The sequence below is a fragment of the Arvicanthis niloticus genome, chromosome 17 (genome assembly GCF_011762505.2).
Source record: "Arvicanthis niloticus isolate mArvNil1 chromosome 17, mArvNil1.pat.X, whole genome shotgun sequence".
In the NCBI taxonomy this organism is placed as follows: domain Eukaryota; kingdom Metazoa; phylum Chordata; class Mammalia; order Rodentia; family Muridae; genus Arvicanthis; species Arvicanthis niloticus.
This window is the reverse complement of record NC_047674.1, coordinates 50,884,327-51,006,046: the sequence shown is the minus strand read 5'-3', so window position 1 is coordinate 51,006,046 and position 121,720 is coordinate 50,884,327. Positions and strand designations below refer to the sequence as shown.

Sequence of the window (121,720 nt, the reverse complement as noted above, 5' to 3'; positions counted from 1 at the left end):
GAAGAGCTGTCAGCAGGAGAGCTTTCCACACATACTTTTCTGTCTTCTGAGAGAAGCTGCTTTGAAAGAACATAAGTTTAGTAGAGCATGGAGTTGTGAGGAGAGGCCAAGCGATTCCCCAGCCCTGGACTTGCTCTCCAGCAGCAGAAATGTGGGGGTGGGAGAGGGGGCAAGACCCACAGAACTCTTGTTGAAAATGAGCCATGAATGTCTTAAATGTCTTAAATGATTGCTGGAAGACGGAACATCCAGAGGATGGGAAATAAGTGTGCCACATCTTTTAAGTTAGAAATCAGCAGTGGTAGTTTAAATTTTTCATGTTCTTTTTTTGATGCAAGGATGTATGCATGTTATCTTATGTTGTGGCCTTTACTCTGCCTCAACGCTTTGGGGGCTAAGTGCTCTGGTCAAGAGAGAGAGTGGGACTGCAGGGGCAGGAGACTCGAAGAATGGAGACAAGACAGGGTGTGATCAAGTCTCTATTTTCTCAAGTCTCTCTTATTGAAGGGAATTCTGAGGTATTTATATGCACAAGCAGGAGAACACAGGTGAAAACACTTTACCACGTGCACCATACAGCTGAGGTCACTAAACAGCAAAACAAGCTGTGTGGGATAAACAAGATATTTATCAGAGTGTGCTTCAGCAGTTATAGGCTTTTGACAACCAAGTCTTTCATCAGGGTATATGGTTCCAGATGGCTGCAAAGTTGATCTAGCCGCTTTCTACTAAAGTCGGCTCCCAACAGGTTCCTCTTTTTAAATTTTTTTCAAAAGGGAAGGCTGGGAAAACTTACAGAAACCGTGCCTGTCCTAGGTTGGAACAAAGGACCCCAGCCTCACTTAAGATGGTGAGGCCTCCCTTATTTTAGGGGCAAGGGTCTCAATATGCTCGATTACCCATCATTGGCTATCCGGCTTAGCGCGTAAGTTAGGGGTTAATCCTCGTCAATCTTGATGACAGAAGTTTCAGAGTCCGCCTACTTCCAGCCTGTAATATTGGACCTGTATGGGTTTACCAAAGCCATCAGTTTGTTAAACAGCATGAACCCGAGAGACAAGAGACTTAATATCTAAACTGTTGATATAAAAGCAACAGTCTTTAAGGCAACACACAACTTCCCTTGTTGGAGAAGTGAAAGGTCTAAGCCTTGTACCCACAAATTTATACCAATGAAATCCTTGAATTTTGCATCAGCTTAGTAACAATTATACAGATAAAGACAGCCTAATATTAACCACCTCAGTCCCCAAGTCCAGGGAATTGGGGTGCTGTCTCCTCATTAACTTCTTCAAGCTGAACACGGACGTTGAGATATTAGAAGAGGAATGAGGGGAAGGGTAAATTGATAAGCCTCTGAAGTCTGTCTTAACTGCATCCAGCTGGAAGTCCAGGGCATCAGTGAACATGCAGGTGATAAGATTCATTCACCAAGGCTGTGTATTCTGTAATATACAAATCTCAAAACAAGTTTTAGTATCTAGATAATTATTTTGATTCTCTGAAATCTAGTGTTCTGGAGGCCTACCTCTGTCATGTCTGATCCATATAATTCTGGAAGACATAACTACTACCTTAATGACCTCATCAGAAAACTCATAGAAAAACCTTTGTTTCCAAATTAGCCTTTCCTTAAGCCAGTAACCAGAAAAACCTTTACATTGAGTTTTTATCCAGAAAACTATAACTATATAACTCAAAATCACACCCATTTTGAAAGTTAAATCAATTAACATTATCATTCTGCTTAGCTCTCTGTCTAGAGCAGCCTTCTATTTATTCCTCGCGTCTTTAAAGCCTTTTTCATCTGTTTTTACTCACTTATTTCTTGCCCCATTTTCGTTACTATAACCTTTATTTATTTATCTGTTTGGCTCTTTTGACTCAGAGCAGCCTGCAATTTACTCCTTGCATCTTTAAAACCTTTTTCATCTGTTTCTGCTTATTTTTTTCTTGCCCCGTTTTTGTTACTATAACCTTTATCTATCTGTTTGGCTCTCTTGACTCAGAGCAGCCTGCAATTTACTCCTTGCATCTTTAAATCCTTTTTCATCTGTTTCTATTTACTTATTTCTTGCCCTGTTTTTGTTACTATGCAATCACCTTTGTTTCACTTCCAAATTCAGCCAGCTCCGTCAGTTGACTGGTTCTCCAGCGCAGGGTGTCTTCCACTGTATCCCGCTTACTGGAGTTCAAACATTGGGGCTCTCTCAGTTGACTGGTTCTCCAACGCAGGGTGTCTTCCACTGTATCCCGCTTACTGGAGCCCCACGTTGGGCGCCACAATTGTTGTGGCCTTTACTCTGCCTCAACGCTTTGGGGGCTAAGTGCTCTGGTCAAGAGAGAGAGAGTGGGGCTGCAGGGGCAGGAGACGCGAAGAATGGAGACAAGACAGGGTGTGATCAAGTCTCTATTTTCTCAAGTCTTTCTTATTGAAGGGAATTCTGAGGTATTTATATACACAAGCAGGAGAACACAGGTGAAAACACTTTACCACGTGCACCATACAGCTGAGGTCACTAAACAGCAAAACAAGCTATGTGGGATAAACAAGATATTTATCAGAGTGTGCTTCAGCTGTTATAGGCTTTTGACAACCAAGTCTTTCATCAGGGTATATGGTTCCAGATGGCTGCAAAGTTGACCTAGCCGCTTTCTACTAAAGTCGGCTCCCAACAATCTTATTTACTTTTCCATCTCAGTGAAGAGATACCGTCACCAGAGCAACTTACAAAAGAAACATTTCATTGGCTGTTTGCTTAGAATCTCAGAAGGTTAGCCCATGACCATAATGGCAGGCAACAATGATGGGACACAAGCAGAAATGGTGCTGGAGAAGTAGCTGAGAGTTTCCATCCTGATCCAAGGTGGGGGGGGTCACAGAGAGAGGGAGAGAGGGAGAGAGGGAGAGAGGGAAGAGAGACTGGGCCGGCAGCGTGAGTTTTTGAATCCTCAAAGTTTACCCTAGTGACACATAAGTCCATTGCTCCCAATCTGACCAAAACCAGTTTTATCCACTAGGGACCAAGGAATCAAATATATGATCCTATATTTGATCAAATATAGAATCCTATATAGGTGCTTCTCATTCAAAGAACCATAGGATGTGTGTGTGTGTGTGTGTGTGTGTGTGTGTGTATGCACAAATACATATGCAGTTTGCTGAAACCCTTTGTGTTTCTATCTAGTTTCAGGGCTGATCACTCAGCATGGACAACAAATAAGGGGCCTCATCCCTGGGAGAGATTACTTCGCCTTCTCCCAGCAGCTATTAGTTGTTTGTAGTTCTTTGTCTAGGGGAAAAATTCCGGAGAAAACTCCCCCCTCCCACATTAACATGTCCATTGATAATCACCATTGATTCTGGCTTGGTTTTGCAGCCATTTCTAGGAGAGATGTTTCACTATAGACTTCCACAGACTTCCTAGTGTTCTGACTCTTAAAATCTTTCCAATTCCTCTTTCGCAATGTTTTCTGATTCATAGATGCAGGATCTGGGGAGTAGATGTGGTTCTGTTGGGGCTGGGCTCCCATGAACTCTTCATCTCTGTATTGTGTCCAGCTGTGGTGTTCCACTATGCTCTCTATTTGCTATAAAGAGGCTTCTCGGAGGAGGGATGGTAGCTACTCATACCTGTGGGTAGAAAAATAAGGTTTAGAATGTAGTATTACGGTGTTCTAGCAAAGTAGTGGGTAGTAGATTCTTTTCTTTACAAATTTTTTGATTATTTTATTTTTATGTGCACTGGTGTTTTTTTTTTTTTGAGGGTTTGTTTGTTGCTATATATTATAATGCTAAATACTAGCCCTTTGAGACATCTCCCTACCCTCAGTAGATTCTTTTCTAATGCTTATGACCCCGTTCAACCCAGGAAGCTGGCTAGGTTTTCAATATCAGGCATGACTCCCTCTTATTGAGTGGAGCTCCCATCCAATTAGAGAGAGATTGATCGCACCATCTGAGTGCCACCGTTGTGCCATTATATCTTGCCGTAAAACAGTCATGTCTAGTTTTTATGCAGTCCAGGATCCCAGCCTAGAGATTGTTATATGTCTCAGGGGGTTGGTCTTCCCATCTCAGTTAAGTAATTAACTAATTAACTAGGCATGCCCAGTGGTCCATCTCCTAGGTGATCTAGGTCTCATTAAATTGACAACTGAGATTAACCACAAGACAGGGAGGGTGTTTGAGAGAAACTGAATTTGTAGCTCTTTGCCTTTCGCTTCTGTGCTATTCAGCAAATAACTGACACCATTCTGCAATGGGTCATCGGTTTGGAGCATCCTTATAGATGTATGTATTAATGTGCAAGTGAATAACAAGATCGAGTTGCTCTACAAAAACCTCTATCAATACCTCTTATGTCCTAGGAGGGAACCTTGGCAAGTATGTAGCACCAAGATACAGCTAACCCCTTAAGAATTGGAAACTGCCTCCCCATAAGTAAGGAGATGCCCAGAGCCACACAGCTAATAATAAATGGAACTACAGCAGCTCTGCGCTGGCTTTGAAGTCAGTGCTCCTAGTGGGACATGTTATTGAACCTTCTGTGTGGATAATGAATAGGAAGGGAGACAGAAGGGGGAGTCCAGATTTCTAACACTTCTGTGTTTGCTCTTTACGATGCTTTATGAACTCTGAGCATCAGCTTCTCCTGCTGGTAAGAGAACCTCCATAATTTAATCAGGGTGATTTGTCATGACCTCATAATATATTCTGATAACTTCATGGCATGGCACACATAAAATATTATGGGACTTCCTTCCTTTCTTTTTTCTTTCCTTATTTCTTTTTATTTATTTTACATCCTGACTGCAATTTCCCCTCAATCCTCCCCTCCCACCTACTCTTCCTCCTTTTCAGAAAAGGGCTGGCTTCAATGGATATCTACCAGCCATGCCATGGCTTATCAAGCTGCAGCAAGACAAGGCGGCACCACTCACATTAAGGCTGGACCAGGTAACCCAGTATGAGGAAAGGGTTCCCAAAAGTAGGCAAGAGAGACAGAGACTCCCACTGTTAGGAGTTCCGTAAGAACACCAAGTACACAACTGTAACATATGTGTTGGGGGCCCTAAGTCAGGCCCCTGGTTGGCAATTCTGTCTTTGTGAGTCCCTGTGAACCCAGGTTTGTTGATTCTGTGGGTTTTCTTGTGATGTCTTTGACCCCTCTGGCTCCTACAATAATTCTTCCTTAGGGGACATTCCTTACTTGTAGTGCACATCATTGGAATTTCAAATGGCTCAGCAAAGATCCTGCTCAGTGTCTAAAAGGAAATGTGGTGGACGCTAGATGGCAGTCAAGGCTCAATGATTTGGTGTGACCTGTAGAAACCAGCACTTGTGCACAAAGTCATGAAGGGCTCCATCTATGGGGTTTACCTAGAACCTGGACACTGCTTTTTTATTCCCACGGATTATCACCTCCCCAAGCAAGAATCCCACTGCCACAGGAATGGGGTTGAGGGCTTTTGAATCAGACCAATTTGGCTTTGAAAACTGGCTCTCAAAAGTTGTAAGTGTTATGTGTCCACAAGTCACTTAAATTGGGTGGTTTCTCTTACTATTGAGATATACCAAGAAGCTACCATTTAAAGCTATTTCTTCTTGTGCTGCACTGGAGTAGAATGTGGAGGGCAGACAAAGGTTTGGGGAAACACTCAGATCCCATGGCAGCCACAAAGCTGTATGGCTCTCCTGTCAGTCCAGTTAGTTGCACATAGATTGTGTGCCTTCACCCCCAGGCTTCTGCAGAGACACACGGTCCTTCCTCCATCTTTGCCACTCTCTACCCTTTCCTCTGCTATTCTGAATTCTGTCTGTCTATTTTTTCCTGCAATGCACTTCTACAGTAACCAAGAGAAAAATGCATCTCTCCTACAGTTCCTTATGTATCAACCTCACAATGAATGCAGCATGCTGTATCTTCTTGATGACTTCCTGGATAGGGTATCTTCTGTTTCTCTGTGGACTTCTGGTACTCCTGCCTCCATGTCCCAAGTTCTGAGATTATAAGTGTGGGCCTTCCATGTTTGGTTTATCTAGTACTGAGAATTGAATCCCAGGCTTCACACATGCTAGGCAAACATCCTACCAAATGAGCTACCTAGCCTCACACCATTCTCTTAAGACTTATCTCAGTCTTCACAAGTCATAATTAGGTCAACCCAGGGTTCCCAGGCAAGGAGTTTACTCTAGTATGAATGATAACTTTCTATTGTAGAGAACACTAAATTCATGTCCACAGGGAGGCAGAGAAAGGAAATTGAAACCAGGGGACACAATAATAACTAGTCAATATCCTCCTCACAAATGGATGTATTGTCCTGGATGGAACTTTCCTTCTCTTTTGTCTTTCTTTAGGATGAGGGTTTTTTGTTTTGTTTTGTTTTGTTTGTTTGTTTGTTTTAGCACAAAGTAGAAATCCCTCAACCTAGAGTTTCTATCATGCCCAACAATCCCTGCGTATTCTCTACCAACTCTTTCCATTTTCTTTCTGTTTTGCTTGTCTTCTTCAAGGCATGAATGCTCCAAGCTATCCTAGCAGAATAGTAATGCTAACACTGGAAACAATTAAGCAGTAGCAGTGATAGCTAATGCTTTTCAAGGATTTAGGATATGCCAGGCTAAGTCTGCTTGATGCTGCTGTAACCGAACACAGGCAACTGGGAAATTAGTGAAGAACAAGAGTTTATGTCTCCTGTTGGGGGCCGACTTTTAGCAGAAAGCGGCTATCAGCTTTGCAGCCATCTTGAGCCATATACCCTGACATGAGATTTAAATTACCATAGCCTACAACAGCTGAGATTAAAGGTGTGTGAGATTATAGAGATCAGAGTTAGAGACAAGACCTAAGGGCATGATTAAAGGTGTAACTTAGAGGCGTGGCTTAGAAGTGAGGCATATAAAAGGCAGAGACAGAACAGATCAGGATTGAGACGATAGAAGACATTAGTCAGACTATAGAAGACAGAACCAGAGATCAGAGAATATAGACGGAGATCAGAGAATACAAAGGATCATCAGAGACGAATCTCAGACATTAGGGAGACACAGCAGAGAGAAGACATTAGGGAGACGAGAGAGAGAGATTCATACACATCAGACATTAGGTAAAATCTGGCCTCACCCTCACTCTTGCTGAACCCCCGACCTGAAGACCGGAGCGGCAGCTTGGGCCAGGATACAGTGGCCGCCCAAAGGTGGGTCGGCCTGGGCCTCAACATTTTGCCTGGGATGCAACATTTATTTTGGCCACCCCAACTTGGGGCTAGTGCAGTCCCCAACAGTCTCCCACGTGAGACTAGAAGCCAAAGATTAAGGTTCCCGAAGAGAAGGAGCAGGGAAGAGCAAACTGCCAAGTGCTGCAGACAATCTCTCTCTTTTAAAATAAGATTTTATTTTTACCTGTGTGTATGTGTATCTACCTCCATGTGTGCATGCATATGAATGCAGTACCCATGGAAGCCAGAAGAGGGCATCAGATCCCATGGTGATAGGGTTACAGGTGGTTATGAGCCCCAGCCTGAGTACCTAGTTCCTCTGCAAAAATAGCATGCCCTATGAACCACTGAGCCATACGTATCCTCAGTCCCTACACAGTCTCATTTCTAAGAGCCTTAATAGTCTCAGGAAAGAGCAATGCCTAACCACTTCTTACAGGCCTTACATCTCAATGATATCACATTACAACACCTGGATTTTCTTTTCTTTTCTTTCCTTTTCTTTCTTCTTCCTTCCTCTCTCTCTCTCTCCTCTTCCTCCTCCTCCTCTTCTCCTCCTCCTCCTCCTCCTCCTCCTCCTCCTCCTCCTCCTCCTCCTCCTCCTCCTCCTCCTCCTCCTTCTTCTTCTTCTTTTGTTTGTTTTTTGAGGCAGGGTTTCTCTGTGTAGCCCTGGCTGTCCTGGAACTCACTCTGTAGACCAGGCTGGCCTCAAACTCAGAAATCCACCTGCCTCTGCCTCCCAAGTGCTGGGATTAAAGGCGTGTGCCACCACTGCCTGAACACCTGGATTTTAGAAGCAATATACACAATTGACAGTATGTGAACTAATCTAATTAATTTTTTAGAGACAGGGCTTCTCTGTAAAACCCTGATTGGCCTGGAACTCAGAGTTCTGCCTGCCTCTGCCTCCCAAGTACTAGGATTAGTGGTGTGTGCCCTCATCGCCCAGCAATCTAATAGATTTGTTGATTTTAAATGACCATGTAAGGCCATAAATACTAAACCTTGTATTTATCTGGATGCAACTAAAATCTATGATAGTGTGAGTTTTTCTCATAATGTTATAAGTTGGAGACGTCTTTGTGTAATATATCAGGGAAAGAATCAAACACTATACCCTGTCTATATTCAGAGTCAGGCATCCTTAATGTGTGGTTTTTTTTTTTTTTTTTTTTTAAGAAGTATACTGGCTGGTTTTGTGTGTCAATTTGACACAGGCTGGAGTTATAGAAGAGAAAGGAGCTTTAGTTGAGGAAATGCCTCCATGAGATCCAGCTGTAAGGCAGTTTCTCAATTAGTGATCAAGGGTGGGAGGTCCCACTGTGGGTGGTGCCATCCCTGGGCTGGTAGTCTTGGGTTCTATAAGATAGCAAGCTAAGCAAGCCAGGGGAAGCAAGCCAGTAAGTAACATCCCTCCATGGCCTCTGCATCAGCTCCTGCTTCCTGACCTGCTTGAGTTCCAGTCCTGACTTCCTTTGGTGATGAACAGCAATGTGGAAGTGTAAGCTGAATAAACCCTTTCCTCCCCAACTTGCTTCTTGGTCATGATGTTTTGTGCAAGAATAGAAACCCTGACCAAGATAAGAAGACATACTATATCTCCTTCCCAACTAGAAAAAAAGTGGGGGTAAGTAGCAAAGATGCCTGTCTGTCAAGGATGCTTATTCTTAGTGTAGGATCAAGGCCGGGATGATGGCAGCCCTAAGCAGGGCTCAGCCATGCACTGTCAACAGCTGATTAAAAAGATGAGTTATAATGAAAAGCAGAGAAAGATTTATTCAACGTGACCATGTTGGGAAGATAAGTAAAATGTTTCAATGATTTCAAGTCTGTATTTAGGGTCCTGGCATGAGGTTTAAGTTCAAATAGAGGCTTAATAAAAGCAGTCTTGATTAAGGTCTCACCCATCACTATTGTTTGAATTCCAGTCTCCAGGAAGGTGTTCTGTCATGTTATCAGAACTGTGTGAACTCTTCCCTGGAGATGACCCCCCTTGTGACTAACAGAACTCTAGCCTCTCCCTTTCCCAGCATGAGACAGTTGGGGAAATCCCAGTTCTTTGGATTTAACTGTTTCATTAGTTTGACAGAATGTGGAACATATGCACCTATATTTAAAATATTTACCCCTGCCAGAACAGTTACCTGTTCTGTTCTGTTTTTTTTTTTTTTTATCCTACTCTAGTTAGAGAGAAAATACTGGTTTCCTCCTAAAGTCCTCTCAACTGACATTTCATTGGTCACAACGTGGTTATAATCTGCCTTATTGTACAAGTTGTAGGCAGCTCCACATTTTCATGAGCAAGTGGGCCATGCAAGCAGATGGAAGAACTGGCAAGGCTGAATGAGCTCAGATCCTGGAAATCTCAGAGACTTGAGACCAGCAGAAATTAAGCCACTCCCTACCCATTTCTGTATCTGCTCTGGAACACAAAACCATGACACCCCACTGAGAGGACCGTAGGCAGTCAAACACTGCAACACCTGGAGTCCTTCCCCATGCAAATAGAGCATCACTGCTATCTCAAACTGAGCCAATAGGAAACACCTACCCCTATATCCCACCCCACTCTTTAATGTTTATGTATTCCTAGTCTACATAGACTAATGGGCACACTTTATTTCACCAAGGATCATCTGAGAGTGGCTGTCTTTATTGAGCTGTAACACTTAGGGAAGAGTTTTCTTTCCCAAAGTAGCATTCATTACTGGACCTTGGACCCAACTAGCCTAGCCACTGCTGTCACCTCTTCTGGTTTTGGTGCTGCTGCAGTAGTTGAGGAGAGACCTGGGACCCTGGTTGCCCGCCATGTTTAGGCTGCCCAAACCCCCTTAATTCTCTTCTAAGAGCTTTAACACTCCTGGCCAGACTGGATCCCCATGGAACCTATTCACACCCAGCTCCTTTGCCTTCGGTCTGGTTTGCCTCAGTAGTGTCTGAAGCCCCAGAAAGAAGCAAGCAGACAGCAGAAGACAGAGCACATTCCTGTCCTGAAAAAAAGTTGAACTCAGATATAATACTAACAAGGCATAATAAAAATTGATGGGCAAATAATGATATCTGCTGCCTTCCTCATTTACAGAGGGAAAAAGAAGTTTAAGTGATTTCCACAGGTAAGTGATTGATGGGTTAACTTTTCTTGGGGGGATGTGGACAAATGTATATTTGTATATTCATCCCAGAAAGAGCACCAACAATGTCAAACCAAAGGAACAATTCCACCCAAGTCCACCTTTGCAAGACAATGATTTTGTTGGGTGGGTGGCTTTGAAAGAACTTCATGACTCTGAAGTCTCAAGCCTTTATGGATGAAAATTTGATGGAAGCCACATCATCCCTTAATTACCTACAGATAGGTCTGATGATCTGAGAGTTTCTTCTCTCCAGCTGTGCTGACTACTTGTACAACTGAGGGCGAGCCTTTCAAATTTTGTAAGTTTCAGGAACTTCCTGGGTTTTGTTTACAAGGCTTACAAGGTGCCCTCCTCCCCTCAAGAGGGAGTGCTTCAATTTGAAGGAAACCTACACTTGAGGGATGGACAGGAATAAGTTTACCTTTTAGAAAATAAAGTTCTAGTGCAGTGGGTCTTCAGGGTTTGGGAATATCCCAAAAATCTCAGAAAAATGTACCCAAGAATATATAAAACAGTTCTATATGCAGTGTTCCAGTTTCACAGAGCTCTAGACTATATTAATTGACATCTTTTGTAGTAAGGGGAACCAATTAAAGCCAAGCCATCACTTTTTAAAAAAATTATTATTAAGTAGAGTTGTGAAAAAGAAAAATCAATGTTAAGAAAGGGTCCCTAGTCAGTGTAAAGATTTCCTTACAGTAAGTTTATTTACCACTGGATAGGGAAATAGAATTTGAGACTTGATGGCTGTTTATTTATTCAATGTATTCAAGTACACTGTTGCTCTCTTCAGACACACCAGAAGAAGGCATCAGATTCCATTACAGATGGTTGTGAGCCATCAGTGATTGCTGGAAATTGAACTCAGGACCTCTGGAAGAGCAATTAGTGCTCTTAACCACCGAGCCATCTCATTAGCCCTGACTTGATGGCTTTTAACCTGGTCTTGTGTCCACTCTCTCAATAGATTTCATCTCATCTTTGGGTAGACATTTATTCAGATGGAAAATGAGAAAATTGAATTTTAAGAGCTAGTGTAACTTCGATATTACTATAAATGTGTATGTATACAGTATGTGTGTGTATGTGTGTATGTATATATGTATATATATATGTATATATATATATTATATATATTATATATATATATATAAATCATATATATATATATATATATATATATATATATATAATATATATATATATATAAAATCTTATAGTCACGTCTTTTGGCCCTTGGTTGCTAGGGTAATAAAAATTACTGGTTATAACTACCCTTTAGACTAAAGCAGCCTATTGTTTAGTCTTACAGAGAAATGACCATAGTCAACAAATGTGATTCACTCCTGAAAAGCTTTTGCCTCAGCTAAAACACAAAGCACCCCCGCATCACAAATAGAATACAGTGATATGGCTTGGGAGTGGCAGGTAAATGATGAAAACCACAAGAAATGAGCTGGAAGAACTGGTCCTTTGATAAGGAAAAGAGGAGGATTGATGACACATTGAATAGGAAACTCTCGTCTAAGACAATAAGCTATCACACACACCCTAACAACTGGAGTCTTCAAGTTAGCCTGATGATCATATGTAAGCCAAAAATGCTATTTAGTGACTAAGCTGGGAAAGAAGTTACTGACTTCGTAAGTGATGGAATCGAGGGGTAGGCAGAACAGGGGGGAATGCAAACTGAAACTGAGGGTGAACTTTGGAACTTCAGAAAGTTTTCATTCTGATGCCCGTGGGTCCTGAGACCAGGCGTCTTTCCCTGTTGTAATGGGAAATAAGAGACAAAACTAGAAAAAAAGCCAAGCCATTTGCTTTCCTGAAAATCTTTGCTCCTGGAAGATCAAAACAAACTAGAGTTTTATCAGGAGAAATAGCTTGTTCATTGAGATTCAGCCAAGACCTTCAGCAAATTGTGTGCATCTCTGCAAATATGTTCTAAACTCTGCCCAGCACTAGACAGTTGCCCAGTTTTTAAGGCCCGCATTGCCATGTCATGATTGTTTCCTTCTGACTTCTATCTTTTAGAAACTTCTGTTTGTGAAGGTGGAGTAAACAGTAGGTTTAGTGGACCAAGCTTTGCATATCAATGAGGTTTTCTTAAAAAAAAAAAATTGTGTGTGTGTGTGTGTGTGTATCTAGGGATTGAGGTTGGAGGCTTTCTCAATTGCTTTTCACCTTTTTTTTTTTTTTTTTTTTTTTTTTTTGAAGTAGAGTCTCTCTCGGAACTACTGGGAACTTGTTGATTGTGTTAGGCTGACCAGCAGGTTCCTGGCATCCTCGTGTCTCTATGTCCTTAGTGTTGTGCATGGCCCAGCACTGAGTCACAATGCTGAGGTCCATGGCACCGTGCTGGCATGGAACCTGACAGGTGTGTGCCACCGTGTCCAGCATCTTTACATGGACTCTGGAAGTGACTTTGGGTTGTTAAGTTCTGACTGAAATACCTCCCTCACCACTGAAGGATGGGTTTTTTTTTTTCCTAATGTTTTTATTTGCTTGTTTTTGTTGTTGTTTGGCAGTTGATATGTCAAGTTCATATGCTGATCTCACATATGAAGCAAAGTGTATCTCATCTTGTTAGAAATAAGTCCCTTGTATTTTTATCAAATTACTTGAAAAATTTTGTAGACTGGATTTACTGTTAAATGAAGGGTAGTAGAGGAGCAGTGGATCTAGAAGAGAAGGGAGGTGGGAGTGGAGGAAGGGGAGGCCGTGGTTGGGATGTATTGTAGGAGGGAAGAAGGAAAAAGTGATTGTATTGTTATGCCCAAGTCACAGAGACCCCCCAAAGACCACTGAGGAGCCACTTCCAGTGTAAACATATAAGGGTCTTTATTACGAGCTCTCGAGCAAGGACTCTCACCATCACTGTCACCGTGGGTCAGAGTGAGAGTCCTAAGTGTAGGGGTATTTATTGTAGTTACAGCAAGCTTGGGGAATTTTGATATGGGTCAGCAAGTCAATATTTTAAAAATTCCATTTCTGGCATAATCTGAAGGAATTGGACATGGGGGAAAAACCATCTGACAAACAGGATGGCTACATTATCTAATTATAATGTAGGCTGTCTTAGACTATCTCTGTGCCTTGACCCTGCTATTGGGATGTTTGATCAAGTGAACTTTGTGGTTATCTTCCTGGAATTGAAATTTAGCCCCTGGTCTTGCACAAAATGGAAGTTTTACAATCTTTCAATTTTTTTTTTTTTTTTTTTTGGTTTTTCGACCAGGCTGGCCTTGAACTCAGAAATCCGCCTGCCTCTGCCTCCCAAGTGCTGGGATTAAAGGCGTGCGCCACCACCGCCCGGCAATCTTTCAATTTTAATTTTAAATTTTAATTATATGTATGCATGTATGTTTATGTGGGATGTGTATGCAGGATTGCACTCGTTCATGGAGCCAAAAGGGTACCAGACACCCTTAAGCTGGAGTTTTAGGTCCATGTAAACAACCTGCCATAGTTGTTAAGAAATGAACTCTTATCCTCTGAAAAAGCTTGTGTACAGTCATCTCTCTAGCCCTTCAAGATATTTTTTCAAGAATTCCTTAATTCCTTTTACCTTTGAAAATTCAGAACATTGACAGAAACCATCTTTCCCATATCTATTTTTAGTTAACTCTTTCCCACCTGTATATCACCCTCACTTGGAAGCAGAAGGGAGTGGGTGGAGGCCAATATACTGTGAAACTATGCTGTTACGCTGTTCACCAAAAGAGGAAGAAACTGCGGCCTTAAACTCATCGTCTTTGAAGCCCCTGCAACTTGGGCATAACAATACCATCACTTCTAGTGAAGCATCAAAGAACTTCATGCCCAAATGGAGGGATATGAGGTCCTTAGTCTTCAACACAACACTGACAAGGATGTCAATTCTCATGCAAACATACACAGGTCTTTATTACGAACTCTCAGAGCAAGGACTCTCACCTTCAGAGTCCCAAGTCTAGGGGAGCAGTGTTTTTACTGTAGATACGGCAAACTTGGGGAATTTCCATAGGGGTCAGCAAGTTAATATTTTCAAAACTGTGTGTCTGGCGTAATCTGCGAGAACCAAATGTGGGAGCAAAATTACCTGACAAACAGGATGGTTAGGTTATCTATTCTCTGCACGATGTCTTTGGTTATCTATATGTTCCTTGACCCTGCTATTGTAGCCTGACTGGCTGTTGCTAGGGGTGGGCGATTGCTGCCATCCAGAGCAAAGACTTGGCAAGCAAGCAAGGCTACGGAGTGGATGCTTAGGATCCATTGCACAGATGCTCTGATGCTGTGTCATTGGCTCTGCCTCCAAGACTATGGGGATGACCCACAAATATTGTACTTGCTGGTTATGGAAAAGTGTGTCCCTGTGTTCTCAATTGTCAATTGCTGGGTTGGCAGAGCCGGGCTAGCAGGATATGTAAATGTTTGTCATTTCCTCACCTGCTCAAAAAAGAAAGCAAGCTACCCTGGGGAAGGCCAACTTGTTGAGTAAGGAGTATGGCATTTTGCACAATAAAGAGCTGGAAGCAGCAGCTGGGGAAGACTGGACTTGTGATTTGGCTGGGACATAGAGCAGTGAGAACCACATTTAGGGCCGAAGAAGTTGGAGAAGTCGGGTTAAATCACAAGTTGCCTGAGAGATTACCCAGCAAACAGGCCAATGGGTTTAAACTACATAGACATCTCTGTGTCTTTATTGTTCAGTCTCAATTGGGATTCCTGAAAGCCCTGCAAAATAAGATGATCCAGACCCCTTGACAACCAGAGAAGCAGCAACATTACCTATTGAAGAACAGTGAGTGTAGTCACTGGTCAAAGAAAACTAAACGCCAAGCTCCCATGCAGAGAACCTGATGATTAGTGACAGTAAGCGCAGTAACATGAGAGGTGAAGTCTAGGGATATAAGTGACAGTGGCTTCGGAAAGGTGCCAGAAGTGAGAGATGCAACAGCTGGGTCAGCAACTACATCAGTGGCAGGTTCTGGTAGAGGGTTAGTTATAATGTGACTTTCACTGACAAGCCAGCTATATAAATAATGTCATAGAGACTCATATTATTTTAAAAGCTTAGGCCTTTATCTTGGGCTATCTCCCAGCTAGCTCATCTTCTTAACCCAACCAATTCTGGCCTGTATCCTTGCTCTGAATTACCTGCTTACCTCCTCAGCTTGAATCTCCTGCTTCTGCTTCTTCTCCCGGAGACCCTTTCTCAGCCCAGAAGTTCTGCCCTCCACTTTCTGCCTAGCCATTGGCAGTTAGATCTTTATTAAAGCAAATAAGGAAGGTTGATTGTTTAGTCAACAGCCCTTGGAGTCAGGTCACCGCATAGACAGGTCCAGCCTATAATTTCATCTTTGTGGTGTTCAGTGCCTCGTGTAGACATGGGGAAGGCATTTATTCCAGGTTTGGCTTTCAAAGGTGAGATCGACGGGATTGAAAGCAACACTAAGATTAGCAAAGCTTTCAATAAGTAAGCGAGGTATTTTCATGCTCCTGGGGCTACATAATTAATACCTGATTCTCAAGAACTGCCTCCTAGGAAGTCGGGAACTTATTGCTCTTGAAAAGTTCCAGACAAGTTTAGTTAGCACCATCAGACTTGATCTTGTATGCAGAGCTCCCAGGAAACAACAAGTGACTCAGTTTCTTCACCAATCACTTTTGTTGATAGGCGTCTAGTACTGAACTCACAATATGTGTCTTAGATGATGGGATGTTATTGTTTGCATAATTGTCTACTAAGGGTCCATGGGCGACAGGCTTTTTGTTGTTGGCCTGTGTAGTGGGTGGGCCTGATGCTGCTTGTATTCTAATGTGAATATTGAGCCCCAAAGACCTGGCTGTCCCAGAGATGAGAGAATCTGAATGTTGACCCAAGTGACACTGTGACCTTGCCCTCAAGTTATTTCTGATTGGTCAATAAAGACGTTGACAGCTAATAGTTGGGCAAAAGAGACATAATTGGGGTTTAGAATTCCTGGGCTTGGGGTTGGAGGAGAACCACAAGGGGTGGAGCAGAGGAAGGTGAATGGAGGAGAAACGCTGCCATGGGTTAGGTGAGTCATGAAAATATGGCCCTGAGGGCTGGCCAATTGGAGTTAAGAGCAGCCCAGATGAAACATAGTAAGTAATGACTTGGGGTTGTTGATAGGAAAGTAGATTCTAATAGCATAGAGGTTAGATATCTGCCCAGCTTTTGTGCTGTTTAAGGCTTATTTTAACTATAAAGGTTATGTGTGTGTGTTTTATTCAGAAAGTGAATGATCAAGGCCAGGTAGAAACTCTGAATTGGAACTGAGAATTTCTATAACAGCCCAATGGCACCATAGGAAGGTAGTGGACCTTAAGGCTTGGGACCTAGTGAGAGGATGGTAGGCTTCTGGGGAGATTGCCTTGAAAAGGGCTGGCTGGATAGTTTTATGTCAACTTGACACAAATTAAGTCATCTGAGAAAAGGAAACGTCAACTGAAAAAGTACATCCATAAGATCCAGCAGTAGGCAAGCATATAGGGTTTTTCTTAACTAATGATTGATGAGGAAGGCCCAGCCCATTAGGTGGATCAATCCCTGAGCTGGTGGTTCTGGATTTTATAGAGATGACCTCTATGGTCCTCACCCCTCCCCACTTGCAGTGGTTGGGAATGCCAGCCCCAGGGTCATGAGAGCAGGAGAGCTGGGCTTTCCTCCGCTGAGTCACAACACTTGGGAAAGGCTGTGCTGCACCTCACCTTGGCAGCACAGTCGAACTGGCCCTGGTGGTGTGGGCATGTGTGAGGCAGCCTGAGGCCGTGAGAGTGGGAGATCTGGTCCCACTCATGCCTACTATAGCATTGATTGAGCTAGCTGAGGTAGTGCTGGAGAGCTTTTGCCTTGGTAGTAAGGGTGCTGGTGAGGGTCCAGGTTAGCTGGCTGGCTGACCAACTCAGCTACCATATAGGCTCAGATGGATCTACCCCATCCATGAACTTCTTGAGTGTGTGAAGGGGCTGGTCCTGTAGATCCAAAGCTGCAGGACCTCCATGACACAGAACAAATAACAGGACATCCTAGAGGAGTCCAGGGGAGAATCCGGTATTGATGACGTAGCAGAAGCAAGAGGCCTTAAACCAGACAATTGACTCGTTGTGGTGAACATTTGCAAGTAAAAATGTGTGGACATAAGGATCCACTGTGGGGCACACTGTGATACACTACAGCTTTTTGTCTGTCTGTTTTCTTTTGGGAGGCAGGTCACAAGGGTGGTGGGCAGAAACGAAGAGAGTAGATGAGTGGAATTAGGGTACATGATGTGAAATTCACAAGTAATCAATTAAAAAGTTGGAAAAGAGAAGAAAGTAGACTGAGTGAACAAGCCAGCAAACAGCAGCCCTCATGGCGTCTGCATCAGCTCCTGCCTCCAGGTTCCTGCCCTGCTCGAGTTTCTGCTCTCATTGCTTTTGATGATGAACTGTTTTACAGAACTGTTAGTGAAATAAACTCTTCTTCCCCAACTTGCTTTGGTCATGGTATTCCATCACAGTAACAGTAAGCCTAACTAAGATGGCGTATTGAGATTCTGCTCCTTGCTGTTTCTCTGTCTTCTCTCTGGCTAAGCCTGAGAGCAGCTCCCTCCACCTGCTCTCATTATGATATGCTTTTCTTTTTCTTTGCCACAGGCCCCAAAATTAATGGGATAACTGGGTCATGATTGAAACTAGTAAAGCTGTGAGCCAAAGTCAACCTCTCCTTCAGTTGCACTGATGGAGCCCAGACCTTTGTCACAGCGATGTAAAGATAACCAAGACAAGTGGCTTTTGCAAAAGAAGAAAAAAAAAAGGCTAGACAGCATGGGTCCTTACCCTTCAAATCATGACCAAGAATTACAATTTGCTCAGTAACAAGACAGCATCAGGCCTTGGACCTATCCCTTGTGTGTTTATAGTGATGAGGCTGTAAAAATATTACTACAGTCTGGTCGTCTGAAAGGATATTGCTCACAGCTATAGACTGCAGACACCTTTCTTTTTTTCTTTCTGAGATACATGTTGCCTAGGCTGGCCTGAAACTTACTGTGTGACTAACAATGGGTCTTGTGCTTCCACTTCCCTCTCAAGTGCTGGAAATCGCAAATACAAGTGTGTGTGTGTGTGTGTGTGTGTGTGTGTGTGTGTGTGTGTGTGTGTGTTAAGACCGAAAAATTAACCTGTAAGCCCTATCTGCCCAAGGGCCATATAACTACCTGGAATGCTGGGAGTTGTAGTTGTAAACTCTACCTGCTTAGTGACATGTAACTTCCTGGCATGCTGGGACTTGTAGGCCTTGGAAAATAACAAAGCCACGTGGAAAAATACAGTGGCTGTGTGGTTTGGTCCTTAAATAACTCGTGCAACACGTGTCTCCTCACCGCTTAGCTGGGAATTCCAGGGAGTGGTCCCAACTAAAGCAATTAAAGCTTGCTTCACATTTGGCTCAAAATTTCTCTCTGCTGACTCTCAGGATTAACAGTGCACATGCATTTAGAAGTCTGTTATGTTAAAAAAAAAAAAAAAGAAAGAAAGAAAGAAAGAAAGAAAGAAAGAAAGAAAGAAAAGCCAGGGATATGTTTGATGGAGGCACGGTATGGTGTGTGGGTAAGGGGGTTCCTCTGTGGGCCCATGCTGAGGCATGCCTTCCCCCTGAGATACCAACTATATGACAAGTATTTAGGGCATGGGGAGGGGAGTTGAGGGGGTAGTAGAGACAGAGAAGGGCGTGAGGGGAGTGTGTGTGTGTGTGTGTGTGTGTGTGTGTGTGTGAGAGAGAGAGAGAGAGAGAGAGAGAGAGAGAGAGAGAGAGAGAGAGACAGGCAGGCCATGAGCACACTGGGGTGGTGGTTGAAGAGTAGAAAGGGGACAGAGGAGGAAGATAGTTAAGAGAACAAGAGAGAGCAAGATTGTGAGAAGGGGGCAAGCAGCCCCTTTTATAGTGAGTCAAACACACCTGGTTGTTGCCAGGTAACTGTGGGGCGGAGCCTAGACTAAATGCCAATAAGGTCCATGTCTGCTTTCTTCTTCAATCATTTCTCCACATCATTATTTTGAGACAGGGTCCATAGACTGATTGAACAATAAGCCCAGAGAGCCTCTCACCTCTGACTCCTCAGAACCCAGATTTGAGTGTGTCCCATCACCCAAGATTCAGGCTTGTGTATCATTTGCTGACTGAGTCTTCTCCTTAGTTCAGGAAACATCTTGTTCTCACGTTTGTTTGTTTGTTTATTTGATGTATGAGTGGTCTGTCTATATGTACACCTGTGAGGGCATCAGATCCTATTACAGATGGCTTCGAGTCACCATGTAGTTGCTGGGAACTGACCTCAGGATCTCAGAAAGAGCAACCAGTGGTCTTAACCATTGAGCCATCTCTCCAACCCTTGTTCTCACACTTACAATCTTTTTTTTAAATTGTTAGTTAGAATATATTCCTTCTACTTTTAATTATTATAGGATAGCATGCACTGTAGCCATATACCTTCAATTACCACATCTCTTGCCTGCATTAAGAGTTCATATGGAGGGACTGGCCTGCATCACTCTAGGCTTATGTGAGCACACACTGTGGCATTAACACAATTACGAGGCTACAATGTTTTCCTCAGAACACATCACTGTCATGTGAGGCCTGAGGGATGTGAAGAAGATAAATGAAATGTCACAGTGAAAGACTTGGGTGTTACTTTAGATAGGACCAATTTCACTATTTCAACCACAACGAATACAAAACACCTGATAATGGTTTAAGCCCACGATGCAACGGTTTTTATTTTTACAGCTTAGAGGCTGATGATCCCAGGGAAGTTTCAGAAAATTAGTGCTGCTACCGAGGACCAAAGAGTTTTATAACTTCCTACACTCCTTGTGCTATTAGCCCCCCGGGATCTATATGTTGATGTTCTCAGCCTTGTCTCTTCATAGTTCCAAAATGGCTGTCCTAGCTGTAGACATTACACCATCCTCCCATACTTTTCCAAAGTCAGGAAAGAAGAAGGGAATGTAGGGAGACTGAGACAAAGTGGTTATTTTTCTAGTGTACCTAGAAAAATATTTTCATTTTTTCAGGCAAATATCCTTCTTAGAATATCTTAGAATCTTAGAAGAGCCTCCAAAACTTCAGTTAAAAGTGGTTGTCAGCCTAGGTCCAGTTCAGTGACCAAAAAAGGGGACCTGTGACAGCTGGTTAAAAGACATCAGGGATGTAAAATAAATAAGTGAAAATAGAAAAAAAATTAAATAAAAAAGTCATTAGAAATAATCAAATCTGGGTTTTGGTTAAAAAAAATAAAAGAAGGAAAAGTAAGCATTATGGCGTGAGGCTTGTCAATAGTGACAGCTCTGTTGTGGAAATGTGTGTCTGGTGAGATAGCATGAGAGCTGGAATCACACGGTAAGGTGGAACTAGCCTCCCCAACTCTGGATGCTAAGTGAGAAGCCAGCCAGGGAGGTTGGTCATGGAAAGCCTGACAGGGCAGACAAGAGACACTCAGGATACAGGTGAGTCAGCCAGGTGCGAAGCTGTGGGTGGGGATGGGTGGAGGCGGTCCAGCCAGGCTACAATAAATGCCAACAGAAAAGTAAGGGGTGGGAACCAGTTTGCGTGGCTGGAGCTGGATGAACAGGATAGGGTAGGTTGCCACCCTGGTGAAGATGAACTGTGTGTCAGGGGGTGGGGGAGCAGAGATCAGATTTCAGCATTGCAAAATCAACGATAAGGTGGCCTTTGCAGAAGTAGGGTGCTGGGCTTCATCTGGGCTTTTGATGAAGCCTTCTCTAGGAAGTGTTGGGATGAATCCTGCTTGAGGACTAGAGTAAGCACAGGACTGCGTGGACCAGAGCTTGGAGGCTTAACACAAGATAAATACCTTCAGCCAGTCACCGTCAGAGTCTCATGTGTGAGTCAGAGTATGCCTTCTGCTGCAGCTGGAGCTACGCTTTGTTTAGTGAAGGCCAGTCCCTACCTTCACAGAAGTTGGCAGTCTCAGCCACCACTAATGAGAGCTGAGTTGATTTTCTCATTTGTCTTGGGATGTTCTGCAAGAACATTCCCATCCTTAACGTTCTTGATCTCTGGTAAAGACTTAACAATTTGATGAGCAAATGGACCGTTAGCCAAAACTATGCTCCTCATATGAACTGGACATATTCCTCGGATGGTCCATGGGGCAGCATTCCACCAATCCAACCTCCAGCCACCCCTTCCCGGCTTTGCAATCCCAACAGCTGTCTCAGATCTTGGTGGAGAAACTCTCAGAGGTGTTTTATGCTCACACGTTTTCTTCCCCCAAGACTGTGAACTGTGGGAGCAAAGAAGAGACCTTTAGTTTATTGTCTGAGAGCATTGCATGTGGGCATGAAACAGCTTTGATCAAATCTACTACTCTTTTATCTTTCCCCTTCAGTTTCTCCCCGATCTCTGCCCTATGTTTTTATTTCTCCTCACGGAATTCACTCAGTGCTGCCTGTTTGTACCTGGATATAGGACCATCTCTCGGAGCATGAGTATTCTCTCAGGAAGCGCATCCCTGAAGAAAAAAACGAACTCTCCCCCAGGAGTGTCAGTTGTCAGTAGCTCCTCAGTTAGAGGCGGAGCTTCATAGCCCTTCCAAAGGGGCATCTTTAAGCAAGCCTGCATATCCACAGGTATCTCATGTGCCAGAAAGTGTTTATATTCAGAAGGAAACCATGATAAGGATGTGTCTGTGAAGTTTCTTTGGTTGCAGTAAGTATGACGTACTGGCACGAGCTGTGTGGGTGTAAGATTGAAACAAATGGAGGAGCTTGTAATTTTAAGTTAATCTTTTAATTAATCTTAATATTCCCACATCACTTTCACTGGGGACCTAACAGTCTAAAAATAAAATAGAATTTTCCCGTTTGAGGCACTTGACTGGATTTCCAGATGGGAGTGTTCACCCCAAAGAGGGGTCTGAGATCCAGAGTTTGTGAAGGTACAAACCAACTTAGCACCTACTGACTGTCCCTTCCTGCTCTGATCACCCCCTTGGATATTTAGAATAGTCCAGGCCACAGAGGGATATGGGAATACTGTAGCGGGGAGGTGTTAGAACTAAAATGTGTGTGTGCTGGTTAGTTCTTAGTCAGTGTGGTACAGCCCTGGGCCAGCTAGGAAGACGAGATCTCAACTGAAAAAAATGTCCCCATCAGATTGGTCTGTAGGCAAGTCCATGAGGCCACTTTCTTAATTATTGATTGATGGTGAGGGCCCAACATACTGTGGATGGTACTAAACCTGGGGAGGTACATGGTACTGCTCCTAGGCAGGTGGATGGTACTATCCCTGGGCAGGTAGATGGTACTAGCTCTGGCAGTTGGATGGTATTACCCTTGGGCAGGTTGATGGTACTACCCCTGGGCAGGTGGATGGTACTGCTACCCCTGGGCAAGTAGATGGTACTAGTCCTGGGCAGGTAGATGGTACTACGCCTTGGCAGGCTGATAGTACTACCTCTGGGAAGGTGGATGGTACTAGCCCTGGCAGGTTGATGGTACTACCCTTGGGCAGGTTGATGGTACTAGCCCTGGCAGGTTAATGATACTACCCTTGGGCAGGTTGATGGCACTAGCCTTGACAGTTGAATAGTACTAACTCTTATCTTCAATCCTGCTCTGATCGTGTCTTCCCTTCCACATGAATAACTATGAGCTGCAAGGTGAAATAGTCCCCCTTCTTTCTAAGTTGCTTTTGTTCGTGGTGGTTTTGTTTTGTTCTTTGGGTTTTTTTGTTTGTTTTTGTTTTTTCAAGGCAGGGTTTCTCTGTGTAGCCCTGGCTGTCCTGGAACTCACTCTGTAGATCAGGCTGGCCTCGACCTCAGACATCCGCCTGCCTTTGCCTCCCAAGTGCTGGGATTAAAGGCGTGTGCCACCACTGCCCGCGTGGTGTTTCTCAAAAGCAAACTAGGACAGGGCGCCTCTCACTGTGCTACATGAAGTTTTTCTGTGGGTGTTTAAAAAGTAAAAACCATATGCTACATAACCAGGAATGCAGCTTTCCAAACATGAAGAAGAAATATAAAAGCACACAAATGCTTAAACAAAACCAAACAAAAACACCGCCTCCAAGAAACCACCCCAAATCCAGCCACACCAAAAAAACTTGAAAAGAATTTTTTAGTTGCTTTAAGTTTCAAAAGAGTATGGTCCTGATGTTTGTCAAGAGTTCACGAGATTGTATCAGTCAGTATAGGCTAAGTTCTGCTGCAGTAAAAACTAGCTCCCAGATACCAGTGACTAAGAAAAAGAACAACCTTTCCTTATGCCCATTGATGGTCCGTGACCAATCACAGGCTATTCAGGCTGGTGGAGGAATTAACATTCTGAATTGCTGGCCCCATGGTAGAATTATCTGTGTCCCCCAAATCATAAAGGGGTAGAAAATCTCACTACCACTTGTTCCTGGAACAAGCAAGGACAAGCAAGTAGGACTAGGTGAAAATCTGCTAGAGTAACATTAGTGCCTCCAAAGCCAGAGAGTTACAGCTCCTGTGTAGACAACTTGTGGTTTCTATAGCTGACTCTTGGGATCAGGTAGACCTGCCAGGATGAGAAGGTATGATCAGTGCCACAGATCCTGAGAGACAGAGACAGAGACAGAGACAGAGACAGAGACAGAGACAGAGACAGAGACAGAGAGAGAGAGATAGAGAGATAGAGATAGAGATAGAGATAGAGATAGAGATAGAGATAGAGATAGAGATAGAGATAGTGTGTGTGTGTGTGTGTGTGTGTGTGTGTGTGACTTGGCACGTGACTCATCTACTTTCCAGTTCTGTGCCTCTCCCAGTACAGATGCTACTCCCAGGCAGGACCTGTCTGTCAGGCTGAGGCACCTCTGCACATGGGGCAGCTGTCTGTGGGAGGCAGCGCCCAGCACAGCTGCCTCAGTCTTTGGAACTACCATTCCGGGCTGAAGCAACTGCTCAAGAAGCACAGGAGCCCAATTGCTGATCCGAAGAGAGACTTGACAAAGGAAATCTACTGATGTCCTTCTCTCCAGCGGCCAGGGAAGAGGGCTGGTGTCCCCGACGAGAGCCTTGTTGACCAGCCACAGTGAGTAGTCTCACATCCCTTTCCTTGTCAGTGACCTCCTGTGCTGAGGAATTTCAGAAATGAGCAGCTAATTATGGCAGCATAGCTGCGAGGCTTGGGTCTTTTGGGCCTCAATTAATAACTTGTCCAGGGAGTAAGTACCAGGAAAGAATTTGGTGACTTGGAGGCGCTATTCAGCAAGAGTTCCAGTCTGGGGTGAAAATCGCTTTACTTCCATTTTTGCTTCTGTGCTCTCCTGACCCCATCTAGATGTTGAAATATAGGAATTGAAATGTCTAAACGACTGGTTCTATGCAACCTCCCTGGTGATCTCCATGTGAATCCAAACTTGAATGGTCACGAGAGCTTGCCATTTTTTCCCATCAGATACTGTGACATCTAAGACTCAGTTTTATTATTAAAGTTTCACCAGCTTCAAAATCTTTTTGATACCAGAGGGCAAGTTCTATACCTCCTCAAAATATCCTGTAGCTCCCATAGAGAGTGAACTGCCATCCAGGGGCCCGCATGGGACTGACCTAGGCCCTTCACACATGTTACAGTTGTGTGCTTGGTCTTCATGTGAGACCCCTACCAGTGGGAGCAGGGACTGTCTCTGACTCTGTTGCCTGCCTTTGGGATCCTTTTCCTCTTACTGGGTTGCCTCCTCTAGCCTTAATAGGAGAGGATGTACCCAATCTTACTGCAACTTGATATGCCAGGGCTGGTGGAGATCCATGGGAGGCGTGCCCAGTCCTCAAGAGAAGGAGGAATGGGGAGAGGGGAGATATGGGGGAGGGGCTAGAAGGAGAGGAGAGGGGCTGCAGTCAGGATGTAAAATCAATAGATAGATAGACAAACAGGTAGAAAGAGAGAGAAAGAGAGAGAGAGAGAAATACATACATAGGTACATAGATAGATACATAGATGGTAGATAGATGCATAGATAGATTAAAAAATACTGCAGCCCCATTAACTAATCCAAGGTACAGACATCTCATAGTCCTAGACTTTCACTGAGCAAATCTGAACTTGAGAGCAGTTTCTCTTGGTTTAGAAGGCTGCCTTTCAAGTGTCTCTTCTCTTCTTTCACGGGGTGGGTCCCGGGAATCGAACCCAGATTGTCCTATGAGCAAGCACCTTTATTCACCAAGCCATCTTGCCAGCCCTCCTTACTTTCCTACTGTTTCTTAAGACTGTATCATGGCTGAACCCTTGTTTTCTGCTTTCCTCTTCCAGGAAGAGTCTTTGTCAGTTGAGTACAGCCTTAAAAGCTTAATTTTATTCAAAATGTTTACTCTTTGAATTTTGACAAAATGTTTGTTCTCCTGTTGGAAAAAGCTTATTGACTAAAAAAGGGAGCCTCCTGTTTATCTCTCGTTATCTTTCAGAGCTGATCTGTATTTGTGGGATTTTTGTTCGTTTGTTTGACTGATTGATTCTTTTGACTTCTTAGTAGCTCAGATGAGTAGCCTTTAGTACACCCGGGAAATGGTTAGCCTTACTAGACTACAAGCCTTGCATTGTGTATGTGTGCAAGTGTGTACATGTATGTGTGTATGTGTATGAGAGAGAAAGAGAGAGAGAGAAAGAGAGAGGGAGAGAGCGCACAAGTGGGTGCACATCTGTATGTGTGTTGCACATGCATATGTGTACAGTCACATGGAGGGCAGAGGTTGACATTAGGTGTCTCTTATTATTCTCCATCTTATCTTTTGAGACAGACCCTCTCAGTACTGGAGTCCCTGGGTCCCATCTCTGCCCCTTAGAACCGAGTCTAACTGCTTACTTCAGTACCAGTGTTTTCACAAGGATGCTAGTAAGACAATTCAAGTCCATACTCTTGAGCAGCAAGCACTGTACTGACTGAGCCAGTTCCCAGCTCCCAGGGTCTGCATTTGAAGTCTTTACAGATTGTATTCGAAGATCAGTTGCTTCCACACCCCTTGCCATCCAGATATGCAGAATTCAGAGCTACGTCATTCTGTATTTGCTGGATGAGTGAAAACTTATAAACAGGAACCAGGATTGGCCGTTCTAAATTTGGATATGAAAGAGGGCACAGAGGATGAGGTTAGAAAGAGTTTTCCCTAAGCAGTAACAGGAGTACCATGTCTATGGAGAACAGTAATACAAGTGTATTTTAAATGACAGTCTGTCTCTTTCTTTAATCATCAGTAAATTCTAGACCATTAAGTGATAATGTGCTTTTCCTTACGGGGGCAGGCGACACCCACTGCTGCCACTGTCCCTTAGTAATGTCTCCAAGTGAGATGTGTTTGAACTCAACAGTGGAAAATAGCCTCAGGTCATCTTAGGTACTTCTGAAAACCTACAGTTTAGTGGGTAGTCTTAGGACTCTATAGAAATTTTTATTTTTAATTGTTTCTTTTAGCAAAGTAGCCAGTACATAGCCACAAGTAAATAGAAAAAAAACCCCTGATTTTATTTTAAAATATTTATTTATTTACTTATCTATGTATATGGATGGTTTTTCCTACATGCACGTGTGTACACTAATGTTTGTGCCTGATGCTTGTAGGGGCTAGATGAGAGTGTTGAATCCCTTGGAACTGAAGTTACGGATGTTGTAAACTTCCACATGGGTGCAGGATTTGAACCCAGGGCCTCTGGAAAAAAGAGCCAGTGTTCTTAACTGCTGAGCCCTCTCTCCTGTCCTGATTTTATTTTTATAAGAGCTGTAGACTCTTACTGCCTCTGCATATTATTGCTGCATCTTTTAAATGCAGCAAGCAAACTATTAAGCCTTTAGCTTGAGTGTCCCAGAGTGACAGCCTCACACTGCTGGGCCATCTAAGAGAACCCAGGGCTGAAAGATGTGGCCCAACTCTTGATTTTCACTTTTGCTTTTCTTATGGCATCTTCTTGGTTTGTTCTTCGTTTTCCTTCAGTGGATGCGTTTTCTCGGTGACTTATTAATATGAATCCTGTTCTTTCCCCCTCAGTTTCACCTGTTAATATCAGTTGGAAAGTGCTAAAGTTTGGCTCTTCCCTAAAAATGCTAATGATGAGTTCAGTTAAGGTGCAGCCTACAGAGATGTCCTCACCCTTTGGCTTCCGTTCGTCAGTCTGCATTCGTGAAGAATGAATATGTTCCAGCTTACTTTCTCTTGCTGTGATAAAACAATAGCCAAACTACCTTGGGCTAAAAGAGGCTTTATTTGCTTCATAGGTTATATATTGTCCATCATCAAAGGAAGTCAAGATACATTTCAAAGCAGAGACTAGATAGTGTGAAGGAACGCTGATTATTGGTTTGCTATACCTGGTTTGTTCAGCAACTTTTCTCATTCAGTTCAGGCCTACCTACCCAGGGATAGATGGCACTGCTCATGGTAGGCTGTGTCTTCCTGTATCAAGTATCAATTAAGAAAGAGCTCCACACACATGCCCATGGGCCAATCTGATGGAGATCTTCTTTAGCAGAGACCCCTTCTTTCCGGGTAACTGTGCTTTATGTCAAAATGACACAATAATAAACATCAAAGAGTTTCATAGAGAATACTAGTGTCTGAGTCTTACTTCCGGAAATCCTCATTGAACTCAGGCCCCAGACATGGTGTTTTTCCACATAAGTTTCTCTTGGAATCTGATTGTGCCATTAAATCAGGAGTTCCTGCTTTCAGCTGCCACTGTTTCCCCCTCTTCTGGATTAAGAGAGGGAGTCCAACTCTTCCTTCCTGTTCAGACTTTAATGGTTTCGTGCTGAGGGCTTAGGGGCCCAGTGAGGTCAGCTGCTGTCCCATAGTTCAAAGAGTTAGGCCAAGCATATTATGGTTCACGTGGCAGCACCCATGATAAACATGGAAAGGGCATTCCAGACAAGTTTGGTTGAGGTGTGAACATACCCAGGCACATAATTAGTAGCCATAATGACAATGAAACAATAATAATAACAAAAATAATAACGCTACAGGGAGTCTAACCTACTCTTCAACATAAAGACAAAGCAAGCCCCCCCAAGCAGCTAAACTTGAGTGCATCTGGTTGTTGGTCAACCAAAGTCCTTATTTATTATTGAAACTACTTTTCCAGTTATTTCTTTGTTTGGAAAAATTGGAGTGGTGAGAATGAATTCATTTTTTATTAACAGGAAGGTTTTGTAGCACAAAAACACAAAGTAAATGGATTTGGCAACAAACCCAAAACTCTTATCCATATCAGAATGGTCCATGCAGTTCATGGACTAGAGTAATCAGCAAGTATTGCCAAGTATTCTGCTCAGTGTCAGGCCCCAGTTGTAGTAGATATAAATTTCATCCCAGGGTTTAAAATGATTACATTTCAGGCTGGTGAAATGGGTAAATGTCCTTGCTGCCAAGCCTGATGATCTGAGTTCAATCCCTTTCGCCTACAAGGTAGAAGGAGAACTGACTCCTAAGAGTTGTTTTCTGACCTGACACACAGACACACAGACACACAGACACACAGACACACAGACACACAGACACACAGTCACACAGACACACAGACACACAGTCACACAGACACACAGACACACAGACACACAGACACACAGACACACAGTCACACAGACACACAGACACACAGACATACAGACACACAGTCACACAGACACACAGACACAGACACACAGACACACAGTCACAAAGACACCGGGTGGGAGTGGGAGTGAGGGTAGGGGTTAGATATGCAATTCCTCCCATTTTTTTTTTCAAAGCAGCAGACAGGAGAGGAGGAACATGAGGTAAGAGAGTTTTTCTCACCTACATGGATGAGAAAAGACAGAGACCAGTCCTGACACAGACTTTGGCCATTTAGAAAACAGAGCTGGTGTGATCCATGTGCACTTCACTGCTAGCTATGAGATCAGGAGCAGATGGTACTGTGTGGGCTGAGCTGGGCTGGGCACCGATACCCAAAGACCAGCTGTGACTGTGCTTCTTGTTGGGAGCTCACACAGTGGAGGCTCATACCACTGGTCCAATGCTGGGCATCATGCCAGGGGAGAAGGCAAGAGGAAAAGTGGGAGGGAATGGTGAACTGGTGAAGATCCAGTTCATACTGGGAGTCAGAAAATGACCTCTCAGGGGCAAGTTTTCCATACTGGCTCAGGTCCCAGAGCTTTTTATGAAAGTGCAAAATACTTGCTACATCAGTGGGCATTTTACTTCATGAATACTAGTTATAATCCTAGTCTGTATGCACCTGTCTGAAGTCTAGATATTAAATACTGCTTTTCTAAATACCGACTTATGCAGGAAGTTCTGCTTCCCTTCAAGATGCACATGGGGCCTTTGTCTTGCTGTACCTCTTTCAACTGATCACCGTGTGGCTTATGTCTTAGTTGCCCTGTGTCCTTCTGGGCAACTTTCCCAAGGAAGCCATTTCTTGCTCAAGAACTAAACTATAGTCAAGTTCCCCTCAGAATCAGAAAAAGTGACAGAGGACTTGGCAGGATCCTTAATCCATCAGTCACAAAGAACCGGAGGGAAACTTGACATTTTTAGACACAGAGATGAGTTTTCTAACAATGGTCTTCATGAAAAGCATCCTGGAAGGATACACTCCAGCAAGAGGCAAAGGCCATGCAGAGAAAGGAGATGTTAGACAAGAATGGTCATGGGGTCATTGAGATACTGTGCAAAACTGGAGACTTGAGTTTGATCCCCAGAACCCACATGGTGAACTCTCACCAGATGTCCTCAGACACACACACACACACACACACACACACACACACGCATGCACGCACACACGCATGCACACACACATGCACATACACTAACTAAGTACATGTAATAAAAAAAAGTATGAGCAAAGCAGGAGATGAATCTCTAATATGAAGAACTTAGGAGGAAAGAGACACTTCTTAGGTTAGATAAGATTTTCATTTTAGCATCAATTCAGGGAAAATTTTCTCTTTTCATTTATAAAGTAATTAGCCATATTTATTCATTACTCCTCATCTAAATGTTCTATATAAAGAGGCAGAGAGAGGAAGGACACACACGCTGCGGTGGTTTGATTATGCTTGGCCCGGGGAGTGGCACTATTAGAAGATGTGGCCTTGTTGGAGGAAGTGTGTCACTGTGGAGATGGGCTTAGAGACCCTCCTCATAGCTGCCAGGAAGCCAGTCTTCTAGTGGCCTTGAGATGAAGATATAGAACATTTGTAATTGTTTAAGCAGTGTGGTGGTTTGTATATGCTTGGGCTAGGGAGTGGCACGACCAGGAGGTATGGCCTTGTTGGAGTAAGTGTGTCACTGTTCATGTGGACTTTAATACCCTAGTCCTAGCTGCCTAGAAGTGAGTCTTCTTTTAAAGGCCTGGAGATGGAGATACAGACCTCTCTGCTCCTCCTGCACCATGCCTGCCTGTATCCTGCCATGATTCCTCCTTGATGATACTGGACTGAATCTCTGAACCTGTAAGCCAGCCCCAGTTAAATGTTGTCCTTATAAGAGTTGCCTTGGTCATGGTATCTGTTCACAGAGGTCAAACCATAAGATAGAAATTGGTACCAGGGACTGGGGTATTGCTGTGATAGCTCTGATGATGCTTTTGTTTGGAGGAATGTAGATTTTGGCACCATGAAGTTGGAAAGCCACAGAATGCTTAAGTGGGGCTCTTTGGACTATCCTTATCCTAGTAAAAATACGAAGATTGATTTGAACTGTGTAGACTTGGCCCAAGAGGTTACAGAGGAGAAGAATTTCAGTATGTGGCCTAGAGACTGTTTTTCTAGTATTTTGGTGAAGAATGTGGCTGCTTTTTGCTCTTGTCTGAAGAGTCTACCTGAGGCTAAGGTAAAGAGATTTATATTAATTGCATTGTCAGAGAAAAGTCTCAAAAAAGCCCAGCAGAGACTTTGTTCTTTGGTTTAGTCTTCTGAACAACATTCTGATCAAGCATAGTAAACTTAAAAAGAAAAAAAATACAAAATGTATGGTTCAAGTAATAGTAAATTGAAGTGAAGTGAAGTGGAGTTGAATCCTGTGTTCAAGGAGATAAACAGATTAAGGGAGTGCTGACCTAGAGGCAAGATCCCACTCAGCTAAACTTCTTGTTTCTGCTTTTGTAGTTCAACAAGGGAATTGGTTATTGTTTTAATTTGGACTTTTAATCTGGAATCCAATGGAGGGCACACCTATGATCCAGATTTGGAGACTAGAAGACAGGCTTTTGATTCCCGATCTTGAAGAACAGTGGCCATGGAAAGCTTAGGCCCAGGCATGGTGGTACACACCTTTAATCACAGGAGACAGAGGCAAGTAGATTTCAGAGTTCAAAGCCAGCTTTGGACAGAGCAAGTTCTAGGTGAACAAAAGCTTAAGTACATGCCTTTAATCCTAGCATTCAGGAGACGGAGCCATGCACATCTCTTGAGTTCCAGGTCAATGTATAGAGCAGGTTTCAGGACAGCCAGGCTTAGGCAGTGAAGGAGTTGGAAAACAGAAAGCTGGTGATAATGTAATAACAAGGGGGCCATGTTCCAGCCCCAGTAAGCAACAGAACCTGTCCATATGGCTCTGGCTTTATAGTCAAGAGGAGAAGGAGACTACTGGAACAGTTGATGCTGGTTAGCTGAGGTAAGAAATTAGTGGTGCAGCTAACCATTGAACGGATCATGGGGTTCCCAATGGAGGAGTGAGAGAGAAGACTGAAGAATCTGAAAGGGTTTGCAGCTCCATGGGGAGAGCAACAATACCAACCAACCAGAGCTCCCAGGGTCTAAACTACTAGCCTGGGAGCACATAGGGAGGGACCCTTGGCTCCGGCTGTATATGTAGGGGAGGATAGCATTGTCAGGCATAGTTGGGAGAGGAAGACCTTGGTCCAGTGAAGGCTGGATGCCCCAGTGTGGGGGAATTCAGGGGTGGGGAGGTGGGAGTGAGAGGGTGGGTGGGGGCACATCCTTATAGAAGCAGGAGGGGGGATGGGATAGGGGGTTCTTAGATGGGGGTGACGGGGAAAGGGATCACATCTGAAATGTAAATAAAATAGCCAATAAAAAAAAAGAAATTAGTGGCGATTAAGAAGAGAAAGAGACCAGTATCACTGAGGTGAAATCTGGGAAGAGTTTTCTGAGAGTACAAGCTATGTTCCAGTGATAACCAAGGTAGTACCTTGTGCTGCAGCTGGACTCGGTAATGTGTAAGAATCACTCAGGAGGTACTGGTTTTGAAAGTATAAAGGGGTTGTGAAGAGTAGCTGAGGCTCAGAACTGTGAGAGGTGAGGGAAGGTCATTGGTGAAGGTGCAGCCTTAGTTGCATTTGATAGGAATGAAGGGGTCATGCATAGGAGTTGAGGCTTGACACCACGAAGAGAGCCTATAAAAGGCTATTGGTAAAGCCTAGTTGCAGCAGAAGACCCTAGCATATTGGAGATGCCAGTACTATGGGGTAATCACCAAGAACAGCAGCAGCAGTGGAGTGGAGTCAAACAGAACCTAGAGTGCTACAGAAGGCAGAGCTGAGAGGTGACCCCAGCCTTTTGGAGAAACCCAGAAGATTGTGTGTGGATCCCAGACATTGGAACAAGAAGCTATAAAGTTGAAGTTGTCATGGAGACCCCAAGATGTTAAAGATGCCAGAGTCATTGGATATCTGTTGATGAATGCTGCTAACAGGAAGTGGAACCAGCCAAGGAGAAAGAAGTTTGTTGTAGACAACAAAGATGAAAGGATCTGGAGATCTGAAGAGCTCTTTGACATCAGGCAAAGAGGTACAGAGTTTGGCATTTGCCTAGTTGGTTTTGGTCTTGTTTGGTCCTCACTATGACATTTTGGACATGGGAGAAATGGCCTTTTTTGGGGCAGGTATGGCCTTGTTAGAGGAAATGTATCATTGTAGGGATGGGCTTGGAGACCTTCCTTCTAGCTGCCAGGAAGCTAGTCTTCTCCTAGTGGCCTTCAGATGAAGATGTAGAACTCTCAGCTTCTCTTGCACCATGCCTGCCTGAATGCTGCCATGCTTCTGCCTTGATGATAATGGACTGAACCTCTGAACCTGTAAGCCAGCCCCAATTAAATGTTGTCCTTAAAAGAGTTGCCTTGGTCATGGTATATCTTCACAGTAGTAAAACCCTAACTAAGACACACACACACACACACACACACACACACACACACACACACGGGAAGGAGAGAAAAACTAGATACAGAATGGATGAATTTATACAAATTCACAACTCCAACTTGTGACCTGGTTTTTTAAAACGTTGCTTGCTGTGTAAGTGTGCATTTCTAAGTGTAATCATTAAGCCATTCAAAGTCAAGTCATGAATCCAAGCTGCCGACCTATATTCTGTTTGATACAGCTTTTCCAGTCTGCTTCTCTCTATTGTCTGCTTTCTCTCTGGAGAATTCTCTGTCTATATTCTGCTTGCTTGCTATTCTAAGAGATCTCTCTGTCCATGTCTTGCTTGCTTGTGAGTGTGTGTGTTTCTCTGTGGTTTGTGTGTCTGTGTTTCTGTGTTTGTCAGTTCTCCAAGCAGTTCTTTTTTATCCTAAAAAATTCTTTGGACAGTTCATTTCTCACACAGGTCCAGGCTTTTATTTTACATATTAATTCAGTCATTTACTCTAATTCTTAAGAGATGGCAAGCAAATATTTTTCTTAACATTGCAAAAGAATTCAGAGATCTGTCTGCCTTTGTTAAGCACATATGATAAGCTAGTTGGGTGGGACCCTGCCAAGAAATTCCCATTTATACCACACCTGGACCTAACCTTTGTTCTGTCCTAGGCTGACCTTGAACTCAGGAATCTGGTCTGCCTTTGTATGACAAGCTGCTCATAGTGTATCTAGCTACCTTTGTTCCTTTAGATTTATGAAGTCCCTCATAATTCATATTGCATACTTATATTTTGCATAATTGAGAAATTATGCTTTTTCAAACTCATGTATTTAGAACTCTTTCGCATAGCCTTAAGGGCTGTCCTGAAGATCCCAGCGTTTACCATTTTGCTGAGACATCAGCTAGACCTTCACTTTCTGGACTCATGCTGTCAGATTATTATGGAGTCATTAATGTTAACAGAGAGGATGTTCCTCGGACGAATATGAAGTATGTCCATTATTATACAAACAAACCTTAAGCCCATAGCAGCCATTGACAGTCATGGAGGCTCACACTGGAGCCCTGTCCCAGGGGCAGGAGTCTTGTCACTCTGTCCCTACCAGGGCCATGTCAGGCTTGGCAGGATACTGCCCCTGGACTGTAGGAAACTGGAGTTATAGCCATTGTGACCTGCATGATGTGGGTGCTGGGAACTGAACTCAGATAGGTACACACTCTGATCTGCTGGACCATCTGTCCAGCCCCTCACCCTGTATTTTCATGGAGAGCATTTCCATTTCTGAGTCCTTGTCTCATGTGCGCAAGGTCTTGGGACGCCTCTGCTGAAGTACAGAGCATCCTATGCTTATAATAATGATGTGGCTATCAGATTGGAGTAGTAGGAGTGCTTCAGGGAGAAAACTCATAACGAAAACACACAAGTCAAGCCAAGTGCTACCCAAATATTATCTTAATTTCCCTGTTACCTGTTCCTAGGTTTGTTTCTTCTTTATTTCCTATCTTTATGAATGGCATCAAAATTACTGACTGTAAGTATATAAATACTATCCCTGCCTGATTTTCCTTCCCTTAAATATAAAACAAAGCAAAAATTACAATTGTTTATTATACTATATTTTCTATTAAAAGTATTAAACTTAATTTTATTTAAATAGAAAAAAGGCACTGACATGAAATTAAGATATTTCTGTATTTCATTTTCTCCTCATAAGAAACACTACTTTCTAATCTTCCTAACACTCACAAGAAGAGTTATAAAACATTAAATATCATAAGGGTGAATGATATTTAAAAATCTACTTACGTTTTTCTTTTGAGACAGGGTGTCCTTATATTGTCCTGGCAAGCCTGGAATTTGTTATGTATTTATCAGGTTGTCCTCAAATTCACCTCTGCCTTCTGAGGTTGAATTAAAGATATGCCCCACCATGGCCACTAGAATCTCTTTTTTTATACATTATGCTGAAGTAGAATTTGGAAAACAAACTCACAGACTGCTCTATTCTCTGGGGCAGGGGGAGGAATCTGTTGTCAAAGATAGCCTTGATGGAGACTGATTTTGGATATCCAACACTTGTTCATTCTTGATGCAAACCATCTTCCTTCTCATTCTCTTCCAAGCAACTCTGAATGTGTGTGAGCATGTGGGTGTATAAGTGTGTGAGTGTGTGTGTATGCGCACACGCGTGCACGCGAGTGTGTGCGTGCACGTGTACACGTATTTTAGAATTACATTTTCTGTTTTTACAGGAACCGCAACAACCATTGCTTTTGGTTATTTTAGCGATTTCACACTGTGTTAGTCAGGTTCTCCAGAGGAAAAGGAACAATAGCCCCCTCTCTGCATTCATGCACAGAAGAGGAGTTGTGGATAGGCTCACACAATCTACTGACCAAGAGGGATCAAGTGATGTAGGTCCAGAGTGAGGATGAAGTCCGGGAAGCTCCCTGGTGAGGCGCTGCTGTAAGCACATCTTCCAGGAGCCCATAGGGGAGAGCTGCAGCAGATGGCCTGACTCAAGAACCCAGCTCCCCTGCACCATGTGCTTCCTCCATCTGTCCCTCTTTCCCATCTGATAATTCTGCCTCTTAGGGGGCTGCCTGTGCTCAGAGTGAGTCTTCCCCACTTGATTTGTTAACCCAAGTGTCAATCATCTCTGTAAAAGTCCTCACAGCAGCACCCAGAGGTGTACTTTATTGATTTCCTAGCTGTCTTTCTAGCTAATCTAGTGGACAAGGAAGATTAGCTGTTACCGTTACTGTCTTTGTTTGTGTTTCTCCTTTACTAGCATGAACTGCTGAGTTGCCTCAAATGGTTTTTAGGTTGATACTTTTTACTTGTGTTTCTTGGCTTCAATCTAATTCATATATATATAAAGTTCCTGATGTTATTCTGATTTTGGAAATATTTTTCTTTTTGAGACAGGGTCTCAAGTAGCACGCAGACTGGACTGCTATGTAGATGAGGATAACCTTGAATTTCTGATCTTTCCCCCTTCCATGTGATAGGATTACAAGCATGTGGTATGATGTCTGGTTTTATGTGATTCTGGGGTTCAAACCCATGGCAAAGATTCTACCAGCTGAGACAAGTCCCCAGTCCAGATTCCCAAATTGTATCCTAATTCACTATTCTTTTTGAACCGATATATAGTTAAACCCATTTTCATATCAGAGTCTTCTGTACATTAAGCTATGAAGAATTTCCGTGTGTGTGTGTGCATGTGTGTGAGTGAATGTGTGTGTATGTGTGTATCTGTGTAGTGCATATCTGTAAGTGTGTCACATATGTGAATGTAAATGAGTACATGTGCCTTTGTGTGTGTGTGTGCATGCATGTGCATGTGCATCCATGCTGGGTATTTTCCTGGGTGCTAGAGAGCCAAACCTTGAGCTCATGCTTGTGTTATCTGCATTTACCCTGTGATCTCTTTAGCTCTGCTCTCATCCCCCACCAATGAATTTGATGGGACAGGGTGGGCGAGGCACCACTGGAATCAGAGACAAGACTGTCTGAGGAAGTCAGAGTCTGAGGAAAGAGTAAGTAGGATGGGTAGGGCCGATGAGAACATCTCTGATGAGCAATGGGGAGCAAACCTGCTCATCTCCCCACTTCCCTGACACTGACATTTTGTTAAAAGCACAGTGTCAATGTACAAATACACATATTAAGGCTCTGATTTTTTTCTTTTTTTTAATCTGGGGATAGGTCTAGGGTCCTTATTCTAGCAGATGAGGAAATCTCTTGATCCTTTCCCCATTTCAGGAGGTATTCTAAACGTCTGATTTACATTTTCTTCAGCTGGCTGATGCTACAGTTTGAATGTCCTGCCCAAATCTGTACTGAAGTCATCTCTGAAGTGTACAGCAGAGCCCCACAACTAGCTTAAGACCTTTGTCTTGGAGTCTTGTTTTCCAATCTCTCCTGTGCTTCCCTCTCTGCTAAGCTATGGGAGAGTAGGAAGCTCTTTCCAGAACCCAGGGTAGGCTTTGATTGGTCCATTTTGGCCTTTGAGACATTTCGGGAGATTCTGCCTAATCTACAGAGAGTTAAAAAGGAGTGAAAAGAAAGTAACACTTACAAATTGTGCTTTTCTATGACATTCTATTCCATCTCAGAATTTTTAATTAAAAAATTTAATTTTTAAAAAATTTATTTCCTTAATGTGGCAGTCAGAAGATAACTTGGACAGGTCAGTTTTTCCCCCCTTTCCACCATTTGAGTGAGTTTAGGGAAATTATGTTTGAGTGCGCATGTTTGCCTAGCAAGCATCTGGTGGACTCAGCTACCATCCCAGCCCTATATTTTACATACATTATTAGTCTCTGTCCTTGCAGTGTCTGGATGACAGTAAATTGTCTTTGGTTTTGTGGTGACTCATGCCAAGGATGGTTCTCAGGACACACCTTGGTCAGCACCTGACGTAGATGCCACACACACATGCCTGAGTACTCTTCACATCTGCATGTTCATATGCTTTCAACACAGCTCGAATGCCATTCTCCAGGGAGCAAGTCCTTGTCTGCAATCCCAGGGCCTGGGATGGGCACCAGGGGCCCCATCACACATTAGCTTCCTTGAGGAGGGTGAGAGAAAAGTCATTGTGAATTAATTAATACTTACTGTATGTGTATGTATCTACCTACTACACACCCATGGCTTTTGACAAGAATGTAGAGATTGAGGCCCTGGCCATGGGGAAAGCTCTGGATATTCCAGTCATGCCTCTGTCCTGCAGCTTGCTGCTGCTTCTTGCTGCTTCTGAAACTTCTGCTTTCATGGTACTGAAAAGGGACTACTGGGTGCAGGTTAATAACTGTGTGCACACTGGGGAGAAGAATGCTTTCCTGCAAGTCCACATGAAAACATACTGCTCTGCTTAATGGGCAGCTCAGCTTAGTTCTATAAGCAAAACGCAAGAGAAGATCAACTTTAGGAAATATCTTTAACCTTGAGGAAAAGCTTAAGGAGGCACAGAAACTGTGAGGCGTTCTGTTCTTGAGGCAAGATGGCAGGCATTCCAGAGTCTAGTTTCTATGCACTACAAGGTACTCTTGGGTAATAAAGATGGTGTTAGAAAGTTCTGGACTCTCTGTAGCAATAGAACTATCAAACAAGCCACTCTGCAAAGTCCCATGAGAGCCGAGGGACAAGTACTTTTACACAAAGCAGGGATCCTTTTTGCCAGGCATAGAAACATATGTTCAGTAATAACCAAAACCATTTTTCATAAACATTATGCTAACTCTAACTCCTCTTTTTTTTTTTTTTTTTTAAAGATTTATTTGTTTTATGAGTACACTGTAGCTGTCTTCAGACACACCAGAAGAGGGCATTGGGTTCCATTATAGATGGTTGCACGCCACCATGTGGTTGCTGGGAACTGAACTCAGGACCTTTGGAAGAGCAGTCAGTGCTCTTAACCACTGAGCCATCTCTCCAGCCCCTGCTAACTCTAACTCTTTAAGAGTTAAAGTAAACCAGGTGGATGGCACCAACTTTACTTCCAGTACTCAGGAGGCAGAGGCAGGTGTATCTTTATGAGTTTGAGGCCAGCCTGGTCTATATAGCCAGTTGTAGGACAGCAAGAACTACGTAGAGAGATTTTTTCTTAAAAAAAAAAAGTTAAAGCAAAATGATATATAATTAAGGTTTTTATGTCTAATACATAATTTTAGGCAAGAAAAATAATTTCCATCTTGGTTTGTAGACCCAGATTGTCATTTTCTAAGAAACAACAAAGGTCTACTATGTCTACTTAAGTTTTTGGGTTGGGTAATGCCTCCCATCTCCCCTCCCCTTTGTCTCCCTCCCTTCCTTTCTTCCTTTATTTCTTTTTTCAGAGAGGGCCTAGCTATGTACTATAGGCTGGCCTTGAACTCTCACAGATCCTCCTGCCTCAGCTTCAATTACAGCTGAGAGCCACCACATCCAGCTCTATAACCCCTCATCATTTCTTAGAGCATTTGTAAAGTTTGTTTTACTTAGGATAAATATTTTTCTGTATTTTTGTAACTGTGTACATGTGTGTGTGCATATCTGTGCATACATCTGTGTGCGTATGTGAGCATGCATGTGGAGGTCAGAGGTAAACATCAGGCATCTTCCTCAACTGCTCTCTACCTTATTTTCATTTGTGTGTATGTATGTATATATGTGTGTGTATGTTTGCGTGTGTATGTATATATATGTGTATATGTGTGTGTACATTTGTGAGTATATGTATATATATGTGTGTGTGTACGTTTGCGTGTGTATGTATATATATGTATATATGTGTGTATACATTTGTGTGCATATATATATGTGTGTGTGTGTATGTATGTGTATGTGTGTATGTACACGGATGTGTGTGGGTACCTCTGCAAAGCAGAAAAAGGTATTGGATCCTCTGGAGTTGGAGTTACAGGCAGTTTGTGAGCTATATAGTCTGGGTACTGGGAACCCAGCTCTCGTCCTCTGAAAGAGCAGCAAGTGTTCCTAACTTCTGAGGCATCTTTTCAGTCCTCTATTTTTTTTTTTTTTTTTTTTTTTTTTTTTTGAGACGAGCTCTCTTACTGAAGCGGGAACTTGACAATTTGTTTGGTCCCACTGGCCAATGAGCCCAGGGACTCTTTTGTCTTTGACTCTCTAGTGTTGGGGTTATAGATGCCTGGAGCTGCTCTTGGTTTTCATCCGGGTGCTAGAAATTAAACTCAGCTTGTCATGCTTCCACGGCAAGCACCTTCTGGACTTAATCATCTTTCCAGTCTCTTAAGAGATTTCTGTTTCGGGTGAGTGGTTGTGGGGTTGTTGTTGTTGTTGTATGTAGAGATTGAACTTACAGCCTTGACCATGAAAATATGCTACTTCTGTGATATATCCCAAACTGATGACAAAATTTAAATATAAAGTTAGGTTAGAAATATTTAGGTTTCTTTTTAGGTTTTCTCAGAATCATGGCAACAAATGTATCGCAGCTTTCCTGTTTCTGCTTCAGCGTACTCAAAGCCCTGCTCCCTTGGAGATAGTCTGACCAATCACTAGCATGCATGCCTTTCCTATGGATTTGAACTCATATGTATCTATTTGAGCAACTTAGGATGAAATGAAAGATGTAAAAATTGCTGTGTGTTTACTGGGAACCGTGTGCCTCTGATGGCTGGTCTGGTTGCCCTTTTGTGTGAGAGCCATAAATGTACTAACAGAAAGCTGAAAGGTGTGCTGCAGATATTTTGCACAGTCACTAGATTTTTAGTAGAATCCCTGCTAGATTCATTTTTTTAGAGCAGAAAACATGAATAAATAAACCAATACAATTTCATCATTTAAGTAACGACATTTTTGCATGTGCTGCATGATTGGGTGGAAGAATTCTTTCTAGCTAGTGATAGTCAAGTAGCAAAAAATTAACTATTATGATAACCCCTAGCTTTGAAATAACAGCCAAGCTTTCTGAATCTTATTCTATCAATTATCTATCTACATCTGTCTGCCTACCTATCTATAATCTGTCTGTCTATCATCTATCTACCCACCTATCTATAATCTATCTATATATCATCTATCCACCAGATCTATAATCTATCTATATTCATAATCTACCTACCTACCTATCTATAATCTACCTATTTATAATCTATCTATCTATCTATCAATCAATCACCTATCTATAATCTACCTACTTATCTATCTTTAATCTATGTATTATCTATCCTCTACCTATCTATAATCTGTTTATCTACCTATCACCTATCTACCTACCTATCTATAATTGATCTATCTATCTATCTATCTATTATCTATCTATCTATCTATCTATCTATTATCTATCTATCTATCTATCTATCTATACTATCATCTGCCTGTCCATTTGTTTATCATCTATTTATCTTTATCCACTTATTGTCTATCTCTCTCTCTCTTTCTGTCTCTCTCTCTATTTATCCTATCATCTGTCTGTCCATTTGTTTATCATCTATTTATCTTTATCCATTTATTGTCTCTCTCTCTCTCTCTCTCTCTCGTATCAAGGGGTGCATGCCTTTGGGTACATGTTGGATCTTACTTTTTACAAGTTTTATATGGACATATATTAATTGTGCGTGATAATGGATTTATAAATGTAGTTTTCATTTATGTATACATTGAATTCTGATCATGCAAATTCTTTTATCTATGAGGCAGACATCTAACATCTTTCAATTACTGTCTCACCCAGGATGAAAATACTAACATTTAATGTTAATATTTTCAGGTGAATCCTTAACAATGGGTTCGATCCAATCCTCTGTTTCCCTTATGTCACTTGTTGGCTCTTCTCACCCATCTTTCTTTCTTCTTTTCCTCTCTTCCTGCCCTCTCCATCCCTTTCTTGTCTTCCACTGAGTATGTTCCTGTGTATATACTGTGTATATACTGTGTTCCATCACATACCAACGTTGTTGGAGATGGCAAGCAATTGGTTTAGTTTAGTTCTGTTAGACTGAGATCAATTGTAGAAACTGCTGTTTACTTAGGAAGACACACCTCTAGGGTTGAGGTGAAGAGAGATAATAGTGTAAGCCTTGAGCTTATTCTTCAAAGGTATTTCTAGGTCAAGCTCATCCACAAGAATCCCTACTCATCTTCTGGAGCCACCTACACAGTTCTCAGCCCTGTCTAACCCAGGGAGTGAGCTGTCATTCCCACTCTCTGTAAACAAGCTGTTACTTGTTACAGCCAGAAGGCCAGGTGAAATCCACCAAGCAGTTTTGTTTAGAGGGATTCCCAGCTAAGGTGTGCCATGCAAATCAACAACAGAGAACAGGGATAACCTGAGCCTCCCACCTGCAGCCACATGGTAATATTTGTGGTAGGACACGGAGCCATCACTGCTGACCAGAGAGAGCTACTTAGATGACACTGAATACAGAGTCAGTTCTTACAGATGGACTTTGCCTGAAGAGGCATGGTGCTATGACAACTTCAAACTGAAGACATTTTGCATTTCACTTATTTTTACAGAAGCAAGAACATCTGTCGTATGGAAGACAATGATTCCTGCATTTTGGTTGTGCTGCTTGGTACTTCTTTTGCCTACAGAATCCTGTAGGATATTATGCCAGGTAATAAAAGGGGAAGGGGGAAGAGTGGATGATGTGCTGGTGGGGAGAACAGATGAAAAAAAATCCACCAATTACCAGCTCTGTTGCCCGGGAGTTGAAGTCTAAGGAGAAGGTGGTAATGAAGGGGGCCAGCACAACCTGAAGAGATTACAAATACAGGGGACAGAACGGCCACTTTGCTCTGAATTTGTTTCATGTTAATTTCCCCCATCAGTTCCAGAATTCAAGGAAGCTGAGGTAACTCAAGGGTGATAAAGCACACCTCCATATTCTTGGGTATTACATCTTTCACTTCACACCTAGGATGCCGCTGGTTCCTGAGAGCCTTGAATAGTAGAGGTAGTGAAGAATTCCATGTTGACTAGGAGATAGTAGTGACAGCTAGCGAACACAATGAGGCATCATCCCATTCAACGTGGCAATGGCATTTCCTCTTAGAATCCTGGCAGAACAAAGGTGAAGCTTATAGCAATTTACTCTTTTAATTTCTGTTGGGGCCCTGAACTCTGTGGCTATTTGGGGGTACATTTTCCCTCTTGCCACGCATCACTTTAATTTTCCTTGTATTTATTTAAAATGAAATGTGAAGAAACATCGGGAAAGAGATGATTTAAAAGTATTTTGAGACTCTTGGGTAAAGGGTGCTATTATTTGACAGTAAGACCCGGCAGGCAGCTTTGAGACTTAGCTGGTGGAGCTCTCTTTATGGATAGAGGGGGTGAGGTACGTATTGTAGGATATGGTTCATATGAGATAAGTAATTGAAGAAGAGGAGTCTCCTTAGGAGAGAATAATTTTTGGAAGCTCTTGTCATGAGTTTCCCAAACAAGATTTACCATCAAATTAGTCCACCCTTCTTCTTTGCGACTCTCTTTACCCCCACATTGACCCAAAATCTGATTGCTGAGAGAAATTATTGACACTTTGGGAAGACATTTTGTTGTGGCTTCCTAATGCCCACAGTTTAGTACTGTCTTTGGTTTCCTTATCCTTGGTTTTCAATACAATGTGGAGTAGGTGGAACAGGGCGAACAGTTATTATTGCTATTGGTGGGGTCTCCCTGCCGGGAATACTCCGTCTTTTTCTTTCCATTGTATGAGTTTCTCAAGCTGCCAGGCTCTGTCCCTCTCGAGACTTTTCCTATGCACAGGGAAGCTCAGTGGTTTGACCGGGTTGCAGGTTAGCACCTTTTTGTGTAGCGTGAGGTTGAGGAATGTTGATATTTGAAGCGAAAGTCACCCACTTGGGATGCTACCTAGACATAAACTAACTGGAGGGACCAGAAATTACTTACCTCAGAAAATTAACCGGGATGAAGCCAGTCAGTTCTTTTACCCAAGAAAGTAGACTCTGAAGAATTTCTTCTTGACAGCATCCCATGGCCTTTGGCCCACACACCTAATTTACCAGCTGTGCTTTCTCTGCAGTTTGTTTTGTGACGAGGGCTCTTACATAGCTTTTGATTTTGGTATATCGCAGATCATGGCTATGTCAGTATGAGTTTTGGGTGACTTTAGAGGCCTTTAGTTCCTGCCACCCATCCCCTCTGCCTACTGAACCTAAACATGGTCTGACCTCTAACCTCTGGAAAGAGCCGTGCTGCAGCAATTAGGAGAACAAATTTCTAATCACAGGAATAGGAGGAATTCCCCACATGGCCTTCTCCAGGTCACCCATCTACGTTAATCTCTGCATTCTTGTTTCTAAAGATAAGAAAGTTGGACTGGACTACGAAGTCTTTAAGATCTCTAGAAATATTATTGTAGGCTTCTGGTTTACTGGAAGCAATGTAACTCTGTTGACTGAAACTCTCGGGATTTGTTCCCATGAATAAAAATGAGAGGCCACCATACCCTGGTGAGTACAAGGATATTCTCTTTCATGAATTCCTCACTCAGTGATTTCTTCTCAGCTACAGAGAGACCCCAAATGCCCAATTTAGATTCTCCATAGTTTTATTTGGTGGGAAAAAAAAAAAACAGGGAACATTCAGTCTTATTTTGGGATGACATAAGCAATATTATTTAATATTGTTAATAAAAATAAAATGAATCTCATGTGTCTGTCAAACAGCAATGTTCAGAAATTTTACTTCTTCTTCAATAGTTAAAATATTGGAATACAGGCTGGAGAGATGGCTCAGTGGTTAAGAGCACTGACTGCTGTTCCAGAGTTCCTGAGTTCAATTCCCAGCAACCAAATGGTAGCTCTACAAACATCTGTAATGGGATCTGATGCCCTCTAGTGTGTCTGAGACAGCTACAGTGTACTCACATACATTTATTTATTTAAATAAATGTTTAAAAAACAGAATATTGGAATACAAGTTGCAGCCATGGACAATGCTCTTCCCAGCCACTAGAGGGCACTTATTTAGTTCAGATATGGGAAGCCTCAGTTTTCCTATACACATATTAACATATGCAAGCCTGTATTTGTGAGTGTACACACGCATACCAACATGTTCTTACACAAGTATATATATATAAAAGACCTTGAGTAATTTTCTTAGAGCGTAAAGGAAGACGGCACACAATCATGTTTCTAAGAAACTTCAAGTTTAACTGGAAGGATACCATGGAAAAGACTAGAACGGTAGCAGGCCGGGTAAGCTGAGGCTGGCTAAGTAAGCAGTGGTGTATGCTAGTGTGGTTAATAAGTTCGTCAGAAGGCAGAGGAAAGGTTACGTCACCTAGAACTCAATCTGAAAAGACTGCTTTGCAGGGTGAAGCATGAGCTCGGTGTGACCACTGTTTGGCATCAGAATAACTACAGCAGCCAAATCATAAACAGATCTCACACATTTAAGGGTGGCCCTATGGGTTTCCCATGTGTGAACTTATTCTCCATAAATGCAGTAACACCTGCTCTGCTTTCCGATAGAGAAACAGAGACATAAATAGGTGAATTGTTTCTCTCAAGTGACACTGTTAGGATTTGAACTCTGGTAGGCTTTTTCTAGACCATACTCTCTCAGGATAGCCAGATCTGCATAGGTGGATGGGAGGCATGTGAGGGACTCCATCAAAGAAGATTAACGTAAAATACAAAATACAAAATGAAAGTGAGCGTTTTCTTAGAATGAGATAAAGAATCAAAATAAATTCCAAACAGAATTGCTAAAGGGATCCAGAAATCACTCAGTGTTATTCAGTAGTACATTCGGTGAAAATAATACTGGTAATAATTAATAATTCCTGAGCTGAAAGCTATACTTGTATTTTCTTCCATTTTGCGTACTAGTGAGTTTATAATTTCTTCTATATATAAGAATAGAAAGATCATCCTTTTATTTTAAAAATCTTTTTTCTAACATTTATTGTATGTATATGGATGTTTTGTCTGCATGTATATCTATGCACCATGTGTGTGCCTGGTGCCCTAGGAGGCCCTGGAGCTGTGGTTACAGATGGCTGTGAGCTCCCATGTAGGTGGTTGGAATTGAACCAGGGTCCTCTGGAAGAGCAGCTGGTGCCCTTACTAGTTGAGTCATCTCTGCTTCTCCCTGTTCTTTTCTTTTGCATCACCCTATACATTTTATTGTTGCTAGTTAGGAAATAACACTTTTCCCCCGCTTGTTATTAGCAGTTTTATGTGAATATGTGAGATTTCTATAAAAGTTGGGAAAACTTCCAGTTTCTTTCTATAGAGTTGCAAGAGGTCACAGCACTTAACATTATTATTCCTCCGTGGGCCCCTATAAATAATTTTGGATTAATGCCATGTAAGCATCAATGTTCTTATAATTTAGAAGTGACTATGAACTACATGAGTATATCCTGCTAAATCCAGTGAAATGTATTCCCTACTTATCTCCTTGTCTGGATTTCATTAATAAATGCACCACTCTAGAGATACCCCAAACAGGATAGAGTGTGAAGGGGGGAGGGACAACATAGAGCAACCAAAAAAAAAAAAAAAAAAAAAAAAAAAAAGATAGTCTCAACAGATGGCAGGCAGTTAGACTATTTTGTCCTTGAAAATTGGATAAATATGATCATGTGAACATGTGATCATGTGGCATGATCTCTCATAATTCAATGGGGCCCATACAAGCAAAGTAAGCCTCCATTAACTTTCCAGGAAATGTCTCTCTGCCCATAGGGTGATTTCTGTTCAGGGTATAAACCGTAATGATAGGGAATTATGATTGGGAGGAGGGGCCAGTCCTACTTTCTGGCACTGGTGGGAAATGTGGAAGGAAAAGTCATCAGGCCAGTTGCGACATCTGGGCTTTGGTGGCTGTGTGCATCACAGCTGACTCAGACCTGGTGGTTTGTCTGTGACTAAAATGAGCCAACGGTTTTACATGCTGACACTTGATTTTGCTGTGAATTTTGATTTTTCTCTTTCCAGGCCGCCAGCAAAAGCAAGGAGAATGTGATGTCCAGGCCACATGGTATGTTGGCAGCATTACCAACTGCACAGAAGTTGGATCGTCTGTTGTGATGGCAGGCTACCCTCAGGCCGCTGGCTCATGGCATGAGAGATGAGACACCTTGATAGATTACATTTGTACTTGGATTATTTACATTTTTTTGTGTTGTTTTTTTTTTTTTTTTTTTTTTTTTTTTTTGATTTTTCGAGACATGGTTTCTCTGTGTAGCCCTGGCTGTCCTGGAACTCACTCTGTAGACCAGGCTGTCCTGGAACTCAGAAATCCACCTGCCTCTGCCTCCCAAGTGCTGGGATTAAAGGTGTGTGCCACCACTGCCTGAACACCTGGATTTTAGAAGCAATATACATAATTGACAGTATGTGAACTAATCTAATTAATTTTTTTTTGAGACAGGGCTTCTCGGTGAAGCCCTGATTGGCCTGGAACTCAGAGTTCTGCCTGCCTCTGCCTCCCAAGTGCTGGGATTAAAGGCGTGTGCCACCACTGCAGGCCTGATCTGTTGTGTCTTATCTTCTCAGCATCCTCTGTTCCTCTAGTCTCAGACTTCGTTGTTATAGAATTCTCATCAAGCTAATTCAAACCAGGGCAGTGACTAGGATGGGTCTCACTGACCATGGGGCTTTCTATAATGCTCTGGATTAGAAGCAGGGGGAGTGGATTCCAAACTAGAGCTGACCTGATTATCTCTAGGACTATGAGAAAGTCTTTAGGGGTCTCTATGGACATGGGAGGGTGACTCAGAATAGCCCAAGGGCTCTTCCTTCTTACTTAATGGGAGGAGTTTACACTTGAGACAGTTTTATACATGGAAATTTGGTGTGTGGTTCTGTCAGAAACAGCAGGATCCTGTTTCAGAACCATGTTATGACTACTAACACATTTTTAATCATCTTCAGTTTTGCCAAGATGCCCATGTGTACAGAATGGGATGTGCCTTTGCAACAGCGACACCTTACTGACCGGTAGATGCAGCCACGGCCGACCTCAGACCTTTCTATCTGATACGGCTGTCTTTTATTTTCCCAGGTGTCTGTGATGGTGTCTGTAAGAACAATGCCACTCCCTGCTTTCAGTCTTGTCCTCCAAACAGTGAGGGCAACATGAAATTTGCCTGTAAGGCCAAGAAATGGCACAAAGTCACTGAGACCTGCCATACGCTTAATGCCCACAGCATCTTTGAGGTAATGTCCTTTCTCCTGTATCATGGAGTCTCCTGTGAGCTCTCTGAGTAAAGTGGGGCTGCAGAAGGGGGAGAAGACAGGCTTCCACAGCAGCAATCGGTCATTTGTCCGCGAGTGTATAAGTACATGCCTATTTCCTTTCCCTTCACGTTGGGGATCTGAAAGTAGAGTGTATCTTTTCCCACACAGGCGGGTTAGGAGCCTGGTCATTTGGGCAGAGCAGAGAGAGGCATCTCGAGTTGCCACTGTCAACTTCTCTGTGTTTGCCTCCAGCCTTTAAAATAACCCAAAGCTTTGGTACTCCCAGTGCATTTCACTGACTAGTCAACCCCGCCACCCCGGCCCCGCTCCAACTTGTCAGATCCATGAAATTTGGGCGGTACCTCAGACTTCACTAGATGAGAAGCTGCAGCTCTATCAGGATCTTCATAAGATGTGGAGACCTGCAAAGGCACCAGGTTTCCAGGAGTTGAAGTTGTAGATAGCTGTGAGCTACCCGGCGTGGGAAATGAACTGTGAGTCCTCTGGTAGAATAGCACTTGCTCTTAACTACAGAGCCTGCTATTAAAAAAAAAAAAAATCCAAAACCCAAACCAACCAACCAAATAAAAATGGCATCGCTTGGTTCATCTCTTGGGAATATAAAAGTAAGTTAAGTGGCAATAATAATCCATATGAATATATAAGATATACACAAAATGTATATAAGCAGGGAGTGTCTGAAGCGATGTGTTAAAGAAAACAGGTGCACTTTCAGAAGATCAGATTAGGGAGCCATTTCCATTGGGAAATTCAGAATTATATTTTACTTTATACATCTTGGTGTTGGTCAAGCTATTTTATCCTAGATGCAAGTTTGGAAATGACAAATCAAAGCATATTGTGTGCTACTCAATTGTATGATAGGGCTCTCCTAAATTCTATCAGAAGTCCCTTTGCATTGAACACAGACAAATAAAGGATTCCTTCACTTTGCTCCTGTTTTCAGGAGGATAAGGAATTATATTCAGTACAATCATCTGAATCAACTACACGTACACACATGTTTCAAAGAGAATCTAAAACCATAATGGATACATTGATGCAAATGTGTCCAAAGGATTTGTCTTGTATGATCAAAGGCATTAAGAATTCTCCTTGGATGCCGGGGAACATTGCCGTGGTGGTACAGCTCTTACATAACATCTCAACAACGCTAACCAAAGACGTCAATGAGGAAAAGATGCAGGTGAGTGGCCTTGCAGACCCAACAGTGGGTTATCTCTTTGGGGGAAGGAACTTAGGTTAGTTGGAATACCCTCTGAGCTTCCCAGGGATTGGGAACTACTTTCCCCACCTCAGTATTTCTAATGTCCCACATAGTCAGCACTCAATGAATCTTATGGAATGAAGAACAGTAAACAAAAGAATAAAATTAACATATTGGGTCAAGACACATTAATAGAGATTAGTTATACCGCTTGGTTAATTAATACCAATTGGTTCTGTGGTAGGCTTTATTTATTTTTATTTCCCCCAGGGTCTGTGTCTGTGATGGCTTGAGTCTGTGAGGGGCTGAGTCCCTGAGATGTTGAGTCTTTGAAGGGTTGACTCTACAAGGGGAAGATTCTGTGAGGGCCCAAGGCTGTGAAGGGCTGATTCTATGACTGCTTGTGTCTTTAAAGGTCAAGGTCTACAAGGGGTTAAGTCTGTTCTGTGAGGTTCAGTGTCAGTTAGGAGCCAGAGTCTGCTTTTCTAAAGCACATGTAAGCTACTGAAAATGTTGAAGAAATATTGGTGGTTATGCACAAGAAAGGACTTATATTCTTTGTGAGTTAGAACAAGTCGCTAAAATGGGAACTAGTTGAACATAAAACAAGTGGCCAAACCTTTGGACTAAGTGTAAAATGAAACTGGATTCATTTCTTCATTTTGAGGCTTAAAGTAGAGTAGTGAAGGAGGACTCAGCTTCTGAGGTCACGTCCCAGTTTTCAGTGTATTTCTATACAGGGTCCTACGATGTGCCTGGCAACAGATGTCAACTACATTATGGGTACTCTGACAGGTCAATTGGGTGCATGTAAAAGCTGCATACCTTCAGCTCTTACAGGAAGGCATTGAACAAATAGGAAGAAAGCAAGGCAGGGAATTGCTTTGCAGACAAATCCTTTAAATGGTATGCAATGGTGTGTGTGTGTGTACTCATGTGTGGAGGTCAGAGGTCAATGCCAAATGTCTTTTTAAGTTTCTTTCCATCTTTTTTTTTTTTTTTTTTTTCCAAGTCTCTTGCTCATCTTGCAGATCATTGATTTGGATATATTGACTGGCCAAATGAGCTTCTGGGGTTCACCTGTCTTTGCCTCCCCACTTTTGGGATTACAAATGTGCCATATTCTCCCTCTTCTACATGGGTGCTGGGGATCTGAACTCATGTCAGCATGCTTGTAATGTCAAGGCCTTTAGTGACTGAGCTGTTTCTGAGCCCCTGTCCAACCTTCTGACATTGTGATATGGTATTGTCATCTACAAATTAGTTGGACTGCATTTTTAGCTATTACGGGATGCATGCAGCCTGTGGGCCACAATTTGGACATACCTGCAAGTAAACTTAAGCTGTACTGTATAAACAAGTCACCCAGGGGTTCAATTAAGATATGGACTGCGACCCACTGAGTTTGGGGTGAGGTGTGAGAGTCTCTATTTCCAAGGGGGTGTATGGTGGAGTACCTACACTGCTGGTTAGGGGACCATACTTCGTAAAAGCAAGTCTTGTATGTCTTGGGAGTTTCAAAGAGTGGCTCACGACTAATGCCGGTTCTTCTTTGGCAGAGTTACAGCATCATAGCCAACCATATTCTTAACAGTAAATGCATATCAAATTGGACCTTCATCCAAGACAGAAACAGCAGCTGTGTCTTGCTTCAATCAATCAATTCATTTGCCAGCAAGTTATTTATGAAGGACCATCTCGACATACCGCATGTCTTCATTCATACCATGGGTACTGTCGTGTCCAGGGGCAGGCCTGGGAGGAATTTCACGTTCTCAATGCGAATTAATGATACGAATGATAATGTCACTGGGAGGGTCCTGCTTAACACTGAAGAGCTTCAGAAGGTACCCTCTGCTTTCCAGGTCATCAGTATTGCTTTCCCAACTCTTGGGGCCATTCTGGAGGCCAGTCTTTTGGAAAATATGACCGTGAATGGGCTCGTCTTGTCTGTCATTTTGCCTAAGGAGCTTAAAAACATCTCATTGATATTTGAAAAGATCAGAAAATCTGGAGAGAGGAAGTCCCAGTGTGTGGGCTGGCACTCCCTGGAGAGCAGATGGGACCAGAGCGCTTGTAAAATGATTCGAGAAAACTCCCGGCAAGCTGTTTGCCATTGTCGGCCGAACAAGTTAGTTACTTCTTTCTCCATTCTAATGTCTCCCAACACCTTGGAGAGCCCAGTTCTAACTTATATCACATACATGGGCCTGGGCATTTCTATCTGTAGCTTGATCATCTGCCTGGCCATTGAGGCCTTGGTCTGGAGTCAAGTGACAAAGACAGAGATCTCATATTTACGTCACCTCTGCATCGCTAACATTGCAGTCACCTTGCTGATGGCTGATGCGTGGTTCATCGTGGCTTCTTTCCTCAGTGGCCCAATCTTACACCACAATGGATGTGTGGCTGCAACATTCTTCGTTCACTTCTTTTACCTGTCTGTGTTTTTCTGGATGCTCGCCAAGGCTCTTCTCATCCTCTATGGAATTCTCATCGTGTTCCACACTCTGCCCAAGTCATGCCTGGTGGCCTCTCTGTTTTCCGTGGGCTATGGGTGCCCTTTGATCATTGCTGTTATCACACTTGCTGTTACAGAGCCTGGAAAAGGCTACCTCCGGCCTGAGGCCTGCTGGCTTAACTGGGACACGACCAAGGCTCTCCTGGCCTTTGTAGTCCCAGCTCTGACCATTGTTGTAGTAAACCTGATTACAGTCACACTGGTCATCATCAAGACTCAGAGAGCTGCCATTGGTAGTTCCATGTTCCAGGAAGTAAGAGCCATTGTGAGGATCTGTAAGAACATTGCCATCCTCACACCATTGCTGGGGCTGACATGGGGATTCGGAATAGCCACAGTCATTGATGGCCGCTCCCTGGTCTTCCATATTATCTTCTCCTTACTCAATGCACTGCAGGTAAGTCCAGATGCTGCGATAGAGTCTGAATCGGGAGAGTGTGTGTAGCGGTTTTGTGGGTAGGAGCTCACGTATCACGCTTTAGTAAGACAATGAGATAGACAAAAATACGTGCTTCAGAAAGGCCTGGACTTGAATTCTGACTCTCTTATCTACTGAGAACACGTAGCATGATCTTTGTATGTTTAGTTTTTTTTGCAAGCATGTTTTTCTCATCCAGGAAGAGAGCGTAATGCTGCCATTTCCAAGAGGTGCTTAGAAAGTGAAAGTTCAGATATTAAAATTAGGTACTAAAGACCATAAACTCCTGTTAATAGGTTGAGGATTTTTTTTTTTTTTTTTGAGATGAGTTTTGTGTATCCCAGGCTGGCCTTGCACGCACTATGACCTTAAACTTCTGTTCGTTCTGTCTGCATCTCCCAGGTATAGGGATTGCAGGTGTGTACAGCCACGCACCATTTATGAGGTTCTGGACATCCAACCCAGGGCTTCAGGCACGCTTGGCAAATACTCTGCCAACAGAGCTGTATCCCCAGCCCTGAGTTGTTACTGTTTAGAAATTAGTTGATCACCTCTTCTAAAATTTAGTCTTGGAGCTGGAGGTGCTATGTCTTTATGTCTGTAGTATTTTTTTTTTTTTTTTGCTACTTAGAGTTTTTAGACAGGTATGGATGCCACCTTATTTGAACAAGGCAAGCTATACAAAGAGGCTTTAGTGATCATTTCTTTCCACTCTCTTCATGCTTGATGGATTAAGAAATGCTCACAGTTTCATGTGTATCCTTTCCAGATTCTGTATGCTAATACAAATATACACTTACTAGAAGAATTCAAAACGTGTGTAGATTATTATGTACCTTTCAAGCGTATATGATATTGGTGGTCAAAGTCAGGGCCACTGGGGTTTGGTGGATCCTGCTTTACCCACTGAACTACATCATAGCTATTATACAGCTTTTCTTGACACTGAAAATCATATTTTATTCTTTGCCGGTTGTGTCTATGTATAGTTAATGTCTAGGATAGTACTTGCTATTTAACATTTTACTTCTTGATAGAAATTAAACATATTGAATGTAAAGATTACAAGCAATTAGAAAGAAAACTTTTAGTTTCCCAAAGAGCTATACTTTTCTTTTTGAGTGTGTGGAGTAGGCAGGAGAAGTATTTTCAAATATATGTTTTACCCAATTGGTAACAGAGACTTTAAGTCAGGTTATCTACTCATTTTCCTATTTTAAAATGTGAATATAAATGATTCATTTTATAGTAAATATTTGATGCTTTGGATAGCACCTTAAAAAGTAGGACATATATAACATTCTAAATCTTGGCTATTTTCTACATTTCAATAGAAAGCCTAGATTTATAGTGATATTAGTAATTATCAAGCCATTATAAACCTTTACAAAACTAGTCATCGATGGGACTGAGGTAAGACTCTAGCATTTCTAACTTTCAGCTTAACACATCCTCAGTTTATTCTTCATACGTCCTGTCTTAGTGGGGGTTTCATTGGTGTGAGAAGACACCATGGCAGCTCTTATAAAGGGTAATATTTATTTAATATTTATTGGTGCTGGCTTACAATTTCCAAGGTTTAATGCATTATCATCATGGCAAAAAATATAGCAGCATCTAAGCAGATGCCATGCTAAAGAAGAAACTGAAAGTTTTACATCTTGATCCATCTGCAGCAGACGAGGACTGTTTGACACACTGGTCAGACTCGAACTTACTTCTTTAAATTTGTTTTTATTTTATGTGCATTGGTGTTTTGCCTGCATGGATGTCTTTGTGAGGGTGTCAGATCTTGGAGTTACAAACAGTCTTGAGTCTCCACACCAGTGCTGGGAATTGAACCTGGGTCCTCTGGAAGAGCAGCCAGTGCTCTTAACTGCTAAGCTGTCTCTCCAGCTACCCCCCAGACTTGAGCTTGTAAGACCTTAAAGCCTGCTCTCAGTAAGACACTTCCTCCAGCAAGGCCACACCTACTCCAACAAGGTTACACCTCCTAATAGCGCCATTCACTATGAGATAAACATATTTAAACACATGAGTCAGTGGGGGCCATTTCTACTCAAACCACCACTAACCCTTAATAAACACTGGTGTCACTCTACAACAGTTTCTTTCCTTGCTCCCCTCGGGCTACCTGACCGTGTCTCTTGTTTTAGATTGGATTGTGAGCACTTGTGTTTTGATATCGTGGGCGTTTTCACTTGTAATAGGATCAACTTGAAACTCAAGTCGTTTTCTGCCTCGATTCCTGGCAAGGAGAAGGATGAAGTCATTGAGGTGCCAGTATCCGTGAGGTAGTGACCAGCTGCCAACTGGTGTGAGTGAGGGCTAGACACTGTCTGCTTGGAGGTAGTGCTAAACTGGCTCAGACTGGCTCGGGGAAGCTGTCTTATATTTTAGGAATTTTGTGAGCTGGTTACGGACACAGCCATCAGGAAAATTCAATGACACAGATTTACAAGGAAATGAAGGAGAATAAACAACAGTCAATAGTCATACATCCCCCAAACGTCTTTGTCCGATTTATTTACTTATGTGTTTCATCATTTATTTGCCTATCTTTGAATCAGGACCTCCTAGGATGCTCAGGGAGGGAGGAGAGGGAGGAGGGCATGGATCCACATCAGTCAGATACAACCAACAGAATGAGAAGCAGCAGCAAATGTGGAGCTTGGGCTGAGAAGAAGAGAGAGGCAGCTGAGGTAGACTGAGAGGAATTCTAAAATAGCCTGGGAGGGCAGAAGATAGAGGAGGCAGGTCCTTTTAAAGCTTTTCTGATTCCAGTTCTACAGAAATATCCCTATTGAGTGACAGCCTGGCCAGCCTTTTGACTGTGGAAATACTGGTATGGAGCCAGCGGCTGCCTCGGGTTCACAGTTCACAGTCACTGCTGCCCCTATTCTCACCCCTGTTTACTGAGGGCTATGGGCTGGGTGGGATTTTGGGAGAACCCATCTCCCAAAGATATTTTAGTAAGAGGATTTTTTTTTTTTTCCCCGATAGCAAGTCTTTATTAGATGTGTATGTCAGGACAGAGTACAGAGTCTTTTGTCACAGCTGTGGTTTTTTTTTTTTTTTTTTAATGAATATTTTTTTTTATTTTTTTTTATTTTTTTATTAGATATTTTATTTATACTTCAGATGCCATCCCCTTTCCCCATTCCCCCCCCCTTAGAAAACCCCTATCCCATGCCCCCTTTTCCTTTTTGCATTTATACATTTTTAAAAAAATAATGTTAATCATAAGCGTTATAAGTTTGGAATTGTTCAATCAGAGGTGTAACCCACTGACCAATCTAGATATAACAACTATCTTTGACTGGTGGAGATACATGAATATCTGCCTCCCTGTCTCCCCCCTCTTTCTCTCTTTCATCACCTAGCTTCTCCTCTCCTCCTTCTCCTCTTACTCCTTTTCTTCCTCTCAGAACTCCTCCTACCTTAACTCCTCCTACACATCACCCTTCCTGTTAAAATGAAACTTTTCTCTCAAAATACAATTAGAGCATAATTATGCCAATTTGTACCAGTGAGGTACAAGATAGTCCTAATACCCCATCCATCCTTTTGTTGACTAACCAGCACCTCTGTCATTTATCCTAACTAAAACATTTAGTTCTGAACCTGGCTTTAGGATGAATGTCAGCTGACGACCATCCACTCAAATCTTTTCTCTTATGGTAAATAGCTGTAAGTTTTCAACCCCATCAGAAATCCAGAATGACTGAGTTAACTATAATTGTGGGAAGCACAAAGCATAGCTTCTAAAACTTAGCCAATTTATAGAGACCTCTGAGCACCTGAAAAGCCCCTATACTACCGAACGTTGGAGCATCAAATCTTCAGCCTTCTGGCCCAGAATCATCTGACAGACCTTGGTGATGAAGGATTATTAAGGACTGATTACTCTGTCTAGGCAGATATAATCAGTCGACTATTCTGCATGTGTGTCCTTTTCTGGACAGTAATTTGTCTGTAGATGGAGAGAGGCAATTCTTGCCTAGTGGCTGTTACCACACAACTGGAGTAACTCCAAGGATGCTCAATTTCTTCTTAGAATCCACGACAGGAAGCTGTCAGGAGCAGACAGGTCTCTAATCAATATGAACATTAATATATAAATATTTGTAGCATCAGTTCTATGGACTTCTGATGTTTTGAAAACCAACTATCCATGTAAGGTAACCTGGACTGTTGTCTGTTCACTCCTCTCAGCTATTTCTAAATAAAATATGGGAAACACCCTAACAATAAACTCAAAAATATGAATTTGCTATAGTCCCTTAACTCATAGGTTAAGCGTCCCAAATCAGTTAAAAAGGTTAAAAAAGGGTTGGGTCTAGGCATTGTATTCCTAAATGTGTTATACAGGCACAATGCCCATGAGCGTATCAATATTCATCTCATTTTTATATTAATAAGAGGCTCGTACCAATGAAAACCTTAAATTTGAGATCAAAGTAAATTTTGTACCATTTAAGAAATTATAACTTCATCTTGATAATAATTATACAGATTTCTACCAGTAGGTTATGGCTATGCAATAAGTCCTAGCTAATCCCCCCTGTTCCAACAAAACCACTACTTGTCCCTAGAAAGACAGACCATTATTAACCACATTAGTCCCCAAGCTCAGGGAATAGGGGCGCTGACTCTTCTTTAACTTCTTCATGCTGATTAAGAGCATTGAGATTTTAGAAGAGGGGTGGGGGGGAAGAGTAAGTTGATAAGCCTCTAATGCTGTGTCTTCACTGAATCCAGATGGAATTCCAGGACATCAGAGGTTTGGGCAGGTCTGCTCAGTATGCTTGATGAGTAGATACACCAAGGCTGTGTATTCTGCAATATACAATTCTCAGAACAAGTTTTAGTATCAAGAAAAAAAAATTTCCCACCCCCAGGGGGCTGACATTTTTTTTTAAAGATGTTGGTTCTGAAGACTTTTTTTCCCCGCTTGTTAAAATTGGTTGTAGTATTTACATTTCAGATTTTATCCTCTTAGCCTACTTCCTCCCACCACCCAGAAACCTCCTATCCCATCCCCCTCCTCATGCTTCCATGAGGCAGTGACTGCACCTACCCCCCCCCCACTATCCTCTCCCCACCCTCACATCATCCACCCCCCCACTGTGTGTTCATTTTTTTTTTTTTATGGGACCAAGAAACTCCTCTCCCACCTATGTCCGACAAGGCCATCCTCCCCTACATATACCTCTGGAGTCTTGGGTCCCTCCCTATGTGTCCATGTTTTGTTTCCCTATTGGCTCCCTTGAGCATTTTTGTTTCTCGTTCTAAGTAGAACTGAGGCATCCCCTCTTGGTCTTCCTTCTTCATGAGCTTCATGTGGTCTGTGGGTTGAGTCTTCACTAATCCAAGCTTTTGGGCTAACATCCGTGGAGATATGTTTGTGTAACTATCTTCTTTTGGGGTTTTTGGAAGATTACTTTCTTGCTTTTTCTAGGTTATAGTTTCCCTCCTTGTGTTGGAGTTTTCCACCAATTATTCTTTGAAGTGCTAGTTTTGTGTTGAGATACTGTGTAAATTTGGATTTGTCATGGAATATTTTGGTTTCTCCATCAATAATGATTGACAGTTTTGCTGGGTATAGTAGTCTGGGCTGGCATTTGTGTTCTCTTAGGGTCTGTATGATATTGGTCCAGGATCTTCTGGCTTTTATGGTCTCTGGTGAGAAGTCTGTTGTAATTCTTATAGGTCTGCCTTTATACATTACTTTGCCTTTTCCCCTTACTGCTTTTAGTATTTTTTCTTTGTTTTGTACATTTGATGTTTTGACTATTATATGGCGGGAAGTATTTCTTTTCTGGTCTAAACTATTTGGAGTTCTGTAAGCTTCTTGTATATTTATGGACATCTCTTTCTTTAGGTTAGGGAAGTTTTCCTCTATAATTTTGTTGAGGATATTTACTGGTCCTTTTAGTTGGGAGTCTTCCCCCTCATCTATACCTATTATCCTTAGGTTTGGCCTTCTCATTGTGTCTTGGATTTCTTGTATATTTTGGGTTAGTAGCTTTTTGTATTTTGCATTTTCTTTGACAGTTGTGTCAATGTTTTCCATGGTATCTTCTGCACATGAGATTCTCTCTTCCATCTCTTGTATTCTGTTGGTGATACTTGTGTCTATGACTCCTGATCTTTTTTTTAGGTTTTCTATCTCCAGGGCAATGTCCCTTTGTGATTTCTTTATTGTTTCTACTTCCATTTTTAGATCCTGCATGGTTCTGTTTAATTCCTTTTCCCGTTTGGTTGCATTTTCTTGCAATTCCTTAAGGGATTTTTGTGTTTCCTCTTTAAGGGTTTCTATCTGTCTACCAGTGCTCTCCTTAAGTTCTTTGAGAGCATTATTTATGTCTTTCTTAAAGCCTTCTATCATCATCATGAGAAGTGATTTTAATTCTGATTCCTGCTTTTCTGGTGTGATGGGGTGTTCAGGGCTTGCTCTGATGGGGGAGCTGGGTTCTGATGATGCCATGTAACTTTGGTTTCTGTTGCTTATGTTCTTGCTCTTGCCTTTTGCCATCTGGTTAACTCTAGTGCTGCCTGTACTTGCTGTCTCTGACTGAAGCCTGTCTTTCTAGTTATCTAGCTTGTGTTTGATCTCCTAGGGTCCAGATGTCTCTGTGATCTTTTCCAGCTGTACTGATTATAGTGGTACCTCTAGGATGCCTCGGGATATGGTGCCTCCAAGGTAGTAGTCCAGCTAGGTGTCTGCTGTTCTGGGTGCAGTGTCTCCTCTAGAATATCTCAGGATATGTTGTCTGAAGCTCTGAGTTCATTTGTTCCTCTGTGGCTCTGGATTGAGTGGACCTTCCAGTATGTCTCAGGTGGAATCCGGGGTCAACACAACGGCAGACCTGGCAGAGGTCTGATCCAGGCCTCAGATCTGGGAACTAGTTTCTAAGACACTGTCCAAGTTAGAGCGCCTGGGATCCCTGCTTCCTCTGGGTTCTTGGAGGTTGGGGACAGAGCTGCCACCCAAGATCTGCTCAGTGCTCTGGCCCAGACTGGAAGGAACCAGTGTTCCAGGCCGGGAGTGACTTCCTGGGTCCTTTTGGTTCCCAGTTACTCCCTGTTTAGGGTGGGCCCTGCTGTCTGCTTACTTAAGATACTGCCTGAATTCGAGCGCCTGGGATCCCTGCTTCCTCTGGGTTCTTGGAGGTTGGGGACAGAGCTGCCACCCAAGATCTGCTCAGTGCTCTGGCCCAGACTGGAAGGAACCAGTGTTCCAGGCTGGGAGTGACTTCCTAGTAGGAGGATTAAACCATTAAAGACTAAAACTAGAGCGAAGACTTCAGGCTTGTCTGCTTAAACTGTTCTTTGTCCACTGAACGAAACGGGAAGAATCTGATCTTGCTGAATTTTTTTTTTTTTTAAAGATGTATTCACTCATCTGTTCTCTGCTAGATACTGAACTCTATGGATAAACTTTCTTCAAGGCGACAGAAACCAACAAAAAGTGATTTGAGTGGAATATTTTAACATTGCATATTTGTGGCTATATAAACTCAGGCTGGGTAATAAAGTTATTAGGGCTGGGGCTACAGCTTAGAGGTAGCACTTGCTCAGCATGCCCAAAGACCCTAGTTCAATATCCAGTTCCCCTTTCACACAAAGAAACCACATGAAGTCATTAAATATATGTACATGATTATTTTGAGACAGGGACTCTCTATGTAGTCCTGACTGTCTTGGAACTTATTATGTAGACCAGACTAGCTTTGAACTCACAGAGATCCAGCTGCCTTTGTCTCCTGAGTGCTTGGATTAAAAGTATGTGCCATCACTACTGGTGTCAATTAAGTTGAATATACAAATATAAAAACAACCACCAAGGAATTAAAACTGTTATGGAGAGAGGTGGTTTTGTTTTGGTTTTTTTTTTTGTTTTTTTGTTTTCTTGTTTTTTTTTTTTTTTTTTGTCCATCAGCCAAAACCAAACCAAAACCAGAAAGCAAAATGAAAACAGAACCCCACAAATTTATGTAGAGGAAATATTCATCAATTTTGGTTCTTAGATATTTTAGTTACTGTTCCAGTATTGTGAGGAGACCACATGACCAAGACAACTATAAAAAGAAAGCGTCTGATTGGGGGCTTGCTGATAGTTTTAGAGTGTTAGTCCGTGATCATCACGGCTGGAGGCAGACAGGCATGGTGCTGGAGCAGTAGGTGAGAGCTTTACATTCTAATGGGCAGGTTCCAGGATGAGACTGAGAAATTGAGCTTGGCATGGGCTTTTGAAACCTCTGAGTCTACCCCCAGTGACACATCTCCTTCAACAAGGCCAAACCTTCTCCAACAAGACTACACTTCTTAATCCTTTTCAAACAGTTCTACTGAGTATTCAAACCAATTAGCCTGGGGGTGGGGTGGGGCATTCCCATTTAAACCTCCATACTAAATTAAAAAAAAATAGTTCCAGGACCAATTTTGTTAATATTCTGATTTTTCAAATGTACCTGTAGTACCAAAACAGGCTGGGGTGTGTCTGTTCTAAGCATCTTTACAAGAATAATACCTTGTAAACGAATGATTTGTGTCAACGATGAGATGACATTTCACACTAGAGTTAATGGCTTAAGAGTGTGAGGGCCAGCGAGATGGCTCAGTAGGTAAAAGCACTTGCTATGCAAATCTGACAAGCCTGAGCTCCATCCCTTGAACTTATGTAAAAAGCCAGATGGAATGGTGAGCATCTGTTGCCTTCCTCCCATAAGATGGGAGATCAAGACAGAATTGGCCAGAAACTCATGGACCAGCTAGTGTGGATTATGCTACATGACAGAAACAAGAGAGACCCTGACTCAACAACGTGAACAGTCAAAACTGACCATGAGAACAATTCTCGGAGTTCCACATGTGTGCCAGAACACCCACAGTGACATGTACACAAACTACATATACATATGAGCATGTGTGCACACACATCGATAATAAGCAAAATTAAATAACCAAAAGCATTTCCAAAAGAAGAGTTCACACAAACATACAGTCTGATAAAATCTCCATGCAGACCAAGCCTGGGTATTTATGGACTGTCTATGTGTGTAAGGTGCATTTGGGTACAGTGGAGGAATGAATGACTCAACTGCCTGGCTTCACACTGGTTCCTGTCATTCTCTACCTGCAAGCTGTGTTCTCACCAAATTGTGGTGGCAACAGGCTGTTGTTCCCACTGCTTGGCAACTGGCTGTAACATCCTTATGGTGCCAGTCATGTTCTTCTGACTGGGCCCCCATTCACTTATGCAATGAGAATGATCAAGCAAGGGAGTGCCCACAGGGAAGGACATCTTCTTACTTTCCCTCTCCATCCACCACCCAAGCCATTCAGTATCCAAGAAGTGCATCTAAGGGACGTCGCTCTCTACAGCATTTTAAAAGTCGGGTTTCTGAACTTTTTTCTCCTCATTGGGAAAATCGGGGCCGTGGCCTGCAATTCCTTCTTCTGGGGGAGATTTTTGTGTTGTTCTTAGTGGAAAGGTAAAAATAGAAAAATCAAACCTCAAATGGATTGTAGCTGTGGAGGATAGTTGTCTTTCCACGAATGGAGGCTTTCTCTTCATGCATGTTGTGAGGTGATTATAAGCAACTGGGTACACCTGCTCTTCTCAGGGCTGTGGAAGTGTCTTGACTGCACACCTGCATGGCCTAGCATCTTTTTTACAACCCTCTTGAATCATTATATCCCTAGGAGAACAGCTGCTGATAAGTGAGAAACATTTTCATGTCACTCAAACCTGACGTTTCTACCATGTCCCTGCATAAAGCAAGGGGCTTTGTTTCATCTCTGCAGCTGCCAGAGCAGTGGCCACAAGTCTTTGTTGAACAACAGTTTTTTTTGTCATTGTTTTAGACAATGTTTGTTGAACAAATGTGTAGATATTGTGTCTTTAGATTAAGAAATGAGAAGACTAGATAGACTTCTTTTCTTATGGCCAGAATAGAAGGGGCGTGAGAAATGTTGGCATTTGTTATTATTTTTTTTTTTTTTTTACCACCATCATATTGTAATCGGATCTTCTTCCACAGGGCTTCTTTATCTTGCTGTTTGGAACAATCCTGGATCCAAAGGTACTGTATGCAAACTTTTCTTGGATGTCCTGTATTGAGTACTTGGCCTGAAATTGACCTTTGACCCCAGTCATTTGTGTAGTCACCCAAAACGGAGCATCAGTCTTCTTTAAAAAAAAAAATCTTGAGGTTTTATTTATTTATTTTCCCACATAATGTGATGGTTTGCTTGAAAGGATGTCTGAGTGCCATGTGGGTGTAGTGCCTGTAGAGGCCAGAAGGGGGTGCTAGATCACCGGGAACTAGAATTACAGAAGTTATGTGAGCTCCCATATAGGTTCTGGAAATTGAATCCTGGCCGTTTGGAAGAACAACCAATGCTCTTAACCACTGAGGTATCTTTCCAGACCTATCATAGTTCTTTTAATTCATGTCACTCTTACTATCCGTTAAGCTCTTCTGAAGATACACATTTTATGTACCTTAGCTCTAAGTCTCAAAACAATCAAGGGGACTTCTACTCTTTGTCTCACAGATGAGGAAAAAGGGAACCAGGACAAAGAAACAGCTTGCTCAAGATCCCACTCTGATTTCTTGTGGCAGAAATGAAATTAGTTAAATCTCTCAATATTATTTTGGGAGGATGTCTCTTGAATTTGAAGGCTACACACCAGGAATAGCCCCCAGTGCACAGCACAACTGCTCAAAGATGAGTAAAGGGTTCAATTCCTATCACGAACTTGAAGGGTCACACACCAGTTACTTCTCCCCTGGGGTATCCAGCTATGTTGCCCACCAGGCTGCACTAGAGGGAGTGGCGCGTAGCCAGGATGCGCTGGACCTTGGTCGGCATGAGTGTGGGATAAACAGCCTTCTCTGGAGACCGCTTTCAATGAAACAGTTCTCTTTATTAGGTGGTATCCCGGAAGGTCAAGAGCTATATAAACTTTGGGGAGTGGGTAGGGGTTTTCTTGGTGGGTGTACGTCATTGGTCATTGGCTGGGGCCAAGGTACAGGGAATGCTTCATTTGCATGAAGAGGAATTCCAGGTGCTTGCTGGACATGTCCTTATAAGGAGAGAGGAAGTTTAACTTGTAACCTGCCCACCAGGTTATGTGACTACCTCAAGGGTGGTGGAGGTTGGGGGGGTGGGGTGTCGCAAGGCTACACACACTGGGACATGCGGGCCCAGAGCAGAGAGGAGGCTGTCTTAATTCCTGCTGGTCTCAGAACAAGATTTTCATGCTTCAGACTGGTTCAGGTTGTACGGCTTCCTGGACCCACAAATTACTCCAGTTCCAGGGATCTGACGCCCTCTTCTGGACAGTGCATGCACACAGTATAGAAACATCTTCAGGCAAACTATTCTCATGCACAAAATTAAAAACTGAAAAACAAAAATTAAAAGTTAAAAAAATAGTGAAAAACGATTAACACCAAAACAAAATTGAAAGCAAAATATTCCCCTTCACTTTAGGGTACTATATTTTTAAACTATCGATGCTATTAAAGTTAACTTTAAAGATTGTGAGGGGAATTTAAAAAAAAATGTCCTTTCATTGTCTTACCAAGATGCTTTGTCAACCTAAAAGTTACTTAGAGGTGAAACAGAGTTATACTTGATGTTTCTATGTATAGACTGTCTCAGGCTTACAACAGTTCAACTCCTAAACCTTTGAGTTTATAATTGTGGACAATGGTACACAATCAGCAGAAACTTTATTTTGAACTGAGTTCTTTCTGGACGAGCATTTTGTACAGTGGGATTGAGCCACAGTTCCGAGTCAGCTATAAGCTTACCATGGTAAACAGCCGACACTCCATGGTGTTACAAAACTGTGGTGTTCAGCAGATAGGTATACCAGGTACAATCGTGACTTAAGCTATTTTCAGCTTAAACTGAGCTCGTTGGTGCAAGCCCCCTTCCATGAGGAGCATCTACTAGCTCTGCTCCACGGTGCTCATGAATCCCAGTTTTTTTTTTTTTTTTTTTAAAGAAAGCTGTAAAGCAACTTTATAGGTGGAAACATGCAGGAAGCATTTGCGTTACCCACCAGTCATAATTGCCAGGGCTACATGTCTGGTAACTGTGATACCATAACTAATACACCGAGTCAAATCACAGTAGGACCTTCATTCTGTGTGCTAGAGTTAGGTGCTTCGAGATGCACTAAGAATTCCAGGTTCTGCCGAAATCAGAATGTCTTCATTTAAAATGACAATGGAAAGGACAGATGCCCAAGTGTTACAGGAGCAGACACAATGAATGGATGCAAAGGAAGATAAACAAGGAGTTTTGAAAATCCTAAAATCAGCTGAAAACTGAGCATGCCTGCCAAAAGGCACTTACTACTCATGTTTAAAGTAAATATTATATGCACTATGAAACACAGGATCTAAAAAGAATCAGAGCAGGGAATGCCAATAGAAGTGTCGCTACGGCTTCGAAGAGCCCAGGGGACCCTAAAGATCCCTGTGGATCCCAGGAGCATTTCCCTTCCTTGTAAACTTGTAGCAAAGATTTTGTCTTCGGGGAGGGGTGAAGTCGCCCTGAGCTGAAGGGCATTTGCAAGTGTTAGTGTAAAGGCAATAAGAGCAAAGACGGGAAAAGAAGCATTTTTTTTTTTTTTTTTTTTTTTTTTAATGGAAGAAGTGAAAAAGGAAAAGGAAATGAGAGACTTGGGGAGGAAGCCAGGATGATCTACACTGGATGGACACGAATCCAGGTCCTGGGCTGTGTAGCTGACTGAGTTTGGATGTCACTGAGTCGTGGAGTGTCACTTTCCTTAGCAGTATTAAGGGGGACAATAATATCTATTGTTAATATAATACAAGGTAATATGATATTGTTAATAATATATAAGTAATATATTTCAAGGTTACTTTTTTTTGTCGAGAGTGAGACGATCCATATGAAAAGCATTGTAAAGTAATAAACCCATCATCATCATCACCATCCACTAATACACTGTATAGTAAATTTTTCTCCTTTATAAAAGTTTTGAATAATTGACACACAAGATGTGATGAGTGACTTTGTTGGTTCAACAGACAATACCAAGGCTGTCATTAGAATCTGTGAGGTTGTGTGAACTTGCTCCCTAGCCGCTGGGCCCATGTTTAAGACCTAGGACATGAATCTTTTCCATCAGCTGCATCTCTTCTGTCTCTCCTCACGCCCTCAATTTTCTCCAGCTCACTCTACCACGATCCCACCAGAAGCACCCAGCTGGCCACTGGCTCCCTTGCTGCAGTATTTGTCAGGTTGAATTGAAGCTCATTGTTAACATCGTATAAAAGTTTAATTATTAACTCACTTTGCTAAATTTCCAGATAAGAGAAGCCTTGAAGAGTCGAGTAACGTCTGCCAAGTGGATCTCCAGAGTATCAGAGGTAAACGCTTATTATTTATTTATTTATTTATTCAATTTGACAAGGTAACAGTATAAAACCTTTTGGTGTGGATTTTTCCTGGGTGGGTGCCTCCTTGAGCTGTTCAGAAGCCTTATGGAGTATGATGTCCAAATATGAAGATGAAAGTCAGTTGAGATGTAAAAAGAGGGGGTGGCAATGTGGCCGGTGCTGTAGGCATAAACCACAAAATGGGAAGTGGATGATGAGAAGGAGAAATGATGAAGAGATGAAGGGTCTCAGGCTTCCAAGACATCTTGGTAGTTCTCTCTAATCCTGGTCAGTTGAGTTCTGTGCAAAGTGTGAAAATCCTAGGGAAACACATGTTGAAACTCCCCACAAAGGACTTCCCAGGAGCTTTTTTTAAAATCAAAGATGCCGTTGCCATGGTTACCCAAGTGGAGTTAGGCAAGGGGCCAGTTCAGTGATATGGCAGAGGTGCTCTAGTCATCTTGTGGAAACTGGACTGTGCCGTGCCTTTAACTACTCTTCTCATTCTATGATGAGTAAGTTCTGTTGTGATGCAGGGCTATTCAGAGTGAGGGAAGACCTGGAAATGTTCATATGTCAGCTAAAGGGACTCAGAAACACACTCAACAACAAAAGGTGTTCTGCAGCTCTGACTGACTGTCTGTCTGTCCCTCCTTGGCCTTGCAGATCTCTGCACCTGGGCACCCCCAACTGAACGCATGGTATCCCATTTCCATATCTGTCTTTCTATCCCACTTCCTCCTGCTGATTCCTCTCCCCAGACCTCTCCTTTTCTTTCTATTCTCTTCCTCTTTATTCTTAGCCAAACATTGGTCTCATTCTTAGTCCTCGGTCTTCCATACTCTGGTGGCACCTGACTTCTCTATATTCTCTCCCAGCTTAAAAAGGGGGCAAGTTTTACTGAGAATGGATGCTTCTGCCAACAAGGCCACATCTCCTAATCCTTTTAGATAGTGCCACTCCCTGGTGACCAAAGTTTCAAATCTATGAGACTCTCCGAGGGCCATTTTCATTCAAACCACCATAGACTCTCTTTTCTGACTTGGCCTGATTATTTCAAATCCCATCCAAAGTACTAGCCTTGGTCCCTTTGTGTGTTTTTAGAATGACCTATTGAGGCCATTATAGGGAAATTCTGGCCTTCGATGGCCAAGAAAACAGTCATTTTCTTCACACCTCTATTTTTTTTTTCCATAAGTCAGAAAGACACCCAGCCCTTTATTATTGTTGATGGTTGGAGTCAGTGGTTTTTGATGTTGGCTGTACCTTAGAACCACCTTGGGAGAAGAAAAACAAAACCCAAAAGACACCAAACCACAGCCCAAGCCTCACTCAGAAAATAAACTAGAAACGCTTGAGGCTTGAGCCTATCATTTATTCTAAGCTCTGCAGTGATCCTAGTATGTGGCAAGCGTTAAGAGCCTCTGGCCTACGGACAGCATACATTTGCCCTTCATCTCGCATCCCTTTGCTTCTGCTCAGCAGCCTTAGGCCATTTAGGCTGTTAGCTTTCACACCTTTACCTGAGTAGAAAAGTAGGGTTACCGTGTTCTCCTCTTTTGCTCTGAATGCCTCTAATCCCTGGTAACAACCGTCTATAGCCCGCATTTAACCTACCTTTCAGGGTACCCACCTGGACAGGACCAGTCCCAGTTCCCTAAATCCCAGGACAACATATGTGCTTGTGCCTATTTTGTCGCTGACACGATGAGCTAGCCTATGCTCATGTAGCCTCAGATCTCCCGAAGTGTAAATATCTTGCCTCTTTAGAGAACACATGTCTAAAACATACCCCAAAGATCCTTTGGCATGTGAGCATCACAAAGGTGTAGTTGGGGGACTTTAATGTCGAGGATTTCAGTAGAATGGCTGTTAGAAGGAGTATAGGACACAAAATTTCTTTCCTCTCTCTACTCTCTTTCCCCTCCTTTCCCCTCCCCTCCTCTCTTCTCATCTTCTCTCCCTTTCTCCATCTTCTTGCTTCTTTTTCCCCTTTCCTTCTCCGTCCATTTTTCTTCTTCCTTCTTCCTGTTCTTCCACTTCTTCTTCATCTTTTTTCTCTTATTCTACTACTTCTTCTTCCTCCTCTCACTCTTCTTTTTCATCCTCTTCTTCATCTTCTTCCTTTTTCTTTTCTTCCTCTTCTCTTCCTCTTTCTTCTCTTCCTCCTCCTCCCCCTCTTCCTCTTCCTCAACCTCCCCCTTTTCTTCTTATCATAGGGAACTTTTCATGCCAGATGCTGGTGGAGAAGGAACCATTAGACTAGCCTGTTACTATGTTGTTAGTTATAATATGATCAGGAAAGAAGGAGGCGGGGGATGCGAGAGGATACAATACTTTGCTATGCCTAAAATTCTCTCTGCAGCCAGAGTCATTTAGATAGTTGCAGACTGACTGGTAATGATAGATGCAATTATATTTTGTCTTCAACAGGACCTTTCTTCTGAATTCTCTTGTCATCCTACCAAAGGGCCAAGCTAACAAACCAGGATGCATCCCTCACATGGGCGGTAAGTATGCAGTGAGAGAGACCTTCTAAGTATGCTTCATGTGTATGACATTTCTTGGATTAAAATTAAAAATAAACACTCTTGATTCTTGTCTTGTTAAGGCACAATTTTAAATTCTTGGTTTACTGACATTTTTGTTCCATAAAACAATAAGGCATGTCTAAGAAAACTTCAGACTTGTCCTGGGAGTACTTAAGGAGGCTGAGTAGCCTCTCTTTGCTCTGTTTTTTCTCTTGTTTTCTAGAGGCAGGATATCTCGCATCAGCAATGTCCCCCAAATCTCCTACCATGGTCCCTTTTCTTTCTCTGGTCTTAAAAGGTCAAGAAATCATGAATCACAATATTGGGAAGAGGCCTCAAGGTGGGATGTAGAAGCTGGATAGAGTCATAGAAACCAATTTTAGAGAAACAAGCCACAGGAGAAAGTAATTTAGAGCCACATAGAGGGGTGGGATAACAGGTTTGGAAGAGAGCCAGCTAGATACAGACATGTGCAGGCTCTAAAACAACAGCGTAGAAGACAGAGACAAACATTGAGGCATCTATATCCACGGGAAGACTTACAGAGATAGGAGGTGCATGTAGAGAGGGTGAGATGTCTATAGGGAACCCAGAGAAATGCAGAATAATCCATAAAGGATGATGTACACACAGCCCAGGGCTCACTCAGAGGGCCGAGGAACAGAGAGATGCAGAGAGAGAGGCACTGTGGTATGTAAATCGAGTTTCCCACCCCATTACTCCACACACTCAGGCTCTAGCTAGCAGACTTAGTGGCCTTGACAGGAGGCCAAGGTCTCATATAAAAAAATGGCTCTTTTCTAAGAGGAGATATGTTGCTGCCTGAGCTGCCCCACATTTGGGGACCAAAATGTCACGGGACACTCTGTCAGTATTGAAACCTGCACTGCCAAAAGCCTTGGGGGCTAAACTGTTAGAGCCTGTACTGCCCCAAGCTGCTCAGGTCCATGGGTCAGGGTTCAGCAAGAGAGAGAGAGAGAGTGAGGATGGAGAGTGAGAGTGAGAGTGAGTGAGAATGGAGATCAGACAGAGTGTGATTCAATCCCCTTTATTCTTCAGTCTCTCTTCCTAGTCCAAGTCCCAAGTCTTGAGTTCCTAGTCTCTAGTTTCTAGTCCCTAGTGCCTCCAAGTTCCAAGTTTCTTCTTCCAAGTACTGAGTGCCTAATACCTCTGCCTAATTCCAACTTCCAAGTTGTTCTCCAAGTTGTACTGCCTAATGTCTAATAGCTAACTCCAAGTTGTACTGAACTCTTCTGTCTGCCTCTCGCCTTTTATATGTCTCACTTCTAAGCCATGCCTCTAAGTCATGCCCTTAAGTCACACACCTTTAATCTCACACACCCAAGGAAAGATCCTGGGTATCTAAACCAAGATGTTATCAGAGTGTGCTCAGCTGTTGTAGGCTATTGTAAACAAGTCTCTTGTCAGGGTATATGGCTCAAGATGGCTGCAAGGATGATAGCCACCTTCTGTTGGCTCCCCACAGAGATATATTTCAAAAGAAATGGGTCCAGTAGTATATAACACATACATCTGTAAGCCTGAGAAAATCAGTTTGAGGTCATCATCAATTACACAAAAGGTTTGAGGCTAACCTGTGCTACCTGAGATCTTGTCTCACCCCACCCCCAGAATGAAGTAGATCATGTTAAACAAAACAATACAACTCAGTATCTGCAGGGAACAGAACAGGACAAGTTCTAGTGTTCCACAGAAGTGTATGGGGAAGAGACGGTCTGCCTTGGCAGCTGGGCTCTGCCAAAGGGGTTTCTACATAGCAAACTCAGCACATAAGATGAAGCATCTGTGTCTTGTGCCTTGTATATTTAAGCTGTGATTTTTTTCTGTTCTTGACAAGGTTGCTCATTCCTGGAACGGCAGTGCCCAAGGAAGCATGCACTTAACTCCTGTCCTCTTGCCACTGGGTACTTTGAAGGAGACCTCCTGTATTGCAGCACCGATGGAGGCAGGGTTGACGTGCGTGAAGCATGAACGCCCCTCTGTCTAAGCTGTTCTGTGTTTCTAATCATGTCTTGCCCACCGACTGCAAATCTATATATGACACACTAAGCATCCTCAAGGGACAAGAAGACAATATGGGTCACAGCAACAGGGTCTCACAGGGGCCTTCATCTTCGTATTGCTGGGTCACACTGATCTCCAGGGCAAGAGCTCTGCTTATCCCAGCAAAGGTGGCCTAGGATGCCCTGTGTGGGATTCTACAGGAGGCCCCTGAAGAAGAGTCACCAACAGTTGCATTGACTCTATGCAGCTCACCACTGGTTCTCATACAGAAGGCATCCGCTGGCCAGTATTTTCTACTTTTTCAAGGTCAAAGGCAATTGATTAGATGATCAGCTTGGCTTGGACTTGGATGTAACTTCTTTGACAGAGAACCAAGTGAAAACCGTAGAGTGTCTGAGTCGGACATGATGCCTGTTTTAAGATGAGATGGAAGCCTGGAACTGTGAGCCACAGCTCTGCCGTCCTGAGCCAACTCAATTGGCTTTCCTTGCTCCACTTTGTCTCCTAGAGCATGGGGCCTCTGAGGGCCCCATTTTCAGATAAATTGCTTACATTTTCAGATAGGGGAGGTTTCTGAAACCTGGATGTGGGAGAGGAAATATATTTCAAGTACAGTGCTGTTCATTTTCCTAGCTGTATGTAAACACATTCAACATTCAAAGCAGATGTCACCCAACAGAGCAATGCTAGTGGGGGGGAGGGTAGAAGCCCTCCTCAAAACAAGCACACAGGCAGCTGCCCCTGAAGAAAACAGGGACTAAAGATAAAGGGGCACAGACATATGGTCCAAGCCATCCCATGGAAGCCAGTATTATTGATGTTCTATTACAGATGGGAGGTTAGGCATGGTGGGCACCATTAGAATCCTCGCACTTGGGATACAGGGACTCAGAGAACTGCTATGAGTTCGAGTCCACCTTGGTTTAGTTTATATGGTTAATGGTAGATGGGCCAAAGCTAAAGGGTAAGATCTTGTTTAATAAAGCAATCTAACGCCCCTTCCATAAAATAAATAAAAAACAAAACAACAAACAAAACTGTTCTTGAGTGCACGCACATACACACACACACACACTCCAACAGGAAAAATCACAACTAAAACCAAACCAAGACACAAATGGGAAGGGAGGCTCACTCTGTGGGTGAGTAGCTAGTTCTCTTTCTCCTCTGTGTCTGTGAGAATGTGTGTACTGTTCACGTGTGGGCGGTGTCTATACATGTGTGTGTGTGTACCCTAGATGTTCAGGAGTGGACATCTGGTGTCCTGCTCCATCATTCTCTGCCTTATTGTTAGACAGGGTCTTTTATTAAACCTGGAGCTAGCCTGGCAGCCAGTCAGCTCCAGTGATTGTCCTGTATCTGCTGCTACCCACAGGCTACAGCCAAGCATGGCTGTACCTGTATTTTTATGTGGGTTTTGGGGACTTGAAGTCAAATCTTCATGGTTATACAATAAGTCCTCTTACCACCTAGCCACTTCCCCAGTCAACCTATATCACAGTTAACAAAACCTAAAAGAAAACTTCCTCTAAGTGGAAAAGGCTGAGAGGGTACAGGAAAGACCAATTAGAAGATGGGAAAGGATATCCTAGCCCGGGAAAAGAGTTATCTTTCCAGTGGGGTTGCTTATATTGAGACAGAGCATCTCTTTTATGTGTCAGAGGCAGTTTAGTTAGCTGCCAGTTTTTCCTCAGTGCATGAAATATCACTTGTTTATGGTCAGTGTAATGAAGTCAAGGTGGATGGTCTCGTGTAGCTAAATGGGTGGAAGAATGTACATGTGTGAATACTAAGTATTGTTCCATGTATGGATGAGAATTCTTGAGCACAGGGGGAGGGGGGCATCATCGTTTCTCTGCATTATGTGTTGAGCAGATGTGTTTTGCATGAAAGCGTTCAACTCAGGTACACGCACTCTGTGTGACAGGAAGTGGTTTGTCACTAACCAAGAAAGGCCTGAGGACACACAGAGAACCACTCTGGCATTCTGGGGGTAGGAGTGGGGAATATCTTGAAGAAGTCTAGCCCTGAATCTACGTGGCAGGCATCTAAGAAAGATGTCAATGGCTGGGCAGTGGTGACTTATGCCTTTAATCCTAGCACTTGGGAGGCAGTGGCAGGAAGATTTCTGAGTTTGAGGCCAGCCTGGTCTACAGAGTGAATTCCAGGATAGCCAAGGCTACACAGAGAAACCCTGTATCAAAAAACTAAAAACAAACAACAACAACATCAAAGATGTCAACAGACATGCCTAGCCTAATGGTGACTTGTGTGACCCTCAATAGAGACACATACAGTATGTTGTTCTGGTCAGGAAAAATCCCTTTAATTCTTTAGAATTTGGTTTCCTTATTTGTAATTGAGGGACAAGTTAGTCTACCTCCTATGGTTATTGTGGTAATTTAAAAAGTGTAAAGTGTTTATAATAGTACTTGGAACTTGTCATCAAAACGTTAATTTATCAGAGTGCCTGTGGATACATGCACATACAGATCCGTACACATACACGAATAAACATATGACTCTGGCCTCTGGCATCAGTTTGAATGACGATCTCCTCATGGGAACAAGTTCATTGACTTCTAAATAAAACCAGGAAGCATCTGAGTTTGTCTGTGTCCAGGATTGTGAGCAAGGAAAACCTACTGAGGCTCATGGCATAAGCCTGTTATCTAGAGTAGCCAATTGGCATGCACAGCTCCGCTCACGAGGAAGAGTGCCTACCGTGTGGCTCCACTCATCCCGTGGTGTTTCCAAGCCTGGCTTTCCTTTTTGCCTTCTCTGAGGGGTCCTCCCTAACTGACTCCTCCAACACAGTTTCCTAGAACATTTATAAACTGTGCCGTTCCCTTTCCATTAGTGGTTGCTGTGCCATATTGTTTCTTTGGTTTGTTTGTTTTTCTCTTTTTATTTCCCAGCTATGGTTGTGAGTCTTTAGGAACAGATTGGCTTTACGTTTGCTAACCACTTTGTTATGTCCTTCTGCCTGTTGATAGGGCAACCACATGACTTACACATAGAATATGTTAAGAAAATATGTATGTCTAATAAAACTTTTTGATTACCCAACCGCTTGAGACTGTTCCCCTCCACACGCCCCTCCCCCCAGTCCGAAAAGACCCGGTACTTAATGAGTGGCCTACATAGAACTGACCCATTTCTACAAATGTTGCTTCCTTGACCTGCATTGCTGTAAGTTACATAAAACAACTGCCTCTCGCTTATTTCTCCTTGTCCACCTTCCCACCGTGCCCCACAATGACTTTTAAGTGGGGAATTACAGTAGCCCTTGGAAGAAGAAGGCTTATAGAGAAGAGACATCAGAATTAGAATATGTGGGACTCTGGTGGTGAGGAAATTCATTTAAACTGAAGCTGGGTCAGGTGAAATTCTCGGCAGGTGGAGACTATACCTTCTGGCTCATTATTACCCATTGGCATGGAGAGGCTGCAAAATAAGTTCTCATCTCATTGCATAGAAATAACAGAATACTTAACAGAATACAGAGCTGGCAAGACAGCTCTCTGGGTAAAGGCTCTTGCCACCCTGACCAGCCTGATGACCTGAGTTTGATCCAGGGTCCCGTGATTTTTGCAAGTCATCCTCTGACTTTCATATGTGCCTTGCCACCCAGGTACACAAATGAATAAGAAGACAGATAAATTAAAAAAAAAGAAAGAGCAAACCACAAATCCCCCCCGGCGCCAAGGTAGAGACTAGCTCATAATTTTCTGGCCACTTTCTCAGTATGGTTTTCTCCAAATTCATAGGTACAGGTAAAATGCAACAATAGCCCTTTAAAACCATAAACAATGGTGGCACAAGTTTGCATGTTGTCACCCCTGTTCTAATTACACCAGGGAAGATACAACACAGACTCTCCTGTGATCATCCGAGATAAAGATGAAGAACCAAAGGACAAACAAGTGACTCACTTAAATGGACTCACTTCAGACAAGAGAAACCTGTAATTTCTCTTAGGCGTGCTTGACAGACCCACTGTGGGGTGAATCACAGCCTTACACAATCCTTGAAGCTGTGGGCTGCTTTGCAGTGGCCAGATTGGCTTCTCATTACGGGTAGTTGCTTCTCACCGGGGCCTCTGGGACTTCCTTTTCAAAAGATGGAGTCGGGCTGCTATCACTGAAGAAGGCTGTAGGGTTTCACTGTGGACATGTGATGGTGTGGCACCATGGTAGGGAGTGCAGTGCTGACTTTCCTGCCAGGTGATTGTCGGTCTCTGGGCTGCTAGATCTACTTCCTGGATTCGTGAGTACACGGCCCATGCTATCAGCCTTTCCTTAAATAAGGAGCTAATTGTCTTCTGCACCTATTCCAGAACAGGGGGACTATGTGGTTTCGGCTAGTGTTTCCTGGAATGCTTGACTCTGTACTGTCTCCTCCTTAATGCTTTTTAGAACTCGGCTACCTCAAAGTTGGAGTGTCTCTTTGGTATTTTTTTTTCTTCGTGGAGTCATCTGTCTGTCAGGCTAGAGTTGCTCATTCCTTGGCGTGAAAATATAAAATGCCCTGTCAGACAATCAAACTTACTGCCTCTGCTCTGACTTCATGCCAGATAAATTTCAATTCCTTTCCTTTAGATGGAATGCAAAGCTTGAACATTCTGTTTTTTTTTTTTTTTTTTTTTCTTGTGAACCTGCCAAATTGTCTTTACAGCAAGCTAAAGGAAAACACTATTTCCTGTTACTGCTGGAAACCCTTCCTAAAGCATCCCTCTGGTCTGAGTGGTCAGCATGGGCTGCTTGAAGGCCTGTGCTCTGGACTCCGAGAGCACGTGCAGGAGACTTGGACTCTTGAGTCTTTGGGTGTTATTATTTTTGGCTATATGTTTAGAGGCAGTACTCTGTTGAACTTCCTTCATAGAGCAGAAATATTTACCAGTACTAATAATTATAATTATTAAGGCATTAGCATAGTGGGTGAGATGGACATGTCTTCCAACTCTGAACTGTTATGATTCTTGGGAGCCACCAGCACTGGAATCCAGCTACAAAGCAATGGGGTCAAGTCATCTAAAACAACCAAGAGGAGATGGGTCTGATTCTGTTCTAGTAGTTCTCTGTAGCTGACTTTCCACCAAGGCTCTGCAATTCATCCATGTTGAGAAGAACCAGTAAATCAGTCAAAGTGAGTCTGTAGACTCAATGATTGAGGTCAAGATATAACAACTCGCTTGGCCATCTGATGTTATAATCAAAGTTCTAATTACATGACTAGAGTAGACTATACGGTTATTGAATTAGGCACACATGTACACACACACACACACACACACACACACACACACACACATTTCACTCTTGAATTCCTCGTTCTCCAGTTAACCTTTCTGAATTAATCATTCCCGTAAGACAGTAGGATTGGTCACGGAGTATGAAGTCAGTTGCTGCCTTCACAAGCAGAATGTGTGCCCTCTCTGTACATCTCTGGAGGGGAGAGAATTGACAAGTGAGAGTTCACATGCGGGTCCTTCATCACGGTCTACAGGACAGTTCTTGGCCTGACCTTTTCTTATTTCCCTTGGGAGCTCGATGCCAGCTTTCACCAGGCATGTTGAGACAGGTGAGGAGTGCCTCGGTGTTCGTGACTCATCCTGTGGCTTCATCCAGTGAGTGACAGGAGTGAGATCCAGGACCCAGACAGACTGGTTATCGTTTGGAATTACAACTCACTCAGAAACTGGGTTCTGTGTACCGAGAAGACAGAACGAATGGGAGGAAGTATTCAGGAACACAGGGCTCTTCTGGTCTGTGCAGAGGGTCAGGGTTTTATGATCCCTATGTTAAAATGGAGATAGCACAGAGACACATGCATAGTCAGTGCCACTGTGTTGTCATCTTGACTCACTCCCCTTGTAAGACCCCAAAAGGGGACTCTCACCCAAGTCCGGACCTGCACGAACCCAAGGACACACGAGAAACCTTCTTGATGCAACTGCAGAGGAGGTTTAATGACGAGGGCCCTCGGGCCGGAATATATCTCACGCAGGAGATAGGGATTCCGACCCTCTAGCCCCGGAAACTTGGGATATTTATGGGTAGGGGTTGGGGAGAGCGGGAAAGTTTGGCGCGGTTACATATGATTGGATATCTCAAACATCCGTTCCCAAGCCTGGTTTCCATCTAGCCCCCATCCCAATTACCCTAATTTACATCTGTATCTTGCTCCTGGGAGAATTCCTTTCAAGTGACTTCCGTTTACCCAGGTATTTTATTGCCTCTATCTTGGGTCTTTTGTGCCTTTGAAATGTTTATTTAAGCCCTTGGAATGCACCCCAGGGGCAGCTAACACTTGAGTGTAAATTGAAACTCTGAACCTAAGAAACCTATGTAAATTGAAACTCTGAACCTAAGAAACCTAATTTTGAGACCTAAAATTTCATTTTTACAATTTATTCTTTCATTTCCTCCTTTTCTCTCATGGTCAAATTCCAATCTTGGAATTATGAATCATCATCTGGGTGTAAAGAGTGATATTGTTGTCTAAGCATCTAATTATATCTTTGTCATTGAATCTTAAACTATCTTTTTCTCACCCCCTGGATGGTTTCTAGTATGTACTTTAGGTAAAGTAGCTGTCTCTCTCTCTCTCTCTCTACATATACATATACATATATATATACACACACACTGATGGGCCTGTTGGCTTTTTTTTCATCTCGGGGATGTACATATGTAGCTTAAGTCCCACTCTTTAAGGCTGTGTCTGGGACACAGTTTAGATTCAAATGTCTCTTATCTCTGACAATTGGGCAATCTCTATCCCTGTGTCTCCAGGATGGGCATATCTCAGGAGTCAAGGCCTGCTGGTCCTTGGCCTTGTAGAACGGCAGGTGATCTTGAGCCTGAGGAGGTTGTTCAGGTGTCTGGCTGTTCTCTCCAGTTGGCATCAGACGCAGGTGTTGGCACGAGTTATGTTCGACAGCATCAGGAATAGTTTCTTAGTAGCCTGAAAAATCATCTCTCACAGAAGAGGGACATTCTGGGTTTGGAATAGGGACAAGGAAAGGGACACTCTAGCCAGCGCCAGTTCTCAGGGGTAATTTAGTTTTTTAGGGTTCTGTTTATTCTCTCTACCTGTCTTAAGCTCTGGAGACAGTATAAACAGTGGAGCTTCTAATTAGTCTCTAATATTTCTGACAATTTCTGACTTATCTTACAAACAAAGGCAAGGCTATTATCTGATCTAATTATCTCAGATGTTTGAAAACCTCGGGACAACTTTTATTCTAGGCTGTTCCCTTTTAACTCTTTTTCTTATTTACTCTAAGTCTCATAAGCCTTTATTTGTTGGCATATCCTACACTGTCTTATCATTTCCCTGGCCCAAAACCTGAGGTCTATTATATGTTTTTAAATCTCTTGGCTGCTTGGTTGTACTCTTATCTTAAGAGTCTATCTGTGTATTTAACCTGGTAAATCTTTTGTTTTCTGGGGAGTATAGTTCTCCCTTCTTGTGTGCACCATTTTATATTTTTTTTTTTCTAGATAGTATCTGGCAGGATGGCTAGTAATCTGAGTTCTTTCTCTTATTCTGTGTTTTAAGTGAGGCCATCTCTTAGGCCCACAACTGGAACAGGCTCTCATATCAAGACACTTGATTTGTCCAGTTATTGCCTCAGGCCACTGAATCTCTTCCCTTTTGGTGTCCTGGGCAATGAGTACTCACAGTTGCTGGCTTCATCAGGGTTTTCTCTCTTGGTATATAGTCCTGCAGACATGGGCTATGGCAAAAGCATATCTGTTGTCCATGTAGATGTTGGTTTTCTCGTCAGCCCCACAAGTTCCAAGGTTGCTCTCTGTACCGACGAGGCCAGGGGTGGGGAGTCAGCCCAGATGACATTTGTCCACCACAGTAACACAGTAAGTTGGCTTGTCTCTGACCAGCATGGAGAAAACTGCTCCCGTCTGTAAAGCAGGTTATCTCGGCTCCTGGCTGAAGTCAGTCTTCTATCCGTTGAATTCTTGTCAGCTAGTTGCAGCCCAGGAAGTGTTGTATCTGGATGTCCATCTTAGGGGGTATCCCCTCAACCAGACAGGGGATAGGAGCAGCCTAGGATGACCATAAATGAATGGGATACCCAGCCCATCTCTTAGTCCACCATTTTCGGGTAGTCCATGAATACGTTTTGACCCATTGGCCTGGAGGAAGCCCCCATGTCTATCAAAAGTTGGGTGGCCCCATCTATCTCAATAGCCGTCTTCACACAGAGCTGTTATCTTCACCACTTGGGGTGGGTGTTTTTCGAGGCCTGGGATTTTCTGGCCCTGGCTTCTATTTGTTAGGGCCCTCTTGGACCCTGAAGCTGGCTCCTTTACTTGCAATGCACACACTGGTCTTTTTCAAAGAGTTTTATCTCTCTTTGATTGGAGTCCCTTTTTTTTTTTTTGCTTTCTGTAAATTCTTTCCTGTCACCTTTTTCTTTCTTCACCTCTCTCTATTCCTCTCTATTCCTCTCTATTCTTCTGAACTCATAGCAACTTATCTCTATTCTTCTTCTCTACTCTTTTCTTCTAGACTTACATTAACCCTTCTCTATTCCTCTTCTTTATTCCTTTCTTTAAAATCTTTTCCCACTTGTTATTACCATCAATAATTTTAATATGTAGTATATTTCTTAAATCTTTCAATGACTTATCCTGTAGTCTCTCTAGCCTCTGAAGCCTTGTCTACACTGACAGAATGTCTCTATGAGCTAGTCTAGAAAGACTGTGGGTAACTTATCTGATCTCTGCTTCCTGATCAAACTTAGTGGGGTCTCATGTAACCCTCTCTCTCAAGATCTATCAGCGGGATCTGGCGTGGGCCTTTGGGTGTCCCTTACCTTCTGTCACATGAAGGTCTCAGTCACATCTGCTCCAAATTGACCTGCTGCTGACCACGGCCTGATCAATTGACGGGGTCCCCAATGTCTCCATGTCTGAAGGAACATTCTTTCTCCGGTGTCCCCGCCTGCTCTTTACTTCTGAAGACCAGAACCTGCAAAGGTCTTGTGAAAGCAAGGCTTTTAAAATGAAACTTTTTCTTTTCAAAATATAATTAGAGCATAATTATGTCAATTTTTATCAGTGAAGTATAAGATAGTCTTACTACCCAGTCTATTTTTTTTTTTTTTTTTTTTTTTTTTTGACTAACTAGCACCTCTGTCATCTATCTTGACTAAAACATTTAGTTCTGAACCTGGCTTTAGGATGAATGTCAGCTGCCGACCATCTATTTAAATCTTTTTTCTTTTTTTCTCAAGGTAAATAGCTATAAGTTTCCAATCCCGTCAGAAATCCAGAATGACTGAGTTAACTATAATTGTGGGAAGCACAAAGGATAGCTTTTAAAACTTAGTCAATTTATAGAGACCTCTGAACACCTGGAAGAGAGGCTTTTATCTTATTTATTGTTTTTGATCACCTGTAAAGCAGTAAATAGTCTCTTAGAACTCTGTACAGACTAGTGTATCTGTGAGGCTGCATGACTGTTGTTTATATCACACTAGAGACCATAACCTAATTCATTTTGCAAACAGTACCTTGTCCACAAGTGTAATGTGAGCTCACCTCTGAAGCTCTAAGAAAGAAACCAAATCAGAATGAATAGCCTTATCTGTAGCATTTCACAGCAAGGATTATTAAGGTGTTGAAGGTTCACACAGTTATTAACAATTTTTAAAAGGCAACTTGAGTTACATTTGACACTTATTTGAATTTAACTTTTAACAAAATAGAAACTTTGGTAGAAGTGATATACAACAAGAACAACAAAGTAAACATTTTATATCTAACATAAGAGCACAAGTCCTCACCACTTCTTCTTGTCTGAATTTTCACCTTTGAACCAAATCTTAATGGAAGTCTCATATAAATAATGAAATTATCTCAGACAGCAATGGCTAGAAAGTCTATCAAAATAGAAGCTTACATATATATATATATATATATATATATATATATATATTCTGACTCAGGACAGCCTGTAACTTTTTAGCTGTAACTAAAGGAAAAAAGTGCTCTTTTATTTATTAAACTAGGAAAACTCACTATCAACTCTCTTATTATAGAAGCTAAAACAACTGTTGGCCCCCTTCTAAGAGCCGCTTATGAAAACAGTCTGTTCTCTTCAAGGTTCTTTCTGTTGGTGTCTTTCTCCTGGCCACAGAGCAGGGCGAATTATCAGTTTTTCTTGTGCAAATTGAGACTGTCTCACAAGTAAGTTTTAAACTAAATTAAGTAAGCAGTTTTAGTAGTTCATCACATCAAATCAGGCACCTGACACACTCTGTCTCTTCCTCCAGAGGAACAGAGCTTTCTCTTGGCCACAAGCTGTGGAACAGGACCAGCCTGTCTCATTGCTTCTGCTTTTAAAACTCAGGATGTTAACACAGTATCAGTCCAGAAAAAAGAAAAGGAACGTCAATTGTCAGTCAGAGTCCAAGAACATGTGAAACAAATAACACAGAACGAAGTTTATCAAGAAAAGACAAGGAAAGACAACACGATAGACTGCCCCTATCACTATATCAGTGGCACAGAATTGTCAACAATCGCAGCAGTGTCTGGAAACCGCATGGCCTGTTGGGAAACGTAGTTCTCAGGCCGGCTGCCATCTTGGATATAATTGTCAAAGCTGCAAAGCCTGTTGGGAAACGTAGTTCTCAGGATGTGGAGCGCACTCACTAAAGCCCTTATCTCTCGCTAGGCGCCCGCCTGCATGTGTTCGCCACCCGCCTCTCGCCCGCACTTAATTCATCACGGGCGGGAGGCTGGGAACTCATCTCCCGCCTTTTAAACTGCGGTGGGCGGGAGACCTGCATGTACTCTGGCTTCCAGTACCAGGGTGGCTCGAGCGCTGGCGAAGAGGGGACCACCGAGGGGGCCAGGGCAGCCAGTGGTTGTGGAGCCTGGCTCAGGTACTCTGCCACACAGTAGCGGCAGGGAGGGGTTCCAGAAAGACTGTACACAAAATATAAACACACAGAACTAACACAGTCAGACACACTTGCCCGAGTTTGGTCTCATAGAACCAGCCAAACGCGACCTCTGACGGGAAGGATTCCACATCTTCCCCCTAGCAGGAGCACTCATCTCCTGTTCCAAAACAGGGCAGTCAGACCTCCCTGACTCCCTAACCCAGATGGGAAAGGATACCGCCTTTCCCCAAGGGCAGCCAGACCACTCTGACTCCCTAACCACCCGTGAAGCGTCCTTCCCGGGCTGCAGCCTGTGGGTTTCAACACGTCTGTCCATCCACAGTCATTGGGCCCTCACGGTCCACAATGACAGCTGCACTCAGTCTCCGATGGGGAAGATTCCCCTCACCAAAGAAACCGATATCAAAACACAGAAACAAAGACAGCAGAAGAAACCATAACAAAGAGACAAGGACAGCGGCGCCGCACTCTCACACACACCACTCACACAAACCTACCTCCAAGGGGTCGTCGTGTGTCTAGGGTGGTCGCGAGTTTCCCGGTCAGGGAACCAAAATGTAAGACCCCAAAAGGGGACTCTCACCCAAGTCCGGACCTGCACGAACCCAAGGACACACGAGAAACCTTCTTGATGCAACTGCAGAGGAGGTTTAATGACGAGGGCCCTCGGGCCGGAATATATCTCACGCAGGAGATAGGGATTCCGACCCTCTAGCCCCGGAAACTTGGGATATTTATGGGTAGGGGTTGGGGAGAGCGGGAAAGTTTGGCGCGGTTACATATGATTGGATATCTCAAACATCCGTTCCCAAGCCTGGTTTCCATCTAGCCCCCATCCCAATTACCCTAATTTACATCTGTATCTTGCTCCTGGGAGAATTCCTTTCAAGTGACTTCCGTTTACCCAGGTATTTTATTGCCTCTATCTTGGGTCTTTTGTGCCTTTGAAATGTTTATTTAAGCCCTTGGAATGCACCCCAGGGGCAGCTAACACTTGAGTGTAAATTGAAACTCTGAACCTAAGAAACCTATGTAAATTGAAACTCTGAACCTAAGAAACCTAATTTTGAGACCTAAAATTTCATTTTTACAATTTATTCTTTCACCCTCCCCTCCCCTCCCCTCCCCTCCCCTCCCCTCCCCTCCCCTCCCCTCCCTTCCCCTCCTTTTCTTTTTCCTCTTTTTCTTCCCCCATATCTCTTCCTGTATGAATCTTGGTGGAATTATTATTATTATTATTATTATTATTATTATTATTATTATTATTATTTAATCAGGGCCCAGGTAGTGCAACAAAATGGAGGCCTGTTGAGAGGAGAACATTTCTAGCAAACTCAGCAGGTTTTAGAAACTGTTGAGAGTTTCATATGGTGGGACCTTTGGTGTCTGTGTGTGCCACTCCCACATCTTTAATCAGAGATAGAAAAGCTGCCGGGGGAGAACCCTGTACCAAGCACATGCAGCTGTGCCATCGTTATTATTTCCTAAACCCTGTGGAATAACAACCACGTACAAAGCATTTGGGATGGCGTAACATGAGGGAGAGGTTTTGTGCAAATGCTTACACCATTTCCCAGAAAAGACCTCAGGATGTGAGGGTTTTGGTGTCTGAAGGAGGTGACTAAGGGGCATCTGTATGTTCATCTGCTTCGTGAGGACAGGGGGGTTTCCTTGTGATTTTAGAGCTCAACCCTCAGAGGCTGGGCAAGCATCTTCATTCACCCATTCACTCTGCAGGATCATTTATTCAATGAGTGGTTTCTCCACTGTGAATGGATGCTGACTTGGCTGAGGATACAGAAAGATCAGATGTCTACCTCTGGACTCATAGCAACTTGATTTACTTTTTCCTTTTTAGTTGTGACTTGCTTTCTCTCAGGTTCCCTTGAGCCATTGTGATTAGTGCTCAGCTGTAGAGGGCGCACAATTTCAAGGGCAGTAAATTGGTTGGGAGGGAGGGGTAGTCATTTAGATACTCCACTTTGGGCTGGCTAGTGGATTTAGCTGCATTTTCCCCTCAAGCCTTTGAGGCCAGTACATGTTATTTTCTTTCTGTAATCACTAGGTTACAACAGGGAGCCTGGCTGCATTTGGCAGTTTAGAATTGCTGTTTATGATTGTGTGAGAAGCAAAGGAGAATGGCAGAGGGCAATTCACGCTTCTGTCAGGGCGTGCAGAGAGAGGTGAGCTGCTCTGGCGGGGAAGGAGAGACCTGGAGTGTGCTTCAATTACTTTTATACATCTTGAGGAACGGCCACACTAGGTGGCTCAGCTGCTTTTATGACTGAAATTAGTACCTTGTCCTATTTACTCTGGGAATAAGGCATGGATCTGCTCTCACTAGAGGGCTAGTATAGAAACCAGAGAGAGGTTCTTTGCAAACGACAAGTAGCTATTGTTATTGGCATCATGGCCACAGATAACCTCAAACTAGAGTTCGTTGTCATCTTGTTTACTCTTCAGCTTTCATTTCTGAGTCTGTCCTTCTTTTTTCTGTTTTTTCCAGAGCTTTTGTGTGAGAAATTCAGGTGCCTCCCATGAACATACACATCAGAATAGCAATAGGAACAACTGGATGTCCCACAAATACAGTTGGGCTCCAAATCCAGACAGGGGGAGTGTGTTTTCCTCTGAGCATGTTTGTATGTATTCCAAAAAGGCATTTGAAAAAATTTATCTTTGTTTCTAATTATGTATATGCCTGTGTCTGAGAATGTGTACATGGGTACAGATGTCCACAGAGACAGATTCCTTGGAGCTGGAGTTACAGGAAGTTGTGAACCACCTGGCATGGATACACAGAGCTGAACTGAGTTCTTTGCAAGAGCAATAGGATCTCTTATCTCCTGAGCCATCTCCACATCCCCTCAGGGCATTTAAAAAGAGCGTATATGGATGCTATGCTTGTACATAAGTCTATGCACCATGTGAGTATGGCATCTTCAGAGGCCAAAAGAGGGTCCCTGAGATCTGAGCTACAGAAGGTGATGAGTGCTGTGTGGGTGCTGGGACTTGAACCTGGGTCTTCTGAAAGAGCAGCCGGTGTTTTTAACCTGAATCATCTCTGAGCCTCTCCTCAACCCCAGAAGCATTTTTTTTTTTTGAATGATGCTGAAGTAATTTTGGTAAAAATCAGACGAGTCAATATTTTTACTGAAAGAATTTCGGTGCCTTGTGCATTTGTGTGTGTGTGTTTGTGTGTGTGTGTGCCCCTCTACATGTTGAGGGCAAGAGGGAGTCTAGGGTAGTATATTTTGTTCCCTAAATTGACTTGATGGTGGAACATTTATATATAAAACTAATGTTTCACAGAATCCCAGTGTAGGGCACATGATCCAATAGACACAAAACTTGCACTGCCTAACAGGGGAAAGCAGGCAGCAAATTTCAAGGAAAGTTGAAGCCAGTGGATATTTATTTTCTTTCACACTTGGTGCCCATTGCAAATAGTTGGGAAATAATTGGTGGATAATATGAAGTTGTCCCAGATATACATATATACTGTTGTGGTACTGTTCAGTTAGAACCCTGCTCATTCTGTTTTCTCCCACAGGGTATTAGCATCTCTCTCTGTCTCTCTTTTATACACTGGGGATTGAAGCCAAGGCCTTTCCTAAGCTAACTGGGTGTTTTTACCACAGAACTGTACACCTATCCCCAGCTTAGGGTCTTGATTTAAGTAGCCTGTGACCTAGCTTCCTCCTGAGAATTTCTCTGCTACCATACCCATGGTTCATAGCAATAGAGGTTAAGGGTGCACACAACCTTGTCAACAAGCTGACCATATTGCTGAATGGAACTGAGCACTATATATGTGCAGCGACCCTTAGTATTCACATAAGGTAAGGCCTGATGTTCAGTTGTCACTGAGACCTCCAAACATCCAGTCAGGTGACACAGCCTCGTGTCTAAAGGCTGCATTTTGCTTGCATGTATGTGATTTGCTCTTTTGAACTGTTTACTTCTTTTGGTTGCATTTAGTGTAGTACATAGATTTTTCTTTTAAATATCTTATTAAGAGATAACCTACAACCTATAAGATGGCTCTAAGGACTGGAGAAGTAGTTTGTTTAATGCATTTGTAGAAACATTTCAGTTTGGAATTATGGAGAATACAAAGTTCACTTTAAGTGTTATAAAACACATTTTCATGTGTTTATGGTGTGTGTGTGTGTATGTGTGTGTGTGTACATGTACATGTTACAGTGTACATGTGAGGTCAGAGAACAACTTTGTGGAGTGATTCCCTCTTTCATTTCTTTAAATGGGTGCTGTTGACCCAACCTGGTCATTAGTCTTGGAAACATGAGCTTTTATTGAGTGAGCCATCTCACCAGCCCTTAATTCACTTTAAGTATTTATCAATAGTAAATCTAAGAAGGTATACATTGCAAGTAAAATTAAATACTCTTTCACCCTGTTGCCTAAAATACTGACCTCTGGTTGTGAGCTTTGTGGACAACACTTCTTTTTATCTTCTAATTCGCAATCTTCCAGCTCACTCACTGCTCTACAGAGAAGTAGACCCTATTCAATTCTTTCTTTTAAGAACTGAAACAAGCTCCATGAAGACCAACCTGAAAGCATCTAGATCGTTCATCCTTGCCAGCCAGGGTAGGCAAAAATTAGAATGCTGTGTCTCCTGTTGCTTGATAACTTTCAAATTCTCTCTTCCAATATTTGATGTAACTGAACAACTTAACATATAATTATCATATCAAAGGATATGTCACCACATGTCTCAGACCACAACAGCATGAATGACTGAGACCACCCAGTTGATTGTGCTGAGCTCAAAGTTGGTGTTTCTTATAGTCTTATAGTCATGCTTATGGCTTCATGTATATATTTACATATATATATGTATATGTATAAACACACAGTCACATACACATGTGAGTGCATGTACATACATGAACACAGACAGACACATGTGTGTCTAGTCCAGCTGGACAATCAAGTGGGACTCCCAGACCCTGTGGAAAGGACTGAGATGCATGAGAAAATAAGGAGGCACAGCAAGTCAAGAAGTTGGATTAAGCTGCCAAAGATTTTATTGTTCACACCTGTTATATACTCTAAGGGCAAGAAGGGAAAGGGGGCTTTGCAGGTGGAGGAAACTAGCTGCAGCTGTGGGGTCCAACTAGCTTATACCTGTTGTTCTCACAAAGCCTTGCTGTTACTGGGGTTCTAAAAACATCTATCTAGCAGGATGTTGGCTAAATCTAAAGATCAGGAGGAAGGGTTACCAGGGTGGGTTGCTATGAGGCCTTGTTTGAAGCTCTGAGAATTGAAAACACAGCAAGTAAATCATGGAAAGTAAACAGAAAGAGGAATAGTAGGTAGAAGAGCCAAGGGTGATTATTTGCCAAGAGTAAGGCCTTGCCATGGCTTCCCACACATGTATGTGTGTGCCTGCACGCACACATGCAAACGCACACGCACACATGCGCGCACACACACAGGGTCTGATGGTTAAATCTTTCTTAGCTGGTAGGAATATAGAACATAGATTATTACCTTTCAGTGTTTCTCAAAGAGCTTGATGATTTGTTGCTACTAGATCCATTGTTGTCCCCTCTTAAGAACTCTGTGAAGCTTTCCCACTTCTGCAGAGCCCATAAATCACATGACATCACATGACATGATATGACATCACATCACTGTGCCTGAATTTCTTCCAGCAAGGTCAATGTCCCTCCCTCTAACGTGCCCCCCTGGCGCTTTTGCGTCCGAGGAGAAATCACGAGACGCAGAGAACAGGTAGTTACTGTAAACGAGGCTTTTAATCTTTATCACCCACGTGGAGAAACGTGGAGAGACGCGGAAGGGCGGAAGGGAGAGAGGGAGGGAGAGAGGGAGGGAGAGAGGGAGGGAGGGAGGGAGGGAGAGAGGGAGAGAGGGAGAGAGGGAGAGAGGGGGAGAGGGAGAGGGGGAGAGAGGGAGGGAGGGAGGGAGAGGGAGAGAGAGAGAGAGAGAGAGAGAGAGAGAGAGAGAGAGAGAGAGAGAGAGAGAGAGAGAGGCTGAGCTGAGGAAGGGGTCCCGCTTAAGTGCAGTCTAGAGTGACGTATTCACTTTTGATTGGCTGTTCGCTCACCACCCAATATGCCTCGGGATTGGCAGTGGCTAAGGCACGCCTATCTGCCTAGCAACTGCGCAGCTAAATGTTTACATCTGGCGAAACATGCGGCCAGGGCCAATCTTGGAAATGCAAACGTGTAGCCACTGAAACAGCAGCTCTCTACACCTCCCTCCCTTCTTCCCTTCCTCTCTGCCTCCTCCTCTCCTCCCTCCCTCCCTTCCTCTTTTCTTCCTGCTCTCCTTCCCTCCTTTTCTCTTTCCCTCATTCTTTCTCTCCCTTCTTCCCTCCCTCCTTCCCTCTCTTCATTCCTCTCTCCTTTCCTTCCTTTTTCCTTCTTTCTCTTCTTCCTTCCCTCCTTCCCTTCCTCCTTCTTTCATTCACTCCCTTTTTTCTCTCCCTTCCTCCTTTACCCACTGCTTCTTTCTCCTCCATCATTCTTTCTCTCCTTCCTTCCCTTCTTCTCTTTCATTCTCATCATTTATTCCTTTTCTGTTTCTTTCTTTTTCCATCTCTTCCTTTCTCTCTCCCTCCTTCTTTTCTTCCATTGATAGGAACTTCCTGTGTAACCAAGAATGGCTTCAAACTCACAATCCTCCTGCTTCAGCAGCCTTTGTACCAGGAATACAGGTGTGCACCACCATGCCTGGCAAGCATGGTTAGCTTTCAGCAAAATTCCTATATGGAGTAGGGAAAGTAGTCCTTGTATTGATGCCTCAGATGCTGGTGCTATGGTTTGCAAATGTCTCTTTGAGCATATTTCTTGTTGTTGTTCTTCTACTGGAGGAGACTTTGTTTAATCTTCAGAATTTGTTCTATGCATTTGGTCGTGAGTGGGAATATCTTTTATCTCTGATACACTTACCTTGGGAGGGAGAATTCAGAATAGCCATGAAGAAGAATAAAGAAGAAGGATTAAAAAAGACCATGTTGGTGGAAGGAAACCCTAACAGTGGCAATCAACCTGACAGACAAAGAACTGTCTGTCTTTTACCTGACAGGAGATAATGTGTTAGAAGCTTATGAATTTGCTTAGTGTGTCACAACCAGTGCTTGAGAAGATGCCCAGTAGATGAAAGTAGTCCACAAAATAAGAATACTGGATATACATGGTAGTGTGTGTATATGTATGCATATGTGTGTGTAGAAATGTTTTTATACATAAAGTATTTAAAGCAAAAAATTATTCTTTTTCAGGTTTGTATTTAGAAATCAGTAGGCATATTTATCTTTGTATATGCATACTGACTCTTAATGTATGCTGTTTCTTATTGTGTCATGGTAACGAAATCTGAAAGTCAGAGGTGTGTCTGTGAAATGTGTGGGCACTTTAGAATGACTTGCCCAGGCTCTTTTGGAATTTTGTTTCATGATGGTTGATATCACCACAATGTCTACCATGGCATTGCTCAGCATGCCATGCACCAGGCACCAGGGCTCAGCATGCCATGCACCAGGCACCAGGGCTCAGCATGCCATGCACCAATCGGACACTGGGCTTCTTTCCATTCACATTTTAAGATTGAGAATTCTGCACATGAATCCTGCACACATAATCCCAATGCCCTTGTAGATCTATCACTACTCCCCTGGGGCTGCTTCTCCTGTCTCTGTTTCCCTGTTCAGATTTTATTTTATTTTTCTCTTATTGAAAATAGTCTCTTTTTTTCACATAATATATCCCGACTATGGTTTCCCTCTGTTCTTCTCAGTTCTTCCTCCCCTCCCCTCCCATCCAGATCAGTCTCCTCTCTGTCTCCCAGTAGAAAATCAACAGGCTCCTAAGGATTTTAATAAAAAATAAAATAAAAGATAAAATTAAATATATAAGGTAAAAAAAAAAAAAACCCTGAGCACATTGGAATTGGACAAAATGAATCAATAGAATGAGAGGAGCCCAAGAGAAGGTAGGAGAATCAGAGACCTGCCTGATCATACACTCAGGAGTCCATCAGGAACACTAAGCTGGAAGCCATAACATACAGAGCACCTGGTACAGAGCCTTGCAGGAATCTCAGGCTGTGCATGCTGCCTCAGTCCCTGTGAATCCATATGAGCTTTGGTCATGTTGATTTAGAAGGCCTTGTCTTCTTGGTGTTCTCCATCTTCTCTGTTTCTTACACTCTTTTCCATAGGGTTTTAGGAGCCCTGAGGGGAGGGGTTTGATGGAGAGATTCTTTTTAGGGCTGAGGGTTACATGGTCTTTTACTTTCTGCATTATGTCCATCTGGGCATCTTTGTATTTGTTCCCATAGCTGCAGGAGAAAGCTTCTCTGATGAGCAAGGCACTGATCTATGATTGTAATAGAATGTTATTAGGAGTCACATATCTGCGACTTTTTTTTTTTTTTTTTTTTTAGAACAGTAAGAACAGTAGCACTTAATTTTACCCTAGGCTCCTGGGCAGGTTCTTGGTCACCCAAGACATGTTGGGTATGAATTCTATCTTGTGGAACAGGCCTGAAGTCAAATCAGATATTGGTTGGTTACTTCCACGAGTTTTGTGCCACCATTGCCCTAGCAGATCTTGCAGGCAGGACAGCTTTGTTTGTAGCTGGGTTGGTGTTTATACTTCTTTTTTGATAGTATATAGCATATGAAATCTTCCTGTGCCAAAGATGCTATCCTGTAGGGGTAAAGACTTTATGTAGACACCAGCCCTACTTCTCCATGCTCAATGAGTTGTGTAGGTGTTGTCTTCAGTAGTGGGGACTCGCTGTCAGTTTGTGGAGAGCAACCTATAGTCTTGGCAACAGCCTGTGTTATTTGAGGATTCCCATGGGCCCCCTTTGTAGCCCAATGCCAGTACTGGAAGCTTTATTTGGTGACAAAAGATTTCCAGTTGGGGTCCTGTCTCTCCAATTATTTGGTAATTTTATTTAGGTCACCTGCATATATGTATCTATTTTAGGGTTCTTCAACTGTATTAGGTTTCTACACTACCCCTCAATTGACCCTTAATTTTAGTTCTCTCTCTCCATATTCTCTTCACCATCCCCTTCACCCAAATCCCCTCTTCTCCTTCTTAGCATGTCCACATCCATCCATTACTATCTATTCTATTTCCCTTTGCTAAGATTTATCTGTCTACCCTAGTTTCTTACTCTATACCTAACCTCTGCAGTTCTATAGATTGCAGTTTGTTTATTATTGACTTAGCAGTTAATATCCACATATAGGTAAATAATACAATATTAGTCTTTCTGGGTTTGAGATACCTCACTCAGGATAATTATTTTTCTAGTTCTATGTGCATTTCATGATTTCATTCTTTTTAATGGTTGAGTAATAGTTCATTGTGCAAATTATCTATTCCTCTGGTGAGGGACCTCTAGTTTGTTTGTTTTGTTTTTTCTCAATTTCTGGCTATTATGAATAGAGCCAGTAATGAACATGGTTGAACAAGTGTTTCTGGTAGGATGAAATGTCCTTTGAATATTTGCTCAAGAGTGGTATAGCTGGATCTTGAAGTAGATCAATTCCCATCTTCTTGAGGAACCGCCACACTGATTTCCATAGTGGCTGGTTGAGTTTTCACTCCCATGAACAATGAATGAGTGTTCTCTTTACTTCACATTCTTGCCTGCATGAGCTGTGTCACTTGTTTTTATTGATATTAGCCATTCTGATGGGGGTAAGATGAAATTACAAAGTAGTTTTGACCTGCATTTCTCTGATAGCTAAAGAGAACAATACTTGAAGTGTTTCTCAGCCATTTGAATTTCCTCTTTTGAGAATTCTCTGTTTACAGCTGTTCCCCATTTTTAATTGGGTTGTTTTCATATCTAATTTTTTGAGTTCTTTATATATTTTGGACAGACATACACGCGCATGCACATGCACACGCTCTCTGTTGGGTGTGTAGTTGGTAAAAAATCCTTTCTGAGTTTGTAGGCTGCTGCTTTGTCTGAATAACAGTTTGATATGCTTTTTAGTTTTGTTAAGTCCCACTTATTAATTGTTGATTTTAGTGCCTGTGCTAACAGTGTTCCTTTCAGAAAGTCATATTCTGTGACAATGAGTTCAAGGCTATTCCCCCTTTTCTCTTCTATCAGGTTCAGTATATGGTTTTTGTTGATGTTTTTGATCCACTTGGAGTTAGGTTTTGTGCAGGATGATAGATATGGATTTTTGGATTCATCAACATGCAGACATCCAGTTTGACCAACACTATCTGTTGAAGATGCTGTCTTTCTCACCCAGTATTCATTTTAGTCTTCTTTATAAAAAAAAAAAAATCAAGTATCCAAAGATGTGTTTGGATCTTCAATTCAATTCCTCTGATTGATGTGTCTGTTTTTGTGCCAACACCATGCTATTTTTATGATGGTCTGTAATGCAACTCAAAATTGGGGATGGTGATCCCTCCAGCTGTTCCATTGTTATTTAGGATTATTTTAACTCTCCTGAGTTTTTTGGTTTTTTCATATGAAGCTGAAAACTGTCCTTCCAAGATCTGTGAAGAATTGTGTTGGAGTGTGGATGGGGATTCCATTGAATCTGTAGATTCCTTTTGGTAGAATGACCATTTTTACAATATTAATCCTACTGATCCATGAGCTTGGGAAATCTTTTTATCTTCTGATATCTTGTCCAGTTTCTTTCTTCAAAGTCTTAAAGTTTTTATCATACAAGTCAGACTTGCTTTTCAAAATGATGGTATAAGTCAAAGTACTATCCCCTTTTCCTAGTTTGGAATTTTAAACTCCAAGAATGTGAAAACTTGTCTGTAAGTACTTGAGATTATTTTCCATTGATGGCTGGCAGGATTGCTAGAAGCCTGTGTTGGGCTCAGTCTCCACAACGTGAGTTTGAGACCAGACTACTGGGTTTTGTCAGCTCCCAGGCTACAGACTGCTTCATGAGCACCAGTGGATTAGAGTATAAGGCTTCAATACTTGCCAAGAACTTGTATCTTGCAATATGTGTGTGATCTTACTGTTGTCTTTACTTCAGTCCCTACTGCATCCTTTGAGGAAAGGACAGTGAGTACAGTGGTTTGAATGAGAATGTCTCTCCCACCCCCATTGACTACAGCATTTGAGCACTTAGTCCCCAGTTAGTGGCACTGTTTAAGGAGGTTTAGGTAGGTGTGGCCTTGGTGGTAGAATTATATCACTAGTTTTGAATGTTTGTAGGAACCCCACTTCCTGTTAATGCTCTCTGTTTCATGCTTGCAATTGAGATTTGAGATTCCAGCTTTCCATTCCTACTCCAATGCGTGATACTTGTTGCCACACCTCTCTGTCATGATAGACTTATCCCCATGAAACCATAAGCCCAACTAAATTCCTTCTTCTATTGCCTTGGCCATTATGTTTTATTGTAACGACAGAAAGGTAACCAATACAGATGGTCTCTTTTATTTTTACTCTCTCACATCTGGTGCAGATTCTGGCAAATAGACTGAATGATGGTTGGTAGGCTGAATCTATGTTACCTTAAAAAAATGAATGGGAAAACAGGCAAAGTAAGGTCAGCTTATAAACGGTAGACAGAAAATTGGAGCCCAGTTTTGTCTCCCAAATCTGGGCTGGTTTTGCTCTTTTGTGTCTGCACCTCTAAAAGAAAAATTACAAGGAAAATTTTCTGAAAGTAAGGAGTCTGAGCAGAAGTGCTGTAGTAAAACTTCAAAGCTGTGAGGGCACTTTGTTGGGGATATGACTTGGAGAGATTGCTAAGGAAAAGGCAAGAAATGCAGACATGGCCACAGAAGCGATAACTGCTTGCAGGGGGTTTCAGTCTGTCTGCACAGTAGCTTATTCATTGACTAGATCAAGTCCCACAACTTGATCTAGTAGCTGATAAGTCTGTATGCTAATTTACCTCAAGTTATATGTCTTCAAGTAACTAGAGATCTTATATACAGTAGTTGGATCTCTTTCTCACTTCTTCCCCCCCCCCCCCGTGTGTATGAGTGTGTGTGTGTGTGTGTGTGTGTGTGTGTGCGCACACACAAGTGCACTCTCTCACTAATCTGGAACTGGCTGATTTGCTAGACTGGCTGGCTAGCCTGTAAGCCTTCTGGTGGTGGGGAATTACAGGCGTGACTAAGCCATCTTCCCAGACTCCCTAGAAAATTTGGTAAATATTGCTTTAAAGAAATCTGTGGAGGTAGTAACAAGGACCAGAGCTTTACTGAGCATGCATTTTTCTGGATGCTTCCATTGCCTGCTGCAGTAGAAAGATCATTGTGGGAGAGAATTTTTTTTCCGTTTGTTAATTTATTTATTGACTTTACATCTCAGTTGCAGCCCCACTTCTCCTCTCATCCCCTCCCTTTCTCCTCTGAGAATGGGGAAGTCCCCCGGGCATCACCATCACCCCGCCCTGGTGCATCCTGTCATTGCAGGACTAGGAACATCCTCTCCCACTGAGGTCAGATAAAGTGGTCCAGTTAGGGGAAAGGGATTCACAAGCAGGCAACAGATTGAGGGCTAGCCTCCCTGTCCCTACCCCCTACCCCCAGCTGTTGAGAGACCCACATGAAGACCAAGCTGAATATCTGCTACATTGTTTTGCATTTTAATTAGATTGCAAACCAGTAGACTCCTCTCCTAAGGAATGCTGCTTTGACCTGTGCCCTAGTTTGTTTTCTATTGTCTTTTGGGGGGTATATATTTTTTAAATTGGATATTTTATTTATTTACATTTCAGATGCCATCCCCTTTCCCCATTTCCCCTCCCTAGAAACCACCTATCCCATCCCCCTCCTTCTTTTTGCTTTTATACCATTTTAGTTACATGTAAGTATTAAGGTCAGTTATTGATAAATGTTCTGGACAAAAGCAACAGCAAGAGGGAAAGGTTTATCTGTCTTTCACTTCCCAACCACAGTCCACCATGAAGGGAAGCCTGGGCAGGGGAAAAAGTCAAGAAGAGGAAATGCAGTAGAGGTAATGGAGGAACACTGATTTCTGGCTTGCTCTCAGTGGCTCACTCAGCCTGCTTTTCTCTACAACCCAGGATTTGCCCAGGGGTGTAGCCATTCACAGTGGCCTGGTACCTCTTATATCAATCATCAATCATAAAAACGCCCACAGACCTGTCCATTGGCCAAACTGATGGAGTAATTTTCTTGGTTGACTTTCCTGTTCCCCAGGACTCTGGCCACACCAGTGTGGCTCTCTGGAACATTTAGAAAGTAGTTCACCCCACTGTGTGCTGAGTAGGCCAAGGGAGTTTGTCACACTCAGCCTCATCTACCTTCTTCCTTTTCTGTTGCAGGTTAAAATTCCTGTGTGTGAAAAATGAAGCCCTGCATCACCATGGTTTGCTGTTTAATGGTTTTTCTGACAACAGAATGTTCTCATTCCAAACCCAAGACTCACAGAAAAGTAAGTTTGCTCTCTCCCTGTGTGCTCCCAAGAGAAATTCCTCAGTTCTCCTAGATGTCTAGATATATGATAAGTATCTAACATGCGAATTAAAATACATTTTCATATGATCATAACTTTACTCTTGTTGATAGTAATTTTAAAAAAGAAGTTTCAAAACAAACAAACAAACAAATAAACAAATCCAACAACAGCAAAAATTAAGAGGTGACAGGAAATGGTTCAGGAAGCGGCAGTTCAGTGTGGCAATCACTTTGCAAGCCACAGAGATTGCATACAGGTATCAGCTCTCCAGAGGAGAAAGACCTAAGTTGTCAGCAGAGCAATTTAGATTCAGATCTTTCTTTAGGTCTCACTGGCTCTAGGGCTTGTTTTGCTTTGTCTTACAAATTTTTTTTTATCATATCAAAGTTTATATATCAAGGTAATACTCATATTCTTTACTCATATAAAAGGTTCATTATCTGATTATTGTAACCCAATGAACATTCTAAGTTTTTATTTCTTTCATCCCTCTAAGGATATATTTATAGTGCCCGGGGTTTCTCCTTAGCTGTATTTCATCCATGCAGTAAAGATAGGCAGAGATTTGATAGTGTAATTGCCACTTCTGTGTTGTCTCAGGATCCTTAAAACTACAAGAGATGTATTCCATCCACTAACTTGACCTTCCTAGCTCAAGTGATTTCCAGGTTAGCCATCATTAGGGATTAGTGTGTCCTCACTTGTGTCCTCTCTAGTAACTTCCCTCAGACCTATCTCATGAGTCTACCACAGTTTCCTTCCTAGTCTTGATGGCCTTTCCTCTTGCTGTTTACATGGATCCTTTAAGTTGCGCTGAGAGAGAATGTCTCACAGTATATTGTTCTGGGAATTTATATTTTTCAGGATGAAGATAAATTTCAAATATCTCTACAGAAGCATGAGTTTAGGCCAACACAAGGTATGTATAACTATACAATGGTCTTCATTCATTTGGAAATGGGGCAAGAAAAGATAAGTAGATGGATATTGCAAGCATGTCTCCAGACCTCAGGCTTTCCAATGCAAATAATAACTTCTCATAAATTCTCTGTCTTTACCAGCACTGATTGGACTCTTAAAATTACGCAACATATTTGTGCTGTGGGTTCTAGTAAAGCAAAGTAAGGCGATTTGATGGTGGTAAGACTGGCCACACTCATGAAGTGCAGGAGTGAGAACATTATCATTACTAACATTGTAATATGTGGCTTCACTCAAACATTTTGGGTCATTGTATTCTGCATGGCCAGGTTTAAGTTCAGTGGCACATCTATCTATAGAAGTATGGCCTTGGGAAGGAAAGGGGGACAGAAAGGAAGCTAACAGTTGCTAGGTATTTAAACATTAAGTGTTATACAAGATGTTTCCCTATTCCATATCTGCAACAGCACCATGGCACCATCTCCAACCAGCGGATGAAGAAATTAAGTACTGTTCTAGTTTATGAATTAACCAACATAAGTATACTGGATAGATGTCAGGGAAAAATACAAACCTACTTACTTCCTTTGCCAGGGAGTGGAGTTACATCTAGAGCTGCCTAGGTTATAGACATGGTGGCACACCTTCATTCTCTATGAAATATTTTCCCATTTGTACCAATTTCAACACTGTAATATCTCTCAACATCACTTCTTCTCCCTGATTTCTTTTTCTTTTTTTCTTTTGAGATAGGCTTTTGGTATTTAACTTGAAGTTTAAACTTACTATGTAGCGTAGGCTGGTCTTGAACTCAGGACTATTCTCTTGATTCTCCCTCACAAGTACTGAAATTTCAAGGGTGCATCACCACGTAGGGCTCTCATCTACTTCTTTCTATTCTATGAGCACTATCCTTTGGAAATTCTTCCAGAAGTACTTCAATGGCTTCATTATTCAACACTGAAGCTTATAACCCAGGCTGACCCATGAGTCAAGTTGACATACCACACATTTTTGTAAATAGGAAGTTTTATCAGAGCATGGCGATGTCCTCTCACTTCTCTTTTGTCTTTAGTTGCTTTCACAATAAAAACAATCGTTGAGTAGATGACACAGAGAAGAAGAACAAGAAATCTGCAAACATTTACTCTGCAGGTGTTATAGAGAGATGGCTCAGTGGTTAAGAGGTCTGGGTGCTTTTACAGAGGACCTGTATTCCTCTAGAACAGTAGATCAGTACTTGCTAATTCAGTATTCATGGTGACTATCTAGAAAGTAGGCTCAATGCCTAATGGCAAGTGACTATGGTTCAAAGGATAATTATGAGCACTCCCTGCCTCTTACCTACCAGCTCTATTTGTACAGCTCTGCACAGGAAAGCTCACGGCCTCTTGCTCTGTGTGCCCATCGGTTCTCTTTCAGTCACAACTGCAATCGTGTTGTCTGTTCAGCATTACCGATAGTTACCGTTTGTTGCTGTGACAAAACATCATGACCAACGGCAACTTCTGGAAGAGAGTGTGAGTGTAGAAAGAATCTCCTGGGCACTGTGTAAAAGCATCTACTTGTCAATAAAAGTTGATTGGCCAATGAGCTTAGGCAGGAAATTAGAAGGTAGAATTCTAGCATATATATATATATGTATATATGTATATATGTATATATCTATATATAGAGAGATATACACATACATATATATTTATATATATCTATATATGTATATATATAGATATACATATGAGAGAGAGAGAGAGAGAGAAGAGAAGAGAAGAGAAGAGAGGTTGAGAGAAAGGTGTGGGGGTAGGATTCTGGGATAGAGACAGTATGAACTTGGCCTTGGAATGGTGATGGAGAGACAGCAGCAAAAAACTGAGGATCAGATAACCAACCAGCCACATGGCAGAACTTAAAATAAAATAATGGGTTGATTAATTGACGAGCTAGTCAGGGGACAGCCAGAGCTTTTGGCCCAGGTATTTGTATATATTTTTGAGTCTTCAAGGCATTATTCTGGGAGCAGGGGCTGGGAGGAAAAACATACCACACACCACACACACACACACACACACACACACACACACACACACAAAGGAAAAACGTACACAAGACACACAACTACAAGAGAGAGTTTATTTGGGCTTTCGGTTCCAGAGGGAGAGTCTGTAATGGTGGTGGAGGTATGGTAGCAGGCAGCCAGACCTCTCAGGAAGCTGAGAGGTCACATTTTCAACCAGAGAGGGCAACGTAGAATTGGAAATTGGGGTGAGGCTATGTAGTCACAGTGCCTGCCCTCTATAACACAATTTCTCCAGTAACACTTAGCATCCTAAAAGTTCCATAATGTCACCAAACAATGCAATCAACCAAAGACCAAGTATTCAAATACATGAGCTCATTGGGGGTACATTTCTCACTTGAACCACTGTAGAATTAAAAGCTCTTATGCTCTTCCCTATTGTCTCTTCCTTTCTTGCCATGAGAGGGGGTTCTCAATAGGGGTTTGGGACACCCTAGGTCCCTCTTTCCACTTCCTGCTCACTCTCTCTGGACACTGGCTTCATCATCAACCACACAGCCTTTTCTTGTCTCTGAAAAGGCAATTTGATGTCATCTCCTTGGCCAACTATTTATAAAGTCCCAGAATGCACTAGATGCATTTGTCAGAGTGTGGAAATGATAATTTGATCTCTGACTTGCTGTTTTTCTTTCTGTTTTTTTTCTTCTTCCTGTTTTCAGGTAACTGTGATGGACCATGCAGCTCTTCTTCTACCTGTAACCAGAGCTGTCCTTGGAACTTCCGTGGAGAAATTGTATTCACATGTAATCAAAACAAATGGCAAAAAACAATTGAAACATGCACCAGTCTCTCTGTGGAGGCCTTGTTTCAGGTGATGCTCTGGTATATTCCTGGTGACAGGAGCTAACCCTTCCAGCATTGGGGGGAGGATCTCTTTCATTTCTATCTATTCTAAATGGCAGCAAGTCTCAGGCTTGGACTTAGAGAACGCTATCTTGTGGCTTGCACCTACCTCATGGCATCTTTCCTTACTCACATACTGATGTCCTGGCCTCTCTCCTGACATTCTTCCAATTCCTCTCATAAAGAATCAATTCTAGCCATGGGTGAGAAGTTCAGCAGAGAAATGAGATTGTGTCCAAAACCTTGGAAATGAGAGGTTAAACAAATCAGAAACAGTTAAACTACCCGCAAATGATGGCTCAGAACTGTCAGCTTAGCTTTATGGGTGGATTTATATGCTTCTTGTATTAATTAATCAACTAAATATGTCTTGGATTAAATTAAACATGACTTCTAATGCTTTCAATCCTTTAACTAAAAGAGAACACAGAAGGAATAAGAATTCAATGTTCCCTATGTGTCTCAATTATGATAAAAATCTTTCTCATATACTTCTTCTCCTCTGCACCCAGTTTTTCTCTTTCTCTCCAATCCCACTGAAGGATATGAGTGTCCACACTTTTGGATTTAATGGTGGTTTTATAAAAGGATTGCGGGTGGTGTGGCTTTCACAGCATAGGCAGTCATGGTGAAGTTCCTGTAACTACAGAGATAGGCATGAGGGAATGAAAGCACTTGCTTATTCAAAGTCACTTTCTGAAGGAGTACAGGTAAAAATATCAGGAAATGGTCAACTAACTTACAATTCGGAAAATGTACATTTCTTTTTTCTTTTAGAAACTGCAATTCTTCAGTATGTGGCATTTGAACAGCTAACCTTCCCAAACAACTTTTCTTTGAAATTCCACCTGGATCTTCCTTCTCCCCAACTTCTGTAGAATTTGTCTTAAAGGCGTGGGGTGATGGTATTGTGGCTAAAGTGCTTGCCATGCCAGTAACCATGAAGGTGTGGTTTCAGAAATCGGCATCTCTGTAAATGCCCCGTGTACCTGTAACTTTAGTACTGGGGAGATCCCTGTGTTTGCTGCCCAGTCCCCCAAGAAAAACAGTGAGTTCCAAGTTTAGTAAGAGACCTTGTCTTAAAGATCAAGGAGCTGGAGAGATGACTCAGAGATTAAAAAATCTTACCGCCCTTTCAGAGGCCCAGATTTTGGTTCCCAGCACCCAGGTAGGAAGGCCCACAACTGCTTGTAACTCTAGCTCTAAAGAAAGCCAATCTCCTCCCCAGACACCTGTGCTGATGTGCTCCTACCACACAAAGATGTACATAGGTCTTCATAATTAAAAATAAAATAAATCTTAAAAAAAAATCATAAAGTGGAGAAGTTGATTGAGGAACAAATCTGATGTTGACTCTTGATGTCCATATGTGCATACACAGGTGAGGGTAATCTCCACCTTGTGACATGTATATACATGAGCATGTGCATGTATACATCACACACACACACACACACACACACACACACACACACACACACACACTTCAGTTTAAACCATGATTCTGAAAGCAAATTTTAAAGAGGGTCACTAGTTTGATCTCTGAGAATTTTGGTGATAGCCAGGCCTTCGGTGGCTGCCTTAAATTATTCCTAGGAAGTGAGCTTCTTTCAGGACTGCCTTCTTGTCTATCTGTTTTTTCAATGGGGCTTGTGTGTTGTTTAGTTCCTTTCATCTAATGCATGTTGGTTTATTATTATTATTGTTATTATTATTATTATTATTTTATGCAGCGTGCACATCCTGCAGCTAGCCTATCCTTGGCATCATCTTCTCTTTTCCCCATGAACTTAATTGGCAATACAGCACCAGTCCGTATTGGGAATGTATTTCAAGGAATCCGAAAGTACTGCCCCGAGGACTATGTTTGCATCGTTGATGCCGTGAAATCCTCTGCAGTTACATCTGGAAACATTGCATTCATAGTAGAGTTATTAAAAAATATCTCTTCAGACTGGCAAACCTCTGGAATACATGCCAGTGTGACCTGGGAGAAAATGAAGGTACTTAAAAAAAAATCAATCTCACTGAACACAGACACGACTTTTCGTAAATCTTCAGTTATTAAGAGTTTCAGATGGCCTTTTCTGGGTAAAATGTTCAAGAACCACAACAACAGCAGCAGACACTTCTGTTCAGCATTCTTCATGAATATTAGATATTTGATACAGAGCAATGTCCATAGACCGGGTCTACCCTAGTAGATCACGTTATTCGACCTTCATTTTTAGAAGGGAGTTGTATATCATAGCAGTAGTTAGAAACTGTGTGTTAAAAGTTAAATGTGTTACCCTAGGATGGGTCTTTTGGTTTCAATTTTTGAGACAAAGTTTAATGTAGCCCAGGCTACCTTCAAACATCCTGTATAGCCGAGGCTGACTTTGCACTTCTGATCCTCCTGCCTGTACCTCCCCAATACTGGGACTTCAGACATGCCTTACTCCAGCCATTGTAGCATTGGGAAGGGAACCCTAAAGTACATGTGTGTTAGTAAAGCACTTTCTTAATTGACAGCTAGTCCAGCAAGACCCGGGTCAGCGTCTCAGAGACTTTAGTGTGCTCGGGAGTGTTAGCCTTTAGTAATAAATGGAGGGATATAGAGATATGGTATGCATGTAGTATTTCTAAAACTCATCATGAAATACACAGACACTTCCTTCCATAAGACAATCATTCACATTTTATGGAACTTGAATTCTACATTCTGTATTGTGAAGATCTTCCTCAGATTGAATAATAATAATGAGATAAACATATATACATATATAATATATGATACATATATGTTTCATATATGTGTATGTATAATATACATGCATATATTATATGTATAGCATATACATATAATAATGCATATGTTTATATGTATATGTAATATATACATGTATATGTGACATATATTCTTTTCAAAAGATTTATTTATTTTTTATGCATATGGGTGTTTTGTCTGGATGTATGTCTGTATACTATGTGTGTGCAGTGCCTTCAGAGGCCAGAACTGGATCTGGAGTTACAGATGGTTGTAAACTGCCATGTGACTTCCAGCAACTGATCTTGGGACCTCTGCAAGAGCAGACAATGCCCTCAGCTGCTGTTGTAGTTAGGGTTTCTATTCCTGTGATGAAATACCATGATCAAAAAGCAGGTTAGGGAGGAAAGGGTTTGTTTGGCTTAAACATCCACATCGTAGTCTGTCATTAGAAGGAAGCCAGGACAGGAAACAAAAGCAGGGTGGGATCTTAGAGTCAGGAACTGATGCAGAGGCCGTAAAGGGATGCTGCCTATTGGCTTGTTCATCATGACATGCTCAGCCTGCTTTCGTATAGAACCTAGGACCACCAGTCCAGGGATGGCCACACCCACAATGGGCTGGGCCCTCCTTCATCAACCACTAATTAAGAAAATGTCCTTTAGCTGCATTTTATGGAAACATATTTTTCAATTGAGGTTCCCTCCTTTGAGATGACTCTAGCTTGTGTCAGGTTGACAAAAAACTAGCCAGGACAACACATCCTTTATAGCCTTTCAATTTTCTTCCATTAGCCTTACTAATGCGTTACTTATTACACTTGCAATAAGTAGTGAATTTAAAGAGGCAGGTATCAAATAAGATGAAATAAAGTTTCAGATTTTAGAAATTGACCTTCTTACACTAACAGGCTTGTTTCCATTGCAGAACTATGGGAAAATGGCCAACCACATCCTTGGCCCCACTGCCATTTCAAATTGGGCTTTCATTCCCAACAAAAATGCCAGCTCAGATCTGTTGGAGTCAGTGAACTCTTTTGCCAAGAAACTCCAAATCCAAGGTAAATCTGAGAGTGTAGATGAACTCTTCATTCAGATGAAAGGCTCTCGTATCTCTCACAGTACCTCAGAGACCAGCCTCCGCCTCTCTGTTCCCAGGTACAATGCTACCGAAGATGTCTTAGTGGTGATCGAAATTCCTAGGCAAGCATTGCAGGACCTGCCGTCCAATGCCTCCCAAGCCATCGCCACAGCTTTTCCAACCTTGGGGGCCATTCTAAAAGAAATCCATCCGCCAAACACAAGTCTCCAAAAGCCCATAAATGACCTGATCCTATCACTGGTTTTGCCAGAAGGTCTGAATGAAATCATACTCACCTTTGATAAAATCAACAAATCCCAGACCACCAGCAGCCAGTGTGTCAGCTGGGATCCTGACAAAAGGCAGTGGGATGAGGGCCCATGTACAATGATGTCAGACATCAACAGCACAGTGAAATGCCGCTGCAGGCACACCAAAGCTGTCATGTCCTTCTCTATCCTCATGTCTTCTAAGCCCGTGAAGGACAGGATTCTGAACCATATCACCTTCATCGGACTCAGCGTCTCCATCTTTAGCTTGGTGCTCTGCCTGGTCATTGAAGCCATCGTTTGGTCCCGGGTGGTTGTGACAGAGATATCCTACATGCGCCATGTGTGCATCGTGAACATTGCTGTGTCCCTCCTGACCGCAAATGTGTGGTTCATCATTGGCTCCAACTTTAGCGCGAACGCTCAGGAGGATCACAAGTGGTGTGTGGCTGTGACGTTTTTCTGCCACTTTTTCTTCCTCTCCCTGTTCTTCTGGATGCTCTTCAAAGCCCTGCTCATAGTCTATGGCATACTAGTTGTTTTCCGCAGGATGATGAAGTCTCGTATGATGGCCATTGGCTTTGTCATTGGCTATGGGTGTCCCCTTGTGATCGCAGTCATCACGGTTACTGTCACAGAGCCTGGGGAAGGCTACACCAGAAAAGATGCCTGTTGGCTTAATTGGAACCAAACCAAAGCCCTTCTTGCTTTTGCCATCCCAGCTTTGGTCATTGTGGCTGTGAATCTCCTTGTGGTTCTGACAGTTGCTATTAACACACAGAGGCCCTTGATTGGCAGTTCAAAATCTCAGGATATGGCTATCATTTTCAGGATTAGCAAAAATGTTGCCATCCTCACCCCACTTCTGGGACTGACCTGGGGTTTTGGTCTAACAACTCTGCTAGAAGGCACACACCTAGTATTCCATATAATCTTCGCCTTGCTCAATGCTTTCCAGGTAAGTCATAGGAGGGGGATTTGCTATATATTTCTGGCTAGACATCAAAGGATGGCTGTGATTTATTTACCATTAAAAGGTATCAAGTGTTCTTCCTGTATTCCAGGGCTGTCTCAGTATAGCTTCTCCCACTTGCACTGACAATGTTTCCCCACTTAAGAATATCCATCTATGGCCTGGAGAGATGGCTCAGCCATTAAAAACTAGGCTCACAACCAAAAATATAAGAATATCCATCTATGTATCTATGTATCTATCTATGTATCTATATATTTATCTATGTATCTATCTATGTATCTATCTATGTATCTATCTATGTATCTATGTATCTATCTACATATCTATTTATGTATCTATCTATCTGTTTATTATGTGCACACTCCACATTCATACACATTCATATATGTGTGGGGTTTTATGCCTGTCACAGAACACATGTGTAGGCTAGAGGATGACTTACAGGAGTCAGTTCTTTTCCTCCATCACACAGATCCATCCTGTGGACTGAACTCCTGTCATCAAGCTTGGTGGCAATGGCCTTCACCCACTAAGCCATCTCACCTGGCCCCTCCCCCCATTTTCAAAAAGGTTTTCTTTTTGAGACAGGATCTCACTCTGGAGCCAGAGTGGCCTCAAACTTGTAGCTGCCCGCTTGTCTCAGCCCCTATATGCTGAGATTATAGGTGTGAGTTACTTGTTCACTGGTGAGGCTGGAGTTATTTAACCAGACGGTGGGAGGAGAATGTCCTTCCTTTTCTCTTGAAGACCTTGGGCCCCTCCTATAAAGTCAGATGTTAACCTTCTCACATAGATGACTGTCCTTTGGTCATGGTTGTAAAAAGTTGCTCCCTGATGAAAATAAGCATAACGTTGTTCTTCTCCAGAAAACTCAGCAAAACAGACATTTTCTGTAGTGTAAAGAGATGACCATTGTCCTTCACTTTGAAAGTTGACCGGTCAGGAGTTCTTATACTTCTTTCTTGCCATTTCTTGTGAAATAGAAGTTAGTTGCTATTTATAGCAACTCATCCTTTGCTATCTGGCCTTGGTGGGGGCACTTCCCTCCAGGTATCAGCTTTATCACCTGGTAAAATAAGGGTTTTGATGTGGAATGAGCTCCCTTGTCCTACTGCAGTGTTCATGCTCTGACAAGATGGTCCCTGTGAATGCTGTTTTACTCTCCCTCTTCATTCGAAGCTTGAATTTTGGGCATGCTCTCATTTAATCAGATTTCTTTCTCTATCAAATAGAAAACCTGTCAGACTCACAGTCTAAATTACACTTTTAATCAGGGCTAGGAAAACTCAACCTTCTGCCTGTTCTCATGATAGGCTTTTACTGGAACATGGCCTTAGCCATGTATTTATATTTCCCTCAGGGCTCACTTGAGCTAGAATTATGCATTTGCATAGTTGCAACTGAGGGGTATGGCCAGCATTGTGTAAATATTGACTATCTGGTGTTTGGAAAAAAGTTTTCCAGCTTTCACTTTAAATATTGTAATTATTCAATAAAATAGCAAAGTGTTTCTGTTGACCTGGCACTAGTACTTAGAGGCACCACACAAAGCACAAACTTAGCACAGACTCTAAAGAAACACCAGTTAGGTCACTCATGTGTCTCACTGGTTCTTTAACTATGGACTATAGTCCATTTCACTTTGTTCTTTAATTACGGGCTGAACCCATTTCACTCTTCCTGTTGTATTGCTTTAAAGAGAAAGCATTAAATACCTCCCTCCCTTAAACTCAAAAGCTCTTGATAGACAGACATTTCTCCACTCTTTTTGCCTGAAGTAAAAAGTTTATTTCCCTTTAATTTTGATTTTTATGTGTATGGATATTTTGCCTGCATTTATGCAGTGCCCAAGAAGGCCAGAAGAGGGCACCAGATCCCCTGGATTGGAGTTACATACGGTTGGAAGCAGCTATGTGGGCACTGGGAACTGAGCTCAAGTCCTTTGCAAGAGTAACCACCACTCTGAATTGCTGATCATATCTCTGGATCCCTGTTTTGTTTTAAAAATTTGAGGAAAGATCTTATTCTTTGGCCAAGACTACCCTCAAACTCATAATGATTTTTTTTTGCTCCAGCCTCCAGGGTGATGGGATTATAGGTGTGCGTTACTAATCATGCCTAATTTTCCCACTCTGAAAGTTACTCTGGTAACCATTGATTTCGTTCTATTCTTCTCTCTGGTTAGGGTCTGAGAATTTGGAAAATACTCCACTATAAAAACCAGGTTTGAGCCAGCAAAGTGTCTTTATTCAGAAACTGGTATAACAGTGGGACATTTGGGTTCGGGATCTAAACTGTGTCAGCCAGGGGCAGGACAGAGCAACCTTTCAAAGCAACAAGCAAGCAAGCAAGCAAGCAAGCAAGCAAGCAAAACAGCAACAACCCCCCTCCCCATACACAAATTATCTAGGGCAAGGGCAAGGGTAGGGGCGGTGGGTTAAAATAAAACTGGGAAACTGTTTGAGAAGCCGTCCCTCATGATTCTGTTGAATTTACCACAGGGCTTTTTCATCTTGCTGTTTGGTACCATTATGGATCACAAGGTAAATTGAATTTGCTTCATTCATTGCTCCATCCAGTTCTGCGTGGCCGAGGAAAGCAGCAGGGTCAAATCATTTTAACTGGAGTGAATCCAGAGTTGCTGAGCTTGTGAGCTCAGCTCAAGGCATCGCCTGTGTGGAAGAAAGAAAGAAGTCCATACTCTCTGTGCTTGTTTATAATCAAGAGATCATAGAAGTAGAGATTGCAACCCAATGTTGTTCGTAAAAAGAACAGAAGCCGTGGCCACGATTTGAAAATGGTTTTGTGGATTGCTGTTATCACCTTTCAACTTCTACCTAAATCTGGTTGCTTTCTGGGTGCTATGCTGAGCCACCTTATGTTACTCTGGCCAGAGTCACTGTTCTGGTCCATGTGTCGTCTGTACATTGGAATGCTGCTGCTTCCCTTGACACCTGTTGACCACTAACTGTCATTGCTTTTCAGATAAGGGATGCCCTGAGGATGAGGGTATCTTCATTGAAGGGGAAATCGAGGGCAGCAGAGGTAAGGTCTCTTCTAGTGACTACCAAAGGGTCAGAGTCTCTGCTCATGCAGAGATGGATGCCATAGCCCAGCACTCAGTATTTGTTAGCAAAATGAATCACTCTTTTCCTCATTTCACAAGCATGGAGGATTGCACTGAAATGGAACGTTATTGGAAGACACCTTTGAAGGGAATTTAGTATGTGCATGCATGCATTGTGGCTTGACATGGGGCCAGCTGAGATGAACCCAGGACCAGAGATCTATAAATGTTGGGGAATTTAGTATGTGCATGCATGCATTGTGGCTTGACATGGGGCCAGCTGAGATGAACCCAGGACCAGAGATCTATAAATGTTGGGGAATTTAGTATGTGCATGCATGCATTGTGGCTTGACATGGGGCCAGCTGAGATGAACCCAGGACCAGAGATCTATAAATGTTGGGGAATTTAGTATGTGCATGCCTGCATTGTAGCTTGACATGGGGCCAGCTGAGATGAACCCAGGACCAGAGATCTATAAATGTTGGGGAAGTTAGTATGTGCATGCCTGCATTGTGGCTTGACATGGGGCCAGCTGAGATGAACCCAGGACCAGAGATCTATAAATGTTGGGATCTGGGAAATGAGAGTTGAGTTAAATATAAGATTTTGGTTTAACCTCCTCACTTCACAGGTGAGGAATTTAGCTGAGAATTTAGTGATGTGTGTGCAATGCCATCCATCTCATTAGAAGCAGAATCAATGCCAACCAAAATCTGCCCATCCTCCATGTCCAGGACTTTTTCCAATAAGACCACATATCCTTGGACTGGAGTAACAATGCCTTACTGACTATAATGAAGACTTTGAAGGGGGCAATATGTCTTTGAAGGCCACAAGTAGAGGGCATCTGTTAAAAATTATTTGTTCAACCAGTAGATTATCCCTCAGAGCTTTGGGAATAGACTTTCTGGATATATTGAGAAGCACCATCTATGGCTATTTCCAAGCCTGATTTTTAGTATCACAGTTCATCAATTTAAAAGTAGGTGGTGTCTTAACTGACTGGTTTTATGTCTTTCTTTTAAAAAGCAAACTAAAGACAACAAAGTCACTCATAAGGTTACATTCAGTGAAATACAGCAATTAAATCCTTTGTGGCTGTATCAATTTGGATATTTCTCTTCATAATTCCATTTTCACACTGTTATCTCTAGGCAGCTTTCACATTAATCTAAGAATATACATAGTTTTTTTGATAGTATCATTACCCATTGTCAATTCTGATGCTTTCACCCTATTTAGAAGGTGTCATTAAGTCCAGCGAATGGATCCAGAATACTGAATCGCTGAGACTAAAATGTGAGTATTGAAAACTTAAGTAGAAACTTTACTTTTGAGTGTCACTGAACCACTTGTGAGTGAGCTGGTGACCACTACAAGTTACTGGGTCGGGATGAGAAGGATCAGAATAACAGGACTATCAGAAGAGACTTTCTCTATAGCTCGGCACAAAAATGAAAATGGAAAAAAAAAAAAAAAAACTTCTTTGAGACCTGCATCAGCGGAGTGTCTATGACCAGACCTCATGGTTGTGTCCTTGGTGAGGAGACGCTGTGACCTTATTTGTGCTGAGGTACGGTGCACTGAGCCACCTGCCAAGCTCACACAATTGATTCCTTTTATTTTCTTTATTAGTTAAGTCTGCTCCTTGACAGTTTTGTACATGTAGGCAGTGAACACTAACCATGTCTGTTACCTCCTACCTTCTTACCTCACCCGTCACCCTCATCTGTCCCCACAAACCTCTCACAGTCATGTCTATTAGTTTTGTCTTCTGAACCACTACACTCAACTAGAGCTGACAGTGACCATGGGTTTGGAGCTAATCATTAGAACCTGGTGGGCTCACTAAAGACAATGATTCTCTCTCTTCCAGAATCTATTAATAGCCAGTAGTAGTTCAGAGGCAAAGTTCAGAGAGTAGGGCATCATAAGTCCCTCCCCTTTCCATGACTGATTGTTGATAGGGCCTATCCAAGTGCAGGTATCTGTGGCGGTTGTGAGCTGATGATTGCAGTTTGTATAGCCCTGTCTAGACTCTAGGGAAAGACATTTTGAAGACCTTCACCCCTCTTCTACAATCTTCCCCAAGCCTCAGAGATGCGGTGTCAATATCTTATTGAGAGCTGAGGCTACTACTTTTGCTTCTTTTCTGCATCTTGAGCTGTTGTGAGTCTCTGCATTCACTGCTTGCTGTTCATTGTTAAAGCCTGGCTTAGTTCCTTCCTGTAAACTGATTTTGCCACTTAAAGCAGCTCCGCTGCGCTGTGCCGACACAAAGCATTGATTGATTAAAGCTGCAAAACCTGACCTTAATACTTGCATGAAATTAAAATGGTATCAAAGCAAAAAAGGAGGAGGAGGGATGGGATAGGGGGCTTATGGGGGAGGATGGGGAAAAGGGATAACATCTGAAATGTAAATAAATAAAATATCAAAAAAAAAAAAGTCTCAAAACAACAGGCAGGCCTGCTTCTCCTGTGTGAAGTGGGGCCTAGAATCATTACTAAGAGGGTGTGGGCAGACATGTGGCAACTACCTCTTATTCACAGTTGACCCCTGAGACATTTTTCTACACAGGTAAAATGGGGTGGGAAGAAATGTTAGGTGGCTCTGAAGAAGTGATTAAGTTACAAAACAGCAGCCAGAAACTGGGCCACTAGTAATTATAGCCGGGGCAGGATAAACACGGTGGCATCAGGCCTTGTCTTGGAAAACTTTCCATGGTGCTGCTACACGTACACAGCTGAGTGTAATTCATCATTCTATCACCTGGCATCTGTTTCTTCTTTTACTTTTTTTTTTTTTTTCTTTTTGAGGCTTGGTTCAGGGAACGGTTTGAAACAGTTTAGTGGAGGGAGCAGAGATACTCTAAGTTTGAAGGAGTCTTGTCAAGTTTTCTGTACTACAAATTCCACAAACTTGACATGCTGGTGTAGGACTTTGGCACAAGGTCCCAGGAAAAGGAGGGAGAGAGGGAGGGAGGGAGGGAGGAAGAGAGAGAGAGAGAGAGAGAGAGAGAGAGAGAGCGAGCTTTCTTATCTATATAGACCGATAGGTAGCTAAGGAGGGAACACACTGTCAAGTAGTCTTGTCTAGTTTAACTTCTGTTGCTGTGATAAAACACACAATAAGAATGAGAACACAGCTTAGGGGGAAAGTGGTTTATTGATTTAAAGTTTTAGGTTACAGTCATTATTTTGAGGAGGCCAAGACAGGACCTTAAAGAATCACTATGCAGTCAAGAGCAGAGAGAGAGAACACACATGGATGCTTGGATGCTTGCTTGCTTGCTTGCTTGCTTGCTTGCTTGCTTGCTGTCAGCGTGCTTTCTCCTCTTTTATATCGTTCAGGATCTTCTGCCTACAGAATGGTACAGTCCATCATGGGCTGAATACTCTCACATCAATTAATAATCAAAACAAAGCCTCACAGAGACGCCCACAGGCCAGTCTGATCCAGATAATTGTTCATTGAGGCTCTTCGCAGGTGATTGCTTCTAGGTTGTGTCACAACTGGGCACAGCTAGGTAAAGCTGGCAAGGAGTACTTGAGCCCTCTTATGTTTGGATTTAATATTTAAAAAGCTGACTTCTACTGACTATGGCCATTCTCTAGGCTGTGGGATTTACCCGCAGTAGAACAATTTGCAACCTGCCGCTAATTCAGATGAACCTAAGAAAGGAGAGGCCCTGAAACGCACGTTAGTTGGGTCAATGAGCAGAATGGGAGAGGGGTGTCAGGTGTGGTGGCGCATGCCCTTAGTCCCAACACTCAGGAGGCAGAGGAAATCAGATCTGTGGGAGTTCAAGGCCAGCCTGGTTTATGTAGTTAGTTCCAGTCCAGATATCACTACATAGTGAGACTGTCTCAAACAAACAAATAAAACCAAAATACAAAAACAACACAAAAGCCAAAATTCAACCAAAAACAAACAAAAAGATTCAAGAGAGGCTCAAACAATAGTAAAAGGGAATGGCTGGACGTGATCAAAATATATTGTACGCATGTGCAAAATGGCATAATGAACTCCAGTATGTATAATGAATCTGTCATAATAGAAAACCAGGGCTGGCCTTTCTAGCAAGGTCTCAGTTGACAGTGATCTTAGATCCTGTCTATAGGAGGAGACTTCTGGGAATTCTTTATCCAGCCATTCTGGAGAGGACAACTGTGGTTGAGGCTCTTTCTCCAGTTGGCAGAGCTCACTTGCTTAGTCTTGAGAAAGGGGCGGACTACGAGATGGGACGCACTATGCCAGAGTTCAGGAAGATTTAGATCTGTCCGAGAGAAAGGCTGGGAGGCTGGGGGAGCAAGCGCACCTGCCCGCAAGGTCCACTCTCTATTGTTCTTTGATTTTCAGTTCTATTTTTGAACTTATGAGGTAGATGGCGAACTGAGTTTCGAATCTTTCTTGGCATATGCTCTGCAGGTGTCTCTGCCTGTATTGAATTTTCTCAGTAATTGGGGCCTGTGAATTTACACCTAGACATACATGGTATCAAGAGGGTTCTGGAATAGTAAGTAGTTGGCACTGTGGCAGAAAAAAAGTTGGGGCTCAAATAAGCTTCGGTATAGAGGGATGTGGAAGACATAGTAGTTGATGTTTTTGAAGTCAAGAATGGAGAGCTGGTGGCGCCAAAAATGGGGGGGGTGGGGGGGGAGAGGGAAAGGACGGGAGGGGGAGCAGCTTCCAACAGAGGGGGAGGAATCCAACCACAGAAACATACTGGGTGTTGTGTTTGGTAAAGCACACGCTACAGGTGCAAACCAGAGTGTGGTGAAACCATGCATAAAAGGCAGTATTGTAGCTCTTAAACCACGTGCAAGGTTACAGTCTAAAAAGTGAGCTGAGCTGCAGTCCTCTGTGATTAGGACTAGATTCGGGATGAGTTAGAGGCTCCCACAACTTCCTGGAAGCCCCTTTTACTCATCGTCTCAGGTAAAAATTGGGTTTAAATACAGAACTGAGAAAGCTCTGTTCTGAGACCCACGGTGAGGGAACAGAGGTCTGAAACCCGGGTGCTTTGTTTTAGGCGAGGTTCTGATCCAGATCCCATCAGGGGAAGACAAAGAGAGGTGGACCCCATTCCTATGGAGGGCGCAGCTGCATCGCGCCCTCTGCTGGTCACAGGAGATGCCGGCCTTTTGCCACAGAGGTCATTTGGCCTAAATGAGATTTCTTTGGGGGGGGGGGGTATCTTTGTTAAAACCTCGAGCACCCTTAAACCTTGAGGCCGGGTTCATACCACAGTGGAAATAAGATTATTGAGCAAGCAGTAGAAGAAAACAACAAACATAAATTCAGAGCACTGGGTTATTCTAAAGACTTAATTACTGACCCGGAAGAGCAGAGAGGGTTTCTTAGCTCCAGGAATCAGGATGACACAAGCCGTGGAGCAGAGTTCCTATTGTGTGGTATTCAGGCAATTTCACCTCTGTAAATCAGGGTATAATAGCGCATTCCTCCCAGGACAGTTTCAGGAAAAATCAAAATAACTCTCCTAGAAGAGCGGTTCTCAACCTTCTTAATGCTGCGGCCCTTTAATACAATTTCTCATGATGTGGTGACTCCCAACCATAAAATTAGTTCGTTGAAACATCAGAACTGTAATTTTGCTACTGTCATGAAATATAATATAAATATTGAATGTACAAGATATCTGATATGTGACTCCCTGTGAAAGCGTTTTCCAGCCCTAAAGGGCGTCTCGACCCACAGGTTGAGAATTACTCACTGCCCTAGACTTTTGCCTGGCTCAAACTTTGTTGTCAAGAAATGGCGGCTATCATTCTTTGCACTAAGTGTTCTGACCTTATTGTCCCGGATGCTTATTTCTCAGAGATGCCTTGCTTGCTGGGATGGAGAGGGTTCCAAGAGAAGGATGCACAAACGTCCCTGGAATGAAGCAACATCCTCTTCCTGCCTGGAGCACCACTTAAGTTAGAAAACTAGCTGAGGCACACAGTGGATGAGTAGGCTTTTAAAAAGACTGACCTGCCACCTGTCACCTCAGAAGGGCTGACTTTTTGTTCACTTCAGCGTTTCACATCCAGCTGCAAATTATCCTGTTTTTCTCTGCGAGCCCATAGCTTGTGGGCAGACTGTGGAGTTGTCTACGGTCAGTCAGTCACCCGCCCCCAGGCTTCTCTGTGGCTCTGGGACCAGACATATCTTCCCCTCCGTCAGACCCCCACCCCCACCCCCACCTCCCCGCCTCTGAGAGGATCCTGGGTGTCGGCGATGGGAGTGAGGGTGTGTGTCTCAGGTCAGATTCAGTATCAGTGGTGGGGTTGGAGGTTAGATGTGAGAGATACTGTATCTACTTTGCAGTTTGTCCATGGTAGGTTTCCCAAAGATACGGAATGAACAATGGGCAGGTGTTCAGGGCACTTACTACCGTAATCCTTGAGGAAAACAACCTGGCTTGTAGGGTCTTAGCTTCTTTACTTGTGAGACAGACACAATGCTGTTCCAAGTCTTACTTACTATTTATGTGTTTATGCCTGTTTCTTTTTAAACAACTGTAAATAAAGACGTTCTGGGGTGTTATTTTAGAAATAAAAGTAAGATACATTTACTTTCCTGAACTTGTCATATGAGTTGTCACTCAAGACGGGCTTTTCTGATGACAACACAACCTTCTTGGATATCGGCAATGTTGCTGCCACAGCTCACGGGCTAAGCCTTGGGAAGATGATCCTGCCACGTGCACTTGAAGTTCAAACCGGCAAAGGTTAGGTAAATGACATTCCCACAGACTGATCTTCAGACTTGCGCCATCGTTAGGACTAGAGATGGCCCTAAGCGTGCACCATTTGGGTGACTTTTTTTTTTTCTTCATAAAACAAAAATAGTGTGTTTAAGGGCACAGTGAATCCACAATGGACCACTGCTTGGTAAGAAAGAAAGGTTATTGAGGATCAAACTGCCAAGGCTGTCCCTTGCAAGGTCAGAGAGAGGAACAAAATGGTGGAAAATTAAGATTTTTATGTGACAGTCAGTAGGGTCTTTGAGTTGATACACTCTGTTGGGTTTGACTGGGAACTAGATCCCCTCACCAAAGGTAGTTGGGACTTTAAGGGAGATTCCTGGGGCTTTAAGGGAGGTTTAGGACACCGTCACCAGCAATGCCAATTTTGTGAGTATCTTTGGACCCAACAGTAACTATCTCTGTAGGACTGTGACCCAAACTTTTAGTTTGGCTTTAGAAACACAAATTGGTTTCAAACCAAATGGTATGATAAAGTATAAACCATCACCTTCTGGCATTATTCAAACAGTCTTTGAAGGAGACTGGGGAGATAGCTCAGTGCATACTTGGCCACCTGAATTTGGTCCCCAGACCTCACATAAGGGAAGGAGGGAACCAATTTCAGCAAGTTGCTCTCTGGCCTTCACATGTGAGAACATGTGCATGCTCACACACATGAGCGAGTGCTCACAGGCACACAGACACACAAATCTTAATAATTTAGAAGCTTGCTCAGTTCAGCACCCACTCTAAGCCACCCCATTCATTCATTCCTGGTGTTGCTGTCTAATGACCTTCAATGTCAGTGATCTTCCTCCGTAATAACGACAACATTAAGTGGCCACTCCCCAAAGCAAACTCCAGATATCTAACAACAAAAGAAGGGGCCTACTTATTGGGTATGTAGATATATACACATATATGCACACACACATATATATGTACATTATGTGTTCATATGTATATTTCTAAATATGTGTGGTAGATACATGTATGTACATATATGTGTCTATGTATGTACATGTATACATATGTACATATATGTATATATACATCTATATGTATATGTATATATAAAATATGTGTACATAGGTATGTGTGTGCACCTGTGTATGCATATGCATTTGTATGTATGTGTGTTATGGTATATACATGCATGTGTGTATGTGAATATGTGTGTCTATGTGTAGGTATATGTATGTATTCTCATGTATATATGTGTATGTATGTGTGTGATATATATGTACAGGCCTTTGTGCATATGTGTCTATGACCATGCATGTGTAAGCATATATATGTATATATATGTGTGTATATATATATACACACATATATATATGTGTGTATATATATATATACACACATATATATACATATATATATATATATATGTATATATATATATACATGTGTATGCATGTTTGTATTTATGTGTGTATATGTGTGTATTATGTATGTGCATGATGTGGGTAGTATATGTGTATAAATGTATATGTGTAATGTGTATGTATGTGTGTTTTTATGTATGTGATTTGTATTTTCCTCCTTGGCTTGGTTTATGTGCGCAGTTTTCTATGTTTACCCAATGGTCCTTACAGCCTCCAAGGCTACCAATCACTGTCTAGATAATTAACACAACCTCATGAAGAAAAATTCATGCTACACTCAAATGAATCAGAAATATCCATCAAGCTAGAACAAATTTCAGGTTTTGAGAGTGTTTTTAGCAAAACTGAACCCACACAGGCTGGGCCACCACAAATAACTTCACCATGTGTGCTGAATAAATACCACTGGGAATGCTTCTGAGACTTTTGAAGCCCTCTTTCTCTTCCAAGATTCTAAATCAATCAGTCTCTTAGCAGTCTCTGCTTTGTGACCAAACAAAAACTATGAAAAAACAAAACAAAACAAAACAAAACAAAACAACAACAAACCAAAACAGACAGGAAAAATTGGGCCCACATTGAGTTACTACACGAACACTTACTGTAATGAGTGTCTTGGGCATCAGAGAACATCCTAAGAAACTGATGTGGTCAGAGGTGTCTAGGCACAATGCAGCCAAAGAGGGGGCAACCAGCCCCTGTCTAAAGGCTGGAAAGGACTTGAATAGATGCAGTAGGTGTTTGTTTTAGGCAAGGAGGAGCATGCAAACTCTTTGGAAAAGGGAAAAGAGCCTCAAGCAATCATTTGTGGGTGACTAAGAACAGAACAGTCTGGCCCATGAGGAGAACCCTGTGTGTTGTAGAGAATGTGGCAGACTGTAGAAAACGGAGATTGCCTGGGGCTGTATTAACTATCTAGACAGAGATAGGGAGCCTTGGAGGCATTCAGAATTGGGCTTTCCTTTAAGGCTGTCTTTGGATCCTGTCTCTTGTTTCCCTCCTAGCCCTAGAAAGAAAATGTTCTAACCCCTCTCCTCATGCTTTCTGGTCAAAAAAATTGAATCTACCTCTGGTCTTGGGTGGAGAAAGACATTTTGATCTGCTCCAAAACTGGGCCTGTCAGTCTCCTGGCCAGAGTCTGCTCCTAAAGAAGGTTCATTCTAATGACATCCTAAATACATGGAAAAAAATAATTATCTCTTTAATGAGATAATGTACTAGTCCTTCCAAAAGGCCCATCTTCTATGAAGCCACTTACAGAGATGCTCTTTTTCTTTCTGATACTGGTCAAAGTCTAAGTGACACTCAGCTTTCTCAATCTTTCTCTAAAGCACCTCCCCCTTTCACCATAAGCTGCTTGCTGACATCCTTTGTCGAATATGGCAGCGTTCCCAGACCCTGACTCCATAGGCTTTCTTTCTCTCTTCATCTCCATGTCCTGACATGACCACTCCCAGGCATGGTTGAGGAAAAGGTTTTTATTATAGACATGAGGGAGAGTCCAGCCATAGGCATCTGGAATCGTCCAGAGCAGGGAGAGAAAGTAGTCCATTGAACATGGTTAGCAGAGTAAAGCTGGCCATGAGAGGAGGTAATGACGGCAGGGTAGTGAGGGACCAAAAGAGAGGGGGCCGAGAAAGCACGTGGCCAGAATGGCAGGGTTATGTAGAAATGAGAAACTGGGGAAAGGGAAGCCCACAGGCTGCAGAAGTTTAAGGTGGGGGTGGGGTGAGGAGAGCTGAGAGGAGACTGGTCATAAGTGAGCCCGGAGTCCAGCGACACTTTGGTATTCTATTAAGCACCACAGTTAGCTATTTGCCCTTAGTTTCTTTTGGAACTGACACTGGGGACTTCAGATTTTCTATCCTGCATGTGTGTGTGTGTGTGTGTGTGTGTGTGTGTGTGTGTGTGTGTTTCCTTTAAGAAAATTGATGGCAAGGCAAGCTTCCTTCCAAGTCTTGTAAATCCTTTTATTATTGAGACCAAGGAACCATGAAAGGGGACCCCAAGTTTTCCCGGGAACATTTGGTTTTGGTCTTATATGTCCCAGGACAGATAGTGATGAGTACAGGATTAACTTCCATTTTAAAGGAAAATGGCTGATCATGTGTAACTGTGATGGTTATGCTTCTATGTCACCTTGGTTACATCTGGAATTAACTGAAACCCAAGCACCTGGGCACACATGTGAGGGACTTTTTTCTTCTTTCTTTCTTTCTCTCATTTTTTTTCTTTTTAAGTTTTCATCTTTAATGAAATGACTTTGGAAATAACATATATTTCCATGACGCCAGTACTACAGTCTTCGGAGTCACAGCAAGAGACGCAGAATGACACCCGTAGTTACCATGAATGCCAACATTTCAGGCAGTAATTTCTGTTACATGGCAAACAAGATCAAGAATGCAACCATCAAACAAAAGAGACCCCTAGCCTCAGACAAGGCAAATCCTAGGTTAGCACATGAGAACAGCTGCTGCTTCAGTGGAGGGTTTCTGGCATAACCAATGGTAAGACTGCCAAAGACTGTTCCAATTCCAGCACCAGAACCAACAACTACTATTGCAGCATCTGCACCAACACATTTGGCAGCAGTATCAATGTCTTGGCTGATTACACTGGTCTGAAACTCCCTCCGGATCAGCTGACACATACCATTCTGGGCCCCATTAAAATACTGTAGAGCCCTCTCCAGTCCTAGTCTCTGGTCAAGATAACACTGATGCAGAAACTGGTCTATATGCAACTCTGGATCCAGCTCGGATCAGAGCAGGGTGCGGGCAAACTTGGCGCAGGCAAACATCTTTCTTCCTGGCAGTGCGGCGGCGTGGATATAGGTGACAGGCAATGTGGGCTTCTTTCCAGCTTCCTCTCCCGCTTCCTCTCTCGAGGAGGCAGCGCCAGCAGCAGCAGAGGTTGAAGCAGTGGGGCCGGATGGACTTCTTAATTAAATAATTCTGAGCGAGAAGACTCACTTTTATTCTGGATCTTTTTTAGGTGAGAAGATCCATCTTTAGTTTGGGCCACACCTTGCATGCAGCCTATATAAAGGACTTGGAAGAAGGAAGCTTGCTTAGTTTCTTTGCCTGTTTGTGCTAGGTCTCACTAGCAAGCCTACCCCTTCATGGCATTAGAGCTTATTTCTTCAGGATTCTGGCATATAACGAAGACCAGCTGAGCCATCCAGCCTCCTGGACTGAACAACTACTGGAATCTTGAACCTTCATTTTCTAAGTTCCATTTTTTTTCCCTAGAGAACCCTAATTCATAAGCAAGCAGAAAAATGTGGAGGGGCCAACTAGACTAGAGGGAACATTTGTTAGGAGTATGCCACACAAGCTTTAGAATAAATTTCCTGTTTTGAATATAGCATCTAGGGACAAGCTTAAGACAGAAATATTTCATCTCTGATCAACCCAGTTTGCATATTTCTTCCCAGGAGTGTCTCTCTCCTGGTAGTTGTCATATCTATGCAGAAGTCAATGGTTGGGTAGTATGATTCCATTCCAACTCTTGAAAACCAGATCTATTTTAATCTACCTATTGTATCCAAGTGTGTCATCATCTCCCATTTCCACATGTTATTTTTTTTTCTTTAAGAGGTGTGGTTTAAGGTTTGCAACACAAATATGAGATGCAGGGGATGGCTTTTACTCCGTGTTTCGTTTTCCACCCAACTCTTCAAGAGATAGCACAGGGACTCTGCCCAGGGAGTGGCCACTGGTTTCCACAGACTTAGAACACCAGCCCAAATGGATAGCTCCCCTGAACTATGCAAGCAGGGTGTGATGCTCACACCCTGCTATGACCCACAGCTCCCTTGGGGAAGGGCCTCTTAAGATATACGGGCTCTCTGTGCAGGATATGATAAGTTGGCAAAGAACAGATCACAGCTGATAAACAATGAGTACTGAAACTTGGTAAACAGGAGATGATCAGGTGTGTACAGAATAGTATCTTTCACCTTACTTTATGTATGGAGGTGTCTCAAGACAGTGGCATAAATGGGGTATGAAAAGCAAAGAATGAATTGAATCCCTAAGCTTTTGGGTCCAGGAATTTGGGGGAGAGTACATGTCAATTAAACAACACAAACCAAGAGAACAGAAGCATGGTTTGGAGACATATAGATGACTGTGTCAAGTCTCTGATGGGTGTCTTGGGCATGCTATTGATCTACTTGTGTCTTCTATTTCATTCTACAAAGTGAATGTTCAGATGCCTTGTTATATTGTACAAAGGTGAGGAAGGTGATGGCTCTGAAAATGGCTGCCCCTGTGTGTGACACATCTAGAAGTTTCAGCAATGTTACCTTTCTCCACCCTTGTTTGTGTGGAGGTGTTGGCTTTGCATAGCAAGTAAGATGGTAATTGGAGCACCCTCTCTCTTCTCCCTCCCTCCCTCCCTCCCTCTCTTTCTCCCTCCCTCCTTCCTTTGCTTTTATTTTCATTGCTGAGGATTGAACCCTGGGTCATGGACATGCTGAGATGTGTTTTATCCACACCCCCAGCTCTGGTAGTGAGGACTAGAGAAAGGAAACTGATAATTTTCATTCAAGGAATTTTATTAGGCCCATGAGCAATCGCTAACTGGGGATGGCAATGGTCTCTAAATAGTCTTCTAGTTTTATGGCCCGGTCACAGAATTTTAAAGAAGACAACGGTACTAGGCAAAGGATCTGTCTTAAGAATGAGAAGGAAAGCAGTCTGGACCCTAGCACATGCAAGTGAACCCATCATGGAACCTCAGGCTGTTGGGATAAAGTCTGCTCTCTAGTGTGTTGCTTGACAATATTCTTGACACAAGCAACTTAAGGAAAGGAAGGTTTATTTTGGATTCGAGTTTGAAGGTACTGACCATCCTGGTGGAGGCATCACTAGGGCAGGAACAGGAAGCTAATTGGTTACAGTTCATCTGTGGTCAGGACGGTGAGAGAGATGATTATTGGTGTTCAGCTTGCTATTGTTGTTTTAAACATCATGTTTACTTACTGTGTATGCCTCTGTCTCTATCTTCCTGCCTCTGTTTCTGTCTCCCCCCTCCCGTGTGTGTGTGTGTCTGTGTGTGTGTGTGTGTTGGAAGAGAACTTGTGGAAGGCAGCTTTCTCCACTGCGGATCTCTGAGATGGAAATCAGATTCTCAAGCAGCAGGGGCTTCTACTCATGAGATCCCTGGTAGGTACTGAAGGACGGTCTGTATGTCAGCATCGCTTTAGATTATCTTAGTCATATTTTTAAAAATGTCAGTAATATGGCAGATTTTTGTTCCAACTATTTACTGTTAACAAACCCATCAGAAAGCCCAGTGCAGTAGAGGCAGACAGACAAACGGCAACACCACGCCATACAGTGGCTGGGAGTGCGGTGATGTAGCGAAACCTCTCCTTTATTAAGGCGTTCATTCTCCCAACTATAGGGAATGAAGGCTGTGGCTGAGGCTAATGGCGCACAACTGTCCTGATCCATTTGCTCTGTCCTCCAGACACCGAAGGAAACTGCCTCTTCCCGTAAGTAAGTGATCACCTGGTAAGAAATGACGGACTGAAACAGAGAATAAGGGGCTTGCTCAGTCTGTTACATCTCTGAAGGACCACATGACTACGGAGTCTCCTGTGGGATCAGTGGACGCTACTGTTCTGCTGCTGCGTAACTGGTTCCTCCTGTCGCCCCGTCCTCCAACTACCTATGCCTCTCTCCCAAAAACAATTCCCCAAAATCTTTGTGAAAAAATGAACCTTTGCCTACTTTTTCGGGCAGATGACCAGACACTAAGAATGCTATGTTTATACTAAGGTGCTAATGTTACTCTTTGCTGAGTAGAAGGGGAAATTACTGAGAGCCTGAATGTCCCGTGTCAATACGTTGGCGAAGATTTCCTTTTGATATTTGAGGTTATGTTAGACTCTGTAGAATAGACTTTCACAAAAACAACAACAACAACAATAAACCACCACCAACAACAAAAATGAGCCCCTTAAAAGCTTTGTTACAAGGAAAGGGATATTTCAGGCTAGGTGACCATCAACTAGGAGCAAACGGCTGGTTCATAATCTTTGCAAGGTGCTTAGGCTGTGCAAAATGAAACCATAGCCCCAGGTCCTCAGTGGCCACTGGGGATCACAGTCTCCACTCAGGGGGTAGGCAAGCCATGTGAGTAGAGACTGCATGTGATTAAAATACACTCCATATAGGTAGGAAATTTTCTTTGTAGCTTCATGCTCTATTTTAAAATCTGTTTACATTTCTGTTTCGTTTTGTTGTTTTGATTTTCCTATGCCAGATACTTATCTTCTGTGAGATATATAGATGGTAAAGATGATTGCCCATTCTGTAGCCTGGCTCTTCACTCAAGTGATGGGGTCCTTTGGTGAACAAAAAAAAAATTTTAGTTTCATGATGTCCCGTTTATGAGATGTGTTAGTCCTGTTCAGAAAGTCCTTGCCTGTGCCAGTGTGTCCATGTGTATTCCCTATGCTCTCATCTATCAGATGTAGGGGAGCAGACCTTATGTTGAGGTTCCCGACCATTGGGAGTTGAGTTTTGTGCAAGGCAAGAGCTAAGGATTGCGTTTCATTCTTCTACGTGTAGCTATCCAGTTTGACCAGCACCATTTGCTGAAAATGTCGTTTTTTTCCAATACTATATTATAAGCCTCTTTGTCAAAACAAATCAGGTGGCCGTAGAAGTGTGGGTTTATATTTGGGTTATGAATTCTATTCCATTGAGTCTGTTTTTATGTTGATTCCTCATGTATTTCATTGCTGTAGCTCTGCAGTATAACTTGAAATTTGGGACGTTTATACCTCCTGAAGCTGGTTTTTAAAATTATTATTATTATTATTGTTCAAGATTAGTTTGGCCATCCTGGGTCATTTTTGTTTCCATGTAAA

At 42.6% G+C, this 121,720-nt stretch overlaps 2 protein-coding genes and 1 pseudogene across 4 annotated transcripts; 2 read left to right on the top strand and 1 right to left on the bottom strand.

Annotated features, from left to right (window-relative positions):
- The first annotated feature begins 24,217 nt into the window (after positions 1 to 24,217).
- Positions 24,218 to 73,382, top strand: LOC117722449 (adhesion G-protein coupled receptor F2). Of its 2 annotated transcripts, XM_034521617.2 has the most exons (10): positions 24,218 to 24,431; positions 42,464 to 42,564; positions 46,922 to 46,964; positions 47,991 to 48,145; positions 49,134 to 49,373; positions 50,954 to 52,312; positions 62,383 to 62,424; positions 65,698 to 65,757; positions 68,200 to 68,276; positions 70,156 to 73,382. In XM_034521617.2, exons 2-9 carry the CDS (start codon positions 42,493 to 42,495, stop codon positions 68,245 to 68,247), a joined length of 2,019 nt encoding a protein of 672 aa, XP_034377508.1. In that variant the 5' UTR covers positions 24,218 to 24,431; positions 42,464 to 42,492; the 3' UTR covers positions 68,248 to 68,276; positions 70,156 to 73,382. The 2 variants fall into 2 exon arrangements, with proteins under 2 accessions (XP_034377508.1, XP_076771347.1); XM_076915232.1 differs by lacking the exons at positions 62,383 to 62,424; positions 65,698 to 65,757; positions 68,200 to 68,276; positions 70,156 to 73,382 and having other exon boundaries at positions 50,954 to 52,360.
- Positions 73,383 to 74,360: 978 nt separating this feature from the next.
- On the top strand, positions 74,361 to 113,274 carry Adgrf4 (adhesion G protein-coupled receptor F4). Of its 2 annotated transcripts, none has more exons than XM_076915231.1 (10): positions 74,361 to 74,548; positions 94,571 to 94,680; positions 95,569 to 95,623; positions 98,362 to 98,513; positions 100,279 to 100,548; positions 102,222 to 103,601; positions 106,121 to 106,162; positions 106,605 to 106,664; positions 107,932 to 107,988; positions 112,532 to 113,274. In XM_076915231.1, the coding sequence occupies exons 2-9, from the start codon at positions 94,594 to 94,596 to the stop codon at positions 107,977 to 107,979; spliced, it is 2,094 nt and encodes a 697-aa protein (XP_076771346.1). In that variant the 5' UTR covers positions 74,361 to 74,548; positions 94,571 to 94,593; the 3' UTR covers positions 107,980 to 107,988; positions 112,532 to 113,274. The 2 variants fall into 2 exon arrangements, with proteins under 2 accessions (XP_076771346.1, XP_034376991.1); XM_034521100.2 differs by having other exon boundaries at positions 74,361 to 74,591.
- A 3,900-nt stretch (positions 113,275 to 117,174) lies between these two features.
- LOC117722191 (ATP synthase F(0) complex subunit C3, mitochondrial-like) lies at positions 117,175 to 117,634 on the bottom strand (annotated as a pseudogene).
- Between the last annotated feature and the right edge of the window lie 4,086 nt (positions 117,635 to 121,720).

Coding starts and splice junctions, on each gene's coding strand:
- LOC117722449 (XM_034521617.2), top strand. CDS start 42,493: ATGATTCCTGCATTTTGGTTGTGCTGCTTGGTACTTCTTTTGCCTACA. Junction 46,965..47,990: donor TGTGATGTCCAGGCCACATG/GTATGTTGGCAG, acceptor TTATTTTCCCAG/GTGTCTGTGATGGTGTCTGT. Junction 62,425..65,697: donor GAACAATCCTGGATCCAAAG/GTACTGTATGCA, acceptor CTAAATTTCCAG/ATAAGAGAAGCCTTGAAGAG.
- Adgrf4 (XM_076915231.1), top strand. CDS start 94,594: ATGAAGCCCTGCATCACCATGGTTTGCTGTTTAATGGTTTTTCTGACA. Junction 95,624..98,361: donor TGAGTTTAGGCCAACACAAG/GTATGTATAACT, acceptor TCCTGTTTTCAG/GTAACTGTGATGGACCATGC. Junction 100,549..102,221: donor TGACCTGGGAGAAAATGAAG/GTACTTAAAAAA, acceptor TTTCCATTGCAG/AACTATGGGAAAATGGCCAA.